Source organism: Homo sapiens, chromosome 1, assembly GCF_000001405.40.
Source record: "Homo sapiens chromosome 1, GRCh38.p14 Primary Assembly".
In the NCBI taxonomy this organism is placed as follows: Eukaryota; Metazoa; Chordata; class Mammalia; order Primates; family Hominidae; genus Homo; species Homo sapiens.
The window spans coordinates 38834121-38974935 of record NC_000001.11 but is presented as its reverse complement, the minus strand read 5'-3'; the positions used below and the strand labels follow the sequence as shown (position 1 = coordinate 38974935).

The 140815-nt window shown below is 44.1% G+C and overlaps 4 protein-coding genes, 3 long non-coding RNA genes and 2 pseudogenes across 16 annotated transcripts, besides 5 other annotated features; 6 read left to right on the top strand and 3 right to left on the bottom strand.

Moving 5' to 3' along the window:
• Positions 15856–16833, top strand: EIF1P2 (eukaryotic translation initiation factor 1 pseudogene 2; annotated as a pseudogene).
• Positions 21025–21604: an enhancer, noted in NCBI's record as "OCT4-NANOG hESC enhancer chr1:39419004-39419583 (GRCh37/hg19 assembly coordinates)". NCBI's record gives its function as "activates a minimal SCP1, AML or CMV promoter by ChIP-STARR-seq in naive H9 embryonic stem cells {active_cell/tissue: H9 hESC(naive)}" and the evidence as "EXISTENCE:reporter gene assay evidence [ECO:0000049][PMID:30033119]".
• On the top strand, positions 33106–89129 carry RHBDL2 (rhomboid like 2). 2 transcript variants are annotated; one of them, NM_017821.5, is made up of 8 exons: positions 33106–33254; positions 55599–55969; positions 59226–59374; positions 63502–63614; positions 78867–78967; positions 81712–81772; positions 86912–86973; positions 88253–89129. In NM_017821.5, the coding sequence occupies exons 2-8, from the start codon at positions 55724–55726 to the stop codon at positions 88430–88432; spliced, it is 912 nt and encodes a 303-aa protein (NP_060291.2). In that variant the 5' UTR covers positions 33106–33254; positions 55599–55723; the 3' UTR covers positions 88433–89129. The 2 variants fall into 2 exon arrangements, with proteins under 2 accessions (NP_060291.2, NP_001291675.1); NM_001304746.2 differs by lacking the exon at positions 33106–33254 and adding an exon at positions 45417–45541.
• Positions 47959–48066, bottom strand: RNU6-605P (RNA, U6 small nuclear 605, pseudogene; annotated as a pseudogene).
• Positions 55407–61396, bottom strand: LOC105378662 (uncharacterized). 2 transcript variants are annotated; one of them, XR_001737994.2, is made up of 2 exons: positions 61308–61396; positions 55407–55762 (listed from the first exon to the last, which is right to left on the bottom strand). It is a non-coding gene; the product is annotated as an uncharacterized LOC105378662 (long non-coding RNA). The 2 variants fall into 2 exon arrangements; XR_947215.2 differs by lacking the exon at positions 61308–61396 and adding an exon at positions 59669–59783.
• A 4180-nt stretch (positions 89130–93309) lies between the features above and the next one.
• GJA9-MYCBP (GJA9-MYCBP readthrough) lies at positions 93310–112446 on the top strand. 5 transcript variants are annotated; one of them, NR_037634.1, is made up of 7 exons: positions 93310–93504; positions 98743–100158; positions 101027–101341; positions 101846–101918; positions 107326–107374; positions 107927–108056; positions 110222–112446. It is a non-coding gene; the product is annotated as a GJA9-MYCBP readthrough (long non-coding RNA). The 5 variants fall into 5 exon arrangements; NR_037633.1 differs by having other exon boundaries at positions 98743–101341; NR_037635.1 differs by lacking the exons at positions 98743–100158; positions 101027–101341.
• On the top strand, positions 93349–100867 carry GJA9 (gap junction protein alpha 9). Its single transcript, NM_030772.5, has 2 exons — positions 93349–93504; positions 98743–100867. Exon 2 carries the CDS (start codon positions 98838–98840, stop codon positions 100383–100385), a length of 1548 nt encoding a protein of 515 aa, NP_110399.2. The 5' UTR covers positions 93349–93504; positions 98743–98837; the 3' UTR covers positions 100386–100867.
• Positions 95125–95309: a silencer, noted in NCBI's record as "fragment chr1:39345299-39345483 (GRCh37/hg19 assembly coordinates)". NCBI's record gives its function as "represses an EF-1alpha promoter that drives an FKBP-Casp9 reporter gene in an ReSE screen in HepG2 liver carcinoma cells and K562 erythroleukemia cells {active_cell/tissue: HepG2 | K562}" and the evidence as "EXISTENCE:reporter gene assay evidence [ECO:0000049][PMID:32094911]".
• On the bottom strand, positions 98710–115043 carry RRAGC-DT (RRAGC divergent transcript). 2 transcript variants are annotated; one of them, NR_186075.1, is made up of 2 exons: positions 114697–115043; positions 98710–98995 (listed from the first exon to the last, which is right to left on the bottom strand). It is a non-coding gene; the product is annotated as an RRAGC divergent transcript (long non-coding RNA). The 2 variants fall into 2 exon arrangements; NR_135048.2 differs by lacking the exon at positions 114697–115043 and adding an exon at positions 101357–101508.
• Positions 101558–112446, top strand: MYCBP (MYC binding protein). 2 transcript variants are annotated; one of them, NM_012333.5, is made up of 5 exons: positions 101588–101645; positions 101846–101918; positions 107326–107374; positions 107927–108056; positions 110222–112443. In NM_012333.5, exons 1-5 carry the CDS (start codon positions 101631–101633, stop codon positions 110264–110266), a joined length of 312 nt encoding a protein of 103 aa, NP_036465.2. In that variant the 5' UTR covers positions 101588–101630; the 3' UTR covers positions 110267–112443. The 2 variants fall into 2 exon arrangements, 1 of the variants encoding a protein (NP_036465.2); NR_037632.1 differs by lacking the exon at positions 107326–107374 and having other exon boundaries at positions 101558–101645; positions 107937–108056; positions 110222–112446.
• Positions 102032–102554: an enhancer, noted in NCBI's record as "H3K4me1 hESC enhancer chr1:39338054-39338576 (GRCh37/hg19 assembly coordinates)". NCBI's record gives its function as "activates a minimal SCP1, AML or CMV promoter by ChIP-STARR-seq in primed H9 embryonic stem cells {active_cell/tissue: H9 hESC(primed)}" and the evidence as "EXISTENCE:reporter gene assay evidence [ECO:0000049][PMID:30033119]".
• Positions 114875–115634: a silencer, noted in NCBI's record as "silent region_689". NCBI's record gives its function as "represses an Ori minimal core promoter by ATAC-STARR-seq in GM12878 lymphoblastoid cells {active_cell/tissue: GM12878}" and the evidence as "EXISTENCE:reporter gene assay evidence [ECO:0000049][PMID:35858748]".
• Positions 114945–115239: an enhancer, noted in NCBI's record as "tiled region #3933; HepG2 Activating DNase unmatched - State 1:Tss, and K562 Activating DNase matched - State 1:Tss". NCBI's record gives its function as "activates a minimal TATA promoter and a strong SV40 promoter by Sharpr-MPRA in HepG2 and K562 cells {active_cell/tissue: HepG2 | K562}" and the evidence as "EXISTENCE:reporter gene assay evidence [ECO:0000049][PMID:27701403]".
• Positions 115164–136738, top strand: RRAGC (Ras related GTP binding C). 2 transcript variants are annotated; one of them, NM_001271851.2, is made up of 7 exons: positions 115164–115526; positions 117956–118057; positions 119029–119228; positions 122448–122562; positions 123179–123321; positions 128849–128997; positions 135232–136738. In NM_001271851.2, exons 1-7 carry the CDS (start codon positions 115290–115292, stop codon positions 135381–135383), a joined length of 1098 nt encoding a protein of 365 aa, NP_001258780.1. In that variant the 5' UTR covers positions 115164–115289; the 3' UTR covers positions 135384–136738. The 2 variants fall into 2 exon arrangements, with proteins under 2 accessions (NP_001258780.1, NP_071440.1); NM_022157.4 differs by having other exon boundaries at positions 117854–118057.
• The last annotated feature ends 4077 nt before the right edge of the window (positions 136739–140815 follow it).

Genomic DNA, 140815 nt, shown 5'->3' with positions numbered 1-140815 from the left:
AACCCAGCTGTTATAAAAGAAAGAACTTCAGGGCTGGGCGTGGTGGCTCACGCTTGTAATCCCAGCACTTTGGGAGGCCGAGGCCAGTGGATTACCTTTGGTCAGGAGTTTGAGACCATCCTGGCCAACATGAGGAAACCCCGTCTCTACTAAAAATACAAAAATTAGCCAGGCATGGTGGCGTGTGCCTGTTGTCCCAGCTACTTGGGAGGCTGAGGCAGGAGAATCGCTTGAACCTGGGAGATGGAGGTTGTGATGAGCCAAGATCATGACACTGCACTCCAGCCAGGGCAACAGAGCGAGACTCTGCCTCAAATAAAAAAAAAAAAAAAAAAAAAGAACTTGAGTTAACCCTTGAGCAACACAGGTTTCAACTGCATGGATCAACTTGAGATTTTTAAAAAATAAACATATTGGAAAATTTTTTAGACATTTGTGACAATTTGAAAAAACTTACAGATGAACAAGTTTAGAAATATCAAAAAAATAAGAAAATGTGGGTATGTCATGAATGCATAAAATGTGTCCAAACTAGCCTACTTTATCATTTACTATCATAAAATATACAAAAATCTATTATAAAAAGGTAAAATGTATCAAAACTTACAGATACAAATTAATCGGGAAAAGTTCCCTTGTCCCCCTTCACAGGGTGTGGGCTGGGGGTGTGGCTCACTTCTTCCATGCCCCGCTGTTCAAACCTCTAGGGGAACGTACAGACGGGGAGGCTGCGGGACTCCAACCCCACAGCAGTGTCTAGGGGTGAATATTTACAGCTGAAGCCCCAGTGGGCTTGTGTTACAGGGTGCTTTTTTAGTTTGTCATCTATAGGCGGCTTGTGTTAACCAGCTCAGTTAGACCCTCTACCTGGTTGCAAGGACAGAGGGCTTTCTGTATCCCAGGGTTTCTTGCCTTGGTGTACCAAAAGAATCAGATCACACATGGGCTTGGAGAATGAGTGCAAGGTTTTACTGAGTGGAACTAGCTCTTAACAGATGTGGGAGCCAGAAGGGAGACTGGTTTTCCCCTGGAGTCGGGCCACTCGGCCCGGGCTCTCCTCCGACTACCCCAGCCAAATGCCACAATGTTACACCAGTTAGTGGCCTGCTGGCATGTGAGTGCCAGTGCATTCCTCTTGAAGTCCAGATGCCTGTGTGTTCCGACACCGATGTGCTCCTCTCAATGTCCAGCCCCTTCTGTGCCTCCTTCTGTGCCTTGGTAGGGGTCTTGGTTTTTTTTTTTTTTTTTTGAGACAAAGTCTCGCTCTGTCACCCAGGCTGGAGTGCAGTGGTGCGATCTCAGCTCACTGCAACCTCCGCCTCCTGGGTTCAAGCAATTCTTCTGCCTCAGCCTCCTGAGTAGCTGGGACTACGGGTGAGCACTACCACACCCAGCTAATTTTTGTAATTTTAGTAGGGCAAAAATTACAGCCAGGCTGGTCTCGAACTCCTGACCTCAAGTGATCCACCCACCTCGGCCTCCCAGAGTGCTGGGATTATAGGTGTGAGCCACCGCGCCCAGCCTGGGTCTCTGGATTTTATAGGCACAGGATGGGGGTGTGGCAGGCCAGGGTGGTCTTGGGAAATGCAACATTTGGGCGCAAAAGTAGGAGTGCCTGCCCTCACCTAGGTCTGTGGGGGTGGAGCCCTAGCCAGGGACCACACCCTCCCTCATTTCTGTATCATTTAAAGGGACCACGCTCTTCCCTTCCCAGCATTAACATATCACAAACACAGACCATACATGGTACCATTCACAGTGGAGAGAAATGTAAAAAATGTAAAGATGCAGTATTATATCATAACTGCATAAAATTAATGGTAGTAATACTGCACTATGGTAATAATTTCATAGCGACCTTCTGTTGCTATTGTGGTGAACTTGTGTTGCAAGTATCCATTTAAAATGCTGTGTGATACTAATCATCTCTGCATGAGCAGTTCATCTCTTCAGTAAATGGCATTATCACAGTAAAAAGTGATCTCTCTTGTGGTGGCTCATGCCTGTAATTCCAGCACTTTGGGAGGCTGAGGTGGGAGGATCGCTTGAGGCCAGGAGTTGGAGACCAGTGTGGGCAACATAGTGAGACCCCGTCTCTCTCTCTATTAAAAAAATAGTTTAAAAAATGTGATGTCTTTTTTGTTTTTATTTATTTTATTGTTTTGAGATGGAGTTTCACTCCTGTTGCCCAGGCTGGAGTGCAATGGCATGATCTCGGCTCACTGCAACCTCCGCCTCCTGGGTTCAAGCAATCTCCTGCCTCAGCCTCCCGAGTAGGTAGGATTACAGGCATGCACCACCACGCCCAGCTAATTTTGTATTTTTAGTAGAGACAGGGTTTCTCCACGTTGGTCAGGCTGGTCTCAAACTCCCAACCTCAGGTGAGTCGCCTGCCTCGGTCTCCCAAAGTGCTGGGCTTACAGGTGCGATCCACCTCACTGGCCTCTTTTTTTTTTTTTTTTAACTGAACCAGAATACATAGTTCTCATGTATTTTTAATGGTGTTAACGTGAAAGTGTAACTTGAATAACACCATGAGACCCATATTAAGTGTGACTTGTAATGCTGGAAGTGCTCCCAGGAAGCAGAGAAAAGTCATGACATTACAAGAAAAAATTGAATTGCTTGATATGTACCACAGATTGAGGTACCGACCTCAATGTACCAACCACACCTGCAAATGTGGTTGGTAACCACCTCAAGATAAATGAATCCAGTGTGAGGATGATTGTTAAAAAAAAAAAAAGGAAAAGGAAATTTGGGAAACTATTGCTGCCACTCTGCCAGCAAGTGCAAAACCTTATACTTTTCTTTCTTTTTCTTTTTCTTTTTCTTTTTTTTAGACGGAGTCTCGCTCTGTCACCCAGGCTGGAGTGCAGTGGTGTGGTCTCGGCTCACTGCAAGCTCCACCTCCCGGGTTCATGCCATTCTTCTGCCTCAGCCTCCCGAGTAGCTGGGACTACAGGCGCCCGCCACCATGCCCAGCTAATTTTTTGTATTTGAGTAGAGACGGGGCTTCACCGTGTTAGCCAGGATGGTCTCGATCTCCTGACCTCATGATCTGCCCGCCTCGGCCTCCTAAAGTGCTGGGATTACAGGCATGAGCCACCGCGCCCGGCCTCCTTTTTCTTTTCTTTTCTTTTCTTTTTTTTTTTTTTTTGAGACAGAGTCTCGCTCTGTTGCCCAGGCTGGAGAGCAGTGGCACCATCTCAGTTCACTGCATCCTCTGCCACCCAGCTTCAAGCGATTCTCCTGCCTCAGCCTTCCCAGTAGCTGGGACTACAGGCACGTGACACCACGCCCAGCTAATTTTTGTATTTTTAGTAGAGACTGCATTTCACTATGCTGGCCAGGCTGGTCTCAAACTCCTGACTTTAGGTGATCTGCCCGCCTCAGCCTCCCAAAGTGCTGAGATTATAGGCGTGAGCCACCACGCCCAGCCCCTTATACTTTTTGTGAGATATCTTTTTTAAAAAATTTATTTTAAAAATTTTATAGAGATGGCCGGGAGTGGTGGCTCATGCCTGTAATCCTAGCACTTTGGGAGGCTGAGGCGGGTGGATCAAGAGGTCAGGAGCTCAAGACCATCCTGGCTAACACAGTGAAACTCCGTCTCTACTAAAAACACAAAAAAATTAGCAGGGCGTGGTGGCATGCGCCTGTAGTCCCAGCTGCTGAGGAGGCTGAGGCAGGAGAATGGCGTGAACCTGGGAGGTGGAGCTTGCAGTGAGCCGAGATTGCGCCACTGCACTCCAGCCTGGGTGACAGAGCAAGACTCTGTCACACACACACACACACACACACAAAAAATTTATAGAGACAAAGTCTCCCTGTGTTGCCTAGGCTGATCTTGAACTCCTGTGCTCAAGCGATCCTTCCACCTCAGCCTCCCAAAATGTTGGGATTACAGGCATGAGCCACTGTGCCTGTCTGATTTTTGTTTAATTTTTTTTATCTTTGAAATACCTTTTCATCTCGAACTGAAAATGCAGCTTTTGGGCCGGACACAGTGGCTCACGCCTGTAATCCCAGCACTTTGGGAGGCTGAGGCGGGCCGATCACCTGAGGTCAGGAGTTCGAGACCAGCCTAACCAACATGGTGAAACCCCGACTGTACTAAATAATAATAAAAGAAAATTAGCTGGGCATGATGGCACATGCCTGTAATCCCAACTACTTGGGAGGCCGAGGCAGGAGAATCGCTTGAACCTGGGAGGCGGAGGTTGCAGTCAGCCAAGATTGCGCCATTACAATACAGCCTGGGCAACAAGAGCGAAACTCAAAAAAACTCAAAAAAAAAAAAAAAAAAAAAAGAAAGAGAAAAAGAAAAGACAAAGAAAAAAGAAAATGCAGCTTTCATATGGGTGCAGGATTTCTATATCAAAGTCCTACTGGCTAGGCACAGTGGCTCATGCCACACACACACACACACACACACAAAGAAAGGAAAAAAAGAAAAAGAAAAAGAAAGAAAAGTGTAATCCTAACACTTTAGGAGGCCAAGGCAGGAGGATTACTTGAGGCCAGGAGTTCAAGACCAGCCTGAGCAACATAGCAAGACCCTTTCTCTAGAATTAAAACAATATAAAAAATTGAAAGAGAAAAAGAAAGGCATACCTATAGACTAATGTGATTCTAGAAAAAGCAAAGTTATTATATGACAATTTAAAGCAAAAGGAAGGTGAAGGATCTACCACTGGAGAATTTAATGCCAACCAAAAATGGTTTGGCAATTTTAGAAAGAGTTTTGGCTTAACAAATGGCTGGGCGCAGTGGCTCATGCCTGTAATCCCAACACTTTGGGAGGCCGAAGTGGGCGGATCACCTGAGGTCAGGAGTTCAAGACCAGCCTGACCAACATGGTGAAACCCCCTCTCTACTGAAAATACAAAAGAATTAGGCAGGCATGGTAACAGGCACCTGTAATCCCAGCTACTCGGGAGGCTGAGGCAGAAGAATTGCTTGAACCCAGGAGGCGGAGGTTTCAGTGAGCCAAAATCACGCCATTTTACTTCAGCCTGGGTAACAGAGCAAGATTCCGTCTCAAAAAAAAAATCAAGATAACATGAGAAGCAACTTCTGCCAATGAAGAACCAGTAGATGTGTTTCCAGATGCCATTACTAAAATCACTGGCCAAGTACACTGGCTCAGGTCTGTAATCTCAGCACTTTGCGAGGCCAAGGTGGGAGTATCACTTGAGCCCAAGAGCTTGAGGGCAGCCTGAGCAATATAATGAGACCCTGTATCTACGAAAAAAAATTAAAAAATTAACAGGGTGTGGTGGCACACACATGTAGTCCCAGCTAGTCAAGAGGCTGAAGCGGGAGGATATCGTGAGCCCAGGAGTTTGAGGCTGCAGTGAGCTATGATTGCACCACTGCACTCCAGCCTGGGTGACAGCAAGACCCTGTCTCTCTCTCAAAGAAAAAAAAAAAATAATTGAGCAGAAAAGACATCTGCCTGAACAGGTTTTGAATACAGATGAAAGTGCCCTATTCTGGGAAAAAAAAATGCTACAAAGTACATTTATTAGTAAGTAAGAGAAGTGAGTAGCAGGATTTAAGGCAGGAAGAGATAGGCTAACTCTACTGTTTTGTGCAAACACTTCTGGGTTTATGATCAGGACCGCCCTTATCTATAAAGCTGCTAATCCCCACGCCTTGAAGGGAAAAAGTAAACACCAGCTGCCGGTCTTTTGGTTACACAACAAGAACCCTTTTTCTAGATTGATTCCATTGATGCTTTGCTGTGAAGTCAGGAAGTAATTTGCCAGTAAGGTACTGCCTTTTAAAATTCTTTTCATATTGGACAATGCTCCTGGCCACCCAGACCCCATGAGTTCAACACCAAAGGGGTCCAGGGGTTCTACTTGCCCTCAAGCATAATGTCGTAATTCAGCTTTTAGATAAGAGGTCATAAGGACCCTGAAGGGTCATTACAAGCAGTACTCTATGGAAAGTATTGTCAATGCCGTGGAAGAGAACACGGCTAGAGAGAACATCATGAAAGTCTGGAAGGATCCCACCATTGAAGATATCATCGTTATTACAGAAAAAAAACATGAAAGCCATCAGGCCTGAAACAATAAATTCCTGCTAGAAAAAAATTGTGTCAAGATGTTCTACATGACTTTACAGGATTTATAACAGAAACAATCAAGGAAATAATGAAAGAAATTGTGCATATGGCAAAAAAGGTGAAACATAAAGGATTCCAAGATATAGATCTTGGAGAAATTCAAAAGCTAATAGACACCATACCAGAGGAATTAACAGGAGATTTGATGGAGATGAGTGCTTCTGAACCAGTGCTAGACAATGAGAAAGAAATAGAAGGCCGGGCACGGTGGCTCACGCCTGTAACCCCAGCACTTTGGGAGGCCGAGGCAGGTGGATCACAAGTTCAGGAGTTGGAGACCAGCCTGGCCAATATGGTGAAACCCCAGCTCTACTAAAAAAAATAGAAAAATTATCTGGGTATGGTGGCAGGCACCTGTAATCCCAGCTACTCAGGAGGCTGAGGCAGGAGAATCGCTTGAACCTGGGAGGTGGAGGTTGCAGTGAGCCGAGCTGGCAGCACTGCACTCCAGCCTGGGCAACAGAGAGAGACTCCATAAAAAAAAAAACAAAAAAAAAAAAAAAAGAGAAGAAGATAGAAGAAGTAATTCCAGGGCCAGGCATGGTGGCTCATGCCTGTAATCTCACCACTTTGGGAGGCCGAGGTGGGCAGATCACCTGAGGTCAGGGGTTCGAGACCAGCCTGACCAACATGGTGAAACCTCATCTCTACTAAAAATACAAAATTAGCCGGGCGTGGTGGTGCATGCCTGTAATCCCAGCTACTCGGGAAGCTGAGGCAGGAGAATTGCTTGAACCCGGGAGGTGGAAGTTGCAATGAGCCAAGATAGCTCCATTGCACTCCAGCCTGGGCAACAAGAGTGAAACTGTCTCCAAAAAGAAAAAATGAAAAAAAGAAATAATACCAGAAAACAAGTTGACATTAGACAGTCTGGAAGAAGGGAGACTGCCTTTGGCTTCTGGGTTGGTTGGTTTGTGTGTGTGTGTGTGTTTTTTTTTTGTTTTTTTTTTTTTACTTTTAGAAACAGGGTCTTACTCTGTCATCATCCAGGCTGGAGTGCAGTGGCACAATCAGAGCTCACTGCAACCTCAAACTCCTAGCCTCCTGAAGGGATTCTCTGGCCCCAGCCTCCTGAATAGCTAGGACTTTTATGACATGGACTCTTCCATAATATGGTCACTGAAATGAAAGCAAATGGTGGAAAAAGGATTGGTACCATATAGAAAAAATGTCAGAGAAATGAAAAGCAAAAAAGTCAGACAGACATATATTAAAATGTATTTCCAGAAAGTTACAATGGGTGTGCTTGCATCTCCTGCCTCCCCTTCCACCTCCTCCATCTCTTCTCCCTCTGTCACCCTTGAACAGCAATACCAACTCCTCCTTTTCCTCTTCAGCCTTTCAACTTGAAAATGATGAAGATAAAAATCTTTATGATGGTCCACTTCCACTTAATATACAGTAAATGTATTTTTTCCTCATTATTTCCTTTTTTTTTTTTTTGAGACAGAGTTTCGCTCTTGTTGCCCAGGCTGGAGTGCAATGGCACGATCTTGGCTCACTGGAACCTCCATCTCCCAGGTCCAAGTGTTTCTCCTGCCTCAGCCTCCCAAGTAGCTGGGATTACAGGCGTGCACCACCACGCCAGGCTAATTTTTTGTCTTTTTAGTAGAGACAGGGTTTCACCATGTTGGTCAGGCTGGTTGTGAACCCCTGACCTCAGATGATCTGCCCACCTTGACCTCCCAAAGTAGTGGGCTTACAGGTGAGAGCCACTGCACCTGTCCATAATTTTCTTTTTCTTTCTTTCTTTTTTTTTTTTTTTTTTTTTGAGATGGTTTCGCTCTTGTTGCCCAGGCTGGAGTGCAATAGCATGATCTCAGCTCACCACAACCTCTGCCTCCCAGGTTCAAGCGATTCTCCTGCCTCAGCCTCCTGAGTGGCTGAGATTACAGGCATGTGCCACCACACCCGGCTAATTTTGTATTTTTAGTAGAGATGGGGTTTCTCCATGTTGGTCAGGCTGGTCTCAAACTCACTACCTCAGGTGATCCGCCCGCCTCGGCCTCCCAAAGTGCTGGGATTACAGGCCTGAGCCACTGAGCCTGGCCCATAATTTTCTTAATAACATTTTCTTTTCTCTAGCTTACTTTATTGTAAGAATACAGTATATAGGCCGGGTGTGGTGGCTCATGCCTGTAATCCCAGCACTTTGGGAGGCCGAGGCGGGCAGATCACAAGATCAGGAGTTTGAGGCCTGTCTGACCAACATGGTGAAATCCCATCTCTACTAAAAATACCAAAATTAGCTGGGCATAGTGGCACACGCCTGTAATCCCAGCTACTCAGGAGGCTGCGGCAGGAGAATCACTTAACCCGGGAGGCAGAGGTTGCAGTGAGCCAGAGATTGCACCATTGTACTCTAGCCTGGGCAACAAGAGCAAAACTCCATCTCAAAAAAAAAAAAAATACAGTATATAATACATATAACATACAAAATATGTATTAATCAGTGTTTAAGATATTGGTAAAGCTTCCATCAACTGTAGGCTAATAGCAGTTAAGGCTTTGGGCAGTCAGAAGTTATATGTGGATTTTCCACTGCATGGGGGATTGGCACTCCTGATGTTCTCGTTTAAGCATCAACTGTACTTGATGAAATAAAACCTTTTAAATAAATTTGTAAACAAACAACATCTCTGAGGTAAAAATGCAATAGAGGCCAGGTGCAGTGGCTCACACCTATAATCCCAGCACTTTGGGAGGCTGAGGTGGGCGGATCACGAGGTCAGGAGATCGAGACCATCCTGGCCAACGTGGTGAAACCCCGTCTCTACTAAAAATACAAAAATTAGCTGGGTGCAGCGGCGCAAGCCTATAATCCCAGCTACTCAGGAGGCTGAGGCATGAGAATCGCTCGAACCCAGGAGGCAGAGGTTGAAGTGAGCCAAGATCGAGCCACTGCACTGCAGCCTGGTGACAGAGCAAGACTCCATCTCAAAAAAATAAATAAATAAATAAAAATAAAAGAAAAAAATATGCAATAGAGACAACAGACTGTTAACATTTATCACAGAAGGAATTCCTACAAACTGACAAGAAGGGGACTAAATTCAAGTTAAAGTAACAATGAAACATCGCTTTTACTTATCAGCCTGTGAAAGTTTAAAAGTTCAGATAACATTTATTACTGGTGAAATTGCACAAAAAGAGATCTTATTATATATTGCTGTAAACTGTTACAGCCTTTTGGGAGTACACTCCAGCATCAGTTATTAAAAATGAAAATATATTGTTTCATCTACAAATCCCACTTCAGGGCAGGTATCCTATAAAAGAAAAGTGCTGGAATATATCTATAAGCATGTTTATTAGCTATCATTCGCAGTAGCTGAACACTGAGATTAAAGAGAATTTCATTATTCAAGTAGTGATTTCATGAATTATGGTATATTTTATGCAGCTATTAACAAGAATGGATTAAAGTCATGAATATTTTTTTTTTTTGAGGCGGAGTCTCGTTCTGTTGCCCAGGCTGGAGTACAGTGGCATGATCTCGGCTCACTGCAAGCTCCAGCTCCCGGGTTCACGCCATTCTCCTGCCTCAGCCTCCTGAGTAGCTGGGACTACAGGAGCCCGCCACCATGCCCGGCTAATTTTTTGTATTTTTAGTAGAGATGGGGTTTCACCGTGTTAGCCAGGATGGTCTTGATCTCCTGACCTCGTGATCCTCCCGCCTCGGCCTCCCAAAGTGCTGGGATTACAGGCTTGAGTCACCGCGCCCGGCGAGTCATGCAGATTTGCATGGTAGAATTTGAAAGAGAAAACTAAGGAATGGGGAGTTTCTGTAATTCATCCAAGACTATACAGTAGTAAGGAATGGGGTGAGGATTAAAAAAGTCCAAGTTTGGGCCGGGCACTGTGGCTCACGCCTGTAATCCCAGCACTTTGGGAGACCGAGGCAGACGGATCACCTGGGGTCAGGAGTTCGAGACCAGCCTGACCGACATGGTGAAACTCCGTCTCTACTAAAAATAAAAAATTAGCCGGGTGTGGTGGCACATGCCTGTAGTCCCAGGTACTCGGGAGGCTGAAGCAGGAGAATCGCTTGAACCTAGGAGGTGGAGGCAGGTTGCAGTGAGCCGAGATTGCGCCATTGCACTCCAGCTTAGGCGACAGAGTGAGACTCTGTCTCAAAAAAAAAAAAAAAGTCCAACTTTGGAGTCCATGAACTTAGCCAATATACTGTGTTACTTTTGAGGGAGCGTGAATAGAGAGTTGGCAGAGGATGACAAATTAAAGGTAGAAAAAGAGAGGTATAACTGAATGCCATGAGTGTCAAAGGATCACAGAGCAAAGGCAGAACAACGAGGTAGTAGCAACTGTTCCCCCTGCCAGCCACCTTTTCCTGACAAACCACAGTTGTACCCACTAAGACAGGACAAGACAGTAGAGACCTCCCTTCCTAGCTCTCCACATGGTATGGGCATGGTGGTGGCTTTTCTTAGGCCACCAGAGGTCACTCCATCTTCCTCTGATACAGGTTACAGAATCTGAGTGTTGACAACAGGTACCACAGTGCCTTGGGTCTTCTTGCCATCACTCCAGAGCTGTTGCTCAGCTTCGTCTCTGCTGGTGTGGATCTGCCAGCCACTGCTGCTGGCTGTCGCTGGTGCAGCCACTGCCAGTCCCAGAGATGAGAGACAGGAAGCCTTTCTTCTCTCTGCCAAATAGCACAATGATACAGTTAAAACACAGACATGGGATCAGGCAGATGCAGGTTCAAATCTCAGCTCTGTTATGCCCAGCATTGTGTAACCCTAATCTATTCACAACCTCTCTAAGCCTCAGTTTCCTCACCTGTAAAATGAACCTGCATCACAGGTTAATTGTCAGAATTAACCAAGATACTGCATTTCAACTGCTTAGCATAACTCTTCTTATGAATAAAGTCAGAATGTTTCCCCCAGTGCTGGTGCTTGTATTCAGTTAGCTTTCCTTTACCTCTTTTTTTTTTTTTGAGATGGAGTCTCACTCATTCTGTCATCCAGGCTGGAGTGCAATGGTGCGATCTTGACTCACTGCAACCTCTGCCTCCCAGGTTTAAGCCATTCTCCTGCCTTAGCCTCCCGAGTAGCTGGGATTACAGGCACGTGCCACCATGCCTGGCTAATTTTTGTATTTTTAGTAGAGACAGGGTTTTGCCATGTTGGCCAAGCTGGTCTTGAACTCCTGACCTCAGGTGATCCACCTGCCTTGGCCTCCCAAAGTGCTGGAATTACAGGTGTGAGCCACCTCACCTGGCCTGTTTCCTTTGCTGTGCAGCTCAAAGTCTTTCTCTCCCCATTATTTACTATAACATTTGCTCTCCATTTTCGTTTTTTTTTTTTGAGACGTTTTTTGAGTCTTTTTTTTTGAGACGTTTTTTGAGTCTCGCTCTGTCACCCAGGATGGAGTGCAGTGAGTGGCGCGATCTTGGCTCACTGCAACCTCCACCTCCCAGGTTCAAGCAATTCTCCTGCCTCAGCCTCCCAAGTACCTGGGATTATAGGAGCGCACCACCACGCTCGGCTAATTTTTGTATTTTTAGTAGACACAGGGTTTCACCATGTTGGCCAGGCTCTTCATGAACTCCTGATCTCAAGGGATCCACCCGCCTCGGCCCCGCAAAGTGCTGGGATCACAGGTGTGCGCCACCATGCCTGGCCTGCTCCTCATTTTTCACTCTAGCAAAGAAAGAGGTTGGGCAAGGAGCCAACTGTTTTGGTTGCATATCCTCTAAAACAATTCTGAAAAATTGTGTACTCCCTTGCATATTTTTAAGTTGACATTTAAATTTTTCAACCTTAAGATTAAATATTACAAAGAATAGAATTTCCAGCATATTGTAAACATCAACATTTTAAAATAAGTAAGTATTACATAACTCTTTTGAATTCATTAAATGGAATCTAAACAGTATAAGGTGGTCTAGAATGAGCGCTCTGACCAACAAGGACACCATATCAGAAAGTGCTTGAGAGGCTGGGTGTGGTGGCTCACGCCTGCAATCCCAGCACTTTGGGAGACCAAGGTGGGTGGGTCGCTTGGGCCCAGGAGTTCAAGACCAGCCTGGGCAACATGGCTCCACCCGAGAACCCAGGAGGCAGAGGTTGCAGTGAGTCGTGATTGCGACACTGCACTCCAGCCTGGGTGACAGAGTGAGACCTCATTTCAAAAAACAAAAGGAAGTGCTTGACCAAACTAAACATACCCTTTTTTTAACGTATTTGACTGTCAATGAAATAGCAGTAGAGACACAGAAAGAAAAGGTAGTAAGCAGAAGCCATGAGATAGTTGCATCTAGACAAAAGAAGAGATCAAGAGGAATTTAGAAGGAAAATAGAGAGAGAAGCTACAAGTAGATGCAAGAGGTAAAAGTAGGGGCAAGGACAGAGATGAACTATGTCAGGACACTGAAGCAGTGGTTTTGGCAGGGAGTAATGGATAAGCACCTATGGGTTGGGGTGGGGAATGATGATGGCAATTGCTATTCAGACACTAGAGCTGTTACTGTATCCTGATTGGCAAGGATCCACCATTGAGTTCCACACAACTTAGTTGTTCAGCCAGAGATGGTAGTCACGTTGCGTCTTCCTCAATGCCTCTGTGGTCACATTGCCTCTTCCTCCTCTGTCTGTATCAAATCTCCCTCTGCCTCCCTCATAAAGATACTGTGATTGTATTTAAGACTCACTCGGATAATTCAGGATAAACACTCCATCTCAAGATCCTTAATTAAATTACATCTTTTGCCACAGAAGTTAATATTCTTATACTAACTGGTGTGCTACAATAAAGTTCTAGCAGTAACCACTTGAAGTTAGCATAGAACCCACAAATTACAGGTCATGGTCCCCAGTAAGACTGCCCTCATTTCGGATGCCAGCCACACATTAGGCATCCCTAGGCCACCCACATTTCTGACCAACTGGCTACAAATCTGGGGGTTCCCATATCCACTCAGGTTTGATAATTCACTAGAATGACTCACAGAACTCAGGAAAGTGATATACTTACAATCACAGTTTTATTATAAAGAATACAAGTCAGGACCAGCCAAATGAGGAGACAGGGTAAGGTCTGGGAGAGTCTCAAGAGCAGAACTTTGAGAATTGCCTTCTCCCTGTGGAATCAGGGCATATCAGCCTGGTGACACATTGATCTGTTTACCAGCCAGGAAATTCCACCAAACCTTATTGTCCAAAGCTTTTTTTTTTTTTTTTTTTTTGAGACAGAGTCTTGCTCTGTCACCAGGCTGGAGTGCAGTGGCGCAATCTTGGCTCACTGCAACCTCCACCTCCTGGGTTCAAGCGATTCCCCTGCCTCAGCCTCCTGAGTAGCTGGGACTACAGGCGCTTGCCACCACGCCCGGCTAATTTTTTTTTTTTTGTATTTTAGTAGAGATGGGGTTTTACCATGTTGGCCAAGATGGTCTCAATCTCCTGACCTTGTGATCCACCCCCTCGGCCTCCCAAAGTGCTGGAGTTACAGGCGTGAGCCACCATGCCTGGCCTGTCCAGCGTTTTTATTGGGACTTCATTATGGAAGCATGATTGATTGAATCATTGGCCATTGGCTGGGTATCAGTCACTGGTTGAACTCAATGTACTATACCCCCTTCCTTCCCCAGAAGTCAGTGGTGTGAAGTGGCATCTCATTGTGGTTTTGATTTGCATTTCTCTAATAACCAATGATGAATAATGTTGAACATCTTTTTATGTGCTTATTGGCCATTGGCATATTTTCTTTGTACAAATATCTGTTCAAATTCTTTGCCTTTTTTTTTTTTTTTTTTTTTGAGACAGAGTCTTGCTTTGTTGCCCAGGCTGGAGTGCAATGGTGCAATCTCGGCTCACTGCAACCTCTGCCTCCTGGGTTCAAGCGATTCTCCCACCTCAGCCTCCCGAATAGCTGGGATTACAGGTGCCAGGCACTAAGCCTGGCTAATTTTTGTATTTTTAGTAGAGATTTTTGTATTTCAGTAGAGGTCTTGCCATGTTGGTCAGGTTCATCTTGAACTCCTGACCTCAGGTGATCCCCCCAGCTTGGGCTCCCAAAGTGCTGGGATTACAGGTATAAGCCACCGCCTGGAACTTAGACTTCCTTTAAACTTAGTCTCTGGATGTGTTTTAAGTTTCCCAATCAGATACAGGCCTAAGGGGCTTGATCTGGAACTGAGTTAAAGTGGGGGATAAAATGAAGTTGCATGGGAGGATTCAGTAAGTCACAGCTCTGGTACCAAAAGCTCTGGCAGTGGCTTCTTGTTGCCCAGATCCTGGCTAAGTTAATGTGTTCCTGGAGCCAACAGTTGGAACAATAGCTTACTAATTTCCCAGTTTTCCGATGTGGCAGAGGCAACAGTTTTCTTGGTGAGAACTTATGCCTATCTTAAACCAACCTTCATTCAATAACCCCGACTAAGTATAGATTATTAAAATGTGTAAAACTTGTTTGCAGTAGGCTTTGTGAGATACACTGGCACTAATCCAAAGTTAATGTCCCTTACAGGGGTCGTCTTGACGGTTATGGGTGTAGGGACACGACATGTATGCTGGGTCCATAGCACTCTAACCCTCTTTCTTTCTTTCTTTCTTTTTTTTTTTTTTTGAGATGGAGTCTCGCTCTGTCACCCAGGCTGGAGTGCGGTGTGGCGCGATCTCGGCTCACTGCAAGCTCCGCCTCCCGGGTTCACGCCATTCTCCTGCCTCAGCCTCCGGAGTAGCTGGGACTTCAGGAGCCCGCCACCACGCCTGGCTAATTTTTTTGTATTTTCAGTAGAGACGGGGTTTCACTGTGTTAGCCAGGATGGTCTCGATCTCCTGACCTCGTGATCCACCCGCCTCGGCCTCCCAAAGTGTTGGGATTACAGGCGTGAGCCACGGCGCCCGGCCACCCTCTTTCGTTCATTTAGGGAATTTCATCAGGCGATGAGTCAGAGATACAGGGCTTACCATCCCCTACAGAAGCTGAAAGTACTAGGTACACTTTTTCCACCTGTCTTGCAGCTAGAGCACTGGCATGTGGACTGGGCTCTGCCAGTCAGCCACATCTGCCTCAAAGCTTGCTGGAAAAGTTGGCTTCAGGAGGATCGCTTCCTGGAAAAGCAGTGACTGTGGGGTAGTGATCAGTCCAGTATCTGATGGTCACGGTATCATTGGCACAAGCGGCATATCTGGAGCTCTTCAATCATGGCAGTGGTGTCTTGTCATCAGACCAGTTCTGCAATGTGGTTTTGGCTCTTTCTCATTATGTAGCTCAGAATGTGGTTCTTCAGCCCACCCATTTATTTTATAAGCTACATAATATCCTTTTTTTGTTGTTTTTTTTGAGATAGGGTCTTGCTCTGATGTTAGGATTATACTGCATACAACTTCAAGCACATTCACATCGAAAATTACCTCTAGTTACTGCATCCAGCTCTGAGTACAGAATCTCTAGGGGATGTCCAATATTTCCAATCAGCTCCAGATCTTAAAACCCATGGCTAAAATGATATATTTACTAGCAACATACTCTTAGTCCATTTTGTGTTGCTATAACAGAACACCACTGACTGGGTAGTTTCAAAGAAAAGAAATGTATTTTTCACAGTTCTGGAGGCAGATAAGTCCAATATCAAGGTGCTGGTGTGTGTTGAAGGCCTTCTTGCTGAGTCATTCATGGTGGAATGTGGAAGGGCAAGAGAGTCTGGGACAATAAGAAAATTGAACTCAAAACCTCAAGTCTTTTCATGACCCCAGTCCGTGAGCTACCGCTGAGGACTCAGCAACTTTCCCTTTGAGCCCCCTTGCTTCCTCATGCTCCATACCCCACCTTTGCCCACTTCCCCCCACTTCTTCCACTGCTACCTCTGTAGGCAGTTTCTGCTGAGGAAAAGGAATTGTATAGTATGTTTGCTATTCTGAACTTCTACTCTTTTGACCTCTTTGCTGGATGCAACTAAGGGCGATAACCTGCTTCCTGCTGACACTGAGGATTATATCCATATAAGAATTTAATAAAGAAATGGCAGGAAGACCATTACTACTGTCCAAGGAATTGCTGATGACTACCATAAAAAGAAACTATGACAGGCACAGTGGCTCATGCCTGTAATCCCAGCACTTTGGGAGGCCTAGGTGGGCAGATCACATGAGGTCAGGAGTTCAAGACCAGCCTGGCCAACATGCTGAAACCCCATCTTTACTAAAAATACAAAAACTGGCTGGTTGTGGTGGTTCATGCCTGTAGTCCTAGCTACTTGGGAGGCTGAGGCAGGAGAATCGCTTGAACCTGGGAGACGGAAGTTGCAGTGAGCTGAGATATCATGTCACTGCACTCCAGCCTGGGTGACAGAGCGAGACTCTGTCTCAAAAAAAAAAAAAAAAAAAAAAGAAACTAGTGAAGGCATTCAAGAAGAAATTTGCCTGGTACTGCAATAGAGCATCCAGAATATGGAGAACTAATTAAGCTACAGACTGACCCGTGCAAGAACCTATGCCAGTTCCTTGCAGAGATCGCACTGGCCAAGGACAATCAGCTGAAGGTTCATGGGTTCTAAGTGTCTGTGGCTCACTGAAGCTTAAGTGAGGATTTTCTTGCAATGAGTAGAATTTCCCTTCTGTCTTTGTCACAGGTTTAAAAACCTCACAATGTGTATGAAGTAACTATTTGGGGTCTGCTCTTAGCTTGGACTAGTGTAACTCCTTCATGTAATAAACTGAAAAGAGCCACACAGACAAAAAAAAAGTCCCTTCATAACTGGCATTAATCCATTCATGAGGGTGGAGCGTTCATGACATAAACATCTTCTATTAGGTCCCATTTTCCAAAACTATTGCACTAGAGATTAAGTTTTCTTTTCTTTCTTTTTTTTTTTTTTTCTGAGACGGAGTCTCACTCTGTCGCCCAGGCTGGAGTGCAGTGGCGCAATCTTGGCTCACTGTAAGCTCCACCTCCCGGGTTCATGCCATTCTCCTGCCTCAGCCTCCCGAATAGCTGGGACTACAGGAGCCCACCACCACACCCGGCTAATTTTTTGTATTTTTAGTAGAGACGGGGTTTCACCGTGTTAGCCAGGATGGTCTCAATCTCCTGACCTTGTGATCTGCCTGCGTCGGCCTCACAAAGTGCTGGGATTACAGGCATGAGCCACCGCACCCAGGCCTGAGATTAAGTTTTCAACACATGTTCTTTGGGGAACATATTTAAACAATAGCACGTATCATATGTACAACCGTAGAGGAAGAAGAGGATAATCTTTTCATGGGCTTAATATGTCCCTCCAAAATTTGTGTGTTGAAATCCTAACCCTTAGTGTCTCAGAATGTGACTACATTTGAACGTATGGCATTTAAGGGGGTAATTAAGGCAAAGTGAGTTCATTAGGGTGGGCCATAGCTCAATATGATTGGTGTCTTTTTTTTTTCTTTTTTTTTTTTTCTGAGACTGAGTCTAGCTTTGTCACCCAGGCTGGAGTGCAGTGGCATGATATTTTGGCTCACTGAAACCTCTGCCTCCTGGGATCAAATGATTCTCCTGCCTCAGCCTCCCGAGTAGCTGGGATTACAGGCACCTGCCACCACACCCAGCTAATTTTTGTATTTTTAGTAGAGACTGGGTTTCACTCTGCTGGTCAGGCTGGTCTCAAACCCCTGACTTCAGGTGATCCGCCTGCCTCGGCCTCCCAAAGTGCTGGGATTACAAGCATGAGCCAATGTGCACAGACTTGACTGGTGTCTTTATAAGAAGAGAACCAGGCCAGGCTCAGTGGCTGAAGCTTGTAATTCCAGCACTTTGGGAGGCTGAGGCAGGCATATCACCTGAGGTCAGGAGTTTGAGACCAGCCTGCTCAACATGGCGAAACCCCATCTCTACTAAAAATACAAAAGTTAGATGGGCCTGGTGGCGGGTGCCTGTAATTCCAGCTATTCAGGAGGCTGAGGCACAAGAATCTCTTGAACCCGTGAGGTGGAGGTTGCAGGGAGCTGAGATTGCGCCATTGCACTCCACCTCTGGGCGACAGAGCAAGACTCCATTTTGGGGAAAAAAAAAAAAAAAGCAAGCTGTACCTAGCCTGGGTGACATGGCGAAATCCAGTCTCTAAAAAAAAAATACAAAAATTGGCTGGGCGTGGTGGCTCACGTCTGTAATCCCGGCACTTTGGGAGGCTGAGGCTGGCGGATCACAAGGTCAGGAGATCGAGACCATCCTTGCTAACACTGTGAAAACTCGTCTCTACTAAAAATACAAAAAAAAAAAAAAAAAAAAAAAAATTAGCCGGGCGTGGTGGCGGGTGCCTGTAGTCCCAGTTACTCAGGAGGCTGAGGAAGGAGAACGGCATGAACTTGGGAGGTGGAGCTTGCAGTGAGCCAAGATCAGTGCCACTGCACTCCAGCCTGGGCGACAGAGCGAGACTCCGTCACACACACACACACAAAAAGCCCCGTGGTGGCACGCACCTGTAGTCCCAGCTACTCGTGAGGCTATGCGGGAAGATACCTGGAGCCCAGGAGGTGGAGGTTGCAGTGAGCTGAGATCATGCTACTGCACTCCAGCGTGGGTGACAGAGAGGAGAGGCAGAATCTGGTACCAGATTACCTGAGTTCAAAGCCAAACTGTGCACCCATTAGCTAGAATTACTTAATCTCTCTATATGTTAGGATTCATAAATTAATATACATGTAAAACACTTGGTACAGCCACTGCCACAAAGTATATACTGTGTGAGTCCTTGCTGTTGTGTTTGTTTTTTTTTTTTTAGACAGAGTCTGGCGCTGTTGCCCAGGCTGGAGTGCAATGGCACGATCTCAGCTCACTGCAATATCTACCTATTGGGTTCAAGCGATTCTCCTGCCTCAGCCTTCCGAGTAGCTGGGATTACATTATGCCCGGCTAATTTTTGTATTTTTGTAGAGACAGGGTTTCACCATGTTGGCCAGGCTGGTCTCGAACTCCTGACCTCAGGTGATCTGCCTGCCTCAGCCTCCCAAAATATTGGGATTATGTGCGTGAGCCACCGCGCCTGGCCTAGTGCTTGCTATTGTTAAGGAGGAACCTAAATGACCTTGAGGTGGAAAAAATATCAAACAGGTCTATGGTTTGGAAAAAAAGCTTCTCTTTTTGAAGGTGAGATAGATTAAATTTCAAGCTCATTCAGGTGAGAGAATATCTAGGGAATTAAAGTGAATAGGTGGGCAAGAATGAGAGTACATCAGGCAGAATAGGAATGTTCTGCAGCTCAATGTTCCTTAGTTCTTTAATTAAAATGTTTAAACAAATGAACAATAATTATCAATTTCTTCTTCAGAGAATATGGAATTCACAGTTAACAAAAATCATTGCAATTTAGCTGGCTGTGGGGACACATGCTTGTAGTCACAGGTAATCAGGAGGATGAGCAGGAGGATCCCTTGAGTCCAGGAATTCGAGTCCAGCCTAGGCAACATAGTGAGACCCTGTCTTAAGCCGGGTGCGGTGGCTCACGCCTGTAATCCCAGCACTTTGGGAGGCAGAGGTGGGTGGATCACGAGGTCAGGAGATCAAGACCATCCTGGCTAACACGGTGAAATCCCGTCTCTACTAAAAAAAAAATACAAAAAAAATTAGCCGGGAGCGGTGGCGCTACTTGAAAGGCTGAGGCAGGAGAATGGCGTCAACGCGGGAGGCGGAGCTTGCAGTGAGCCAGGATTGCGCCACTGCACTCCAGCCTGGGTGACAGAGCGAGACTCCGTCTCAAAAAAAAAAAAAAACAAAAAAACAAAAAACAACCCTGTCTTTACAGTAAATGAAAAATAAAACAAGACCAGGCATGGTGGCTCATGCCTGTAATCCTAGCACTTGGGGAGGCCAAGGCAGGAGGATTGCTTGAGCCCAGGAGTTCTAGACCAGGGTAATACAGGGAGGCCCTGTCTCTACAAAAAAAAAAAAAAAAAAAAAAAAAAAAAAAATTAGCCAGGTGTGTGGTGGAGTGCACATGAGGTTCCAGCTACCCAGGAGGCTGAGGTGGGAGGATCACTTTGAACCTGGGAGGTCAAGGCTGCAGTGAGCCGTGATTGTACCACTGCACTCCAGCCTGGGAGGCAGAGCAAGACTTTACCTCAAAAAATAAATAAAATAAAATAATTGCAATTGAACTTGACATATAAAAACACACAAGCCCAGAGTCTCATGCAAAGAAAAATTATTAGATTATTAGGCTTAATTTATTTGAGGACACTAAGATGCTGACAAGTTTTATTTATTTATTTATTATTATTATTTTTTATACAGACAGGTTCTCGCTATGTTGCCCAGACTGGTCTTGAACTAGGCTCAGGCAGTTCTCCTGCCTCAGCCTCCCAAAGTGCTGGGATTACTGGAACTTCTTTTGTGTTCTATTTTGCATGTAACTTGCATGCAATGACTCTAGTAGAGTTTTTTTGTTTTGTTTTGTTTTTGAGACGGAGTTTCACTCTTGTTGCCCAGGCTGGAGTGCAATGGTGCGATCTCAGCTCACTGCAACCTCCGCCTCTCGGGTTCAAGCGATTCTTCTGCCTCAGCCTCCCGAGTAGCTGGGATTACAGGCATGTGCCACCATGCCTGGCTAATTTTGTATTTTTAGTAGAGACGGGGTTTCTCCATGTTGGTCAGGCTGGTCTCGAACTCTCCACCTAAGGTGATCCCCCCAAAGTGCTGGGATTAGAGGCGTGAGCCACCACTACCGGCCAGTGGAGTTTTTTTTTTTTTTTTTTTTTTGCTTCTTCAAACACAAGCTTGCCCAAATATAGAATAGAAATCATTTAATTTTTGAACAATCTGTTGATAGAAGATAAGGGCAGTGTCTCCTTTCAAGATATAATCAAGGCAGAGTTTCAGGGTAGGTGTGGTGGCTTATACCTGTAATCCTAGCACTTTGGGAAGATTGCTTGAGGCCAGGAGTTCGAGACCAGCCCGGCCAACAGAGCAAGACTCCTCTTATTAAATAAAAATGTTATTAACAACAACAAAAAAAGACAGAGCTTCAACAAATTCTTAGAGGCCACGTGCCATGGCTTATGCCTGTAATCTCAGCACTTTGGGAGATGTAACTGCCCAAGGGGTTCACCTTGCCTGCTGCCTAGACAGAGCCAACTCATTAAGACAGGGGTATTGCCACAGAGAAAGAGTAGTTCACGCAGAGCCGGCTGTGAGGGAGACTGGAGTTTTATTATTATTCAAATCAATCTCCCCTAGCACTCAGGGAGCAGAGTTTTCAAGGATATCTTGGCAGGTAGGGGGAAGCCAGTGAGCTAGGAGTGCTAATTGGTCAGAGATGAAATCACAGGGAGTCGAAGCTCTTTTCTTGTGCTGAGTCAGTTCCTGGGTGGGGGCCACAAGATCAGATGAGCCAGTTTATTGAGCTGGGTGGTGCCAGCTGATCCATCAATTGTGGGGTCTGCAAAATATCTCAAGCACTGACCTTAGGAGCAGTTTAGGGAAGGTCAGAATCTTGTAGCTTCCAGCTGCATGACTCCTAAACTATCATTTCTAATCTTGTGGCTAATATTAATCCTACAAAGGCAATGTAGTGCCCAGGCAAGAAGGAGGTCTGCTTCGGGAAAGGGCTGTTACCACCTTTGTTTAAACTATAAACTAAGTTTATCTCAAAGTTAGTTCAGCCTATGCCCAGGAATGAACAAGGACAGCTTGGAGGTTAGAAGTAAGATGGAATCAGTTAAGTTAGATCTCTTTCACTATCTGAGTCATAATTTTGCAAAGGTGGTTTCTGAGGCTGAGGCATAAGGATCTCTTGAGGCCAGGAGTTTGAGACCAGCCTGGGCAACAAAGCAAGACCCCCGTCGGTACAAAAAAATAAAAATTCTTAGACAATAGTAGATTGCCAAGAACATTTAAGAGACCTTGTTGTATCTCAGTCTTTTTTTCTTTTTTTTTTTTTTTTGAGACAGTCTCGCTCTGTCTCCCAGGCTGGAGTGAAGTGGTGCGATCTCTCACTGCAACCTCCACCTCCCTGGTACAAGCAATTCTCCTGCCTCAGGCTCCTGAGTAGCTGGAATTACAGGTGTGTGCCACCACACTTGGCTAATTTTTGTATTTTCAGTAGGCAGGCGGATCACCTGAGGTCAGGAGTTCAAGACCAGCCTGGCCAACATGGTGAAACTTTGTCTCCACTAAAAATACAAAAATTAGCCAGGTGTGGTGGCAGATGCCTGTAATCCCAGCTACTTGGGAGGCTGAGATGGGAGAATTGCTTGAACCTGGGAGGCGAAGGTTGCAGTGAGCTGAGATTGCACCACTGCACTCCAGCCTGGGCAACAGAGCGAGACCCCATCTCAAATAATAATAATAATAATAGTAATAATGGTAACAGGGAAAGGCTAACTGTAATATGGTCTATATAATTGTAACAAAACTGCCTTTTCCAAATTTAACTGGTAAGATTTTTTTTATTTTTTAAAAAAATTTTTATGTATGTATGTATGTATGTATGTATGTATGTATGTATGTATGTATTTATTTATTTTTGAGACAAGAGTCTCGCTCTGTCACCCAGGCTGGAGAGTGTAGTGGTGCAATCTCGGCTCACTGCAACCTCTGCCTCCCGGGTTCAAGCAATTCTCCTGCCTCACCCTCCTGAGTAGCTGGGATTACAGATGCCTGCCACCATGCCGGCTAATTTTTTGTATTTTTAGTAGAGATGGGATTTCACCATGTTGGCCAGGCTGATCTGGAATTCCTGACCTAAGGTGATCCACCCGCCTTGGCCTCCAAAAGTGCTCGGATTACAGGAGTGAGCTACTGTGCCCAGTCTCTCTTTTTTTTTTTGAGACAGAGTCTCGCACTGTCGCCTGGGCTGGAGTGCAATGGCGCGATTTTGGCTCACTGCAACTTCCGCCTCCTGGGTTCAAGCGATTCTCCTGCCTCAGCCTCCTGAGTAGCTGGGATTACAGGCGCCCGCCACCAGGTCCAGCTAATTTTTTGTATTTTCAGTAGAGATAGGGTTTCACTATGTTGGCCAGGCTGGTCTTGAACTCCTGACCTGGTGATCTGCCCACCTCGGCCTCCCAAAGTGCTAGGATTACAGCTGTGAGCCAACGCACCGGCCTGGTATGATTTTCTTAAACAACGGTACATTTATTTTTAAAGTAAATTTGGCAAGAAATATCCTATTTAGTTTCCAAAGCTATTGTGAGAAGGCACTCCTAATTTTGTGGGATGAACCAGTCACCAGGCATTACAGCAAGTGTGCAAGAAAGAAGTTGGCCGGGCGTGGTAGCCCATGCCTGTAATCCCAGCACTTTGGGAGGCCAAGGTGGGCGGATCATCTGAGGTCAGGAGATTGAGAACATCCTGGCTAACACGGTGAAACCCGTCTCTACTAAAAATACAAAAAAAATTAGCCGGGCGTGGCGGTGGGAGCCTGTAATCCCAGGCTACTTGGGAGGCTGAGGCAGGAGAATGGCGTGAGACTGCGAGGCTGAGCTTGCAGTGAGCCGAGATCGCGCCACTGCACTCCAGCCTGGGCGACAGAGCGAGACTCTGTCTCAAAAAAAAAAAAAGAAAAGAAAAGAAGTCAGACAAGTTTGGGAAGTGCTAGGTGAAGCAACATTGAACAGACTTGTTTGTTGAAGGACTTCTTAGAAGGTTAGAGACTTCATGACGCTGACATGTGCTGTGATTTTATAAGGCAGCGTTATGATATACAGCATTTTCTATAGTTACTCAAACAAGAACCTTGCTTTCAAAGATTAGCTAATGAGACTAGAATTTGTGGAATATACTTGGACTACTTGAACTAAGAGAAATGACCCATGGAGTAAAATCTTCCCAGTGCAGAATAATTCCCTAGTACCCCATCAGTCTTATCACTCAGTGATAATAATCTCTGCTCCCCACTTAGAACAAACAGAATAAAACATTGTATCAAATTGAGGCTGGTGTGAGTGAAGTGGTGTTCACAACTAATTGATCACAACCAGTTATAGATTTACTTGTCCTTTTCCACTCCCACCGCTTCACTTCACTAGCCTTACACAAATTTGAAAAATCAAGTTGTAAATCAAAGGCAGGTATAAACATAAAATTGTGAAAACTTGTAATGGCTTGCAACCATTTGAGGAGGTGTTCAAACTCTCACATTAGTCAGAGAAATGTAAATTAAAATTCGTTGAGGCAAGGCACTGTGGCTCACACCTGTAATCCCAGCACATTGAGAGGCCCAGTGGGGGGGATTCCTTGAAGTCAGGAGTTTGAGACCAGCCTGGGCAACAAAGTGAGACCCCATCTCAAAAACAAAAAAATTATTTATTTATTTATATTTTTGAGACAGAATCTTACTCCGTTGCCCAGGCTGGAGTGCCTTGCTGCTATCTCAGCTCATTGCAGACTCTACCTCCCAGGTTCAAGCAATTCTCCTGCCTCAGCATCCCAAGTAGCTGGGATTACAGGCGTGTGCCACCATGCCTGGCTAAATTTTTTTTTTTTTTTGAGATGGAGTCTTGCTCTGTCGCCCAGGCAGGAGTGCAGTGGTGCGATCTCAGCTCACTGCAACCTCTGCCTCCCGGGTTCAAGCGGTTCTCCTGCCTCAGCCTCCTAAGTAGCTGGGATTATAGGCGCACACCACCACGCCCAGCTAATGTTTGTATTTTAGTACAGACAGGGTTTCACCATGTTGGCCAGGCTGGTCTTGAGCTCCTGATCTCATGATTCACCCACCTCAGCCTCCCAAAGTGCTGGGATTACAGGCGTGAGCCACAGTGCCCGGCCTGTCTAGCTAATTTTTATGTTTTTGGTAAAGATGGCGTTTCACAATGTTGGCTAGGCTGGTCTCGAGCTCCTGGCCTCAAGTGATCTTAAAATTTTTTAAAAAAATTAGCCAGGCATGGTGCCATAAGCGTTTAGTCCCAGCTACTCAGGAGAATCACTTGAACCCAGGAGACTGAGTCTGCAGTGATCCATGATGGTATATCTCCCTTCAGCCTGGGTGATAGAGCAAGATCTCAATTCTAAAACAACAACAACAACAAAAACCCCACAAAACCAAGAAAACTTCAATGTGATTCTACTTTACACCCATCAGACATGCAGATTTTTTTTTTGAGACGGAGTCTCGCTCTGTCACCCAGGCTGGAGTGCAGTGGCGCCATCTCGGCTCACTGAAAGCTCCGCCTCCCGGGTTCACACCATTCTGCTGCCTCAGCCTCCAGAGTAGCTGGGACGACAGCCACTCGCCACCACTCCTGGCTAATTTTTTTTTGTATTTTTAGTAGAGACGGGGTTTCACCGTGTTAGCCAGGATGGTCTCGATCTCCCAACCTTGTGATCCACCTGCCTTGGCCTCCTAAAGTGCTGGGGTTACAGGTGTGAGCCACCACGCCCAGCCAGATTTTTTTTAAATGTTTTATTTACATAAGTTAAGGAGGAACAAGTGTTTGGTTACATGAATAAGTTCTTTAGTGGTGATTTGTGAGATTTTGGTGCACCCATTACCTGAGCAGTAAACACTGCACACAATTTGTCTTTTATCCCTCACCCACTTCCCAGCCTTTCCCCTTGAGTCCCTAAAGTCCACTGTGTCATTCTTATGCTTTTGCATCCTCATAGCTTAGCTCCCACTTATATGTGAGAACATACGACGTTTGGTTTTCCATTCCTGAGTTACTTCACTTAGAATAATAGTCTCCAGTCTCCTCCAGGTCGCTGTGAATGCCATTAATTCATTCCTTTTTATTGCTGAGTAGTATTCCATCGTATCTATATCTATATATACCACAGTTTCCTTATCCACTTGCTGATTGATGGACATTTGGGTAGACCTGCAGATATTAAGAAGATCTGTAGTACCTATCACTGGAGGGGCTGTGGAGAAAAAGGAACCTCTCATATTGCTGATGTAAAGGCAAATTTTTTAAGCTTTTTTGGAAAGCAACCTGGCAGCGTCTTTTATCCTCCTTCCCTCCTTTCCTTCTTTCCTTCTTTTTTTTTTGAAACAGTGTCTTACTTTGTCACCCAGGCTGGAGTGCAGTGGTGCGATCTTGGCTTACTGCAACCTCTGCCTCCTGGGTTCAAGCGATTCTCTTGCCTCAGCCTCCCGAGTAGATGGGATTACAGGTGTGCCACCAAGAGCAGCTTATTTTTGTATTTATTTATTTATTTATTTTTTGAGATGGAGTCTCTCTCTGTCACCCAGGCTGGAGTGCAATGGCATGATCTTGGCTCACTGCAACCTCTGCCTCCCAGGTTCAGGCAATTCTCCTGCCTCAGCCTCCTGAGTAGCTAGGATTACAGGTGCCCACAACCACGACCGGCTAATTTTTGTATTTTTAGTAGAGATGGTTTCACCATGTTGACCAGACTGGTCTCCAACTCCTGACATCAGGTGATCTGCTTGCCTTGGCCTCCCAATGTGTTGGGATTACAGGCGTGAGCCACGGTGCCTGGCCGTCTCTTCTTCTTACAAGGACACCAGTCCTAGTCCCCCACCCTTATGACTTTATTTAACCTTAATTTCTTTTTCCCTCCCCTCCCCTCCCTTCCCCTCCCCTCCCCTCCCCTCCCCTTCCGTTCCCTTCTCTCTTTCTTTCTGACGCAGTCTCACTCTGTCGCCAGGCTGGAGTGCAGTGGCACGATCTTAGCTCACTGCAACCTCCGCCTCCCGGGTTCAAGCAACTCTCCTGCCTCAGCCTCCTGAGTAGCTGGGACTACAGGCGCATGCCACCATGCCCGGCTAATTTTTTTTTTTTGTATTTTAGTAGAGACAGGGTTTCACCATGTTGTCCAGGCTGGTCTCGAACTCCTGAGCTGAGGCAATCTGCCCGCCTCGGCCTCTGAAAGTGCCAGGATTACAGGCATGAGCCACTGCACCCAGCCTAATTACTTCTTTAAAGGCCCTATCTTTGGCCAGGTGTGGTGGCTGAAGAAATAAATAAAATAAAAGACGGGAATTGCAATAGGGAAAGAGTTTAATACACATAGAGCTGACTAAATGGAAGTCTGGAGTTTTATTATTACTCAGATCAATCTCCCTGAAAATTCATAGGCTAGAGTTTTTCAAGGATAATTTGGCAGGCAGGGGGCTAGGGAATGGGTGCTGCTGATTGTTTGGGGATGCAATCATAACTGTGTGGAAACCAGTCTTCTTGTGCCGAATTCGCTTCCAGGTGGAGGCCACAGAGGGTCTGATCCTGCTGGAATCATCTTCTGGTCAGAAATACGAAAGTCTGAAAAGCATCTTAAAAGGCCAATCCTAGGTTCTACAATAGTGACGTTATTTACAAGAGTAATTGGGGAAGTTATAAATCTTGGGACCTCTGGAACAATGGCTAGTAATCCTTTAAGGAAGCCTATATCTTAATGGAATTCAGGCCCCCTCATCCTCCTAACCTGGTGGCCTTTCATTTTAGTTTTGGCAAGAGCTGTTAACATTTAAACTATACATTTCTCCCAAAGTTAGTTTGGCCCATGTCCAGGAATGACCAAGAGCAGTTTGGAGGTTAAAGGCAAGATGAAATTGTTTAGGTCAGTTCTCTTTCACTGTCATAATTTTCTCACTGTTATAATTTTTGCAAAAGCAGTTTCAGAACTCTATGGAGTTCCCAGGTTTACTACTTTTAGTTTCACCAAAAAGAAGAGACAGAGTAGGGTTTTTCTGCCCCAGTTGCAAATTTTTAGGAAAGGGAAACTAATTGGCCTAACCTGGGTCAAATGTCCTGCTTTGGTCCAATCACTGTGACCAATGCTGGTCATTGAATGCATATATGGCAGGTAAAGTCCTGAGGGATGATATGGGGTAGGGAAAGCTTTCCAAGAGAGGGGGTTGTGATGAGCTGGAAATATACCTGATCCTTGTCTTTCTGTAGCACCCAAACCTAAGTCAATCCTACCACTCTCCTGTTCTTTGCCTGAGCAGCCAAGAGCTGCTGGAGGGGTGGGGGAAAGCCAAACAACCATCTACAGAATTTTCAAATGCAAATTTTAAATGAGAAAAGCCATGATGTTGGTTGGATGGACAGGGATGGTGCTGGGTGGGGTAGCATTGCAAAGGACTGGGCTGGGTGCGGTGGCTCACGCCTGTAATCTCAGCACTCTGGGAGGCCGAAGTGGGCAGATCACCTGAGGTCAGGAGTTGGAGATCAGCCTGGCCAACATGACAAAACCCCGTCTCTACTAAAAAATACAAAAATTAGCTGGGCGTGGTGGCATGTGCCTGTAATCCCAGCTACTCGGGAGGCTGAGGCTGGAGAATTGCTTGAACCTGGGAGGTGGAGGTTGCAGTGAGCCGAGATCATGCTACTGCACTCCAGCCTGGGTGACAGAGTGAGATTCCGTCTCAAAAAAAAAAAAAAAAAAGAAGAGAAAAGGAAGAAGACTGGTTCTCTGGCCCCAGAGAGTCATGATCTTGATGAATTCACCACAGTTCAGGGTCAAGGTCCGAATTTTGCAGGCTTAGAAATGTGAATTTGTGGCTGGCCATGGTGGCTCAAATCCCAGCACTTTGGGAGGCCAAGGCAGGTGGATCACCTGAGGTCAGGAGTTCGAGACCAGCCTGGCCAACATAGTGAAACCTCATCTCTACTAAAAATACAAAAATTAGCCAGGCGTGGTGGTGGGTGCCTGTAATCCCAGTTACTCGGGAGGCTGAGGCAGGAGAATCACTTGAACCTGGGAGGTGGAGGTTACGGTGAGCCGAGATTGGGCCACTGAACCCCAGCCTGGGCTACAGAGTGAGACTCCGTCTCACAGAAAAAAAAAAAAAAAAAGAAAAGAAATGTGAACTTGTCAATATCTCAGAACTGATACAATTTGTGGATACTGATTCACATTAATGAAATTTACATGAACCTCGTGTACAAATTCTAAATGAAAATTTATTTATTTTTATTATTTATTTTTGAGATGGAGTTTCGCTCTCGTTGCCCAGGCTGGAGTGCAATGGTGTGATCTCAGCTAACCAAAACCTCTGCCTCCTGGGTTCAAGCAATTCTCCTACCTCAGCCTCCCAAGTAGCTGGGACTACAGGTGTGTGCCACCAAGCCTGGCTAACTTTTTTTGTATTTTTAGTAGAGATGGAATTTCGCCATGTTGCCCAGGCTGGTCTCGAACTCTTGAGCTCAGGCAATCCGCCCGCCTTGGCCTCCCAAATTGCTGGAATTATAGGTGTGAGCCACCGCGCCCAGCTGACCTGATATATTTTCATCTGCAGAATAAGATAACCTTTTCTTGCTTTCTTCTTTCACTCTCCCATCACTCTGTGTGGCCACCTCCCTCAGAGCCTGGAGAAACTTGGTCCCAGACCATTGTTCTTTGGGCTTATTCATTTATCCTGAAAATAATTGACTCCAACAACCAGCCCTCCATCCATCTTTTCCCCAGTGAAGAGAATATTTAAACCTCAACCCTCTGGCCCTCCTTTGAGTTAATATCTTGTATGACTCCCTTGCACAGGTGTGCAGTAATGAATCTGTTATGCTTTTCTCTGTGACCCTTTATAATGGGGAGGGAAGAGCTCACCCATTCTGCCCATACAGCATTCCCTCAAGTCTTGTCTTAGGTCCTCTTCTTTCTCTCTAATTTCTCTCCCTGAGTGACCTCACCCACTCCCATGGCTTGAGTTGTCATTTCTGTGCAACTCCTAAATCTCTTTTTTCCAACTGTTTGCTGACTCCTCCCCCAACCCCCCCATCCATTCTCTGCCTTGTTCTGTGCCTTGGGGCACCTTGGCCTCTGGCTTCTGGTTGAGTTTAGCTAATGAGAGGAATCAGGAATAGGAAGCTGGAGACTAAAGTAATTGGGATATTCCTTCCTCTGTTTCCATTCTGCTCCAGTGGGGGCTGCCTTCTCCACAACTGTGGCTCTGCCAGGGGCCCTTATCCACAGCTCCAGCTCCCGCTGGATTCAGTGAATGTTACATCTTCTCCTTGTCCCTTCAGGCCTAAGGCTTCCCACTGTCATTCATCCCTGGATATTCAACATCTCTTAATGACTTCCTTTACCCTTCCCAGATCTTCAAATCTAGCTGAAGATGCCTTCTCCTTCCTGCTGGTACCCTGACTGATACATAACTCCTGTCTATCCCTGGAGCAACTACTCCTTGAACATCTCCGCAGGTGCCTCTGACTCAACAGGTCCAGAACAGAATTCATTTCCCCCCAAATTGCTTTTCTTCCTGATCCTGAAATTTTTTTTTTTTTTTTGAGACGGAGTCTTGCTCTGATGCCCAGGCTGTAATGTAGTGGTGCCATCTCAGCTCAATGCAACCTCCGCCTTCCAGGTTCAAGCAATTCTAGTGCCTCAGCCCCCCGAGTAGTTGGGACTACAGGCATGTGCCAACATGCCTGGCTAAATTTTTGTATTTTTAGTAAAGACGGGGTTTCACCGTGTTAGCCAGGATGGTCTTGATCTCCTGACATTGTGATCCTCCCGCCTTGGCCTCCCAAAGTGCTGGGATTACAGACGTGAGCCACCTCACCCAACTCTTTTTCTTTTGAGACAGAGTCTCGCTCTGTCATCCACGCTAGTCTGCAGTGATGTGATCTCTGCTCACTGCAACCTCCGCCTCCTGGGTTCAAGTGATTCTCCTGTCTCAGCCTCCTGAGTAGCTGGGATTACAAGCATTCGCCACCATGCCCAGCTAATTTTTGTATTTTTAGTAGAGACAGGGTTTCACCATGTTGGCCAGGCTTGTCTCAAACTCCTGACCTCAAGTGATCCACCCATCTCGGCCTCCCAAAGTATTGGGATTACAGGCGTGAGCCACCGCGCCTGGCCATTCTTCCTGATTTCTCAATCTTGTTTGTGGTCACCACTATCAACCTAGTTAGTTATTCCAGCTGGAAATCTTCGAGTCATCCTAGATTCCTCCCTTACTCTTTAAGTCCCATCAATGGTACTCCCTTAGCATCTCTTGAATCTCTTTCTCTCACTCCCACCCCCACTCCCTAGCCAATGCCTTGATAAGGCCTACATTATCACTTGCCCTGACTCATGCAACCCTGACTGGTTTTCTTGCCTCTAGTCTTGCCTCCTTCAAACCCTTCTTTACACTGCAGGTCTCAGTGAATTTTTTTTTTTTTAAGACAGGGTCTCACTCTGTCATCCAGGCTAGAGTGCTGTGGTGTGATCATAGCTCATTGCAGCCTCAACCTCTTGGGCTCAAGCTGTCCTCTCACTTCGGCCTCTGGAGTATAGCTGGGACTACATGTGCACACTACCATTGCCCGGATAATTAAAAAAAATTTGTTTTGTAGAGACAGGTGCCACTATGTTGCTCAGGCTGGTCTCGAACTCCTGGGCCTAAGCAATCCTCCAGCCTTGACCTCCCAAATTGCTGGGATTACAGGTGTGAGCCACCACACCTGGCTCCAGTGATCTATTTTAAATGCAGTCTGATAGTTTGTGTCCCTTGTTTAAGGCCTATCTGTGAGCTAGCAGGGTGTGGTGTACCACCTGTAATCCCAGCGCTCTGGGAAGTCAAGGCGGGAGGATCTCTTGAGGCCAGGAGTTCGTGATCACCCTGGGCAACAGAGTGAAATTCCATCTCTACAAAAAATTTAAAAACTGGCTGACCATGGTGGTGGGTGCCTGTAGTCCCAGCTACACAGGCAGCTGAAGTGGGAGGATCACTTGAGTCCAGGAGTTCAAGGCTGCTTCAAGCTATGAGTGCACCACTGCACTCTAGCCTGGGTAACTGAGAGAGATCCTATTTTTTCTTTTTTCTTTTTTTTTGAGATGGAGTCTCACTCTGTTGCCCAGGCTAGAGTGCAGTGGCGCAATCTCGGCTCACTGCAACCTCTGCCTCCCAGAGAGACCCTGTATTGCAACAAACAAACGAACAAACAAACAAACAATCTTTCTATGACTCCCCAGAACCTATAGGACACAGTCCAAACTGTTTACCAAGGCACACAAGGCCCTTCATGATCTGACACTCCCTGCTCACAATTCTGAACTTTGAGTAGTTCCTGCTGAATTCCGTCCCTTCCCATGGCCTTTTCTGTCAGCCTGTGCTCCCCTTCTGTGTGCTCCCCGCTTACAATTCTGGAAAACCCCTGTTCACCTTTCAAAACCCATCTTGTATGTCATGTCATCTAGGAGCTTTTCCAGAACACTTCCACACAGGGGGATTCCTCTCTGGTCCCTTCTGCCTGAATTTTTTTTTTTTTTTTTTTTTGAGACCGAGTTTCGCTGTTGTTGCCCAGGCTGGAGTGCAATGGCGTGATCTTGGCTCACTGCAACCTCCGCCTCCCGGGTTCAAGCGATTCTCCTGCCTCAGCCTCCCGAGTGGCTGGGATTACAGGCATGCACCACCATGCCCAGCTAATTTTGTATTTTTAGTAGAGATGAGGTTTCTCCATGTTGATCAGGCTGGTCTCGAACTCCCGACTTCAGGTGATCCACCCACCTCAACCTCCCAAAGTGCTGGGATTACAGGCGTGAGACACCATGCCTGGCCACCTTCTGCCTGAATCTTGAGCAGCGTCTACTTAGAGCTTCATTCTTTGTCTTCCTAGTAGAGTAGGAGGTCAGGGACCCCGTTAATCTACCTCTTCATCCTCAGGGCCTCACACAAGGCCAGTTATTCTCAAAATGCTTTGAATGAATAATCAGAGCTGGCAAAGCTATTTCACCAGGGGCCATGGTGTCACCAATTCTTCTGTGGACTAAATCTCTGCTGAGGATCGTCAAGTCACCCACCCTGGTGCCCAGTACAGGCCTGGCTTCAGACTGGAGCATAACCAAATGCAGAGTGATAGAGACCACCCGGTTGAGGCGTCAGAGAGCTGAGAGTGGAGAGCAGGGGACCCAGGCATGAAGCAGGAGGGCAGGACTTGGAGGAGGAATGGAGCTCAGTGTCCTGGAGAAAGAGCAGAGGCTGCCACCGGCTCCCTGGCTAAGACCCAAGCAGGCGAAGAGGAGGACTCATTCATCCAGGGCCAGCCCAGGAGCAAGACTGCCAAGCAGGCCGGCCCAGCCCAGCTGGGAGGGGATTTCCTCAGCCTCCCTCCTCCTGGGCTGGGCAGCTTTGGAACCTGTCTGGAGGATTTTTGTTTGGGGAGGGACGGAGGAGCGCCTGGCAGAGCGGGATCTTCAGGGCAGCGGGCAACCCCTTGGCCCAGGAAGCCTGGAACGCAAGGACCGGAGGGCGTGGGCTGGGACGCCCCTACCTTGGTCTTTCAGGGTAAGATGTGGGAGCTGGGAGGGAGTGGAGGGAGTCCTATGTCAGGACAAGGGGGCGGCAGCAGGAAGTGCAGGGCCGAGGGGTGCTGTGCAGGAAGGAGGAGGGACATGTGGGGTGCTTCGCTGGTAACCCCCCTTCTGGAGTGACCTCCTGGTGTGGCCGCTTTGGATCCTGCTACTTTCATTTTAAAAGTTGGCAGCATGTTGGGCCAGGAGTCAGGGGCTATCTTCCCGAGGGAAATGGCAGGGAAGGGCTGAGGATGAGGACAGAGTAATTCCATTCCTCTTCCCTGCCCTTCACACTGGCTTTCCCTCCAGCCATCACGTTCTCCCCAGCACCCCCTACCCTCCTAAGTTTTTCTAACTCCAACTAAGCCAGTTCCTAGCCCTTTGCTGACCTGGACACTGGAGACCACAGCCAGGGAGACAGTCTCCACTTCTACCCGCAAGGCGGCTCCTCCAGAGTTATTTGTTTCCTTCTTCCTGGTGTGGGTATCAGAGAGATTTCACTCAATCTTTCATTTATTCATTAGTGTTCATTTGTTTATTCATCACTGTTTGAGCATATACCTGGATTCTCTGGAGGGAGGGCTGCGCAATTTCTGCTCCTCTTGGGAATAAGAAAACTGAAACTTATTGCTCAAACATTTGATGGTCATCTACAAGCTGGTGGGCAGCATGGCAGAGCAGAAAATTATTTTGGAGTCACAAAGACACTTGGCTTTTTATCCCATATCTCCTGTTTACCTCCTGAGCCTCAGTTTCCTCAGCTATAATTTTTTTTTAAAGAGACAGGGTCTTGCTACCTTGCCCAGGCTGCAGTGCAGTGGCTGATCATAGCTTACTACAACTTCAAACTCCTGTGCTCAAGCAGTCTTCTTGCCTCAGCTTCCTGAGTTAACTGAGGCACGGCGGCCAGCTCAAAATGATATTTTTATGAAGATGACAGGGAACAATGCATGTTGAATACCAAGCTGGGTGCCAGGCTCATTGTGGAGCCTTCCTAAACACCTGTGCTTTTCCCTTCCTCTTTGACTGCCTTCTTGCCATGCCTCTCCCTAACCAGCAACTCCCTCACCTTAGGCTTGTAAAGATATGCTAGACAACCCCTGGCCTTGAAAGCACGTAGGCAGCGTGTAAACAGAACTGGCCAGTGACGGGTGGAGTGGTGAAGGGAGAGGGAAGGTTGGGTTCCATGGCTCGCTCCCAGTGATTTGGGAGGCCGAGGCGGGAGGATTCCTTGAGTCCAGGAGTTCGAGACCAGCCTGGGCAATAAAGTGAGGCCTTGTCTTTAAAAAATAAAATAAAAAAGAAGGGAGAGCCACATAGGCATGGGATTAGGGAAGGTGTCAGGTGCTGGTTTGTGGTAAAAATACTGGACCAGGGCTGAGTCCAGACATGCTGTGTTTCTGAATTTGCACACTCAACACTGAGCAAGTGATGGGAACCACCAATTCCTAAACTATGGATGCAGGCTAAGGGCTTTTAAATGCATTCTCTTATTTAATCATAATCCTCTTATGATATTATTATTAACCCTATTTTATAGATGGGGAAATGAAGATACAAACAGGTTAAGGGATTTGCCTAAGGTCACATGGCTAATAAGTAATGGATCCAGAATTCAAGTCTAGGTCAGACTCTAAACTCCATGCTTTTTGCTCTGGTGCTTGCTGTCTTTCAAGTTTCTCTGTATTAGAAAGACCAGGCTGGGGGCGGTGACTCATGCCTGTAGTCCCAACATTTTGGGAGGCTGAGGTAGGAGGATTGCTTGAAGCCAGGAGTTCAAAGCCAGCCTGGGCAACAAGCGAGACCCTGTCTCAAAAAAAAAAGAAGTCCTGGCACGGTGGCTCACGCCAGCCGTAGTAATCCCAGCACTTTAGGAGGCCAAGGTGGGAGAATTGCTTGAGTCCAGGACTTTGAGACTGGCCTGGGCAACACAGTGAGACCTCTTCTCTACAAAAAATAAAACAAAATTAGCCTGGTGTGGTGGTGTGCACCTGTAGTCTCAGCTACTTGGTTTTTTTTTTGAGGTGGAGCCTCACTCTGTGGCCCAGGCTGGAGTGCAGTGGCGGCATCCCCATCTCAGTTGATTCTCTCACCTCAGCCTCCTGAATAGCTGGGACTATAGGTGCACACCATCATGCCCAGCTAACTTTTGTTGTTGTTGTTGTTGTATTTTTGGTAGAGACAAGGTTTCATCATGTTGCCCAGGATGGTCTTGAACTCCTGGACTCGAGTGATCCACCTGCCTTGGCCTCCCAAAGTGTGGGGATTACAGGCATGAGCCACCATGCCTGGCCCATCTCAGCTACTTTGTAGGCTGAGATGGGAGGATCATTTGAGCCTGAGACGCCAAGGCTGCCGTGAGCTGAGATCAGGCCGCTGCACTCCAGCCTGGGTGACAGAGCAAGACTGTCTCTCAAGGAAAAGAAAAAAGAAAGACCAAAAGGGCATCAGCATTCCCCAACTACCTCTCTAGACACTGGCCTTTCACTTCCTGTAGATCTGCTCTGGGCTGCTGCATCCAGACTCCTTCCCTGATTCGTTAACTCATTCACTCATTCCTACATCATTCATTAAATCAAGTGCTCTGTTTATCCCCTGAGACTACAAAGTTTCAAGAGGGCAGGGATCATAAGCATGATCCTGTTCATTCAGTTTTATAATCCTGTTCGTTCAGCACCTCATTCATTCCTGATACAAAAATTTTCAATGAATTCTTTGTGAGTAAATGAATTTGACAAATATTTACTGATGCATTCCATGGACTAGGTAATAGGGAGTCAAAGATGAATAATGCGGAAGCCCTGTCCTCAGAATGCTCACAGCCTTGTAGAGGAGACAGTTATAATACAAAGAAGACATTGATGCTCTAGATGCAAACAGAGGTTGCTGATGGAACTAAGAAGGGCATTTAATTCTACCATGCATCCTCGGTGCCTAACACAATGCTAAGCATGTGGTAGATGCTCAGTAAGGCTTTGCAGAGGAGTTGTAAAGGACAGAGTCTTTTAGTTTTGTTTTTCTTTAATTAAAAAATTTTCTTTTCTTTTCTTTAACTTAATCCCAAATGTGATAGTAAGGAACAGAGTCTTAAAGGGGGTGTTAATACTTCCCTGGGACAACAAATGGGGAGTGTGGGAGGATGTTCTAGCAGAGGGAGGAGCTCATGAAAAGACCTCATGGAGAGTGGGAGCTGGAACTGCTAGGGGCTCAGTGTGGCTGGGGCATAGGGTATATTTGGGGAAATGGAAAGAAATGAAGGTGGATAAATAGGCAGGGTTCAGGTCATGAGGTCTTTCTGTGCCTCGTTAAGGAATCTAGGCTTTAAACCAAAGACATTGGATACCCATTGAAAAGATTTTGGCTGGGCGCGGTGGCTCACGCCTCTAATCCCAGCACTTTGGGAGGCCGAGGCGGGCGGATCACAAGGTCAGGAGTTCGAGACCAGCCTGACCAATATGGTGAAACCCCACCTCTACTAAAAAAAAAAAATTAGCTGGGCATGGTGGCGTGCACCTGTAGTCCCAGCCACTCTGGAGGTTGAGGGAGGAGAATCGCTTGAACCCAGGAGGCAGAGGTTGTAGTGAGTCAAGATTGTGCCGCTGCACTCCAGCCTGGGCAACAGAGTGAGACACTGTCTCAAAAAAAAAAAAATTAGCAATGAGAATGACACTACCTGATTTGCATTTCAGAAGTGAGGCTGATGTGTAGGGGCCTAGGATATGAAGACGCCAAGGTTTTCAGGCCTGATGGGTCCCCACCTATCTATGAAAATTAGTCTTCCTTTTTAAGACTTCAGCATGGTTTGTTCATGAAGGATCTCTTGAGTTGGCCTGTTCCTGATGACTGGTACTTTGCCCTCAGCTGTATACTGGGTCACAGTGAATCTGTTCCTCCTAATAAAAGTTTGGAAATTTATAAATAGTTTCCTTTTGTATAATCTGGAATAAGTTCAAGGATACTACTTGCAATACCTTGTGCTTTCTTATGCCAGAGAGCTAGAGATGGAGGTGTAGAAGGGTTTCCAGGAATTATATCTAGCTCTGAGTGTGCCCAGTGAGGGTGTGTCAAACTAGCCAGTGGTCCTGGAACTGGGGATGCGGGGGCACAGATAACATTAAAAGAGTCCATTTCCAGATTCTCAGCTTCTGCAGGGACTCTTGCCTAAAAGTCATCTGCTTGTCTGGATTCTTTTAAGTTCTCCTTTTCAACTCTGTTTTCATTGTTTCTCTTCTTTGGCTTTATAAGAAAGTTACACCTCTGTCCATCCCAAATTCATTGAACAAGGTCCATTGTTCAAAAGGACAGTTAGAGAATGCTGTGTTCCTGAGAGATAGCAAGTAAAGAGAGATTAGGCAGGAGAAACTAAAGGGTGCTGTGCCTCTACTACAGACTCGTAGTATTTGTTTTATTTAAGAATACTCGGCCAGGGGCCAGGCGCGGTGGCTCACGCCTGTAATCCCAGCACTTTGAGAGGCCGAGGCGGGTGGATCACAAGGTCAGGAGATTGAGACATCCTGGCTAATATGGTGAAACCCTGTCTCTACTAAAAATACAAAAAATTAGCTGGGTGTGGTGGCGGGTGCCTGTAGTCTCAGCTACTTGGGAGGCTGAGGCAGGAGAATGGTGTGAACCCGGGAGGCGGAGCATGCAGTGAGCCGAGACTGTGCCACTGCACTCCAGCCTGGGTGACAGGGTGAGACTCTGTCTCAAAAAAAAAAAAAAGAACACTCGAGAATACTCGGCCAGGCATGGTGGCTCACACCTGTAATCCCAGCACTTTGGGAGGCCGAGTTGGGTGGATGACTTGAGGTCAGGAGTTCAAGACCAGCCTGGCCAACATGGTGAAACCTCGTCTCTACTAAAAATACAAAAATTGCTGGGCACGGTGGCTCACACTTGTAATCCCAGCACTTTGGGAGGCTGAGGTGGGTGGATCACCTGAGGTCAGGAGTTCCAGACCAGCCTGGCCAACATGGTGAAACCCCATCTCTACTAAAAATGCAAAAATTAGCTGGGGGTGGTGGCCAGCATCTGTAATCCCGGCTATTCGGGAGGCTGAGGCAGGAGAATTGCTTGAACCTAGGAGGCGGAGGTTGCAGTGAGCTGAGATCGCGCCATTGCACTCCAACTGGGTGACAAGAGCAAAACTCCATCTTGAAAAAAAAAAAAAAACCCAAAAAGCAAAAAACCAAAAATTAGATGGGTATGGTTGCATGTGCCTGCTGTAATCCCAGCTACTCAGGAGGCTGAGGCAGGAGAATTGCTTGAACCTGGGAGACAGAGGTTGGAGTGAGCCAAGGTCATGCCACTGCATTCCAGCCTGGGCAACAGAGTGAGACTCCATCTCAAAAAAACCCCCAAAAACCAACAAACAAAAAAGAATACTTGTTTATTCAACCTGAGGAAGCTGATTAAGTAAAGCCAGAAAATAAAACATAAAATAAAAATAAAGAAATAAAAATATTTGTTTAGGCTGGGCACAGTGGCTCATTCCTCCAATCCCAGCACTTAGGAAGGTCGAAGTGAGAGGATCACTTGAGCCCAGGAGTTTGAATCCAGCCTGGGTAATGTGACAAGACCTCGTCTCTACAAGATTTGCTGGGCGTGGTGGCATGTGCCTGTGGTCCTAGCTATTTGGGAGGCTGAGGTGGGAGGATATCTTGAGCCCAAGAGGTCGAGGCTTCAGTGAGTTGGGTTTGCATCACTGCACTCCAGCCTGGGCAACAAAGCAAGACCCTGTCTCAAAAAACACCCAAATAGGGCCGGGTGTGGTGGCTCATACCTGTCATCTCAATACTTCAGGGGGCCAAGGTGGGCAGATCGCTTGAGCTCAGGAGTTCGAGACCAGCATGGGCGACATGGCTAAACCCTGTCTCTACAAAAAAATACAAAAGTTAGCCAGGTGTGGTGGTACACACCTGTAGTCCCAGCTACTTGGGAGGCTAAGGTGGAAGGATAGCTTGAACCCGGGAGGCAGAGGTTGCAGTGAGCTGAGATCATGCCACTATACTCCAGCCTGGGTAACAGAGTGAGACCCTGTCTCAAAACAAAACAAAACGAAAAATTTGCTCAATGCTAATTATGTGCCAGACACTCTTCTAAGAATTTTACAGATAATAAACTAATTCAATACTGATACCGAATCTATAAAGTAGATATTTACCACCCTCCTTTTACAGATGATGCTCCCAAGGCACAAAGAGGTTTAATAAGTTGCCCAAGGTCACAGAGGTGTCAAGTGGTGAAATCAGAATTTGAATTCAGACACCTTTGAATTCCTCTAGAATTTGTGTTTTAGCCATTATGCTATATTAAACTTAAGAGCTTTAGCTCTTTATTTATGTGTTATAAAATTAGAATTGAGACATGAGCCAGTTGTCATGGGGATGCAAATTAATGCATTTATGGAACCTTTTAAAAATAAAGGTAGATTTTCTTATGGACAGAAAATCTCTTTGATTTGGCTAATTGGTTTGACAGTGAGGACAGGCTTTGCCAACTGGATTATGTGGTAGACATTTTCCATAAACTGAACAAGTGAAATCTGTAGCTCTAAGGTTTGGATGAAAATGTATTTAAAACATGTCTCTAACAAAGACTATGACAAAAAATTTGATCTTGGAGCCGATTTTAACTTGTAAAAAATAATTGTAGTTATTAACTTAAAAATGTATGAGACAGAACAGAGCTTCTTTAAAAAAATTTTTTTTTTTTTTGCGACTGAGCCTAGCTTTGTCACCCAGGCTGGAGTGCAGTGGCATGATCTCAGCTCACTGCAACTTCTGTCTCCTGGGTTCAAGTGATTCTCCTGCCTCAGTCTCTCAAATAGCTGGGATTACAGGTGCCTGCCACCACACCCAGCTAATTTTTTTGTATTTTTAGTAGAGACGGGGTTTGACTGTGTTGGCCAGGCTGGTCTCAAACTCTTGACCTCGTGATCTGCCCGCCTCGGCCCCCCAAAATGCTGGGATTATAAGTGTGAGCCACCGCGCCCAGCCATTTTTTTTTTTTTTTTGAGACAGTCTTGCTCTGTCACTCAGGCTGGAATGCAGTGGCGCGATCTCTGCATTGCTCACTGCAACCTCCACCTCCCGGGTTCAAGCGATTCTCCTACCTCCACCTCCGAGTAGCTGGGATTACAGGTGCCCATCACCCCTCCTGGCTAATTTTTTTGTATTTTTAGTAGAGACGGGGTTTCACTATGTTGGCCAGGCTGGTCTCGAACTCCTGACCTCACGATCTTCTGGCTTCGTCCTCCCAAAGTGCTGGGATTACAAGTGTGAGCCACCCTGCCGGGCCATTTTATTTTTATTTATTTATTTATTTTTGAGACAGTCTTGCTCTGTCATCCAGGCTGGAGTGCAGTGGCACAATCTCGACTCACTGCAACCTCTGCCTCTTAAGTTCAAGCGATTCTCTTGCCTCAGCCCCCTGAGTAGCTGGGATTACAGGCACCCGCCATAACGCCTGGCTAATTTTTTGCATTTTTCATAGAGATGGGGTTTTGCCATATTGGCAGGCTGGTCTTGAACTCCTGGCCTCAAATGATCCACCCACCTCAGTTTCCCAAAGTGCTGGGATTATATGCGTCAGCCACCACACCTGACATTCTTCAAAATTTTTATGGGGATTTATGAAGACTTGTGGACACAGCACGGTGGATAACTCCTGTAATCCCAGCTCTTTGGGAGGCCAAAGGGGGTGGATCATTTGAGGTCAGGATTTTGAGACCAGCCCAGCCTACAAGTGAAAGCCCATCTCTACTAAAAATACAAAAATTAGCTGGGCATAGTGGTGGGCACTTGTAATCCCAGCTACTTGGGAGGCTAAGGCAGGAGAATTGCTTGAACCTAGAAGGCAGATGTTGCAGTGAGCCAAGATTGTACCACTGCACTCCAGCCTGGGCAACAGAGCGAGACTCTGTCTCAAAAAAAAAAAAAAAAAAAATTGTGAAGACCTGTGAGGTATGACACTGATAAACATCGCCGGCCATGTGTTTGCTGGTGGGGATGAAGTTTCTGGTTAGGTGAGGGGAAGTAGCTTATCCGTAGGTAAGCAGGGGCAGAATTGGAGCAAGGACCAGGATTTTCTGACTCCTGCAATGTCAGAGCTCTTTCCATGATACTTCCCTTTTCCTTCCTTCTCCATTCATGGGATTGTTAATTCAGCAAATACTTGCTGAGAAATATTTTCCACTTTTGTGGAGGTCATATTCTAGCAGAAAGAGACAGACAATAAATAAACTAACTATTTTTAGATAATGATAAGTGCTGGGAGAATATAAGTGGGGAAATGTAGTAGAGCATATAGGGGTGCGGGAAGGCATGGGCAGGGGAGACTTCCTAGGGACGTGCTACAGGTTATGAAGGATCAAGACCAACCTTGTGTGTATGAGTTGTAGGGAAGGGAGAGGGCTAGGTAGAAGGAACAGCAAGTACAAAGACCTTGAGACAGGAGAAGATTTGGTGTATTCCAGGAACAGAAAGACGTCCCTGTGGCTGCAGCACTGAGTCGTTGGGAGAAAGTAGTAGAAAGTGAATTCCACAAAGAAGGTAGGAGCTAGGTCATATAGGATCTTATCATTTGCCATTAGGATCCTATATCTATCCCAAAGACAATGGGAAACCATTGAAGGATTTTTAAGCCGAGAGTTAATACACTCTGATTTACGGTTTTGTTTTGCTTCATTGTTGGAGGGAGGCAGGAGTGGAAACAGAGTGAAGACTAATTTGGGAGGGTAATTTCGGGTCAGACATCAGTAATCTACTCAATGGAAGAATACAAAGATGAACAATGTGAATGGAAAGAAAGGCAGAATGGTGTGAGATGTCATTCTGTCTTCTGGTTCTGATGAGGCATGCTGGTAGCTATTACTGTGTAACAGATCACCCCAAAATTTAGTGACTCAAAACAAGAATAGGTGTGGTGGCTCACGCCTGTAATTCCAGCACTTCAGGAGGCCAAGGTGGGTGGATCGCGTGAGCTCAGGAGTTCAAGACCAGCTTCGGCAACATGGCAAAACCCCATCTCTACAAAAAATGCGAAAATTAGTTGGGCATGGTGGCGCTCACCTGTAGTCCCAGCTACTTGGGAGGCTGAGGCACAAGAGTCCCTTGAACTGGGGAGGTGGAGCTTACAGTGAGCTGAGTTCGTACCACTGCACTCCAGCCTGGGCGACAGAGTCAGACCTTGTCTCAAAACAAACAAATAACAGAAAAACCAAGAGCCATTTTATTTCTTCATAATTATGCAAGTCAGGGATTTGGGCAGGGTTCAGCTGAGCAGTTCTTCTCCATGTAGTCATCAGCTAGGGTCATTCACAGCTGTATTCAACTGGTGGATGAGCTGGGCTGGTAGGTCAAGAAGGTTCCATTCATAGGTCTGGCACCTTGGTGCTTTTCTTTATTTCATTTTCACATGACTTTTTCTTTTTTTTTTTTTAAATCAGGCAACCTCCTGAGCCAGACCAGGCTCAGAGAGACTCCTACTTTTGTGCTCTTCTACATGGCCTCTCTTTCCATGTGGGCACCTTGGGCTTTCTCATAGAATGGTGGCCTCCAGGTAGTGTTAGGTTATATGGTGTTAGGCTTCAAAGAGGAAGCATTCCCAAAGGAGCAAAAGTGGGGACCACATAGCTGTTAAGGCCCGGCCCTGCAAAGTATCCAGCATAGCTTCTGCCACGTAGTATTGGTCAAAACCAGTCACAGGGCTGGCCCAGACTTAAGGAGAGGAGAAACAAACCCAAACCATATCTCTCAGTGAGAGGAATGGCAAATTATATGCTCCGTCTTTAGTCTACCATCCTTGGCTTCTGGGAACTGAATAGCCCTAACCATGCTGATGGTGCTGACCCACTTTTAAATCTAAACCACAGTATACTATGTTGGAACAATTTATAGGTCTTTATTCCCCAGTGAATAGAGAGGGACTGGAGAACAGGAGGTGGTTTCCTTTTCTTTCTTTCTTTTTTTTTTTTCCCATGTGTTTCCAGAGCCTAACACATACAAGGCATTCAGGGAATGCTACCACTGGATGCACACATCACATAAGCATTCACTGGTAGTTGAAACATGATGTATATAAGAATCCCCTGGGAGCTGTTAAAAAGGCATGCAGATTTCTTTTTTCTTTTTTCTTTTCTTTTTTTTTTTTGAGACGGAGTCTCGCTCTGTCACCCAGGCTGGAGTGCAGTGGCGTGATCTCGGCTTACTGCAAGCTCTGCCTTCCTGGGTTCACACCATTCTCCTGCCTCAGCCTTCCGAGTAGCTGTGACTACAGGCGCCCGCCAACACGCCCAGCTAATTTTTTGTATTTTTAGTAGAGACGGGGTTTCACTGTGTTAGCCAGGATGGTCTCGATCTCCTGACCTCGTGATCTGCCCACCTCGGCCTCCCAAAGTACTAGGATTACAGGCGTGAGCCATAGTGCCTGGCCGCCTGCAGATTTCTGAACAAGACCTGAGCCCAGACCCTCTGAATCCAAATCTCTAGGGCAGAAGTTTTCAGTCTTGGCTGTACATGAAAAGATACAAGTGCCAGGCCTTCACCCCAGAGACCCAGTTTCTGTTGATCCGGGGTGAACTCAAACACATTTAAGTCTCTTCAGATGATTCTGATGTGAGGCCAGGGTGAAGAACCAGTGCCCTAGGATTAGAAGCAGCCATCTCTGCTAACCTCCCCAGATGATTCTGATGCAGGTGGTCCATGACAGGGTGACCAACACCCTTGGCTTGCCCTGATTTTAGCACTAAAAGTCTCACATCCCAAGAAACTCCTAGTCCTGTGCAAACCAGACAGTTGGTCATTATCAGTGGACCACTATTGAAAAAAAAATTCTACACGAAGCAGTGAAAGCCTTTTTTGAGAAATGCCCACAAATATCTACTGAAAGCCATGATTTTGTCTCCTTACTTAAGGGCCTGGGCCAACTGTCCTTGAATTAAGGGGGAAGTGGCTCAGGGTCACTGTTTTCCTTCAGCCCTGTGCTCTGGTGTGCTAGGTCTGTTAACTCATGTAAATAGTGTGTCTGTCTTTGGGAATTCTTTCAGACTATATCCCTTAGTGCGCACACCACAGCTTTGAAAGCCCAATCACCATCAACAAAGATGATGTGTTTAGGATAATACAAGATACAGGATGAAATTCCTATGTCTTCTGCACCATTGTGTATTATTATTACTATTACAAATACTATAATAGGGTACACAAATATATGTAATATGTTAAATAGCTGTGGGGCGGCCCAGACTCTGGTCTGAGATTCCCAGGTTTGTGCCCCAGCTTTGCTGTACCTAGGTATGTAATCATGGATGCCTCTTTTTTGCCCTAGTTATTTACCTGTAAAATGGGAATAATAAAGAGGTCTTCACAGAGCAGACGGGAGGATCCAGAAAATAATAAAAGCGAAAGTGGTTCTGTAGAGTGAGAAGGCTGAGTATTATGATGGTCTTTGAATGGGAAGGACTTGAAGACATTATTCCGCCGAGAGGCCCTGCATGTGACTGGGGCTCTGGTCCCCCTACCCTGAACCATAGCCCACCTGTGAAGTTTCAAGGAAGAAACTTTTGACGCAGAGTGGACCATGGAGAGAGCTCAGGAAGCAGAGTTCTCTACCTTAGCTGCCCTTACTGCTGATGTCAAGTGTGCTTTGCTTCAGCAAAAAGCAAAGCTTTTGGAAACGGGGGTTTGTGAAGGCATTTTTTGTTTTCAAATCTTTTGCCTATTTATTCCAAGTGTATCCTCAGAAATGCAGCCAAAAGAAAACAACCACAACCACAAACCTGTAATATTGAAAAGCCAGTTCTTAATTTCTGTAGCTAAAAAAGCATCCTTTCAGGCTGTAACCACAGAGAGATTGCTGCAGGCCTCTGGCATAATGATGGTTTGCAGTGTGATGAAGGAGGCTGCTAAGCTCTGTGGCCCAGAAGTCCAATCCTGGCCTCTCCAATTACCCAGGCGCCTAGCAACACCACCGAAAGTCTCCCTGGCAGCCCCAGCTGGGCAGCAATTGGCTACACCCAGCACAGCCCGCTGCCCAGCCTCCTGAGCTCCCCAGCCACATCAAGGCGGGTCTCAGCCCCGGCAGGGGCCTGCCTGGTACCAATGAATGGGTGGGGCCAGCTGTTTAGAAAAAACAATTCAGATATTTAAAACCTCCCTGTTTGAATGCAGCTAGGCAAGCGGCACAAGCTCACAACTAAAAGTGTCTGCCATGGAAAAGGAGTTGTCATAAGGGTGTTGGCCTTGCCAGGGCCTTCCTGGGTGAGGCGAAGAAGGGAAGGTGAGCCTGATTTAGTCCTCTGGCTTCTCAAAGAGGCAAATCCTTTTCCCGTCCTGGACGCTTGTGTCCACCTAGAGTCCTCGTCGTAGCAGTGGGGATGGTGGGAATTCCCAGCCCCATCTTCTCCCAGGGGTAGTGACCTGCCACTTCCTCTACAGCTTCCGTTCGGGAATTCACAGGGTCTAGTCTGGGACTGTCTAGGCAGCTGGAGGAAAAAGAGGGAGCTAAGAGTACAGGAAAGGATGGGATGAAAATAACCAAAAAGAAGATTCACACTTCTTTTGTTTAAATTTTTATTTTTATTTTTATTTATTTAGGTTTTGGAGACAGGGTTTCGCTCTGTCACCCAGGCTGGAGTGCAAGTGGCACCATTGTAGCTCACTGCAATCTTGAACTCCCCGTTTCAAGTGATCCTCCTGCCTCAGCCTCCCGAGTACCTGGAAGTGCAGGTGTGCACACCACTGCACCTGGCAAACTTTAATTTTTAATTTTTTTTTGTAGAGAAAGGCTTTCGCTGTGTTGCCCAGGCTGGTCTCAAACTCCTGGCCTCAAGCAATCCTCCTGCCTCGGTCTCTCAAAGTGCTAGGATTACAGGCATGAGCCACCATGCCTGGCCCATTATTTTTTATTTAAAATTTTTTTTTTACATGGCCAGGCACAGTGGTTCATGCCTGTAATCCCAGCACGTTGGGATGCCGAGGCGGGTGGATCACCTGAGGTAGGGAGTTCGAGATCAGCCTGACCAACATGGAGAAACCCCATCTCTACTAAAAATACAAAATTAGCCAGGCGTGGTGGCGCATGCCTGTAATCCCAGCTACTCGGGAGGGTGAGGCAGGAGACTCTCTTGAACTTAGGAGGTGGAGGTTGTGGTGAGCCAAGATCGTGCCATTGCACTCCAGTCTGGGCAACAAGAGCGAAACTCTGTCTCAAAACAAAACAAAACAAAACATGGCCGGGCGCCGTGGCTCACCCCTGTAATCCCAGCACTTTGGGAGCCCGAGGCGGGTGGATCAAGAGGTCAGGAGATTGAGACCATCCTGGCTAATACGGTGAAACCCCGTCTCTACTAAGAATACAAAAAAATTAGCTGGGCGTGGTGGCAGGCACCTGTAATCCCAGCTACTTGAGAGACTGAGGCAGGAGAATCGCTTGAACCTGGGAGGTGGAGGTTGCAGTGAGCCAAGATCGCACCACTGCATTCCAGCCTGGGCGACAAAGCGAGACTCCGTCTCAAAAAAAAAAAAAAAAAAGAAAGAAAAAAATTTACATTTTAAAATCTTCAATTTATTTATTTATTTCAGAGACAGGATCTTGCTCTGTTGCCAAGGCTGGAGTAAATTTTCATTTTTAACTCTAATCCCATCACAGTTGAAGGAGTACCTTTCTATAACACTTGGTGCGTAGAAATCACAGGGGCTGTGGAACATGTGGGGGCTTTGGAGTCAGGCGCCCGAGACTCTTCTCCCAGCCCTCCCCTTATTAGCTGTGAGACCTTGAGTAAGTTACTTTGGGAGCCTGGGTTTCTTTATCCTTAAAATGGGAATATTATTACCCTGCTTTACAAAGTGGTAAAAATTAATGAAGACAATGCTCATAAAGTGTTTAGCCTGGATGCTGGCACACAGTAAGTGTTTATTATTCTAGTACCTCTTTATTATTTTATTTGATTCTTACCACAATTCTGTAAGATACTCAGGGCAGAGGTGAGCTCTGTTTTACAGCTGAGGAAACTGAGGCCCAGTGGAAAACTAAATGTGGATGCTGGGAGTAGAATTCAGGTCTTTATAGTGTCAAACACAAGGCAGGCTATTCTTCAAAGGCAGATGGCAAGCCCTTTTTTTGGTAGCCATTATGACATGGCAGCTTCACAGTGATGGTGCCCAGTGATGGTAGAATGATAATGGAAGTGGTGCGGCCTTGCAGAGGAAAAGGTTGGTAGGAGGCTCTTTTCTTTTCTTTTTTTTTGAGATGGAGTCTGGCTCTGTCGCCCAGGCTGGAGTGCAGTGGCGCGATCTCGGCTCACCGCAACCTCCGCCTCCCAGGTTCATGCCGTTCTCCTGCCTCAGCCTCCCGAGTAGCTGGGACTACAGGCGCCCGCCACCACGCCCGGCTAATTTTTTGTATTTTTAGTAGAGACGGGGTTTCACCATGTTAGCCAGGATGGTCTCGATCTCCTGACCTTGTGATCCACCCGCCTTGGCCTTCCAAAGTGCTGGGATTACAGGCGTGAGCCACCGCGCCCTGCCCGGTAGAAGGCTCTTTTCAACATAAAGTCACACAAAGACTTAGTCAATGTGTGGTTGGAATTCCTCCTTCCCCCTTTTCCCTCCTCTCTTTCTCTCCCTGTCTCTTTCCCTCCCTTTCTTCCAGAAGCATTCCTTTTAAAAAACATTTTTAAAAAAATAACTCTGATGTTTTGTATGGAATGCTTCACGAATTTGCGTGTCATCTTTGTGTAGAGACCATGTTAATCTTCTCTGTATTGGTCCGGTTTTTAGTATATGTGCTGCTGAAGCGAGCACCACAAGCATTCTTTTATTGATTGATTGGTTGAGATAGGGTCTCGCTTTATCACTCAGGATGGAGTGTAGTGCCACGATCTTGGCTCACTGCAACCTCCACCTCCCGGGTTCAAGCGATTCTCCTGCCTCAGCATCCCCAGTAGCTGGGATTAAAGGCATCTGCCACCTCACCTGGCTAATTTTTTGGGTACTTTTCGTAGAGATGGGGTTTTACCATGTTGGTCAGGCTGGTCTCGAATGCCCGACCTCAGGTGATCCGCCCGCCTCTGCCTCCCAAAGTGCTGGGATTATAGGCGTGAGCCACCGCGCCCTGCCCGAGTCAGGTTTTTTTATTGCAAAAGATGGGAACTGATTCTGGCTAATTAAATCAGGAAATGAATTTTATTGAAAGCACATTGAGTAAGTTACAGAATCACTTGAAGGCTGTAGAAACAAGGCTTGGGAAAAAAGCAGAAACAGAGACCAGGTACCTAGAATTACACCAAATTCCATCACAGAGCCAGATAGGTGAGGACAGCCTCAGTGCTGCTGCTGCTGAACGCCCAGTGCTGCTGCCTTTGTCACAGCCACAGCTGGCGTTGGATGCTGGATGCCATGCTGACCCCAGTGGCAAGGCGTCTGGACACTGGATACTGCTGCCACTGCTGCAACCACTGTAAAGAATTTTTTCCATCCTCACCTCCAGCCTCAGAAATCCTAAGCAAATGCAGCTGATTGGTCAAGCTGCCCTAGCTGCCTAGGGACATGCAAAAGTGAATATTGGGCATGGTTAATGTCTGTAGTGGGATCCGTTTCCTGCTGCCCACCAGGAGAAGATAAATTCCCCAAGAAAACTGACAAATGACGACTACGTACATGTTGTCAAAGAATCCACTGGAAGTCTTTGACATTTGCAGATTCAACACTTGCAATTTTGGTAATTTATTAGTTACTCCCAAAGGCCCATTATAAATGAATATGAGTTGAATGATTGGCTTTGCCTGTTAGTGAGCCAGGCCTACTGCTCTGCCTGGATATCTCACATGACTGTTATCCTTTATGTAGTTTGCATGCAGTGATTAAAATATTTGTTTCTTGTTTGCAGAGTAGAAAAGATTCATAAAATAAATAATCCAATAGTGCCAGTGATATAAACAAAGAGAAAGTGGGGAGGTATAAGACAGTAACTTTGTTTTTTGGCTACAAATAGAAGTTTTGGATAAATTGGCATGCTGTGTCAAGTTCAGTGGTGTCTAAGATCCCTGATATCATTAGATCCACCATGTGTGTCACTGAGATACAAGGAAAAGTTGTTCAGTGAGTGCATCAGCCAGGCTGCTCATCAAGAGAGAGATTAACCTTTTTTTTTTTTTTGAGACAGAATCTCACTCTGTCGCCCAGGCTGGAATGCAGTGGCAAAATCTCAGCTCACTGCAACCTCCGCCTCCCACTGCAACCTCCACCTCCTGGGTTCAAGAGATTCTCCTGTCTCAGCCTCCCGAGTAGCTGGGATTACAGGCACATGCCACCACTGCCGGCTAATTTTTGTATTTTTGCTAGAGACAGGGTTTCACCATGTTGGTCAGGCTGGTCTCGAACGCCTGACCTCAAGTGATCTGCCTGCCTCGGCCTCTCAAAGTGCTGGGATTACAGGTGTGAGCTACCATGCCTGGCCTGGCTATACTTTACAATGTAATTTTGGGAGACACTATGTGGTATGTAGTGCATTAGGGCATCTGAAAGGTCTGGAAAAATCTCTTGCAAATGTCAGGAGTCTCCTATGTAAATCTCTTTATAGAAATCTCTTTTCGGCTGGGCATGGTGGTTTAAGCCTATAATCCCAGCACTTTATGAGGCCTAGGTGGATGGATCACTTGAGGTCAGGAGTTTGAGACCAGCCTGACCAACATGGTGAAACCCTGTCTCTACTAAAAATACAAAATTAGCTGGGTATGGTGGTGCATGCCTGTAACTTCAGCTACTTGGGAGTTTGAGGCAGGAGAATTGCTTGAACCTGGGATGTAGAGGTTGTGGTGAGCCGAGATCGCACCATTGCACTCCAGCCTGGCAACAAGAGCAAAACTCAATCTCAAAAAAAAAAAAAAAAAGAAAAAAGAAATCTCTTTTCAACAGATTTTTTTTTTAAGGTAGTCAATTGTCCTGAGTAAATGAGCACAGTCCTGCCCTTTCAAGTCTTTGGCCAATACACTGGCTCTGTGATTGTTAACAAGTAATGCTTATTCTAGGCAAAGTCAGGAAGTAGCAAAGTTCCTTCCGTGTTTCCTTGTTTTTTTTTTGAGACGGAGTCTTGCTCTGTCGCCCAGGCTGGAGTGCAGTGGCGCAATCTCGGCTCACTGCAACCTCCGCCTCCTGGGTTCATGCTATTCCCCTGCTTCAGCCTCCCGAGTAGCTGGGACTACAGGCGCCCGCCACCACGCCTGGCTAATTTTTTGTATTTTTAGTGGAGATGGGGTTTCACTGTGTTAGCCAGGATGATCTCGATCTCCTGACCTTGTGATCCGCCTGCCTCCGCCTCCCAAAATGCTGGGATTACAGGCGTGAGCCACTGTGCCCAGCCCTGTGTTTCCTTTTAAGAGTACTTGTGGCCAGGTGGGATCTTTCTATGTTTCCTCTTGAGAATACTTGTGGATTACAGGCTCTCTCACACCTGTAATCTCAATGCTTTGACAGGTCAAGCAGGGAGGATCCCTTGAATTCAAGGGTTTGAGACTAGCCTGGACAACATGGGGAGGCCACCATTTCAAAATAATAATAATAATAAAGTTTAAAAACTTTTTTTTTTTGAAAAAAGAATACCTGCCAACCATGAAGGAAAGGGTTTTGGTTCTTTTCTCTCCCTCCCCAATCCTTAGAACCCATGAAAGGGTTTTGGTTCTTGGTGTGCATAAGGAACATTTCCATTTTTAACCAGAAGGCTAGAGACATTCTAACAATCTACTCAGTTGTTCCCTACCTGTAGGATGAGAACTTCTCGCAGCAGTGCCACCCAGTTTTGATCTGTGTATGCGAGGCCTTTCAAAAAAGAGTGGGCAGCAACTTGCTGCAGATAAGAGGTAGGAGGTTTGCTTAGTGAGTAAGAAAGCAGAGTCAGTGCAGTAAATCTCCACCCAGTGAATGACACCCAATAAGTGAGTGCTCGAGTGCCAAGTAAATGAATGGACAGATGTTGATGCTTGAATATTTCTTTGAGACTAGAATGTGTTGTAATCATTATTTTGTTTTGAGACTCCTGCTCCATTCAATTGGGCTTCCAAAAATTCTGGTAATCTGACGTGTGTTTCTGAACGCTGTATCCCAAGTTTGACCTATAGAGCCCATGGAGTTTATATACAGGCCATGCCCAAGGAAGGACAAAATTAATGACAACATGACCTTCGATTAGATTTGCTTTGTGAGGCTCCAGGGAGGGAAACCTTGGACCCAGGAGCTGGTGAATAGATTCCAGCAGTGTAAGGAAGAACTACCCATGAATTAGAACTGTTAGAAAATACAGCAACCCCGCTGAAGTCCATCTAGGTTGTTTATAATTCTTCATGGCTATGAATAGTTCTGCATGAATATCCTTGTAATATACCATTGTGTATGTGCTCAAATACCTTTGAAGGGTGGATTTCTAGAGGTTGGATGTTTCTGTTGAAAGGTATATGCTTTTAATAGTTTATACACATTGGCCAATTGCTTTCCAAAAGGCTGCATTAATTTATACCTCATACATTGCACCCATTGCCACACACCTCATAAATATGGGATATTCTCAGCCTTTTTTTTTTCTTTTTTTTGAGATGGAGTTTCACTCTTGTCGCCCAGGGTTGAGTGCAATGACACGATATCAGCTCACTGAAACCTCTGCCTCCTGGTTTCAAGTGATTCTCCTGCCTCAGCCTCATGAGTAGCTGGGATTACAGGTCTTGCTACCATGCCCAGCTAATTTTTGTATTTTTAACGGAGATGGGTTTCACCATATTGGCCAGGCTGGTCTTGAGCTCCTGACCTCAGGTGATCCACCGACCTCGGCCTCCCAAAGTGCTGGTATTACAGGCATGAGCCACTGTGCCCGGCCTAAGTCTTTTTCATTGTTACCAATCTAATAGGTAATATTTCCTCAGAAATTCAGGAGTGGGGCAGAAGATAAACGTGAGCGGGAGAGATGAGGAAATGTTAGAGACTGGAAGGAGCACCTGTGAGCATTATAGCACCAGGTATTGGAGATAAGATAAATCAGAGAGAGGCCCCTGTTCTCAGGAAACAGGGTGGAGAGGTATGGAAGTTGGAGGATGATAGTAATTGAGAAGAGAGGTAAAACCAAAATGCAGTGGCTCACACTTGTAATCCCAGCACTTTGGGAGGCTGAGGCGGGAGGATCGCTTGAGCCCAGGAGTTTGAGACCAGCCTGGGTAACACAAGAAGACCCCATCTCAACAAAGAAAAAAAAAATAGCTGGGTATGGTGGTGTGTGTGCTTGCAGTCCCAGCTACTTGGGAGGCTGAGGTGGGAGGCTCACTTGAGCCTGGGAGGTAGAGGCTGCAATGAGCCGTGATCCTGCCACTGTACTCCAGCCTGGGTGACAGGGAGAGATCTTGTCTCAAAAAAATTAAATAAAAAAACCCCAAATGTTTCTAATTGCTAGTAATGTGCTCATTTGGTGCTAGAGCCTGAAGTAGCTAGAACTACATGTCTACTTTACAAGGCAAGGCAGAAAGCAGACATGCAGTGAGTTTTGGCTAAACCGGTTGGGTCAACTATCTTTGCAGCACAGGAAATATATTTAGGCACTAACATATTTAAAATGGTGGTCTTGAAGTTGTAAAATTTCTGGAACTGTTGAAATCCCAAGATAAGGGCAAATGTAATCCTTATTTTTGTAGCTCCTTTTATACAGTTGTATTGTTAACAATGTGACATTTTATTTCCTCATAAAATGATTATGTATGATATTTAGATACAAAAAGGCTGATTTATACAATGTGAACTGTCCCTAATTGAACTTATTTTTAAAATGCTTTAATATTTGTGGTTAAAAGCTGCTGATCTTAAATCCACATTGTAGTTTTGTCAATTATGAGACGTGGCAAAAAGTAGAAAAAAATCATCAGTCTTCAAGGGAAATTAATAAAAGAGTTATATCTATGGACTGAATGTCTGACTCTGGGAGGCGGGTGAGTGGGTGGGTGAAAAATGCAGGGGAGAGAAAAAGCCTTTATTTTCAGAAAATTTGCTGGGGAAAAGAAAAATAAGATGTCTCTTCCTCAATTTATTGAATATAACCTATTCTAATGTGAAAACTTGCCTAATGAGTTTCATTTGAAAATCAGTTGAATTTGATCTGATTCCCAGTAACATGCAGTGTGAAAACAGGCGCCAGGCTCAGCTCCATGCCTTCCATCTATCCATCCATCCATCTAAAACTCATTCATCCATCCACAGCCAATAACAACTAATAATTATAGGGTGTTTACTACGTGCCAGATACAGTTCTTTTCTTTTTCTTCGAGACACAGTCTTGCTCCATCACCCAGTCTGGAGTGCAGTGGTGTGAATTTGGCTCACTGTAACCTCTGCCTCCCAGGTTCAAGCGATTCTCCTGCTTCAGCCTTCCTTCAGCTGGAAGTACAGGCACGTGCCACTATGCCCAGCTAATTTTTGTATTTTTAGTAGAGATGGCGTTTCACCAGGTTGGCCAGTCTGTTCTGAAACTCCTGACCTCAAGTGATGGGATTACAGGCGTGAGCCACCACGCCCGGCCCAGATACTGTTTTAAGTGCTTTACATGCATTATCTCAAGTAAGCTTCCCGGCAATGTTATGAAGCAAGTGCTATCATTATCCTCAGTTTAAAATGGAATCTGAGGGTTTCCCAACAAGTTAAACATAGAATTAATTACCATATGACCCAGCAATTCCACTCATAGGTATATGCTCCCCCTCAAACTGGAAACTGATGTTTAAAGAAAACTTGTGCCAGGTGCGGTGGCTCATGCCTGTAATCCCAGCACTTTGGGAGGCCGAGGCGGGCGGATCACGAGGTCAGGAGATCGAGACCATCCTGGCTAACATGGTGAAACCCTGTCTCTACTAAAAATACAAAAAAAAAAAAAAATTAGCCAGGTGTGGTGGTGGGCACCTGTAGTCCCAGCTACTCAGGAGGTTGAGGCAGGAAAATGGTGTGAACCCGGGAGGCGGAGGTTGCAGTGAGCCGAGATCACACCACTGCTCTCCAGCCTGGGCGACAGAGCGAGACTCTGTCTCAAAAAAAAAAAAAAAAAGAGAAAACTTGTACAGGGATGTTCACAATAGCGAAAAGGTGGAAACAACCCAAATGTCCATAAACAGACGAGTGGATAAACAAAATGTGGCGTGTCTATACAATGCAATAGCATTCAGCCATTAAAAAAAGGAAATTCTAGGCCAGGTGTAATGGCTCATGCCTGTAATCCCAACACTTTGGGAGGCCGAGGCAGGTGGATCACTTGAGGTTGGGAGTTCGAGACTAGCCTGGCCAACATGGTGAAACCCTGTCTCTACTAAAAATACAAAAATTTTCTGGGTGTGGTGCCGGGTGCCCATAATCCCAGCTACTTGGTAGGCTGAGGCAGGAGAATCGCTTGAACCTGGGAGGCAGAGGTTCCAGTGAGCCGAGATCGCACCACTGGACTCCAGCCTGGGTGACAGAGCGAGACTACATCTCAAAAAAAAAAAAAAAAAAAGAAAACATGTGAAGGAAGCCAACCACAAAAGGCCACATACTGGATGGTACATATGTATTGTATGATTTCATTTATGTGAAATATCCAGTATAGGTCAATCTATAGACACAGAAAGCAGATTAGTCGTTGCCAGGGACTGTGGTAAGAGGAGAATAGGAATTAACTGCTTAACAGGTATGGGTATGGGGTTTTTGTTTGTGATGAAAAAGTTTTGGAACTAGTGGTGATGGCTGCACAACATTGCAAATGTACTCAATGTCACTGAATTGTACACTCTAAATGGTTAAAAACAGGGCCGGCTTCGGTGGCTCACGCCTGTAATCCCAGCACTTTGGGAGGCCTAGGCGGGTGAATCACTTGAGGTCAGGAGTTCGAGACCAGCCTGGCCAACATGGTGAAACCCTGTCTCTACTAAAAATACAAAAATTAGCCAGGGAGGGTGAAGCAGAAGAATTGCTTGAACCCAGGAGGCAGAGGTTGCAGTGAGCTGAGATCTCGCCATTGCACTCCAGCCTGGGCAGAAGAGCAAGATGACTCCACCTCATAAAAAAAAAAAGAAAAAATATATATTATATATTAAATGGCGAAAATGGTAAATTTTATGTTATGTGTATTTCACCACAATTTAAGAAATATGTAATTTGAGGCTTGGAGAATTTAATTAAGTGATTTATCTGATGTTAACTTACAGCTGATACATGGTAGAGCTGCATTTTAATCTCAGTCATCTGGCTCTTTTTAAAACAATTACATAGAAAACTTTATTTTGGGCCATTTAGGAGGTTTAGATCATTTTGATCATCTTCAGCTGTCTTCTCTTCACATACAGGAAAGGCCTTGGAAAGCAGTCGTTGCGCCAGACAGCCCAGGGAAGAGCGGCAGCCTGAGGACCTAGGGCCACCTGCTGTTCCCTGGGATTCATGTCCTTCTGGGGAGGAGGGAGGACCCAGGACAATGGCTGCTGTTCATGATCTGGAGATGGAGAGCATGAATCTGAATATGGGGAGAGAGATGAAAGAAGAGCTGGAGGAAGAGGAGAAAATGAGAGAGGATGGGGGAGGTAAAGATCGGGCCAAGAGTAAAAAGGTCCACAGGATTGTCTCAAAATGGATGCTGCCCGAAAAGTCCCGAGGAACATACTTGGAGAGAGCTAACTGCTTCCCGCCTCCCGTGTTCATCATCTCCATCAGCCTGGCCGAGGTGAATGGGGAGCGGGGTGGGCACCGGGGTAAGTGGCATGGGGAAGCTGGGAACAAACTAGGGGTCAGATCTAGATCTAGAGAAGAGACTGGGAACATGGGAGAGAGCTTCGTGGGGATGGGGACAGCACACACCTCACCTCTGCCTCTGCTCTCCCCACAGCTGCCTTTGAGGCTTTCCCTATACTCACGGTCACTGCCAACCCAGGGTGGAGTTTCATTTGTCAGACAAATCTGCCCAGCTGTGGCTGCAATTTCAGTGGCTTCCTTTCATTTTAGTTGTGAGGTCTTTAGGAAGCAAATCATTCTGGGGTTGCACAAGGGCTTTCTCTCATGAACCGATTTAGGCTGGTTGGTAAGGCATTTCTGGGACCCCAGGTTTAGAAGTGTTATAGAATTCTTCTGAATTTCAGTAGGAAAAAAACGGGATCCTTTAACAATGTCTACTTCAGGCAGCACGTGGTGTGTTTTCAGGCTCTGATCTAGTCAGTCCTCTTGTTTTCCAGAAAAGACTGCAAGGCTCAGAGAGGTGGGATGACTATCCCAAGGTCACATCATAGTCACTGGGCCAGGATGAGGCTCCCCTGTACCTCGTGGCACCTAGTTTTTTCCCCCACACTTGATGTCCTATAAAGGAACTGGCCAACCATGGCTGCCTGTGGAGTGTGACTTCAGGGGCATTAGGAAGTTCCTAATGTAACCCTTTTAGTTCCCACTGATGCACTGATGCCTCAGCTTCCTTATCACAAACTGTATTAGTCAAGAGTTCTTCAGAAAAACAGAATCAATAGGTGTGTGTTCCCTGGGGGAAGAGAGATTAATATTTATTTTAAGGAATTAGCTCAAATGATTATGGAGACTTGGCAAGTCCAAAATCTTCAGGGAAGGCTGGCAGGCTGGAGGCCCAGGGAAGACTTGCCATTCAAGTCCAAAGGTAGAGTTCTGCTGGCAGAATTCCCTTTTCCTAACAGAGGACAATCTTTTCTCTAGCAAGGCCTTCAACTGATTAGACAAGGCTCACCCACAGTATGGTGGGAAATCGGCTTTACTCAAAGACTACTGATTTAAATATTAGTATAAACCATACCCTCACAAAAACACCTAGGATAATGTTTAAGCAAATGTCTGGGTAGCATAGCCTAGCTAAGTTGACACATAAAATTAACTGTTGCAGGGACCAAGCCTCTTATGGCTCAGACAAAGGTAAGGCTAAGGTGTAAGCATCCTGGGAGATGCTGTGGTCAAGTCTGTTTAGGGTGAAGGGGCACAGTTCTAATTTTTTTCACAGGATTTCACTGTGAGACTGCTTGCAACTGGGAAGTCGTCCGGATCTGAGACATCTGTATCTGTTTTTTCTGCTTCTCCTTCCTGTTATCCTTCTGGCCTATGGGTTGTCTTGTGTTTCAATCAGCTGTGTGTGTGTCTTGTCCAGGTGAATGGGGAACAATGAGATAAGGTATCGTGGTACAAACCTCAATTGCCTAGGCAATGAGTGCTATGGAGGAGGGCAGTTTGCCATAGGAGGCTCATGGAGCAGATGCTGAGATACCTGCCTCTCACAGAAAGACCAATTTTTAAATTAAAAATTTTAATTTTGGAATAATTTTACCTCTATAGAGATATTGTAAAGATAGAACAGAAAGTTCCTGTAGGCCGGGCGCAGTGGTGCACGCCTGTAATCCCAGCACTTTGGGAGGCTGAGGTGGGCGGATCACAAGGTCAGGAGATTGAGACCATCCTGGCTAACACGGTGAAACCCTGTCTCTACTAAAAATACAAAAAATTAGCCGGGCATGGTGGCGGGCACCTGTAGTCCCAGCTACTTGGGAGGCTGAGGCAGGAGAGTAGCGTGAACCCAGGAGGCAGAACTTGCAGTGAGCTGAGATCACGCCACTGCACTCCAGCCTGGGCTACAGAGCAAGACTCCATCTCAAAAAAAAAAAAAAAAAAGAAAGTTCCTGTATGCCTCTCACCCAGTTTCTCCCATTGTTTATATCCTACATTTCCATAGTACATTGTATTTTTTTCTTTTTTTTCAAACCCAGGATAATCTCTGTATATAGTACATTACATTTCCATAGTATTTTTTTTTTTTTTTGAGATGGAGTCGCTCTGTCGCCCAGGCTGGAGTGCCAGTAGTGTGATCTCAGCTCACTGCAACCTCCGCTGTCCAGGGTCAAGTGATTCTCCTGACTCAGCCTCCCAAGTAGCTGGGATTACAGGTGTGCACCACCACGCCTGGCTAGTTTTTTTTTTTGTTTGTTTGTTTTTTTTGTATTTTTAGTAGAGATGTGGTTTCGCCATGTTGGCCAGTCTGGTCTTGAACTCCTGACCTCAGGTGATCCACCTGCCTCAGCCTCCCGCCAAAGGGCTGGGACTATAGGCATGAGCCACTGCGTCTGGCCCCATAGTACATTTGTCAAAACTAAGAAACTGACATTGGCATATTCCTAACTAAACTCCAGATTTACCTGGATTTTTACCAGTTTCTCCATTAATGTCCTCTTTCTGTTCCTCTGGTACCCACTCCATTTAGCTGCCATGTCTACCCAGGCTCCTCTGATCTATGGCAACTTCTCAGTCTTTGTTTTTCATGACTCTGATAGTCTTGAGGGGGACTGGCTAGGGATCCTGTAGAATGTCCCCCAGCTGGGGTTTGACTGATGCTTTTCTCGTGATTTAACTGGAGTTATGAGTTTGGGAGAAGAATACCACGGAGGTGAAGGGCCCTTCCCATCACATAGCCTCAGAAGGTTGAGGACATCATGTGGCATCACTGGGACATTCACCTCCATCCCTTGGTTAAGGCAGGGTTTGCCAGGTCTCTCCCCTGGCAAGTGACTATTTTTCCCTTTCCCTGCTCTATTATTCGGAAGCCAGCATTGACCTACTTTCATAGCAAGTTGTAAATGAAAGATCAGTTGGTGCGACGATGAGGGCAGTGGGTATTTAAGAGGGAGAGGGTAGTAGAGAACGTAGTGCCAGAGAGCAGGGTGTCCAAGAGCAGGGCAAAAGGGGTTCAGAAAGTCTTCCTTACAATGTGAGCTAGCACTGCTCCCAACCATCAGAGGAAGTGGGGTACGGTGGAAACCATCACAGAGGGGATGGTGAAGAAGTGTATTTCATGTCACCTTCTGGCACTATGGTGTGGCCCACTTGAGAGCTGAATCATCTGAAACAGTTACTGCCCACGGGCTTGGATGGGGCCCCTCTCTGGAGAAGGTGTGGTTAATACTCATGTCTGCTCCCTCCATCAGCTGGCAGTGTTTATTTACTATGCTGTGTGGAAGCCTCAGAAACAGTGGATCACGTTGGACACAGGCATCTTGGAGAGTCCCTTTATCTACAGTCCTGAGAAGAGGGAGGAAGCCTGGAGGTTTATCTCATACATGCTGGTACATGCTGGGTAAGCAATGATAGTTAAGCCCCTGGTATCAGAGGTGATTATATCATTGTAACCTCTAACATTTGTTGAGTGCTTTATTATTGATAAGGCACTTTCATGTCCATAATCTTCACAGCAACCCTAAGGGGTAGGTATTGCTCCCACTGTTTTATGTCTGAGGCATAGGAGATGTAGTCATGGAGGCTGAGGTGGGCAGATCACTTGAGGTCAGGAATTCGAGACCAGCCTGGCTGATATAGTGAAACCCCATCTCTACTAAAAATAAAAAAATTAGACAGGCATGGTGATGCATACCTGTAGTCCCGGGAGGCTGAGGCAGGAGAATTGCTTGAACCTGGGAGGCGGAGGTTGCAGTAAGCCGAGATCGTGCCATTGCACTCCAGGCTGGGGGACAAGAGTGAGACTCCATCTCAAAAAAAAAAAAAAGATGTAGTCACTTGTTCCAAGTCACACAGCTAAGTTGCAGAGCTAGGACCTCAGCCCACTAGTGCTAACTCTAAGGCCAGCATCCTTTCTTACTTTTTTTTTTTTTTGAGATGGAGTCTCGCTCTTGTCACCAGGCTAGAGTGCAGTGGTGTGATCTCGGCTCACTGCAACCTCCGCCTCCTGGGTTGGAGCGATTCTCCTGCCTCAGCCTCCTGAGTAGCTGGGATTACAGGCACCTGCCACCAGGCCGGGCTAATTTTTATACTTTTAGTAGAGACGGGGTTTCACCATGTTGGCTAGGCTAGTCTTGAACTCTGACCTCAGGTGATCCATCCGCCTTGGCCTCCCAAAGTGCTGGGATTACAGGTGTGAGCCACTGTGCCCTTAAGGCCAGTATACTTTATATTGCATTATAACTGCCCAATATTAGTATTTAGGAATATTAATGAGAAGAGATCAAATCATTGCAAAACCAAAAGCATGTTCCCCTAGTTGTCTAATGTTGTTAAATATACTCTTTAGGCTATGAAAATGGTGGTGCTGAATAACCAGTCTCCTCCTCCACCATCATACATCAAACAAAATTTAGTTCATGGCCGGGCACAGTGCCTCACACCTGTAATCCCAGCACTTTGGGAGGCTGAGGTGGATAGATCACCTGAGGTCAGGAGTTCAAGACCAGCCTGACCAATATGGTAAAACCCCGTCTCTACTAAAAATACAAAAACTAGCTGGGCGTGGTGGCATGCGCTTGTAATCTCAGCTACTCAGGAGGCTGAGACAATAAAATTGCTTGAACCCAGGAGGCGGAGGTTGCAGTGTGCCGAGATCGCGCCACTGCATTCTAGAGTAGGTGACAGAGTGAAACTCTGTCTCAAAAATAAAATAAAATAAATTTAGTTCATGAACATATTGATGAGTGTGGGATACTGTTATCCATCTGGAATAATACTGGTAATAGGAGATGCAGTGCCCGCCATTTAGTTTTGCCTACAGTTTCTTTCTTTCTTTTTTTTTTTTGAGATAGAGTCTAGCTCTATCGCCAGGCTGGAGTGCGGTGGTGCGATCTCGGCTCACTGCAACCTCTGGCTCCCTGGTTTAAGCCATTCTCCTGCCTCAGCTTCCCGAGTAGCTGGGATTACAGGCACGTGCCACCACGCCCAGCTAATTTTTGTATTTTTAGTAGAGACGGGGTTTCACCATGTTGGCCAGGATGGTCTCAATCTCCTGACCTTGTGATCCGCCTGCCTTGGCCTCCCAAAGTGCTGGGATTACAGGCGTGAGCCACTGTGCCCGGCCGCCTATAGTTTCTTAAATGCCGATGGCCTTTCATGAACTCACTCAGCATCCATGATCCACCATGCCCACTGCAGACAGCGAGCAGCTTCCTGTTGGCCCCACCTATCCGGTGGACTCTTGTGGTCTCAGGTGGGGCCAACCTTTTCTGTGCAGTCTACCCAACTCTGGACTTGAAAACGACTTGTAGCTGGGGTGTGGTGATGTGTACCTGCAGTCCCAGCTACTTGGGAGGCTGACGAAGGAGGATCGCTTTGAGTCCAGGAGTCTGAGACCAGCCTGGGCAACATAGAGAGTGCTCTACAAAAAAAAAAAAAAGTTAAAAATAAATAAAAAATAAAATAGAAAGGATGACACTTTTGCTTAGTGGCTAAATAGGCATCAGGACACATGGCTCAGAGGCTTGACAAATCAGGGGCAAAATCACCAACTGCTCAGTTTCCATTTAACAAGTATGTTCTGAGCAAACATGGCTCCCGCACACAAGGACTTTAAGATGATAAGAAGGAACATGTCAGTTAAATAGCAATGTAAGGCAGTACAGTATTATAGTATATAGTAGGCTGGGTGCAGTGGCTCATGCCTTGTAATCCCAGCAGTTTGGGAAGCTGAGGTGGTCACCTGAGGTCAGGAGTTTGAGACCAGCCTGGCCAACATGGTGAAACCCCGTCTCTAGTAAAAATACAAAAATTAGCTGGGCGTGGTGGCAGGTGCCTGTAACCGCAGCTACTTGGGAAGCTGAGGCAGGAGAATCGTTTGAACCCAGGAGGTGGAGGTTGCAGTGAGCCGAGATCGCGCCACCGCACTCCAGCCTGGGTGACAGAGTGAGACTCTGTCTCAAGAAAAAAAAAAAAATACACACACACACACACACACGTGTATATGTAAATACACACACACACACACACACACACACACACACACACACATATATATATATATATATATATATATATGGTATATGGTAGTTACTTAGCTTCCTTGTCCTTTAGTTTCCTCAGGTGTAAAATGGAGTAATATGAATAGTACCTACCTCATAAAGTTGTTGTGATTAAATGAGATAATGGCTATAATTTTCACTGTGCCTAACACATAGTAAGGCACTTAAAAAGAATCTGTGGCCAGGAGCAGTGGCTCACACCTGTAATCCCAGCCCTTTGAGGGGCTGAGGTGGATGGATTGCTTGAACCCAGGAGTTTGAGACCAGCCTGGGTGACACGGTGAAAACCCCATCTCTACAAAAAAATAAAATAAAATAAAAAATTAGATCTGCACAGGGTGTGTGCCTGTAGTCCCAGCTGCTGGGGAGGCTGAGGTGGGACGATTAAGGAATCCTCAGGCCCAGGAGATGGAAATGTAGTGAGTCGAAATCGAGACACTGCACTCTAGCTTGGGTGAAGGGAGTGAAACCCTGTCTCAAGAAAAAAAAAAAACGGGCCAGGCGCGGTGGCTCATGCGTGTAATCCCAGCACTTTGGGAGGCCAAGGCGGGTGGATCAATGAGGTCAGGAGTTCGAGACCAGCCTGACCAACATGGTGAAACCCCATCTCTACTAAAAATACAAAAATTAGGCCGGGCATGGTGGCTCACTACTGTAATCCCAGTCTTTGGGAGGCTGAGGCAGGTAGATCACCTGAGGTCAGGAGTTTGAGGCCAGCCTGACCAACATGAAGAAACCCTGTCTCTACTAAAAATACAAAATTAGCTGGGCATGGTGGCGCATGCTTGTAATCACAGCTACTCAGCAGGCTGAGGCAGGAGAATCGCTTGAACTCAGAAGGTGGAGGTTGCAGTGAGCCGAGATCATGCCATTGTACTGCAGCCTGGGCAACAAGAGCAAAACTCCGTCTACCAAAAAAAAAAAAATTAGCTGGGCGTGGTTGCAGGCACCTGTAATCTCAGCTACTAGGGAGGCTGAAGCGGGAGAATCGCTTGAACCCAGGAGGCAGAGATTGCAGTGAGCCAAGATCATGCCATTGCACTCCAGCCTGGGCGACAGAGGGAGACTTCGTCCAAAAAAAAAGAAAAAAAAATTAGCCAGGAGTGGTGGCACATGCCTGTAGTCCCAGCTACTTGGGAGGCTGAGGCATGAGAATTACTTGAACCCTTGAGGCAGAGGTTCTGGTGAGCAGAGATTGCACCACTGCACCCCTGGCTGGGAGACACAGCAAGTCACACACGCGCGCGCGCGCGCACACACACACACACACACACACACACACACACACACACACACAGAAAAAAGAAAAAGAAAAAAAGAGTTGTCTGCGAAGAAAAATTAGAAAATGGAATTCTAGTTAAGCAAATCCTTAACTAGAGAAAACACATGAAAGTCTGTTCATCTCCCAGGGAAATAACTGCTTGGTTTAGTCATAATATTTGACAACTATTGTTTGTCTTTGCAGAGTTCAGCACATCTTGGGGAATCTTTGTATGCAGCTTGTTTTGGGTATTCCCTTGGAAATGGTCCACAAAGGCCTCCGTGTGGGGCTGGTGTACCTGGCAGGAGTGATTGCAGGTCAGTGTTCTGAGGTAACACAGAATCAATACCTCTGGGCTCTTAGGATTAAAAGCAAATGAAATACACACTTATAGTAGGCTTCTTTAAGTCAAGGTTTACTGCACTCCTAATATGTGCTCGGGAACACATTAAGCCTTAGAGATCATTGAATTAGAGATACTATCAGCAAGCAAAGACAAGTCATTGTGCCTGTCCTCAGGTATCTCACACTCAAGACAGGGTTTTGCATAATTGAAATTGCAAGTATGCCTGGCGCTCCTGCCTGTAATCCCAGCACTTTGGGAGGCTGATGTGGGTAGATCACACGAGGCCAGGAGTTCGAGACCAGCCTGGCCAATATGGTGAAACCCTCTCTCCACCAAAAATACAAAAATTAGCTGGGGGTGGTGGCTCACCCCTATAATCCCAGCTACTCAGGGGGCTGAGGCACCAGAATCACTTGAACCTAGGGGGCGGAGATTGCAGTGAGCCAAGATTGTGCCACTGCACTCCACACTCTAGCCTGGGCAACAGAGCGAGACTCTGTCTCAAACAAACAAACAAACAAAAAAAAAAAAAAAAAAAAGAAAAGGAATAAAGAAAACTGCAAGTAGTTTGGTGTACAGGTACGTATTTGAGTAAAGGTCTAAAGCCAGATCATGGAGGCCCTTATATGTCAGACTACTGATTTTGAGAAGTAACATGATCAGATTTGCATTTAAGAAAGACAACTTTAAGAGAATGTAGAGAATAACCAAAGGGGCTCTAAGACTGGGTAGGTAAAAGTAGCATACGTCAGTGATCCCTAAATCTGGGTGTGCCTAAGATGATCCATTATGGCATGGGAAGAAAATATTAGAACTCCCATCCATCCATTTGTTTATTTATTGGAAACATTTTTTTAAAAAATTAAACTTTTAATTTTGCGATAATTGTAGATTTACATGCAGTTGTTAGAAATAATGCCTAGAGGTCTTATGTACCCTTTAAACCAGCGATCCCCAATGGTGACATCTTGCAAAACATTAGTACTGTATCACAACTAGGATATCCACGTTGATATAGTCAGGGTACAAAACATTTTCAAACCATATGGATCCCTTATGATGCCTTTTTATAGCTATACCATCTTCTGTCCCACCCTCCTTTACCTCTGGCAACCACTAACCTGTTCTCCATTTCTATAATTTTGTCATTTGAAGAATATTATATAAATGGAATAATCCGGTATATACCCTTGTGGGATTGATTTTCTTCACTCAGCATAATTCTCCGGGGATTCATCTAGGTTGTTGCATGTGTCAATAGTTTATTCCTTTTTATTGCCCAGTATTCATTCCATAAAATGGATATAGCACTGCTTGTTTAACCATTCACTCATTGAAGGTTATCTGAGTTGTTTCAGTTTTTGGCTATTAGGAATAACACTACTCCAAACACTTGTGTATATGTTTTTATGAATATAAGTATGGGGTTTTGTGAACAGAGTTTTCAGTTTTCTAGGATAAATGTCCAAAGGCACAGTTGTTGGAACATATGATAGTGGCATATTTTATTTTTTAATTTAATTTAATTTAATTCATTAATTTATTTATTTTGAGATGGAGTCTTGCCCTGTCGTCCAGGCTGGAGTGCAATGGTGCGATCTTGGCTCACTGCAACCTCCGTTTCCCAGGTTCAAATGATTCTCCCGCCTCAGCCTCCTGAGTAGCTGGGATTACAGGTGTCTGCCACCACACCCAGCTAATTTTTGTATTTTTAGTAGAGATGGGGTTTCACCATGTTGGCCAGGCTGGTCTCGAACTCCTGACCTTGTGATCCACACACCTTGGCCTCCCAAAATGCTGAGATTACAGGTGAATTTTTAAAGAAAATTCTTTAAATATTAAACATTTAAAGAATGTTTTCTAGAATGCCTCTCCCATTTTACATTCACCGTAGCAATGCATAAATGATTCAGATTCAGCATTTGGTGTTGTCATGATTTTTTATTTTACCTGTGCTCGTGATACGGAAGGGTGGAAGGGAAGTGCTGGGTAGAGGAGGGCATAGTGCCTGGCTAGGGCTCCACCCCCAGGCCTGTGCCCACGGAACTAGGTGAGGACGGACATTTTTGTTTTCCTGCCCAAATGTTGCATTTTCCAATACCACCCTGACTTGCCACGCCCCCATCCTGTGCCTATAAAAACCCCGAGACCCTAGCCTGCAGACACACAAGCAGCAGGATGTCGAGAGGAACACATCGACAGAAGATGACAGGACAGACGCCAGCACGCCAGCAGGCCACTGACCAGCCGGAGGACGCGGAGTTTGGCTGGGGCAGTCAGAGGAGATCCCGGGCTGCCGAGTGGCCTGACTCCAGGGGAAAACCATCCGCCTTCTGGCTACCCCATCTGCTGAGAGCTACTTCCACTCAATAAAACCTTGCACTCATTCTCCAAGCCCACGTGTTATCCATCCAATTCTTCCTGTACATCAGGCAAGAATCCTGGGATTACAGAAAGCTCTCTGACCTGGAGATAAGGCACAAGTATAATTGAGCTGACTAACAGAAGCCACCTACAGACTACTAAACTAAGAGTACCCTGTAACACATGCCCACTGGGGCTTCAGCTGTAAATTCACCCCTAGATCACTGCCGTGGGGTCAGAACCCCACAGCCTGCCCGTCTGAATACTCCCCCAGAGGTTTGAGCAGCAGGGCACTGAAGAAGCGAACAACACCCCCATCGCACGCCCTGCGAGGGGGACAAGGGAACTTTTCCCATTTCACTCCTAAGTGGGTAGTGATATATGATCATGGTTTTTTTTTTTTTTTTTTTTTTTTGGAGACGGAGTTTCACTCTTGTTGCCCAGGTTGGAGTGCAATGGTGCAGTCTCAGCTCACAGCAACCTCCACCTCCTGGGTTCAAGTGATTCTCCTGCCTCAGCCTCCCGAGTAGCTGGGATTACAGGTGGGCACCACCACACCCGGCTAATTTTGTATTTTTAGTAGAGACAGGGTTTCTCCATGTTGGTCAGGCTGGTCTCAAACTCCTAACCTCAGATGATCCACCTGCCTCGGCCTCCCAAAGTGCTGGGATTACAGGCATGAGCCACTGCACCCAGCTGATCATGATCTTAATTTGCATTTCCCTAATGGCTAATGATGTTGAATATCTTTTTTTTTTTTTTTTTTTCAAATTTGGAGGAACATTCTGAGATGCATTGTTGAATATCTTTTTATGTGCTTATCTGTCATCTATCTTCTTTAGTGAAATGTCTCTTTATGTTTTTTGCCCATTTTCTAACTTTTTTTAACTGTTGAATTTTGAGGGTTCTTTATATATTCTAGATGCTAGCCCTTAGCTGAATATGTAGTTTATAAATATTTTCACCCAGTCTGTAGCTTGTCTTTTTATCCTCTTACCAAGGTCTTTCAGAGAACATGAATTTTAAATTTTGATGAAGTCTAACATCAATTTTTCCATTTATGAATGGTACTTTTGGGGTTATGTCTTAAAAACCTTTCACTGAACCTTAGGTCCTGAGGATTTTTTCCAATGTTATCTTCTAAAAATTATAGCTTTATGCTTTACATTTATTTGTTTGTTCACTTTTAGAGACAGGGTCTCACTTGGTTGCCTAGGCTGGAATGCAGTGGCACAATCATAGCTTACTGCAGCCTGCAGCCTCGAACTCCTGTGCTCAAGTGATCCTCCGGCCTTGGGCTCCTAAAATGTTGGGATTACAGGCATGAGCCACTGCACCAGGCCTTATGCTTTACTTTTTTTCTTTAATTTTATGTATTTATTTATTTTGAGACAGAGTTGCGCTTTTGTCGCCCAGGCTGAAGTGCGATGGCGCGATCTCGGCTCACTGCAACCTCCACCTCCCAGGTTCAAGCAATTCTCCAGCCTCAGCCTCCTGAGTAGCTGGGATTACAGGCGCCCACCACCATGCCTGGCTAATTTTTGTATTTTTATTAGAGATGGGGTTTCGCCATGTTGGCCAGGCTGGTCTCGAACTCCTGACCTCAGGTGATCTGCCTGCCTCGGCCTCCCAAAGTGCTGGGATTACAGGCATGAGCCACTGCACCTGGCCTTTACTTTTAAATATGCAACCCATTTTGAGTTTGAGGTTTGTTTTGTTTGTTTGGCCTGAAGATATCCAATTATGCTAGAATAATTCGTTGAAAGGAATTTTTCCTCCTTTGTTGAATTGCTTTTACACCATTATAAAAAATCAGTTGCCTATAGTTTTGTGGGGGCTATTCTGGGTTCTTTTTATTCTATCAATCTCTATGTCTATCCCTCCACCAAAACTACATAGGCTTGATTACTGTAGCTATATAATAAGTTTTGAAATCAGAATGATTCCTCCCATTTTATTCTTCATTTTGAAAATTGTAGCTGTTTTAATTCCTTTGCCTTTCCATATAAGCGTTAGAATAATTCTGTTTATAGCTATAGAAATTCTTGCTGGAATTTTGATAGGAGTTGCCTTAAATCTGTACATCAATTTGGGGAGAACTGATATATTTTCTATATTGAGTGTTTCAATGTATGAACAGTGTCTTTTATTTATATCTCCTAAATGGTGTTGTATTTTAAATTTCAGTGTCCATAATTTCATTGCTAGTATATAGAAACACAATTGATTTGTGCATGTTATTCTTTTTTTTTTTTGAGATGGAGTGTCGCTCTGTCGCCCAGGCTGGAGTGCAGTGGTGCGATCTCCGCTCACTGCAAGCTCCACCTCCCAGGTTCATGCCATTCTCCTGCCTCAGCCTCCCGAGTAGCTGGGACTACAGGTGCCCACCACCACACCCAGCTAATTTTTTGTATTTTTAGTAGGGGCAGGGTTTCACCGTGTTAGCCAGGATGGTCTCGATCTCCTGACCTCATGATCTGCCCGCCTTGGCCTCCCGAAGTGCTGGGATTACAGGGATGAGCCACTGCGCCCGGCCTGTGCATGTTATTCTTATACCTTGCAACCTTGCTGAACTCACTTAGTAGTAGGGTTTTTGTTTTGTTTTAGATTCCTTGGGATTTTTCATGTCATCTGCAAATCATCATGTCATCTATAAATAAGGATATTTTATTTCTTCCTTTCCAATCTATATGCCTTTTGTTTCTTTTTCTTGCCTTATTGTGTTGGCTAGCACTTCAAGCACTATGTTGATTAAGAGTTAAGAGAAAAGATGTTCTTGCCTTGTTTCCAATCTTAGGCAGAAAGCAATGAGTATTTCGCCACAAAATGTAATGTTAGCTGTAAGTTTTTTTTTTTTTTTTTGAGTTGGAGTCTTGCACTGTTGCCCAAGCTGGAGTGCAATGGCACGATCTTGGCTCACTGCAACCTCTGCCTCCCAGGTTCAAGCGATTCTCCTGCCTCAGCCTCCCAAGTAGCTGGGATTACAGGTGCTCACCACCATGCCCAGCTAATTTTTTGTATTTTTAGTAGAGATGGGGTTTCATTATGTTGGCCAGGCTTGTCTCAAACTCCTGACCTCATGATCTGCCTGCCTTGGCCTCCCAAAGTGCTGGGATTAGAGGTGTGAGCAACTATGCCTGGCCTGAGCCACTGCGCCTGGCCTTTTTTTTTTTTTTTTCTTGAGACAGAGTCTCTGTCACCCAGGCTGGAGTGAAGTAGCATGATCTTGGCTCACTGCAACCTCCACCTCCCAGGTTCAAGCAATTCTTGTGTCTCAGCCTCAAAGTAGTTGGGATTACAGGCATGCAGTACCACACCCAGCTAATTTTTTTTTTTTTTCCTGTAGAGACAGGGTTTCAACATGTTGGCCAGGCTGATTTCAAACTCCTGGCCTCAAGTAATTCATTTGCCTCAGCCTCCCAAAGTGCTGGGATTACAGGCATGAGCCACCATGCCCAGCCAACTGTAAGTTTTTTGTAGGTGCTCTTTACCAATCCATTTATTCTAAAAAATGAACAAGAAATCTATCGAGCAGAGTCCTGTGGATGGCAAAAAGAAAAATAAGGCTGGGCACAATGGCTCATGCCTATAATCCCAGCACTATGGGAGGCCAAGGCAGGAGGATTGCCTGAGTTCAGTAGTTTGAGACCAGCCTGGGCAATATAATGAAACTCTGTCTCTACCAAAAGAAAATTAGGCCAGGCATGGTGGCTCATGCTTGTAATGCCAGGCTGGTCTCGAACTCCTGATCTCAGGTGATCCACCTGCCTTGGCCTCCCAAAGTGCTGAGATTACAGGCGTGAGCCACCGTGCCTGGCCTTATTCTCTTAATATCTTTTGGAGAGGAGACGTTATAAATATTAAATCTATAATTTTTATTTTTATTTTTATTTTTTTTGAGACGGAGTCTCGCTCTGTTGCCCAGGCTGGAGTGCAGTGGCGCGATCTCGGCTCACTGCAAGCTCCGCCTCCTGGGTTCACGCCATTCTCCTGCCTCAGCCTCCCGAGTAGCTGGGACTACAGGCGCCCGCTACCACGCCCGGCTAATTTTTTGTATTTTTAGTAGAGACGGGGTTTCACCGTGTTAGCCAGGATGGTCTCGATATCCTGACCTCGTGATCCGCCCGCCTCGGCCTCCCAAAGTGCTGGGATTACAGGCGTGAGCCACCGCGCCCGGCCAATTTTTATTTTTAAAAATGTTTTACTATATATATAGTACACATATTATATATATATATAAATATATATGTATTTTTTTATTTCTGTAGAGACAGTGTTTTGCCATATTACCTAGACTAGTCTCAAACTCCTGAGCTCAAGTGATCGTCTGCACTGGCCTCCCAAAATGCTAGGATTACAGGTGTGTGCCATGATGCCTGGCCTTTTATACATTTTCAAACTTTAGGAATTGTGGCTTTTAGTGTCATATCAAATAATTTTTTTTTTCTTTTTTTTTTGAGACGGAGTCTCATTCTGTCACCCAGACTGGAGTGCAGTGGCGCAATCTCGGCTCACTGCAAATTCCGCCTCCGGGTTCACGCAATTCTCCTGCCTCAGCCTACTGAGTAGCTGAGATTACAGGCGCACACCACCACACCTGGCTAATTTTTTTTTGTATTTTTAGTAGAGACGGGGTTTCACTACGTTGGCCAGACTGGTCTCAAACTCCTGACCTTGTGATCCACCTGCCTCGGCCTCCCAAAGCGCTGGGATTACAGGCGTGAGCCACTGCGCCCAGCCTGTATAAAATAATTTTTACCTAACACAAAATCACCAAGATTTCTCCTAGAATCACCATGTTTTCTCCTAGAAGTTTTATTATTTTAGGCTTTCCATTTAGGTGTATCATCTGGTATTTTTGCAAGGGGAAGGACTGAAGTGTCATTTTTTTGCATATGGATGTCTGTTCTAACATCATTTGTTGAAAAGACAGTCCTTTCTCCATTGAATTGCTTTAGTATCTGTTGAAAATACAAATTGCTTTTGTATCTTTGTTGAAGTTGTTGTTTGTATATATGAGTGTGTTAATTTCTGGAGGTTCTATTCTGTTCCACTTATGTATTTGTATATCTTTACACCAATACCACATATCTTGGTTACTGTAGTTTTCATGACTTTTGGTCATGAAATCAGGAAGGGCTAGCACTCCAACTTTATTCTTTTTCACAAATTTTTTGGCTATTCTAAATCCTTTGTATTTCCATATAACTTGGTTTGTGCGTTTCTAAAAAAAAATCTGCTGGGATTTGGATTGCATTGAATCTATAGATCAACTTGGGGAAAACGGACATTTTAACAATATTGAGTCTTCCAACCCATGTTGAACAAGGTATACCTTTCTGTGTATTTAGGTCTTTCAAAATTCCTCTCAGCATGTTTTTTAGTTTTCAGTGTTTATGTCTTGCAGAGTTTTTGGTCAGATTTATCTCTATGTATTTCATATTTTTGATGTATTAGAAAGGGTAATGTTTTTAAAATTTCTATTTCTCGGCCGGGGGTGGTAGCTCATGCCTGTAATCCCAGCACTTTGGGAGGCTGAGGCAGGTGGATCGCCTGAGGTCAGGAGCTCGAGACCAGCCTGGGCAACATAGTGAAACCCCGTCTCTACTAAAAATACAAAAATTAGCTGGGTGTGGTGGTGGGCGCCTGTAATCCCAGCTACTTGGGAGGCTGAGGTAGAAGAAAGGCTTGAACCCAGGAGGTGGAGGTTGCAGTGAGCCAAGATCGCGCCATTGCACTCCAGCCTGGGCAACAAGAGCAAAACTCTGTCTCAAAAAAAAAAAATTATATTTCTCATTCTTCATTGTTACAGCATGAAAATATATACTTTTTGGTATATTTTGTATATAGATCTTGTGTTTTCCAACCTTGCTAAACTCACTTATTACTTCTAGAAGCTTTTTGTAGATTCCATTAGATTTTCTACATAGATTATTATGTTGTCTGTACTTGCTAATTTCCCTTTTGATGTTTTCTTTGACACATGGGTTATTTAAAATGTGTTATTTAGTTTTTAAATATTTGTGTGTTTTTCCAAAGATGTTCTGTTGTTAATATCTAGTTTAACTGTGGTTAGGGGCTGGGCGTGGTGGCTCACGCCTGTAATCCCAGCACTTTGGGAGGTTGAGGTGGGCAGATCATTGAGCCCAGGAGTTTGAGACCAGCCTGGGCAACATGGTTAAACCCCATCTTTAAAAAAAAATAACAAAGGCTGGGTGTGGTGGCTTATGCCTGTAATCCCAGCACTTGGGGAGGCCGAGGTGGGCGGATCATCAGGTCAGGAGTTCGAGACCAGCCCGACCAACATGGTGAAACCCCGTCTCTATTAAAAATACAAAAAAATTAGCTGGGCATGGTGGTGTGCACCTGTAATCCAAGCTACTCAGGAGGCTAAGGCAGGAGAATCGCTTAAACCTGGGAAGCAGAGGTTACAGTGACCTGAGATTGCGCCACTGTACTCCAGCCTGGGTGACAAAGCGAGACTCCATCTCAAAAAAAAAAAAATAATAAAAAAAATAAAAAAATAAAATGAAATAAAGTAAAACAAAACAAAAACAAAAATTAGCTTGGTGGTGCACACCTGTAGTCCCAGCTATTCGGGAGGCTGAGGTAGAAAAATCACCTGAGCCTAGGAAGTCGAGGCTGCAGTGAGCTGTGATCATGCCACTGCGTTCCAGCCTGGGCGACAGAGTGAGACTCTGTCTCAAAAAAAAAAAAAAAAAAAAAAGAAAAAGAAAAAAGAAGAAAACAAAACTGTGGTTAGAGAACAAACTTTGTATGACTTGAATCCTTTTAAATGTATTAAGATTTGTTTTATGGTCCAGAATATGGCCTATGTTGGTAAGTGTTCTTTGTACATTTGAAAATAATGTGTGAGATCAGTTGTTGTTGGGTAGAATATTGTATACATGTCAATTAGGTCCATTTGGTTGATTGTGTTGTTTGTCTTCTGATTTTCTGTCTACTTTTTCTATAAATTATTGAGAAAGGATTATTGAAATCTCTGATTATAATAATGCATTTGTTTGTTTCTCCTGTGGTTCTATCAGTTTTTGTTTTATTTATTTATTTATTTATTTATTTATTTTATTTTTTTTGAGATGGAGTCTCGCTCTGTCACCCAGGCTGGAGTGCAGTGGTGCAATCTCAGCTCACTGCAACCTGCACCGGGTTCAAGCAATTCTCTTGCCTCAGCCTCTCGAGTAGCTGGGACTACAGGCATGTGCCACCATGCCCGGCTAATTTTTGCATTTTTAGTAGAGACGGGGTTTCACCATGCTGGCCAGGCTGGTCTCAGACTCCTGACCTCAGGTGATCCACTGGCCTCGGCCTCCCAAAGTGCTGGGATTATAAGCGTGAGCCACTGGCCCATTTATTTATTTATTTATTTTTAAATTTTTCTTTCTTTTGTTTTCTTTCTCTTTTTTTCTTTCCTTCTTTCTTTCTTTCTTTCTTTTTTTTTTTTTTGAGACTGAGCCTTGCTCTATCACCTAGGCTGGAGTGCAATGGTGCGATCTTGGGTTACTGCAACCTCTGCCTCCTGGGTTCAAGCAATTCTCCTGTCTCGGCCTCCTGAGTAGCTGGGATTACAGGTGCCTGCCACCAAGCCCAGCTAATTTTTGTATTTTTAGTAGAGACAGGGTTTCGCCACTTTGGCCAGGTTGTCTTGAACTCCTGACCTCAGGAGATCTGCCTGCCTTGTCCTCCCAAAGTGCTGGGATTACAGGTGTGAGCCACTGCAGCCGACCATATGCCTGATAATTTTTGATTGGATGCTACACATTTTATCTAGTTGGATGGTGCATATTTTTGTGTTCCTGTAAATACTTTTTTAATTTTTAAAATTTTATTTATTTATTTATTTATTTATTTATCTATTTAGAGATGGAGTCTTGCTCTGTCACCCAGATTGGAGTGCAGTGATGTGATCTTGGCTCACTGTAGCCTCTGCCTCCTGGGTTCAAGCGGTGCTCCTGCCTGAGCCTCCCAAGTAGCTGGGACTACAGACGTGTGCCACCACGCCTGGTTAATTTTTGTATTTTTAGTAGAGACAGGGTTTTGCTATGTTGGTCAGGCTGGTCTTGAACTCCTGACCTCAAGTGATCCTCCTGCCTTGGCCTCCCAAAGTGCTGGGATTACAGGCATGAGCCACTTTGCCCGGCCAATGCTTTTTATTTTTTATTTTTATTTACTTATTTTTTTTGAGACAGAGTCTCACTCTGTCATCCAGGCTGGAGTGCGGTGGCATGATCTTGGCTCACTGCAACCTCCGTCTCCCAGGTTCAAGTGACTCTTTTTTTTCTTTTTTTAGACAGAGTCTAACTCTTGTCGCCCAGGCTGGAGTGCAGTGGTGGATCTTGGCTCACTGCAACCTCTGCCTCTCAGGCTCAAGCGATTCTCCTGCCTCAGTCTCCCAAGTAACTGGGATTATAGGCATGCACCACCATGCCTGGCTAATTTTTGTGTTTTTAGTGGAGATGGGGTTTCGCCATGTTGGCCAGGCTGGTCTCAAACTTCCGACCTTAATGATCCACCTGCCTTGTCGTCCCAAAGTGCTGGGATTATAGGCATGAGCCACTGCACTCGGCCCAGGGGGTTCTTGTGTCTCAGCCTCCCGAGTAGCTGGGATTATAGGTGCACACCACCATACCCGGCTAATTTTTGTATTTTTAGTAGAGAAGGGGCTTCACCATGTTGGCCAGGCTGCTTTTGAACTCCTGACCTCAAGTGATCTACCTGCCTTGGCCTTCCAAAGTGCTGAGATTACAGGCCTGAACCACTGCTCCAGGCCATAAATACTTTTTAGATTTGTTCTGTAACTCAGTTATGTTACTTGAAAGCAGTTTGATTCTTTTTGGTAAGATGGTAATTATTCCCACCACTGGACCCTTTTGTGTACTCTGAGCATTGCCCCATTAATTATGGCATTTTCCAGTACACATCCCCACACTGCTTGCAGGAAAGGACCTAGAGAAAAGTCGCAGGGCAGAAAAGCAGAGGAGGACGGCCCTGGATTTGGCTTATCAGTCCTTGGGGCCCTCCTGCCCCAGGAAGGGCAGCGAGGACCATGGTGTTGCTGCCATCATTATCACCCTGGCCATGAGATTGCAGGACTGGGGCAGACCCAGAGGAGGACTGGAAGGGCCAGAGTCAGCCAGGAACACAGCAGCTCAGCTCTCGGCTGTTGGCAGGTGGCCTTGATGGCTTTTCAAAGGCAATCACTCCACCCAGGACAAAGCTCACTTTTCTCTGGGGCAAAACACATTGGTTCATTTGTTCAGTTCATTAATTCAACCAGTCTGTTTCTAAGGGAAACCTGGCTGTGGCCAGTCCTGCTCCCACATCCCTAGGTGCCCAGTGTTCCCAAGGGACCTGAATTCCAACCCCAGTTAGGAGTTCAGGGGTCAGCATCCCCATGCCCCACATGCCTGTTAGGGAGGACAGTGAAGGCTGAGCACTCTTGGGCTCACCAAACACCAGCATTGAGAAACTGCCCCCCATCTTCCCTAGGTAAGGTGACCTTGTAGGACAGTTCATGCTATTGGGATGGTCTGGGTAAGGTGGCCACGAGGGCAGGGGACCAAGGTCTGCCCCACCTTTGACCTTAGCGACATGCCCCTGATTGCCTGGCCCCCCTCTGGTTGTCGTCTGAGTCCCTTCTCTGGGGGTACCTGGGCCTTGCTGCACTTCCTTTGTATGCTAACTTCATCCTGATCAAACTTGATTTTCCTACTGTGATTTCTTTCCAATTTCTTCATCAAGTTAAAAATTCTGTATTGAGAGCAGTTTCCTACATTACCTCAAATCCTGTTCAAACAAGGATTATCCCTAGAAGTCAGAAAGGAGGGAAAACAAGCTTAGTCACAGAAGACTACTCTATACTTGAGCTTCTGTTTCAAGGGAAGTGAGTAACTGGTGGTGGAGCCCTGCCCCTCTGCAGTGTGTGGTTTTGTCCTGATATATTTTAAGATTGAGATGTAACTCACCTGTCATAAAATGCCCAGACTTATGATGTGTGGAAACAAAAGAGTTTTCCAGTACAGAAAGTTACTTAGCCTCTCTGGTGCTGTGTAAGCAACAGGTAGTCTTCCCACTTCATTTTTGGTGGTTCTTTCCTTGGCTTGGGTAATTTCCTTGCATGCTCCTTTCTGGAGTTTTCTGTATGCAGCTTTCTGCTCTCTGGTACCCTGTCTTGTAAACTCTAGCAGTCCAGATCTATCTGGACTCTAAACTTCATCTCATCAACTTAAAGTTTGCTGAGATCTGCCTGGGTTCCTGCTTCATGCGCTGTATTCTGTAATCTCCCTCAAGGTAGTACCTGGGCAATCAGATAACTCATCTATTAATAACTGATTCCCTGTCTCTAAGGGTTTACTGGTTTTGTTTTCTGATGTCTAGTATCTTGAAGACCATTCTTTCCTATATGTTGTCCAGTGCTTTTGGCTTTTTCAAGTGAGACAGCAAATCCTATTCTTGTGACCTTATCATGGTCAGAAGTAGACATTTGTATCTATTTTAAAAATAAATTTCTCATATGATTATGATATAATCACCCCAGCCCTAGTCTATAGGTTAGCATTTGAGAATCATTGCTCTAAGTTGCTCTGGACTACTTCTTTGTTTTTTGAGACAGAGTCTCATTCTGTCACCAGGCTGGAGTGCAGTGGTGCGATCTCAGCTCCCTGCAACCTCTGCCTCCCAGGTTCAAGTGATCCTCGTGCCTCAGACTCCCCAGTAGTTGGAATTATAGGCATGTGCCACCACAGCCAGCTAATTTTATTTTTTTTCAATTTTTTTGAGACAGAGTCTCACTCTTGTTGCCCAGGCTGGGGTGCAGTGGCGCCATCTCAGCTCACTGCAACCTCCACCTCCAGGGTTCAAGCTATTCTCCTGCCTCAGCCTCCCAAATAGCTGGGATTACAGGTGTCTGCCACCATGCCCGGCTAATTTTTGTATTTTTAGTGGAGATGGGGTTTCGCCATGTTGCCCAGGCTGGTCTCGAACTCCTGAGCTCAGCTGATCCACCTGCCATGGCCTCCCAAAGTGCTGGGATTACAGGCGTGAGCCACCGTGCCCGGCCTACTGGACTACTTCTCACTGATCTTCAGTCATCCATATACCTGTTTGTATGCCATTGCTTTTCCAGTTCTCTAAGTCCTGAATACCTTCTTCTCTTTTGTTTTTCTTATCCAATCCTTTTGTGTGTGGGGGTGAGGGGAGAGGTCTTCCTCTGTCACCCAGACTGGAGCGCAGTGGCACGATGATAGCTCACTGCAGCCTCAAACTCCTGGGCTCAAGTGATCCTATTGGCTCAGCCTCTTGAGTAGCAAGGACCACAGGCGGGTACCACCATGCTTGGCTAATATTTTTCTTATATTTTTGGAGACGGATATCACTCTGTGGCCCGGGTTGGTCTCAGACTCCTGACTTTCTGGCCTCAAGCAATCTCCTGCCTGGGACTCCCAAAGCACTGAGATTATAGGAGTGAACCACAGTGTCTGGCCAATCTTAAAGATTCTTCAAAGTTTAGGCCGGGCGCAATGGCTCACGCCTGTAATCCCAGCACTTTGGGAGGCCGAGGTGGGCAGATCACGAGGTCAGGAGATCGAGACCATCCTGGCTAACATGGTGAAACCCCGTCTCTACTAAAAACACAAAAAATTAGCCAGGCGTGGTGGCGGGCGCCTGTAGTCCCAGCTGCTCGGGAGGCTGAGGCAGGAGAATAGCATGAACCTGGGAGGCAGAGCTTGCAGTGAGCTGAGATCACGCCACTGCACTCCAGCCTGGGCGACAGAGTGGGACTCCATCTCAAAAAAAAAAAAAAAGATTCTTCAAAGTTTAATGAAAATGCTATCTCCTCCTCCTCAGAGTAGCAAGGACTCCACCCTTCTGCTGAGAAAATCACTCCTTCCTAAGTGCTTCTACAATAAATTTATTTTTGTCATAGTAGTTGTTATATTCTGTACTTTATAATAGTTGTTTGCTCATCTCTTTGTAAAATTACTGAGGACAGACACTTTTTCTTGCACAAAATAGGTACTGTATTGTTTTGTATCATACACTAAGGAAATGAAAGAAGACCTTGAAAGGAATAGACCAAGTAATAGAACTAAGCAGTATAGAGAGAATATTTTAGTCTTTGCATAAGGTGGTTTGCAAAGCCTTGTTTTGGTCCAGTAAATCTAGGATTAGGTTAGCAATTAGGATTCATCTTGCTTGGGGAATCTGATTGGATCGTATGTTGAGAAGGATTCTGAGGGCACATTATGGCTCATTGAGAAAGATAGCTATTAGATAATAAAATGTTGGATTGTCTCAGGTATTTTGACTGAACATAGGATATTTTGCAATAATATTAGGTTGATGCAAAAATAATTGCAGTTTTTGCCCTTAAAAGTAATGGCAAAACCGCAATTACTTTTGCACCAACCTAATAGCTAACAAATATATAATACACATCAAGCAGTATTCTAAGCACAAAACACACATCAACTCATTATTTACCCTGACAATCCATTAAGGTAAGTTCTATTAATAGCCCCATTTTGCAGGTAGGGAAACTGAGACATAGAGAAGTCAACTAACTTCCTCAAGTCACACTGCTGGTAATTCTGGCTCCAGACGATTCTGCCATTGTCACTGCTATGTTGCTGTTCTAATGAACATTCCATGTTTTCAGAAACACTGTGGTAGTTAGCATATACAGCTATGCTTCTATGGTATGAAAGGGGCAAAATAGATTTGTTGCTTGCTAATGTGATAATAGACCAGACTTCCCAAATGTCTACCTTAGATTAGAAAGATTTATCTTTCCTGATCCGTATAGTCATGTCTGATCCTTTGTGTTTTATTTCTTTAGGGTCCCTTGCCAGCTCCATCTTTGACCCACTCAGATATCTTGTGGGAGCTTCAGGAGGAGTCTATGCTCTGATGGGAGGCTATTTTATGAATGTTCTGGTGGTAAGAACCATGGGGATGGAGTCCACGAGTCTCTTAAAAAAACAGAAAACAGTAACTCTTCTTTGTTTCAACGAACCTTCATTTATCAATATTTACTGAGCACTCAATTTTCTGAGAATTGTATGGCAATGCCATTTTGTTTCCTTTCTTTTCTTTCTTTTTTTTTGAGACAGAGTCTTGCACCATTGCCCAGGCTGGAATGCAGTGGTGTGATAATGGCTCACTGCACTTCTGCCTCCTGGGCTCAAGCAATCCTCCCACCTCAGCCTCCTAAATAGCTGGGACTACAGGTGTGGGCCACCATGCCTGACTAATGTTTTTATTGTTTGTAGAGCCAGGGTTTCGCCATGTTGCCCAGGCTGGTCTCGAACTCCTAGGCTCAAGCGATCTGCCCACGTTGGCCTCCCAAAGTGCTGGGATTACAGGCGTGAGCTGCCGCACCTAGCTTCCTTTCATATGTTATCATTTTTTTTCTCATTTCAAAAGTAATGAGTACAACATAAAATTTTAAATAAAAAAGTAGAAAGTTAAGGTCCTCAATATAGTATCTGTTAACAGTTGGGTGGGTGGTGAAAGACGTTGTTAACAGTTTTATATATTTTTTTCAGCCCTTTTTATTTTATTTTATTTTTTAAAGGAAACCAAGTTTATTAAGAAAGTAAAGGAATAAAAGAACGGCTACTTCATAGGCAGAGCAGCCCAGACCTTTTTCTACATGTATTCAAAATCCTACCGATGTTAATCTTATAACAATGACACCACCCTTATATTGTTCTGCATTTTATCATAGAGCATCCTGACCATCTACCCATGTCAGTGCTTAGAAATCCTCCCAGCTTAGAGCTGCTCCCTAGCATCCTCTATATAGATGCACCATGATTTATTTAATGAATCTCTCGCTGAAAAAAATTTGGGGTGATTCCTGCTTTTCATGTTTACAAGTAATGCTATAAGAAATGCCCTTGGCCGGGTGCGGTGGCTCACGCCTGTAATCCCAACACTGTGGGAGGCCAAGGTGAGTGGATCATGAGGTCAAGAGATCGAGACCATCCAGGCCAATATGGTGAAACCCCGTCTCTACTAAAAATACAAAAATTAGCTGGGTGTGGTGGTGTGTGCCTGTAGTCCCAGCTACTCGAGAGACTGAGGCAGAAGAATGGCTTGAACCTGGAAGGCGGAGGTTGCAGTGAGCTGAGATCATGCCACTGCACTCCAGCCTGGCAACAAAGCAAGACTCTGTCTCAAAAAAAAAAAAAAAAAAGAAAAAAAAAGAAAAAAAAGAAAAGAAATGCTTTTTACATTTATCTTTTTGCATTTGTGTAAATTTTTTTTGTAGGATAAATTTCTAGGCCAGGCATGGTGGCTCATGCCTGTAATCCCAGCACTTTGGGAGGCTGAGGTGGGCGGATCACAAGGTCAAGAGATCGGGACCATCCTGGCCAACGTGGTGAAACCCCGTCTCTACTAAAAATACAAAAATTAGCTGGGTGTGGTGGCACGCACCTGTAGTCCCAGCTACTCTGGAGGCTGAGGCAGGAGAATCGCTTGAACCCGGGAGGTGGAGGTTGCAGTGAGCCAAAATTGTGCCACTGCACTCCAGCCTGGCGACAGAGTGAGACTCCAACTCAAACAACAACAACAACAACAACAACAAAATTCTAGGTAGAAAAGTGTAAAGCAATTATAAAACTGTTCCAAATATAGAAATCACTAAGAAAAGTGGTTTTTTCAACTTTGGATTGCAACCCATTAGTGGTTGTAGACTCACTTTAAGGAACTGTGGCCAAAAGTTAAACCCAAGAAAAAAAAAGTCAGTGTTATTGTTTGATTTATGCGTGTACTGGGTTGTTATGTAAATTATTTCTTACTGTAGGTCATGGTCACAAGAGTTTGAAAATAATTGATTTAGAGTAAACATGCCTATTTCAGCATCTTTACTCCTTGGGAAGAGAGTTACTAATTTGAAAGTGAAGGGACAAGTAATTCAATAAATTATATTAGAAATGTCTCGCTCAGCAGTTCGCCACTGACGCATAAGGGACCCAAAGCTAAAATCCAACAATGAGCCAGGTGTACTGGAATGCACCTGTAGTCCCAGCTACTCAGGAGTCTGAGACAGGAGGAAGGCTTGAGTCCAGGAGTTCGAGGCTGCAGTGAGCTATAGATTGCACCACTGCACTCCAACTTGGGTGACAGAGTGAGATCCTCCCTGTCTTCTACCTCCCCTCACAGAACCCCCCCAAGAGCGCCCCCAAAAGACCCTGCAATAATTTTTGACGAATATTTTCAATGTTTTTGAAATTACCTCAAAAATTAAGGTAATACTCAAATCTCAGTTAAGTCTTTGCTAAATACTACTGGGAAAGAGGATGAAGAAACATCAAATGAATATTAACCAAAAATCTTATGAATATTTCATCAATCTTAGTTTAACAGCATTTATTTATCTATTTATTTATTGACATGTTAAGTGCTGATTTTATATTACTTTTATTGAGATTGTTTCTGGCTAGCAAAATTGTGTCATTTATATTATTAAATTAAATGTCTTGTCATTTTATTCTCCAAAGTGCATTGTACTTCCCAAATACATTTAAAAACTCGGCTGTGACACTCATGCTTTGTTTTGCAAATATTTGATACTGGAAGATTATTTCAAATGAAGAGCAGATGAAGAGGGAGTAGAGTTGAGGTTTCATTTGTCCATAGATAGCTTATATAATTATTATTTATCTCTTTTTAAGAATTTTCAAGAAATGATTCCTGCCTTTGGAATTTTCAGACTGCTGATCATCATCCTGATAAGTAAGTGTGTTTTGTGAATACTTCATACTGTCCAAGTGAAAATAAAATATAGAGACAAATCTCTAAACATTTTATTTGGGAATCACAGGATTGCAATTTGGGGCATACACACAGACCTGGGAGGTCTATGGTATGTCTGAAGTACAAAAGAAAAGGCTGGGGGTTTTATTAGAAAGATAAATTTTACATATTATTTTGAAAGAAAGCTCATTGGCACTAGAGCAGCCTTTGGGAGCTGGTTGGTGAGTGATGGTAGTGGGGAGAACTAGTCTTAGACTTGTGTTGTTTAGACCTGATTCTTAGACTCAATTTGTTTCAGCAGCTATTAGGTAAAACTAGTCTTATGGTTAGAACAGGTAGTTTCGGCAGCTGGGCTTGTGGAGAATTCAATTGTTGGAGCAGTGCTATGTGCTCTGAGTGCTTTTGTCCCCTGGCCCCTCAACTCTGATTTAGCTGGGTTTGACAACAATGACCTATTTCACATAATCATCTCACATAATATTTTCACCATGTGATTGGTTTAGGCTTCAGAAGGCCTTTCCACATTTCCCAGACACTAACATGGAGAATAACTGCAAGCCTACAGTTAGAGAAAAATTGTCCACTTCACAGCACTAAGCAGAAAGAAGTAAACGAAGGAGTTTTACAGGCTCTCATGGGTGGTTCTTAGACATGCCTACGTGATGTATTTTGGCTTTTAGTATCTTTATGGAGTGGGGGAAGCCAAGAGAATAGAGCCCTAGGCACCCCCTCTACTTGAACCACAATAGCTTCACTTATATTTTATATACTGGACTTTTTCATATATTGGAAGCTGTATGTGATTTTGTCTGCAGAGGGAAAACTTGGAAACCACTGATATAATCTCTTTTCTTCCTCAATTTCTAAATTTTCAGATTAAAAAAAAAACTGATCCAGTAAGTATTGAGTGATAGCTGATAGTTGAGGATTAATGATAGAGAGTTGGGGGAGCGGGGGGCAGGTGGCAGCGGGCAACCGTTCAAGAAGCCCAGACCAAGAGGGTGACTAATGTGGCTTTTGAAATCTCCAAGCATTCTAGAATCACATGCTAAAGGAGGTTAGGAAGAATGCTGTCTGGAGAGGGGATGGAAGTGCAGCTGAGTCTGAGAGTAAAGGTAGATTCCAGATGACAGCAGGCCATAGAGCATGGAAGAAAACAAGAGCAAAGGTGGGGGTGGTAACTGGTGTTGACAGACCTGCTCCAGTTGAAGTTCTCTCCACCTGGAGGGCTGTGGAAGAATGACAGACCCTGGGGTCAGACCTGAAAGCCAAGGCAGAGGTTATACCTGATAAAGCCTAAGATGTTTTTGGCTGTCCACATAGTAAGAAAACAGGATTTTGCAATTTCTATGAAGGGTTCGATTATCCCCATTACAGGAACAGAGGCAACTATGTCTGTGGGAAGGGACTCTTTAGTTTATTGACCATTTAAATATAAGAACGCTAATATTTCACTCTGAGATAAAATAATTCACTTGTTTATAGTTTATACTATTCTTAACTTTTTTCTTCATAACAAATTCAAAACCTAAGAGAAGGGAGAGTGAGTATCTGGGAGGCAGCAGAGCTGCTGCAGGAGCTGAGCTGCCTCCTCAGTTGTTCAGGGTCACACCCAGAATCAGAGGACACATTGTTTGGGCACAGAATTGTTGTCACCTGAGATACGGGGTCTTCAGTCAGTCTGCTTCATTTCTAAAAGTTCTTTGGCCTGGTTTACCTACTATTGAAAATGGGAAGAGTTACAACACATACCAGATTAATAAAATATAAGTGCATCTGTATTTGAAATGTGTTTCTTTGGAAATGTATATAATTTTGTAATATGTAATATGTAATGTGTATAAAGTTGTAAATATTCTTCTTTTTTTTTTTTTTTTTTTTTGAGACGGAGTCTCGCTCTGTTGCCCAGGCTGGAGTGTAGTGGTGTGATCTTGGCTTACTGCAACCTCCGCCTCCTGGGTTCAAGCAATTCTCCTGTCTCAGCCTCTCCTGTCAACAGGTGCATGCCACCATGCCTGGCTAATTATTGTATTTTTAGTAGAGATGGGGTTTTACCATATTGGTCAGGCTGGTCTCGAACTCCTGACCTCAGGTGATCCACTCACCTCAGCCTCCCAAAGTGATGAGATTACAGCCGTGAGCCACTGAGCCCAGCCAAGTTGTAAATATTCTTCTTAATTGTAAATGGCAATTGCCCTAAAAAACATTCCTTCATCAAGCATTATGTTTGAGACCATCCTGTGAAACATAGGGAGACTCTGTCTCTACAAAAAAATTGGTCAGGTGTTGCGGTGTGGGCCTGTGGTTCCAGCTACTCAGGAGGCTGAGGTGGGAGAATTCGCTTGAGCCTGGGAGGTCAAGGCTGCAGTGAGCCGTGAACATGCCACTGTAGTCTAGCCTGGGCAGCAGAGCGAGGTTGTCTCAAAAAAAAAAAAATCCATATGAAGGCAACTCTTTTAAAGTAAATGTTAAATTTTTAAGGAGGACAATGGTTTGGCTTCTTGGAATAAGGGCTTATTTTCAGGTGGGAAGACACATCTCAGTTTAGAGGCTGCAGCAACCCAGAAGAAAAGTCCCCTAGGAAGCAGAAAGAGGAAAGAACCAGACTCAGATATAGGAAGGGGCAAGATGAGAGAAACTGGTTGGAGAAATTGACATACTAATGGTTACAAAGACTTTCTGAGAGGAGGTCTCCTATTGTGGAAGACTAAGCCAAAGTAACTGTTTCCAGTTATGTGGCAGTGTTTTTTAAAAACACTTTCCTAGACCCATGGGCATGTTATTTATGTGGACCAGGAAATGCAAATGATGATTGAAAATATGGGCCAGGCACGGTAGCTCACGCCTGTAATCGCAGCACTTTAGGAAGCCGAGGCGGGTGGATCACGAGGTCAGGAGATCTCATGGTGAAACCCCGTCTCTACTAAAAATACAAAAATTAACCAGGCATGGTGGCATGGGCCTGTAGTTCCAGCTGCTCAGGAGGCTGAGGCAGGAGAATGGCGTGAACCCAGGAGGTGGAGGTTGCAGTGAGCTGAGATTGCACCACTGCACTCCAGCCTAGGCGACAGAGTGAGACTGCGTCTTGAAAAAAAAAAAAAAAGAAAATATTATATAGCCTCATGAATCTAGCACTTTGTGTAATAGTCATTTACAACTAAATGAATATTGAATATTTCCTCGACCTCAATTTCTGTCCAGTGACTTCAACATCAATCAATACAGTATTGAAAGGGAATCTAGTCAGAGCACATGTCCTGATGCTATTTTCCCAAAGGCAAGGACTAGGTCTTTTCATCTCCTAGGACACAGTGGCTCACTAAGTAGAGCATAGGGAATTAGGGGATGGGTGTGGAATGTGATAGCTGCAAGAGATGTTTCCAAGCACTACACATATAGGGCAGAGTTCTTCTAGGCCAAGAAGTCGGAAGCTCCTTTTGCAGTGCAGATCCGACTTACTTGACGACTGCCTAACTTCTGGCTCTCACAGTTTTATTGGAGAATATGGAATGATTTCCTTTCATGGCCTGACACCTTCAGAACTCCCGATGGTAATTACAGGCAATTAGTGTGGTGGCTGAGAGTGGAGTCTTGGTGTCTTGGTTTCTTTATGTATAAAATGCCACCATCCTTCTTCACTTCGATTGCTACAATAGTATTTTTCCAGCTGGTCTTCCAGTTCCTGTTCTTGCTCCCTTATAGTCTACTTCCTATATGGCAGCTAGAATAATCTTTGTAAAACCATCAGTGTGGTTGCTCAAGCCTGTAATCCCAGCACTTTGGGAGGTCGAGGTGGGTGGATCACCTGAGGTCAGGAGTTCGAGAGTTGGAGACCAGCCTTGTCAACACGGTGAAATGCTGTCTCTACTAAAAATACAAAAATTAACCGGGCATAGTGGCACATGTCTGTAATCCCAGCTAATCAGGAGGCTGAGGCACGAGAATTGCTTGAACCTGGGAGGCGGAGGTTGCAGTGAGCCGAGATTGCACTACTGCATTCCAGCCTGGGCGACAGAGTTGAGACTCTGTCATAAACAAACAAACAAAATCTATCATGTCACTCCTGTGCTCAAGAGCTTTCAAAGACTTCCTATCACTCAGTAAAGGTTGAAGTCCTTACAATGGCCCATATAGACCCTACATAATCTGTCCCCTGCTACCTGTCTGACCTCATCACCCACAACCTTATCCCTAACTCTAGTCCAGAATCACCTGGAGGTCTTGTTAAAACAAAGTTGTTGGAAACAACTTTACCACAGTTGGTAGTTGGAAAACACAGCCATGGAAGTAGGAATCTACTAAGGAGAGTACAACTCACCTTCTGAAAACAAAAACAAAAACAAAAACAGAAAGCTGAGTCCCACCCTTAAGTTTTCTGGTTCAGTAGGTCTGGGGTGGGTTTAAGAGTTTTCATATCTAGTAAGTTTCCAGGTGAAGCTGATGCTGCTGGTCTTGGTAAAAACCACTTTGAAAACTACTGATCCAGCCAGCTCAACTGCTTTGGTATTTTTCAAACACACCAGGCACATTCCTGCTTAGGGACTTTGTACTTGGTCTTCCCTCTCTCTGAAACACTCTTATGTCAAATAGCAGCATGACTTGGACCCTTACCTCTGTCCAGCGTCATATTCTCAAAGAGATCCTCCTTGACACCCCTATTGGAAATCACACTCGACAACTGGCATTCCTATTTCTTCTTCTCTTTGTATTTTCTCCATAGCACTTAGCACTATTTGACATACTGTATGTTTTACTTATTTGTTTGCCTCCCTACCAATCACCCCCCCACATACCCCCCAACAGTTTGTCAGCTCCATGAGTCAGGGCTGTTAGATCTGTCCATTGCTGCCTATCTACCAGCTAGAATAATGCCTGACACATAGAGGACAATGAATGCTTGTTGGATGAATAAATCTGTAAAATGGGATAATGATAGTTCCTACTTCACAGGGTTGTGATGAAGATTAATGAGTTAAAAGATCTCTTAGAAAAGCACCTGTCACAGAGTTAAGTATCAATAAATGATAGCTAGTATTATTATTATTAGAGGGGAACCAAAAACATTTGGTGTACTACTGTGGAGATTCTGAGCCTTTATCAGGGTGTTTTTCCTTCTAGTTGTGTTGGACATGGGATTTGCTCTCTATAGAAGGTTCTTTGTTCCTGAAGATGGGTCTCCGGTGAGTTCAGTTTCTTTCTTTTATAAAATAGAAATTAGTTTACTGTCAAAAAGGGTTATCAAATAGGGGTTACAACGCTGTGATTTAGGGCAGCCAAATTTCCATTTGGAAGTTAAGAAAATTTTTAAGGAAATCAGACTTTTGAATTGTCCTTCCCACTTAACTCTCTCACAGCCCTGATCACTGGCTCTACTTCACTGCACCTGCCATATTGGTAGCTATTCCAAAACAGGAGAGAATGGCCAGGCGTGGTGGCTCATGCCTGTAATCCCAGCACTTTGGGAAGCCAAGATCGGCGGATCACAGGGTCAGGAGTTTGAGACCAGCCTGGCCAATATGATGAAACCCCGTCTCTACTAAAAATACAAAAATTAGCTGGGCGTGGTGGCAGTCACCTGTAATCCCAGCTACTCGGGAAGCTGAGGCAGGAGAATCGCTTGAATCTGGGAGGCGGAGGTTGCAGTGAGCCGAGATCGCACCACTGCACTCCAGCCTGGGTGACAGAGTGACTCTGTCTCAAAAAAACAAAAAACAGGAGAGAATGGATTTTCCTGTCCACATAGAATAAAAAGCAGTTGGTTTAGCCAGGCATGGTGGCATGTGCCTGTAGTCCCAGCTACTTGGGGAGCTGAGATGGGAGGATTGCTTGAGTCCTAGAGGTTGAGTCTACAGTGAGCTGTGATCATGCGACTGCACTCCAGCCTGGGCGACAGAGTTGAGACCCCATTTCAAAAAACAAAACAAAACAAAAAAACAGATTGGAAAACAGCAATGAAAGATTGAGTTCTATAAGTTGACAATAAAGAAAATTGACAAAATTTTCCAGTTTTGCTGTGATTTGTCTTTGAATTTGGTAGTTTCTGTTTGGGTATTTCTTGTGTATGTTATTACTTGTGTTTTAAATCTGAAACCCCATGTATGTGGAATCAGATTATGCTGCTATAGAGATCCCTCATGGCAACTCAACCATTCTCTTAGTTGGCATTATATAGAATTATTTTAAATGCAATGATGATTAAGAATGAGAAACAATTTCTCTGTCTTTTGTACTCTAAGAATGGGTGAAAATGACATTTTTAAGCTTTGTATCTTTCAGAGTATCTCCTTCTCTCTGTGCACATGGAGTTTTGTGTCTCTTTTGCCTTACCCCTAGTTCTCTAGACCTTTAAGACTCTTGTTTAACTGTGACGGTATTTGTGTTTGAATAAGAGAGATGCAACTGAAATACACAATTAGCATTGTCTTCACTTATTTCCATTTTCCCTCCTTTTCTCCCAAGGTGTCTTTTGCAGCTCACATTGCAGGTGGATTTGCTGGAATGTCCATTGGCTACACGGTGTTTAGCTGCTTTGATAAAGCACTGCTGAAAGATCCAAGGTTTTGGATAGCAATTGCTGCATATTTAGCTTGTGTCTTATTTGCTGTGTTTTTCAACATTTTCCTATCTCCAGCAAACTGACCTGCCCCTATTGTAAGTCAATTAATAAAAAGAGCCATCTGGAGGAAATAAAAAAAAAAGGAAGACTCTATGAAGAAACAGAGAAGTCTCAGAAAAGGCTAACAATTTTATATAGAGGACAAAACAGCATTAAACTCATCAGTTGCAAAGATTGCCTATAAAAGGACCTTAGGATTTAAGGAAGGGGCTTCTTAATGTAGAAAGGGAAGAAGAAGAGAGAAAAGAAGGGTAGTAAAAACTAGAGATTGGGGCCAGGCGCAGTGGCTCACGCCTGTAATCCCAGCACTTTGGGAGGCTGAGGCGGGTGAAATCACCTGAGGTCATGAGTTCAAGACCAGCCTGACCAATATGGTGAAACCCTGTCTCTACTAAAGAAAATACAAAAATTAGCCGGGCGTGGTGGCGTGTGCCTGTAGTCCCAGCTACTTGCGAGGCTGAGGCAGGAGAATTGCTTGAACCTGGGAGGCGAAGGTTGCAGTGAGCCGAGATTGCGCCACTGCACTCCAGCCTGGGTGACAGAGCGACACTCGGTCTCAAAAAACAAAACAAAACAAAACAAAATTAGAGATTGGGTCTTTCCCAGGCATATGGTATTCTATAAAACAGACTTACTCTCCTTGGAGGATATATTTTGGAGAATGCTTCATAAAATCTATGAATACTGTACAATGCTGATAATAAAAACTTTTTATACCTGTGTCAGACTCCTGATAATCACTTTAAAATAGATCACTGTTTGAGGAGATAGATCACTACTGTTTGAGGTGTTTTACACACTTTATTGATAATATTATCAACAACCCGGAAAGGTAGTTATTACTCTGCATCTTAGAGTAATCTTAAAGAATCCCTTAAAGGAACCCTTAAAGAATTAAGTACTTGTCTGAGGGGAGCAGAATTTAAACATAGATAATGACTTGGAAACCTGTAGTCTCCCCTATAGGTCCAACAATGCTGTGTTCCCCAAACACTGAAGGGTATCATAGGAGTACAGGAACAAACATCTATGCGGGGTACACCATGAATGGTGGAAATATCTCATAGAAGAAGACTGAGGATTTTCTGGACTGCTAGTTTAAGATTCTGATACCGTGTCTAAGATCCCAAGGAACCGGGCACTGGCTTTCTGGTGCACACTATATACCTAGACTTCAGATTCTCATCTGTGATCAGACTGTCATCCTTCATGTGGGTCATGGCTCTCCTAGGAGTGGGTAGGATTTATTTACAGAAGGTAAAATGTCATACCTGAAAGCTGAGAAGCATGTGTCATTTTCCTGTATAGAATTCAGACTGTGGTTTATTATGTTTTTGGAAATGGTAGTTTTGGGTCATCTGAATATAGGAAATATAATTTTTTCTTTTATCATCAATGTATTTATTAAACACCCATCTAAACATGTCACTGTATCTGGAAGGGGCATATACACTTAGTTAGATATAGTGAGAAAAGTTAATACTTTAGTATTTTGAGAAAAACTGATCAGAAATTTGTTTAAAAAGTTAAATTTAAGTATAAACATGGGAATATGAGTGTTTTTTTTTTTGTTTTGTTTTTTTTTGAGATGGAGTCTCGCTCTGTTTCCCAGGCTGGAGTGCAGTGGGCTGATCTTGGCTCACTGCAACCTCTGCCTCCTGGGTTCAAGCAATTCTCCTACCTCAGCCTCCAGAGTAGCTGGGATTACAGGCATGCGCCACCACATCTGGCTAATTATTATTTTTTTTTTTTTGAGACCGAGTCTTGCTCTGTCGCCCAGGCTGGAGTGCAGTGGCCGGATCTTGGTTCACTGAAACCTCCGCCTCCTGGGTTCAAGTGATTCTCCTATCTCAGCTTCCTGAGTAGCTGGGATTACAGGTGGCCGCCACCAAACCTGACTAATTTATTTATTTATTTATTTATTTATTTATTTATTTATTTATTTATTTATTTTTAGTAGAGACGGGGTTTCACCATGCTGGCCAGGCTGGTCTCGAACTCCCGACCTCAGGCCCTCAGGCGATCTGCCCGCCTTGGCCTCCCAAAGTGCTGGGATTACAGGTGTGAGCCACTGTGCCCGGTCCCTAATTTTTTTTTTTTTTTGAGATGGAGTTTCGCTCTTGTCATCTAGGCTAGAGTGCGATGGTACGATCTCGGCTCACTGCCACCTCCACCCACTGGGTTCAAGTGATTCTCCTGCCTCAGCCTCCTGAGTAGCTGGGATTACAGGCACCTGCCACCACGCCTGGCTAATTTTTGTATTTTTAGTAGAGACGGGGTTTCACCATGTTGGCCAGGCTGGTCTTGAACTCCTGACCTTAGGTGATCCGCCCACCTCGGCCTCCCAAAGTGCTGGGATTACAGGTGTGAACCACTGCACTCGGCTAATTTTTGTATTTTTTAGTAGAGACGGTGTTTCACCATGTTGGCCAGGCTGGTCTCAAACCCCTGACCTCAAGTGATCCACCCACCTCAGCCTCCCAAAGTGCTGGGATTACAGGTGTGAGCCACCATGCCTGGCCTTATGAGTGTGTTCTTGGTTAAACAAAGATTCAAACAAGAAGTTAAAAGATAAAATCTCAGCCAGGTGCAGTGGCTCATGCCTATAATCTCAGCACTTTGGGAGGCCAATGTGGGAGGACTGCTTGAGCCCAGGAGTTTGAGAACAGCCTGGGTAACATTCAAGAACTCTACAAAAACATAAAAAATAACCAGGTGTGGTGGTGCTTGCCTGTAGTTCTAGCTACTCCAGAGGCTGAGGTGGGAGGATCACTGGAACCCAGGAGTTCGAGGTTACAGTGAGCTATGATCATGCCACTGCCCTCCAGCCTGGGTGACAGAGTGAGACCCTGTCTTAAAAAAAAAAAAAATCTCCTTTTGCCTTCTCACTTCAAACCTGCTGTTTTTCCCTAGTGCTGACCATCATCAGTGGTCACAACAGTATGGTCTGTATCCTTGCAGACATTTTTCTATGTAGGATGAGCAGAAAGGAAAATGGATTTAAGTTAATGTCCAACTCATCCACTGTATTGAACTTCACTGAATCTGCTCTACACCCTCAAAGGGACAAATCTGAAGAACAAATTAGAGGTGTCCATGGTATAACTCCTCCTAAGCATCATTTGCTTCTCAGATTGATCTCAACTAGGAAAAGTTTTTGTTAATCGATTTTAGCTAAATATATATGTGTGTGTGTGTGTGTGTGTGTGTGTGTGTGTGTGTGTGTGTATATATATATTTTTTTTTTTCTTGAGACAGGGTCTTGCTGTGTCGCCCAGGCTGGAGTGCAGTGGCGCCATCTCGGCTCACTGCAACCTCTGCCTCCTGGGTTCAAGCAATTCTCCTGCCTCAGCCTCCCGGGTAGCTGGGATTATAGGCATGTGCCACCATGCCTGGCTAATTTTTGGTATTTTTAATAGAGACTGGGTTTCACCACATTGGCCAGGCTGGTCTTGAACTCCTGACTTCAGGTGATCCGCCTGTCTCAGCCTCCTCCCAAAGTGCTAGGATTATAGACATGAGCCCAGCCTCTAATTAGATATTTTTATGAAATGTAGGTTTTAACAGGATAAATGTGATACATGTATTGTTCTATAACTTGCTTTACAACATGACCTAGGGACCTTTCTCTATTAGTTCATAGAAATCTTTATTCTCTGAATTGCTGAATGATATAGATGTACCATAGATAACCATTCCTCTGTCAGACATTTAAATTATTGCTGCTTTTGTATAATTACCAACAGTGCTATGTGAACATCCTAGCATGTGCAGTGTGTCTCTGAATGTCTATGCTGAATGAATATTTCAAGTATCCAAAAGCAGAAATGCTATACTAATATTGATAGGTTTAAACTGCCTTTTAAATAGCTGTATCCATTTATATTCTTACCTACAGGATATGAGAGTAACAGTGTCTCCCTACTTTGCCAAAAGAAGGTATTATAAATCTTTAAAATTTTGCATTTTGATAGTTAAAAAATAATATTTCACTTAAATATGTATTCTCTGACTACCGAGGTTGAGGAAGTTTCGAGTTTATTAATAATTTATGAGTTACACATATGTAATTCAGATAACACATAATATAGAAACATGAATATATTGTGCATGTATGTGTGCCTATACAAATATATATATATATAAATAATATATATATAAAAATATATATGTAAATATATATATATATATATATATATATATATATATATATATATATATATATATTTGTCCCTGGTGAAATGTTTGTATTTAATCTGAGAAGTAGCTATTGTTGGCAAAAAAGCCCAGGGAAGAAGTATTTATCTGTTATGCTCAACCTGCCAGATCACTAGCTCTGAAGGGACCTTTAATGACCTAAAATACAATGTAATTGTTAATAACAGAACATGGGAGACAGAATCAGGATCTATCTATGAAATCGGACATGACCCATTTATTAAGGCAGATGACCAAGAAGTTATTATCTAGTAAGAAAGACTTTTTTGGTTCTAGAAACATGGTTTATTGCACAAAAAACAATGACATTTTATTAGGTTCCCCCAGTGGCAAAAGTTGCATACAAACAGCACACAAATACCTCCTGTCATTTTAAATTTGACATCTCTGAATTATGGAGGAATCATTCACTCAGCTTAATTTGGGGCTCATGACTTTAGTCTTCTAGATTGCAGTGTGTTATCAGGACTATTATAAGCATTCTTTATCTGTGCTGTCCAAAAAAGCAGCCATTAGGTAGATGCAGCTCTTTACATTTTTATTAAAATTATTTAAAATTAAAAATTCAATTGCTCTGACACACAAACCATAATGCAAGTGTTCAATAGCTACATTTGGCTACTGGCTGCCTTATTGGCTAGCACAGATAGAATATTTCCATTGTTGCAGAAAGTTCTATTGGATGGTGCTGTTTTAAAAGCAAGGATAAGCAGAAAGGGACATGGATTTTAGTTGATGGATGACTCACTCACTACATTCAACTGAACTGAATCTGCTCTATACCAGCAAAGGGACAAATTCAGAAAATAAATTGAAGATGGCCATGCTGTAACTTCTAAACATGGTTTGCTTCTCAGATTTACCTAAACTAAGAAAGGTTTGTGTTAATCTCTCTGTTTTAGCTTATTAAGAAAGAGTTGTTTGAAATGTTTTTATCTTTTTCTTTTGAATTCTATGGTACTGTATATATGTATACCAGTTTTTATGTCATTTGCTATGAAAGCTTTAATTTGTAGCTAAATACTACTGCTCCTTCTTTCAGGAAATACTATGTGTTGTCCTTTATGAAAAAAATATTTTCTTTCTTTTTATGATTATAAAAGTAAAATGCTTATAGTAAAAAATTAAAATACATGTAATTACAATATATTAAGTATATAATTTGTAATCCCAACATCCAGAGCTAATCACCGTTAATATTTTCATGAATATCCTTCTAGACTTTTTTGTATACATCTGTAAATGTAACTAAACTTATAATAATGGGGCCATATTATTCTATTTTATAACATCAATTTCACTGAAATGAAATATCAAATGCCATTTTATGTATGTTTATCATTTCTACTGGTTGCATAGTATCACACCGTGGATGTAGTCGATTATTTAACCAGTTTTTCTTGTATTATTATTTTATGTTTTTAGCTTATGACTATTATAAACAACATGAATTACATCTTTGCTTACATTATTATTATTTATGAACCATAAATGAGACTTAACTTGCTTACTTTTTTTTTATTTTTTGAGACAGAGTCTCACTCTATTGCCCAGGCTGGAATGCAGTGGCCAGATCTCGGCTCACTGCAACCTTCACCTCCCAGGTTCAAGCGATTCTCCTGCCTCAGTCTCCTGAGTAGCTGGGATTACAGGCATGTGCCACCATGCCCGGCTAATTTTTGTATTTTTAGTAGAGATGGGGTTCAACCATGTTGCTCAGGCTGGTCTCGAACTCCTGACCTCGTAATCCGCCCGCCTGTGCCTCCCAAAGTGCTGGGATTACAGGCGTGAGCCACCGCGCCTGGCCAACTTGCTTACATTTTAAAGTGCTTTGGGTTGTTGGGTCAGAGTATGCTATTATTATTATTATTATTATTATTATTATTATTATTATTTATTTTTTTTTGAGACAGAGTCTTGCTCTGTCGCCCAGGCTGGAGTGCAATGGTGTGATCTCGGCTCACTGCAACCTCTGCCTCTGGGTTCAAGTGATTCTTCTGCCTCAGCCTCCCGAGTAGCTGGGACTACAGGCGCCCGCCACCACGCCCGACTAATTTTTGTATTTTTAGTAGAGCAAGGGTTTCAACCATGTTGGCCAGGCTGGTCTCAAACTCCTGACCTCAAGTGATCCGCTGGCCTCGGCCTCCTAAAGTATTGGGATTACAGGCGTGAGCCACCGTGCCCGGCCAGAGTATGCTATTATTAACATAATAAAGTCAATGGAAAGTTTCTCTATTTCAGGAATACAACTATATTTTAGAAGGTTGATGCTTTTGCAAATCGTATTAACAGAGCCGGGCGCGGTGGCTCACGCTTGTAATCCCAGCACTTTGGGAGGCCGAGGCGGGAGGATCACGAGGTCAGGAGATCGAGATCACGGTGAAACCCCGTCTCTACTAAAAATAACAAAAAAATTAGCCGGGCGTGGTGGCAGGCGCCTGTAGTCCCAGCTACCCGGAGAGGCTGAGGCAGGAGAATGGCGTGAACCCGGGAGGCGGAGCTTGCAGTGAGCCGAGATCGCGCCACTGCACCCCAGCCTGGGCGACAGGGCGAGACTCCGTCTCAGAAAACAAACGAACAAAAAAAACAGAACAAAGGCTGAAGAAAGGAACTAAAGACTCTAGAACTAGTTATTTAAAAAGCCAAAGCTATCACTATTTTACATTCCTAAATTTAAATGATTAAACTTAAGAGAAAACAGATAATCTCTTAATGTTTCTTTCCGGCAAATTTGAAGTTTGCTTACAGAGGAAAAATAATAGTTTAGTAAAAAATTTAAGGAGCTGACTCTAAAGCCACAATGATTGGGTTTGAATGCCAGCTCCAGCTGTGTGACCTCAGGTAAATTAAGGTGTGCTTCCGTTTCCTCATCTGTAAGATGGGGGAAACAACATACTTACCGCATAGGATTTTAGTGATGAACACATCTTGTATCTTAGTAGTTTGTTTGATTGTGTAACAGTTCCCTTTATATAAAGGGGACAGGACATACATTTATATTTTAAATGAAAAATAATGAAAATATTCACTTTTAAAATCTTTCCTTTGGGGTATATTTCCTCTGAGATAACCTGGGATACCAACCTTAATATGCAATCTGCCGGCAAATAATCCAAGCAGCTAAATTATAACTTGCCCCACTGCTTCCTTCAAGAGAGCAGCTATATGTCTTAAATAGGTCAAATACTGCTACAGTGAAAGTTTCCATAATACTGCCACCATACCAGTGAACAATCTATTGCAAGTAATATCTATAATGAGATTCTGGTACCATAAGGCCGGGCGCAGTGGCTCACGCCTGTAATCCCAGCACTTTGGGAGGCCGAGGCAGGTGGATCACCTGAGGTTGGGAGTTCGAAACTAGCCTGACCAATATGGAGGAACCCCATCTCTACTAAAAATACAAAATTAGCTGGGCATGGTGGCGCATGTCTGTAATACCAGCTACTCTGGAGCCTGGGGCAGGAGAATCACTTGAACCTGGGAGGTGGAGGTTGCGGTGAGCCGAGATTGTGCCATTGCACTCCAGCCTGGGCAACAAGAGGGAAACTTCGTCTCAAAAAAAAAAAAAAAAAAAAGATTCTGGTACCATAAAATAGTTGAGAATTTTTGGAGTTCTTTTTGTTTTCTGAGACAGAGTTTCTGCTCTTGTCGCCAAGGCTGGAGTGCAATGGCGCGATCTTGGCTCACCGCAACCTCTGCCTCCCAGGTTCAAGTGATTCTCCTGCCTCAGCCTCCTGAGTAGCTGGGGTTACAGATGCCTGCCACCACACCCAGCTAATTTTTTGTATTTTTGTAGAGACAGTGTTTCACCATGTTGGCCAGGCTGGTCTCGAACTCCTGACCTCAGGTGATCCGCATCGGCCTCCCAAAGTGCTGGGATTACAGGTGTGAGCCACTGTGCTGGGCTTGAAGTTCATTTTAACGTAAGAATTTACAAAATTTGGGCTGGGCGCGGTGGCTTACTATGGGAGGCCGAGGCGGGTGGATCACTCAAGGTTCAGGAGTTCAAGACCAGCCTGGCCAACATGGTGAAACCCCGTCTCTACTAACAATACAAAAATTAGCCAAGCGTGGTGGCACTTGCCTGTAGTCTCAGCTACTTGGCAGGCTCAGGCACGAGAATCACTTGAACCTGGGAAGTGGAGGTTGCAGTGGGCTGAGATCCTGCCACTGCACTCTAGTCTGGGCAACAGAGTGAGACTCTGTCTCCCCCCACCAAAAAAAAAGAAAAAAAGTATACTTTTTCATAGTAAAGTATAATAAGTACTTTATACATATTCATAAATATTACTGAGATGAATTTCTGAAAATGTTCACCAATTGCCAGGAAGAAACCAGAATTTATTTCAAATTTATTTCAATTTGGATTAAAAAAACTAATCTAAATTCCTATGACAGCCAGATCTGTTTCCTCTGGTTTCACTGAATGCCATATCTTACTGAATTATCAAATGAAGCATATTCGTTTTCCTATGTGTATAAATGAGATTTAAAAATCACTGACTTTTTGACCGGGCACGGTGGCTCATGCCTGTAATCCTGGCACTTTGGGAGGCTGAGGCGGGTGGATCACGAGGTCAGGAGATCGAGATCATCCTGGCCAACATGGTGAAACCCCGTGTCTACTAAAATACAAAAAATTATCCCGGGGGGTGTTGGCAGGCGCCTGTAATCCCAGCTACTCAGGAGGATGAGGCAGGGGAATCGCTTGAACCCAGGAGGCGGAGGTTGCAATGCGCCGAGATTGCGCCACTGCACTCCAGCCTGGCGACAGAGCAAGACTCTGTCCCAAAAGAAAGAAAGAAAGAAAAAAAAATCACTGACTTTTCAAGCCAGTAATGGCATGTTGGGGAAAAAGAAATTGACTTTGTTATAACTTTTATATCAAATAATCTTAATAAATAAGGTTAAGATCAGGTTACTAGTTTTAGAAACCTTTCCAAAAGTTCTGTTGAAAAACAACAATAGGCTGGGCATGGTGGCTCACGCCTGTAATCCCAGCACTTTGGGAGGCCGAGGTGGGCAGATCACCTGAGGTCAGGAGTTCGAGACCAGCCTGGCCAACATGGAGAAACATCATCTCTACTAAAAATACAAAATTATCCGGGCATGGTGGTGCATGCCTGTAATCACAGCTACTCAGGAGGCTGAGGCAGGAGAATCGCTTGAACCCAGGAGGTGGAGGTTGCGGTGAGCTGAGATCATGCCATTGCACTCCAGCCTGGGCTACAGAGTGAGACTCCGTCTCAAAAAAAAAAAAAAAAAGAATATAATTTTAGGCCATGCGCATTGGCTCATGCCTGTAATCCCAGCACTTTGGGAGGCCGAGGTGGCCAGATCATCTGAGGTCAAGGGTTTGATCTCAGCTCACTGCAACCTCTGCCTTCCAGGTTCAAGCGATTCTCTTGCCTCAGCCTCCCGAGTAGCTGGGACTACAAGCGCCTGCCACCACGCCTGGCTAATTTTTGTATTTTTAGTAGAGGCGGGGTTTTACCATGTTGGCCAGGCTGGTCTGGAACTCCTGACCTCAAATGATCCACCCACCTTGGCCTCCCAAAGTGTTGGGATTACAGGTGTGAGCCACCCCGCCCAGCCTATATTCTTAATAGAGAATATATACACTCCTCCTCCAGGTATCATGTTTTTTTCATTGTATTGTGATGTCTAAATATAAGTGATTTTAAATTCCTGACATTTAAGTATATTATTGGTAACAGATTCACACTTTGGCCAGGTGTGGTGACCCACACCTGTAATTCCCACACTTTGGGAGGTGAAGGCAAGAGGATCACTTGAGTCTAGGAGTTTAAGACTAGCTGCAGCAATAGAGTGAGACCCTGTCTCTACAAAAAAATAAAAAAAATTATCTGGGTGTAGTTGCACACACCTGCAGTCCCAGCTACTCAGGAGGCTGAGAGGGGAGATGATCGCTTGAGTCTGGGAGGTTGAGGCTGCAGGGAGTTGTGGTTGCAACACTGTACTCCAGCCTGGGCAACAGAGGGAGACTCTGTCTCAACAAACAAACAAACAAAGAAAAAACCCCACAGCTATCTAGGGAAAAAGTAAAGCAACCAGCATATAGAAGTGACATATTGTTATATTTTCACCATAGGTTTGCTTTAAGAAATAGTGCTCCCTTCAGAATGGAAGAATTTATCTGCCTCTTATTTGATGTGGATCAGAGCTAAGATGGCTGACTAAATAAACATGGGGGACTGGAATCTCCTTGGAGATACTCTGGAGGAAGTTCACATCCACTCCACCATGATTGGAAAGATCTGGCTCACCATCCTGTTCATATTTCGAATGCTTGTTCTGGGTGTAGCAGCTGAAGATGTCTGGAATGATGAGCAGTCTGGCTTCATCTGCAATACAGAACAACCAGGCTGCAGAAATGTATGCTACGACCAGGCCTTTCCTATCTCCCTCATTAGATACTGGGTTCTGCAGGTGATATTTGTGTCTTCACCATCCCTGGTCTACATGGGCCATGCATTGTACCGACTGAGAGTTCTTGAGGAAGAGAGGCAAAGGATGAAAGCTCAGTTAAGAGTAGAACTGGAGGAGGTAGAGTTTGAAATGCCTAGGGATCGGAGGAGATTGGAGCAAGAGCTTTGTCAGCTGGAGAAAAGGAAACTAAATAAAGCTCCACTCAGAGGAACCTTGCTTTGCACTTATGTGATACACATTTTCACTCGCTCTGTGGTTGAAGTTGGATTCATGATTGGACAGTACCTTTTATATGGATTTCACTTAGAGCCGCTATTTAAGTGCCATGGCCACCCGTGTCCAAATATAATCGACTGTTTTGTCTCAAGACCAACAGAAAAGACAATATTCCTATTATTTATGCAATCTATAGCCACTATTTCACTTTTCTTAAACATTCTTGAAATTTTCCACCTAGGTTTTAAAAAGATTAAAAGAGGGCTTTGGGGAAAATACAAGTTGAAGAAGGAACATAATGAATTCCATGCAAACAAGGCAAAACAAAATGTAGCCAAATACCAGAGCACATCTGCAAATTCACTGAAGCGACTCCCTTCTGCCCCTGATTATAATCTGTTAGTGGAAAAGCAAACACACACTGCAGTGTACCCTAGTTTAAATTCATCTTCTGTATTCCAGCCAAATCCTGACAATCATAGTGTAAATGATGAGAAATGCATTTTGGATGAACAGGAAACTGTACTTTCTAATGAGATTTCCACACTTAGTACTAGTTGTAGTCATTTTCAACACATCAGTTCAAACAATAACAAAGACACTCATAAAATATTTGGAAAAGAACTTAATGGTAACCAGTTAATGGAAAAAAGAGAAACTGAAGGCAAAGACAGCAAAAGGAACTACTACTCTAGAGGTCACCGTTCTATTCCAGGTGTTGCTATAGATGGAGAGAACAACATGAGGCAGTCACCCCAAACAGTTTTCTCCTTGCCAGCTAACTGCGATTGGAAACCGCGGTGGCTTAGAGCTACATGGGGTTCCTCTACAGAACATGAAAACCGGGGGTCACCTCCTAAAGGTAACCTCAAGGGCCAGTTCAGAAAGGGCACAGTCAGAACCCTTCCTCCTTCACAAGGAGATTCTCAATCACTTGACATTCCAAACACTGCTGATTCTTTGGGAGGGCTGTCCTTTGAGCCAGGGTTGGTCAGAACCTGTAATAATCCTGTTTGTCCTCCAAATCACGTAGTGTCCCTAACGAACAATCTCATTGGTAGGCGGGTTCCCACAGATCTTCAGATCTAAACAGCGGTTGGCTTTTAGACATTATATATATTATCAGAGAAGTAGCCTAGTGGTCGTGGGGCACAGAAAAAATAGATAGGGGCAGCTCTAAAGACCAGCTGTTAAGACAGACAACTGCAAACTCATTTAAGCAAGAGAAAAACAGCTCTAATTCGAGATTGTGAAGCAACACTTCTAAATTCAAAGACATAGAGTTGTCAAATCAGGATTTTTTTTTTTTTAAATGATATCCTTTCGAATGTAACTGATTTTGGGAAAATCACATGTTCAGAATTGAGGCTAAATGGTTTGATCAGGTTTTCTCTTTGAAGAGACCACAGCCTTAGGAAATGGTTCTTGATCTATACAATTCCACCTTGGACACTGGGTTAATTCTGTTTGCCCCTGGAACACAATCACGTAAGTTTCCTTCTAGACTGGCATCCTGATGTGTCTTGAGTATAATCACATGTTGCTACCTAGTAAATAAAATCTTAAGAAGATCCGTGGCTTTCCTTCACCAGTTCATAGCATCGTGATTCATTGCCCGGATTGGACTCGACTCTACTCACTGGACATCTAACCACTCCACTTAATTAACAATACCCACCCTACAGGGGTGTTGTAAGGATTAAAATTTAAAATACCCGTGTTTTCTACAGTGCCTGGCTCAAAAGCTACTGCAAGCTCGTTACTGCTCATCCTCCAGAGGCCCACATCAAGTCAGCCACGACTCAAGGAGACTCCAAAGATAAAAGCTGAAGCCAAAATATATGATTCTAAACACCCTCCTCGGCTACTGCAAAGCACTGTGAGCACTTTCTCAGGACGAGAGCCAAGAAGCCCAGCACCTATGGGTCACCACAGTTTCCGAGGTCCCAGATGAAAAAGATGCGCTCGCTACCACCGTGCGGCGGTCCTTTCTCTCGCAATAGTCTCAATGCTCCCGGGCCCTGCCTCCGGACGCCAGGACAGAGGTACCAAAATCTCACCTCCTGCAAAGAAACCTAATTGCTACGGGGGCCGGAAGAGGAAGAGGTGCGGCTCCGACAGCCAGAGGGGCGGGCATACGCAGCCTCCCTCGGCTCAGCCTGCTACTGGGGATGCAGAGCGTCCTGGTCGCCATGAAAACAGGCCACACCTCGGCGATCCCGGCCGGTGGTTTGCAAGTGCGCAGGCGCGCGCCCCCTTCCGCGCATGAGCAGTGCTGCTCCCAACCCGCCAGTCGCGGTCTCCGGCGCCAGCTACGCCGCTGCCGCTGTCACTATGGCCCATTACAAAGTGAGGGGGGCGCGGCGTGGCTGGGGGCATGCGGGCGGTAGCAAGCCGCTGGTCGGCTCTGGGTGGGAGTGGGGTCGCGCGCGCAGGTTTGGGCGGGAGGGCCCCGAGGTAGTGAGGCGGAGGCGGGGTTGCCGGACTCCCAGCGCCTTCTTCCTGCTCGGCTCCCGGGCTCTGGCCACTGACCCCCGGTGTCTCTTCAGGCCGCCGACTCGAAGCGTGAGCAGTTCCGGAGGTACTTGGAGAAGTCGGGGGTGCTGGACACGCTGACCAAGGGTGAGCCTGGGCTAGGAGAGGGTACCTCGTGCCCTCGTCGTGCTCCCCGGCGCTGCCCCGTTCCCCAGCGGGCCGTAGCGTGGGGAAGGAGGGGAAACAGATGGGGCCCGTCCGGGGTCCAGCGAGGTGGGCCTCGGGGTTCAGCAGGGACCTGGCTGCTGGACGCCGCCCGGGTGGGGTAGCCTAGCTCCGCTACCCTTCTCCGCACCGGGAGTGAAACTCTTGCAGCTGTTGCAAAGTCTCTTCAACTTCCGTTGCTTTGCCTCCAGCAGCCGCAGTGGACATGTTTGCCAAGGACCTTCAGATCCCAATTCCTCCCACCTTACGGTTTTTATGGAGTCCTCAGAATCTTGTTAAGAAAGTTTCCCTCCAACAAAGAGCAACTGGAAAAATGACCGAATTTCCAAGTGGGCTATGAAGTAGCTGAGTGAGCCTAATCCCCAAAGTAGGAGATTCATAGCGAATTTGGCTGTGGCTTTTCAGCCCCCATTCCTTAGTCTGTCTGTGTCAATTCTTATTTTGTGTATATTTCATAAAGTAGAATTACAGCTTAAAGAGCTCGAGGGCATATCAAGGTGGTTACATTGTTTTCACTTTTTAAAATGAAAGCTTACTGTTAACGCTGTATCTCTTCATTCGTGGCTTCAAGATCTAAGTTAAGTAGATGAGTAAAGTGTTGGAAACAGGAGGATTTCAAGGGGTAGGGTACAGTTTACTTTATTGGCTTAGCACTAATTTGAATGCCTGCTATGTGTCACTCAACTCACTGGGATATTCAAGGGTGTAGAATGGAATTGTTCGCAGGGATGAGGACTTGGGTCATATGAAACTAGGAAGTTTGGGAAGTGGGAAATAAATTGGTAACTGCCCTTTGGACAGAAGCAAAGTTTAGAGGAAAATTCTAGGAGCATAACTCCTGGGTCTTAGAAGAAAGAAGGCTAGTAATTTTGAATTGCTACCTATTTGGGGTTCAGATAATAGTTTACCTCTTTGCAAATAAACTTCAGCAAGTCTTAAGGGACTACTCTGTGAAAGTACTGTGCTATGTTGTCTCTGAAAGTGTCACAGATGCTTTGAATGTCATTCCGTCTAAAAACTCCTTACGTTCATTTCTTTCATTTAATAATTTTACTCAGGTGTCTGTTCTGCACACTGGAGATAAGCAGGGGAGGATAAAAGTCTCGGCTCTCATAAGCTTATATCCTAGTTGAGGGAGAGAAATACATAAATAAATATGTAGTGTCAGCTAGTGGTAAGTGGTACAGATAAAAATACAGCAAAGTTAGGGATAAAGAGTAACAGGTGAGGCCAGGCACGTGGCTCATGCCTGTAATCTCAGCACTTTGGGAGGCTGAGGTGGGTGGACTGCTAGAGGCCAGGAGCTCAAGACCAGCCTGGGCAACATGGCAAAACTCCCATCTCTTAAAAAAAAAAAAAAATTGCTGGGCATGGTGTGTGCCTGTAATCTAGCTACTGTGGAGGCTGAGGTGAGAGAATCACCTGAGCCCAGGAGGTCAAGGCTGCAGTGAGTTGTGATTGTGCCACTGGGCAACAGTGACACTCTGTCTCCAAAAAAAAAAAAAAAAAAAAGTGACAGGTGGGATGTGTGTGTCATTTTATATAGGGTGATGGGGGGAAGGCCTTTCTTAAGAAGTAATTTTTGACCAGAAACCTGAAAGAAACAGAGTTTCAGGAAGTCTAAGGAGGCCAGAGTGGTTGGATGGAGCAAGTGAAAGACTGAATGGTAAAAGGCAGAAAAATGACAGTTGTAGGCGGTAACTGACTACACAGAAGATGTTGCCCAGGCTGGAGTGCAGCGGCATGATCTCGGCTCACTGCAACCTCCACCTCCGGGTTCAAGCGATTGTGTTGCCTCAGCCTTCCAAGTAGCTGGGATTACAGGCATGTGCCACCATGCTTAGCTAATTTTTTGTATTTTTAGTAGAGAGGCGGTTTCACCACATGGGCCAGGCTGGTCTTGAACTCCTTACCTCAGGTGATCCGCTCACCTCAGCCCCGCAGAGTGCTGGGATTACAGGTGTGAGCCACCGCCCTCCACTAGAATTTAACCTCTCAATCTCCTTAGATTTCCAGGCTCCTAAATAACATCAGCCAACACAGTATTGATGTGATTTATTAAAAATTTGATTTTCAGCTCCAAACATAGGTGCTTTACACAATTCTATTTGTTTTTTTTTTTTTTTTTTTTTTTTTTTTTGAGACGGAGTCTCGCTCTGTCGCCCAGGCCGGACTGCGGACTGCAGTGGCGCAATCTCGGCTCACTGCAAGCTCCGCTTCCCGGGTTCACGCCATTCTCCTGCCTCAGCCTCCCGAGTAGCTGGGACTACAGGCGCCCGCCACCGCGCCCGGCTAATTTTTTGTATTTTTAGTAGAGACGGGGTTTCACCTTGTTAGCCAGGATGGTCTCGATCTCCTGACCTCATGATCCACCCGCCTCGGCCTCCCAAAGTGCTGGGATTACAGGCGTGAGCCACCGCGCCCGGCCTCTATTTGTTTTTACTTTTTATTTTTTTTGAGACAGAGTCTCACTCTGTCACCCAGGAATGCCTGGCCTCAAGTGATCCTTCTGCCTTAGCTTCCCCAAGTGTTGACGTTACAGGCGTGACCCACTGTGCCCAGCCTCACAAATTTAATTTACATATATATATTTTTTCGAGACAAGGTCTCTGTCGCCCAGACTGGAGTGCAGTGGTGCAGTCATGTCTCAGTGCAGTCTTAATCTCCCAGGTTCAAGCAATTCTCCCACCTCAGGCACCCAAGTAGCTGAGACTACAGGCACGCACCACCATGTCCGGCTGATTTTTAATTTTTTTTTTTTTTTTTTTTTGAGACGGAGTCTTGCTCTGTCACCCAGGCTGGAGTGCAGTGGTGCGATCTCTGCTCACTGCAAGCTCCGCCTCCCGGGTTCACACCATTCTCCTGCCTCAGCCTCCCAAGTAGCTGGGACTACAGGTGCCTGCCACCATGCCCGGCTAATTTTTTTTGTATTTTTAGTAGAGACGGGGTTTCACCATGTTAGCCAGGATGGTCTCAATCTCTTGACCTCATGATCTGCCTGCCTCGGCCTACCAAAGTGCTGGGATTATAGGCGTGAGCCATCATGCCTGGCCAATTTTTTTTTTTTTTTGTAGAGTTGGGGTGTTGCCCAGGTTGATCTCAAACTCCTGGGCTCAAGCAATCCTCCTGTCTTGGCCTCTCAAAGTGCTGGAATTTCAGGAATGAGCCACTTTGGCCTAAATTTTTACAGCTTATTTCCAAGATGATTTGAAATAGTTTATAACATTAAAACACTATGAAAGGATGGCTAAAGATGATAAATCATTTGGAAGCTGAAGCATTTTAGCTATTTTGAGCGCTATATCAACCTCTAAAAATCCTGGCTGCGAAGGCAAAAAGGGGAGCATGATTGGGTATAGAGTTCTTGTCTGATTACAAGGAAGTGCATTTCATCTATAGAACAGCACAGGAAACTTTGTATTTACAGTATCTTCTGCAACTATCAACCTTTCAAGTACCAGTGACAAATGAGAAGCTGAAAGAAATGGGGTGGGGGAATAAGAGGAGGAGAGAGTAGAGTATTAATATTCATGTCTTATAAAATGAGGATTTGGCCAGGTGTGGTGGCTCACACCTGTAATCCCAGAACTTTGGGAGGCTGAGGTGGGTGGATCACCTGAGGCTGGGAGTTCGAGACTAGCCTGACCAACACAGAGAAACCCCGTCTCTACTAAAAATACAAAATTAGCCGGGCATGGTGGCACATGCCTGTTATCCCAGCTACTAGAGAGGCTGAGGCAGGAGAATCGCTTGAACCTGGGAGGCGGGGGTTGTGGTGAGCCAAGATTATGCCATTGCACTCCAGCCTGGGCAACAAGAGCAAAACTCTATCTCAAAAAAAAAAACAAAAAAAAAAAACCAAATGAATTTCTCAAAAAATAGTGATTTTTTCATACTGTATATTATTTTGGTAAGTTATTAAAACTCTAAAAGAACAAAAGGGAAGTATGTAAGTTGGTTTACAACAGGACTTAACTTGGGGTCTAGATATCTATCACTGTTTTTTTGTTTGTTTGTTTTGTTTTTTTGTTTTTGAGACAGAGTCTTGCTCCATCGCCCAGGCTGGAGTGCAGTGGCACGATCTCGGCTCACTGCAAGCTCCGCCTCCTGGGTTGACGCCATTCTCCTGCCTCAGCCTCCTGAGTAGCTGGGACTACAGCCGCCCGCCACCACGCCTGGCTCATTTTTTGTATTTTTTAGTAGAGACGGGGTTTCACTGTGTTAGCCAGGATGGTCTTGATCTCCTGACTTCGTGATCTGCCCGCCTTGGCCTCCCAAAGTGCTGGGATTACAGGTGTGAGCCACTGCGCCCAGCCACATTTTTTTTGTGTGTGTTTACTTTTTTTGCTTTTATTAGATTTTTCAAAGGGTTCCATGCACAAAAAGGCCAACCACTGATTTAGAGTTTTTTATCTAAGTAGTAAATTCTAGGAGGAATTTGTTCCATAGATGAAGAGCAAGGCAGTGCTCATATGAGTGATTAGATATGAAACCACTCAAGTATATCTTATTTTAATGTTGATTTGAGCATGTTGACTACTGGTAAAGTTTTTGGTTGGTGGTTATTTAGCAAAACAAACTTAATTTTTAAGACCATTTTTGAATTCAGAGCTTCTTCCGGTAATTACCATAGTCCTGTTGATTCTTTCCTAAATTCTCGAATTTCTTTCTTCTCACTGTTCTCTCACTCCCATCACTCTACTGCAGGTTGCTGTCTTTTTAAACTGGATTACCACATCAGCCTTTTAACTGTTCTTCCTGTCTTTATCCTTGTCCCACTCCAGCTGGTCCACATAGCAGTTAAGAGTGGATCCTGTCACTCCCTTCCTTTAAACTGTTTAATTATGTGCCAACCAAATTTGCATGACTCTCCCTAATCTGGCCATGACCACCTTTCCAGCTTCCTTTCCTGCCAAATTACATCTCCAGCCATACTTGAATTTTCAGTTCCTCAATACATTGTTTTCTTGCTCCTGGGCCTTCCCATTTTATCTGAAACACTCAACCCCTAGGTATCAGGTCTTTGCCTTCCTTTAGGAAGCCTTCCCTGATGTCCTAGGTTTGCTTAGGTGTTCTTCCAGTGTGCTACTGCAACCCATTATCCAGTATTCCTGCTTGATACCCTCTGTCTAGTTCCTTGCATATCTTTTATGCTTGACTGTAAATTTGTTGAGAACAGGGACCTTGTCTGTCTTGTTCAGCATTGTATAGTCTTTGCAATGTGCTCAGCGTATAGTTGGCACCTAATATTTACTGGGTAATGGAACATAATTTCAGCCATTCAAATTTAATACGTCAATTGTTGCTTTTTCTGCTTTTTGATTTGCAGTGTTGGTAGCCTTATATGAAGAACCAGAGAAACCTAACAGTGCTTTGGAGTATCCTTTCAAGTCAGAAAAAGGCTTTATTTTGAAACTCTTATTTTTTTAGATAGATAATAACCTTTAAAATACTTCTGAATATTGAGAAAGTTACTTTTTTTTTTTTTTTTTTGAGACGGAGTCTTGTACTGTCACCTGGTGGGGAATGCAGTGGCGCAATCTTGGCTTACTGCAACCTCCGCCTCCTGGCTTCAAGCGATTCTCCTGCCTCACGTCTCCCAAGTAGCTGGGATTACAGGTGCCCACCATCACACCCAGCTAATTTTTTTTATTTTTAGTAGAGACGGGGTTTCACTATGTTCATCACGTTGGTCTCAAACTCCTGACCTCGTGATGTGCCCACCTCAGCCTCCCAAAGTGCTGGGATTACAGGCGTGAGCAACCGCACCTGGCCAAGAAAGTTAGTTTCACTTGAGTTTTTGGATGGTGATCTCTGGGTAGATATTGGTGGTAAAGTGGGTGACTCTGGTCAGGGATATTGATACTACTCTGTGCTATTTCATTAGTTTCATTCATGTCTAAGAAGTAAGTTCTTAACATTGATAATAGTTTTTTAAAGCATCACTTAGGAGCTGCTACTCCAGAAAATCCAGAAATAGAGCTGCTTCGCCTAGAACTGGCCGAAATGAAAGAGAAGTATGAAGCTATTGTAGAAGAAAATAAAAAACTGAAAGCAAAGGTAAATTTTTAAAAAGAATTCATATTCAAATAATTTTACCTGTAATAATTGTATGATGAAAACCTCACTGAAATGGACAGGAGGGGAGGGAGGTGGGTGAATATCAATTTGAATTAATTACAATGTAAGGCCAAAGTTATGCCCTGTCAAGAAAACCACAAGACGGGCCTGGCACGGTGGCTTACGCCTGTAATCCCAGCACTTTGGGAGGCCGAGGTGGGTAGATCACGAGGTCAAGAGTTCGAGACCAGCCTGGTCAACATGGTGAAACCCTGTCTCTACTAAGAATACAAAAATTAGCCGGGCATGGTGGCATGTGCCCATAATCCCAGCTACTCGGGAGGCTGAGGCAGGAGAATCGCTTGAACCCGGCAGATGGAAGTTCCAGTGAGCCAAGATCGTGCCACTGTGCTCCAGCCTGGGTGACAGAACAAGACTTCATCTAGGGGGGTTAAAAAAAAAAAAAGAAAACCGCAAGACATACTGGAAATAGGACAAGCAAAGAAGCAAAGTGTGGTCAAGAAGAGGTTCTGGCTGGGTGCGGTGGCTCACGCCTATAATCCCAGCACTTTGGGAGGCTGAGGTGGGCAGATCACCTGCGGTCAGGTGTTCCAGATCAGCCTGGCCAGCATGGAGAAACCCCGTCTCTACTGAAAATACAAAATTAGCCGGGCTTGGTGGTGCATGCCTGTAATCTCAGCTACTTGGGAGGCTGAGGCAGGAGAATTGCTTGAACCCGGGAGGTGGAAGTTGCAGTGAGCCGAGACTGTGCCACTGCACTCCAGCCTGGGCAACAAGAATGAAACTCTGTCTCAAAAAAAAAAAAAAAAAAAAAGAGGTTCTTAGGAACCTGTATTACTAAAAGGATGAGAATATTGGTTAATGTTCTTTATAAGTAAATGGTCAGTTCTGAGGTTCTTAAGCAGTTGATTTTAAGTAGGCCAATATGGGGCGACTGCTTTGTAAATGGCACTTCTTAGAATTTGTATGGTTCATAGTTTGCAAGGCCATATGTAGCGGCCCTCTGTAAATTTGTTAGGACTTAATTTTATCTAGTGCTAAAGTTTTTTCTTTCTTTTTTTGAGACAGGTTCTCTGTTACCCAGGCTTGTGTGCAGTGGTGCAGTCATGTCTCACTGCAGCCTTGACTTCCCAGGCTCAAGTAATCCCCCCACCTCTGCCTCCTGAGTAGCTGGGACTGCAGGCATTTGCCACCATGCTCGGCTAATTTTTAAACTTTTTGTAGAAATGGGGTCCCATTATGTTGCCCTGGCTGGTCTCAAACTCATGACTCAAACGTTCCTCCTGGCCTGGCCTCCCGAAGTGTTGGGATTATAGGCATGAGCCACCTCACCCAGCCAGTTTTTTCTTTTTTCAAAGTCCTGTGAGAATTTTCATGAACTTCAAATTAGTCAACTCTTAAGTCTTTCAGGTCTTACCACATTCTTAATCACATAATGTATTTTACATTACTCTAAGTATTTCTCATAATATATTTTATCTTCTCAACAACTTTGTGAGATAAGTGAAACAAGTACACAAGCCACTTTATAGGTGAGGAAACGAAAGCACAGTGAAGTCTAATAAGCTTCTCAACTCCAACAGGTAGTTGGCAGAACCCTAATGTTAGCCTAGTGTTCTTGCAAGGAACCACACTTAGCATAAAAGAAAATGCAGTTATTTTAAATTATCCAAGATTCCACAATGTGTAGTGCTAGTTAACTCTTTGGAACCTTTTAACTCAAAGACATTAGTAGTTGTTTATTGGCTGGTTAAGTTAAGACATGTCACTTAACTCTTTATCTACTTTTCAGTGGGTATTTTCAGTAAACTTTTGCTGGAGAGGAAGAAAGTTCCTTATAAGCAAATGAATCTTTGGGAAGATATAGTTTATTGCATATCAAGTATTTGAACAGTGCAGTCATGAACTGGAATGAAATTTTAGTTTCAAAGCAATTTTAAAGGTTTATATAAAAAGGGCTTTCATTAGATTTGATTGTATTAAATCTTAAATCACTGAATGATTTAAAATGGATAGTTATAGAAACTGATATTAATACAATTTACTGACAGTAACTAAGTTGAATATAACAGTTACCTTGTTTTACTATTTTTTACTCAATTTAGAATAAAATTCACCTAAATTCCTCTGTCTTTGCCCCATAGCTTGCTCAGTATGAACCACCTCAGGAGGAGAAGCGTGCTGAATAGGATTCTTCTCAGTTTGAAAGACAATGAAAAATGGTTTTGTATGACTTGAATAGTTTGTATAGTATATAATCTTTTCTGAACAGATGCTATAGAACTCTTTTAATATGTTTAATTCACCTATCACACTCTGTTAAAAACACATAGAATCATCAATAAAAACTCAATATAACTTTCTTTGGGTCTTAAAGCAGGAGAATCCAAAGTAAATCCTGAACAAAACCTAAACACAGCCATCTAACTCATTACCTTAAAAGACATTCTGTTTATTAGTCTGATTAGGAATGATGGCACTGGTTGTATTTTAGCCAAGACAGTTTAGCATGGAGCTATTCCTTGGTGCAGTTCAGGATATGAACACAGGTACAGTCATTCTTTGAAGGTGACACTGTTCTGTATATTCCCTATAGGCAGCTGGAGAGATCTGTGTGACACAAGATGCTTTTGTACGGGTTCCCATGAATCTTCTGCTCTTGTTTGTGTGACATGGAACAAATAACTTCTTTGCCACCACTTTGCCTTAGATAACTGTGTGTGTGTGTGCCAGTTTGAACTCTGACACCACATTTTCCTTCTATGCAATCATGCCTGTCTGATAATCTTGCATTGCTTTCCTCTGAGCTTTAGTGGGTCCTAGTTGCACACTGGCCTTTCTGTGCTGTTTTTCAATTTGCCTAATAATAGCAGTTACCCTGATTGTAATTTATGTAACTTTAAACAGGATCACACTGTACCCCCTGCCTGCCTTATTTGCTTACTGAGCACAGGACAGAGGCAATATACAACTCTGGGTTCACACACAAGCTGAGATGAGAAGAGGAATGAGCCATATATTGGGGAAAATCATAGTTTGTAGGTATAATTATATAGTGCTTTTCTCCCTCAAAGTATTTTTCTAGCCTTGAATTCATTTTATCTTCATTATCCCTGTGAAGTAGGTGGGACAAGTATAAGGGGAAGAGGGGTGCTGAATTTTTAGGCCAAAGACTGATATTAATACAAATCACTCACTAACTGTAGAGCCTTGGGCATTATCAGTGAACTACTCTGAGATTTACTGTCTTCATCTGTTTAATGAGTAGAATGTCCGTGATGCCTACCTCACAGGGTTGTTGTGAGGGTCAAATGAGAATGTATGTGAAAGATTTGTAAATGGTAAAGCACTATATTCTTGTTTGTTAGTCCTTTTTCCTTTCTTTGGGTAGACCTACAGTCAGATGTTTTGTTTTATGGATCACTTATTTTCCTTACTGGTAGACTGTCGTTTTATAGACATATTCCTATTTCATATATTCTCTCCCTGTTGTTAGAGAACCTATCTTTGTTTTTGGTCAAAACACACATAGAAAACAAAATGATCCAATGAAAACTGGTTTAACTAGCAAAAGCCTTGGCACCTGTTGGAGACTATGACCAAGCCAATAAAAAGGGCATTTAAATCAGCCCTGTTAGTAGGAATGTGGCTATGGCTGGTGCCTCTTCTAGTCACAAGTTTGTTTTTGGAGGGGGTCCAGAAGATCATTCCCTTGCATAGATTTCTCTTTTACCAATTTGAGTGCCTCCTACATGGGCAGCAGTGGACTAAGTGCTGGGTGTGATAAAGAGGAATGACTTAATTATGAGACTGTATATAATCAAATACAGTGTGGGTTAGGACCTGTGGCAGACCATTATAATAAAGCATGGCCCCGTGAGGGTTTTGAAAGAGAGAGAGACTTGGCTTCCTTAGTTGGTATGATAGTTTCTTGGTAGATACAGGTTGAAAATTTTTTGTGGCAGCCAATCCTCATGGGCTTTTTACTCATTTGATTAGTATTAATATTTATGTCAGTAAGCCAGGTGACTGTGACTGTCTTTGGTACCATCCTTTTTGAACAGAAAGGCAACATGTGGGTTGGATAATCACACTTTTAGGTGAAACTGACTTGCTTAAACTGTAACAGTCAGTGCTATTTAAGAATTCAGGATAAGCTTAGCCTCTAGAGGTCCTCTTCAACATTTCTGTCAAGGATTTGGATGAATACAACAAGATGCTCCATGGAAGAGAAAATGGATAAATGGATCCCACCAGTTAAGCTCCTATTATGCTTCAGCTGCTTTGTCTATAAAATATCGACTTCACATCTTGCCTATCTCACAAGTTGGTTGTAAGAATCAAATTAAATATAATGGATGTAAAAGTGCCTTGCAAACTGTAAAGGATTACATACAGACCAGATGGTGGTAGTGCCAAATCTGTAAGTGACACAAATTGGAAAGTCTGGTTGGAAGACTATATTGAAACAAGCTTTAAAATGATTAACCACGTGGAATACCCAAACTGCTGGGCCTAAACCAAAAAGTTGAAGTATCAAGTCTTACATTTAGGTTAAAAAATGCAGTTATACACATTTAGGCACTAGGATTGCTGACAAAGTATTAGTTACAGTGATTATCAATGTGACCCACCCTATGGATGCTTAAAAAAAATTACATTCTGGAAAGCAGGAATAGAAATACTGTCTAGGTGTTAAATGGTCATTCTGAAAGTTGTACTGTTTAGTATTGCTTTGTAGGAGTCAGATGTTTGATGGATATTGACAAGCTGGAATGCATATAAAGAGTGACCAATAGAGGATTTGAATATATAAGGCTGGGCTCTCCGATTTGGTACACACTAGCTGCAAGTGGCAGTTAAAAATTTAAGTTCCTGGTGGGGTGCCGTGGCTCACACCTGTAATCTCAGCATTTTGGGAGGCCATGGAGGGTGGATCTTGAGGTCAAGAGATAGAAACCATCCTGGCCAACATGGTGGAACCCCGTCTGTACTAAAAATAAAAAAATTAGCCGGGTGTGGTGGTGGGCACCTGTAGTCCCAGCTACTCAGGAGGCTGAGGCAGGAGAATCGCTTGAACCCGGGAGGTAGAGGTTGCAGTGAGCTGAGATCGCGCCACTGCACTCCAGCCTGGCGACAGAGCGAGACTCCATCTCAAAAAAAAAAAAAAAAAAAAAAAAAAAAATTCCTCAGTTACACTAGCAACAATTCAAGTGCTTATTCCTCATAGGACTAGCGGCTACATGTTTGACAGTGCAGATAAAGAACATGTCTATCATGTATATCAGTTGTATTGAACAGCACGATAGGAATGGTTGAAACTGAGGATGTTCAGCAAGGAACAGAGAAGACTTAGTGGGTAATGAATACTGCAATCTGGTATTTGAAGGGCTGTCATGAAAAAGGTGAAGACTATTCCTATTTTATTCTATTATAGGCTTCAGGGAGTGTGGTTTGGCTTTAAGACTTTTTTTTTTTTTTGAGACGGAGTCTCGCTCTGTCGCCAAGGCTGGAGTGCGGTGGCGCGATCTCGGCTCACTGCAAGCTCCGCCTCCTGGGTTCAAGCCATTCTCCTGCCTCAGCCTCCCGAGTAGCTGGGACTACAGGCGCCCGCCACCACGCCCGGCTAATTTTTTGTATTTTTTTAAGTAGAGATGGGGTTTCACCATGTTAGCCAGGATGGTCTCGATCTCCTGACCTCATGATCCGCCCGCCTCTGCCTCCCAAAGTGCTGGGATTACAAGCGTGAGCCACCGCGCGGCCGGCTTTAACAATTTTTAAACAAAGGTTTACCACAGTGGAGTTGGCTGCCTTTCGAGATGGTGAGCTCTTTTACCTTCGAACTATTTAAGTGCATTCTGCATGTCTATTAGACACTATAGAGTTGGTTCGTTTTAGGTGAGAGGTTGGGCTAGATGACCTCTAAGGGTGTATCCTACCTCTAACTTCTGGGTTCAGACAAAACCAAAGTCCCAGACCTGCCCGCATGTGCGAATTTTTCCTTCATAATCAAGAAGTCAGTCTCCTTGGAGGGCTGGGAGCACCCCCACTCCTGTACTTTAAAAAGTGTATAGGGCTGTGCTTTAAGAGGATCCTCTTCTCAAACTTCCAGTTCTAGAGCCTGATTATCAAAAATAAAAATTCCTCTAGATTTCTCGGACATATTTGGTGACAAGCATTTGCTTTTGTTTGCTTTCATTATTCAATACTTTGGTCTCTAATCTGAACGAGGTCATAGAAGAGGCAGTGTTCTATGGGGGATGGAATTCCTAGAGTAGACTTTGACAAGGCGGGAAGGAGGGCAAATTGAGTCCCGTTGGGTTTGAAGTGGCAGCAGTATCCACTATCGGCGACTTACTGAAGAAAGAAGATAAGATGTTCTAGCTTGGCTGCATCTGCTTTCCCATCAGGGTCCAGCTACCTGCTAGAACAAACTATCACGGTGACCCATGACTCTGCCTTGGTTGAGGTTTGCCCTCAGTGTGGCTGGCTCCCCCATACCTTTGCACATCCCAATCTATCCATCCACCTAGATCTGCTCAGACGCTTTCTCATTCAACTCCCGAGCATTATTTATCCGTGACCTTCCCACATAATATTTCGTAGCGAGGTTACTTACGCAGAGGTCCGATCTCTCTGTTCATCTTCAAGCAACCTGAAGGCAGGCAGGGTCTGCGTCGGATCCAGTTCTGTGCCCCTTGGTAGGCACCCAGGACACTGCAGGCATCAATAAATATCGGTTGGGCAAGTACAGTTGCAGGATGAGGACAATCAATTCTTCCTCAAATGCCGGGAGAGCATCTCCATAGCGGTGCTCTGGGAGCCCGGAAGAAGGCAGGGGAGCGGTGCAGACAGCGTTGTATGCGGGCCGGGGCGGAGGGCTGAGGGCCCGAGCCGGGGCTAGAGGCGCGGCCGGGCCGCCCTCCTCGTGACTCCTCCTCCCCCCTCCGCGGCTCTGAGTCAGGTGATTCCGGCACGTGACGGGGCACCACCTACCCTGCTGCTCTCGAGTAGCAGCTCGGGCGGCCAATAAGCGGCTGGGCTTCGGCTCGGGGCCTATGAGAGCCGGGCTCCGGGGGGCGGGCCGGACTGTGGCGGCTGCCGGGGGCGGTGGCGGTGGTGGCGGCGGCGGCGGAGGCGGACTGGGGAGGCGGCGGCCTGGCTCGGCCTGGCCTGGCCTGTCAGGGCGCGGGCGGCGGCGGCTCCAGCACCATGTCCCTGCAGTACGGGGCGGAGGAGACGCCCCTCGCCGGCAGTTACGGCGCGGCCGATTCGTTTCCAAAGGACTTCGGCTACGGCGTGGAGGAGGAGGAAGAGGAGGCGGCGGCGGCGGGCGGAGGGGTTGGGGCAGGGGCAGGCGGTGGCTGTGGTCCGGGGGGCGCTGACAGCTCCAAGCCGAGGATTCTGCTCATGGGACTCCGGCGCAGCGGCAAGTCCTCCATCCAGAAGGTGAGCAGGGCTGCGCCCAGTCCCCCGCCCCCTCCCCGGTTCTCAGGTGGCCGGTAGCGGGGACGCCCGGGAGGGCGGCGGCCGGGGCCCGCCTGCGCTCCGTCCCTCCGCACTTTCTCTTCCACTCTTGCGAGCGCACAGGCGCGGCCCGCGCGGGGACCCCGACCTCTGTGTCCACGCCCAAGTCAGCTGAAGCCAAGTGGAGCGCTGAAGGCGAAACTGGTTGCCGGGAGGCAGGTGCCCGGTGGCACCGCCCAAGACCTCCGCCCCCTGGGACCCAGCTCCTGTGTCATTTACGAAACTGAGACGTACTCTCCAGTTCTCACTTGGAGAACTTCGTGGACTCCCTCCCCTGGCCCGTTTTGATTTGTTCTCACTTCAGGTGACCTGAGTGTTTCGGGATTCCCAGCAGAGCCCCAGGGAGCAGCGTCAGGAAGAGTTGTGACTAAGACACTGGGCGTTGTAATTCTCGCTACTGATGTGAAGGAGACTTCGCTGTAGCATTACTGGGAATTGGGTAGTGAGATTGCACCCATTTCAGTAGTTGTGGCCTGGTGAATGTAATTACTGGTGCTGTTCCCCCTGTAGGGGTGTGTTTTTAAAAATCTGAGACTTTGAGAATATTTTGCAGACCTAGTCTGTTTGTTTTCACTTTTGGGCCTTCATGAACAAATGGAGGGCTGTACACGTTTGTTTGTTTATGTTTTTGAGACGGAGTCTCTCGCTCTGTCGCCCAGGCTGGAGAATGCAGTGGTGCAATCTCGGCTCACTGCAACCTCCACCTCCCTGGTTCAAGTAATTCTCCCGCCTCAGCCTCCCGAATAGCTGGGATTACAGGCGCGCGCCACCACGCCCGGCTAATTATTGTATTTTTAGTAGAGACGGGGTTTCACCATGTTGGCCAGGGTCATCTCGAACTGCTGACCTCAAGTGATCATCCGCCTTGGCCTCCCAAAGTGCTGGGATTACAGGTGTGAGTCACCACGCTGGCCTACACTGTTTAGTGAGGGTTAAATAGAGGCAAGGTTGACTTCCTCCATCAGCCAAACCCATTATACGCGGAGTGAGCTGGTAATAAAACTAGTATCAGCAGGCACCTGGTCTTTTCACCTCTCCACTCTGTTGCAAAGGCCTATCCAAAATAAATCTGTGATTTTTTTTTCTTTCTGAATCTGTGATATTTTGTAGATGGGATCTTTTTAAAAAGCAGCGTTCTTCCAGGTTTGCTGGAGTACTGTGTTTTATTTACCTTGATTTTCACCTCTACAGCAAAACTTGGGTACGTTGACTGTAGGTTTTTAGTAAACTAATTTCAGTTATTCACATTTGTTACTGAGAAAACCTTGAGAGTAATTGTTCACTTTTCTCTTCTAGACAGTAAGAGGCAAAGTAGTTTTATGTTAGAACTGTGTAGGTTGTGATTATTGTGATCCTTTTTTTTTTGTTTGTTTGTTATGGAGTCTTGCTCATCGCCCAGGCTGGAGGGCAGTGGTGTGATCTTCACTCACTGCAGCCTCCACCTCCTGGGTTCAAGTGATTCTCCTGCCTCAGCTTCCCAAGTAGCTGGGACTACAGGCGTGCACCACCACGCCCGACTAATTTTGGTATTTTTAGTGGGGATGGGGTTTCACCATATTGGTCAGGCTGGTCTCGAACTCCTGACCTCAAGTGATCCGCCCGCCTCGGCCGCCTAAAGTGCTGGGATTGAAGGCGTGAGCCACCGCACCCGGGCCGATTATTGTGACTCTTAACAATTGCCTTTACGTTTCTTTTCTCATGAGAGCTATCTTTTCCCTGTCAGTCCCCGTGGCCTCCCCCTGGACGTTTTCACTTTCTACTTGGTATAGTTACTGCCCTTCTTAGACTGCAAAGTCAGTGAGGGCAGAGTCCAGTCTGTTTCACTTTTTAAATTACTCCTCAGAGCCTGAGGTAGGCATTCAAGTAATTTTTGAATAAACCAGACTTCTTAAGCTTTAGCTGTAAGACTTTTATAATCTTAAAGCAGATTTTGGTAGAATTAATGTTAGCTTTCCCCCAGAAAAACTAATGGAGGTGATAGAGATTGCTACTATTAGTACTGAGTATGGTGCATAGAACATAGGAGAAAAGATTTAGCTCCAAAATAGATTTAATGGAAATTAATTTGGTGTCTTCTTTTGTCAAAAATAAAGGGATAGTGAATACCAATGGATTCACCATTCAGTTTCTACTTTTCAAAAAAAATTTTTTTTTGTGGGATCAAATGTTTAAATGTTAAACCAGGGTGGAATTTTAAATTTAAATTCTGAAGTTTAATAGTCATAAAATTGCCTGTTTTCTTTTAACAGGTGGTGTTTCATAAGATGTCACCCAACGAGACCCTCTTTTTGGAAAGTACCAACAAGATTTATAAGGATGACATTTCCAATAGCTCCTTTGTGAATTTCCAGATATGGGATTTTCCTGGGCAAATGGACTTTTTTGACCCAACCTTTGACTATGAGATGATCTTCAGGGGAACAGGAGCATTGATATACGTCATTGACGCACAGGTAGTCAGTAATGTGTTTACTCCTCTTTCCTGGTGGGAAAAAGATGTAGAAACAAAGGAAAGTTGTTTATCTTCTTTGTCATGTGGTTGCAGCTTATCTCTTTGGCAGTAGATTCCCTAACAGTGTAAGAGATGCAGTTGCAGAGTGCTTTGGGAGCAGACATGCATTGTGCAGGTACAGAATATCAGATGATTAGGAGATATGGTTTACATCCTTGAGTCCTAGTTGATGAGCAGCTAACATTGGCTTTCCACTTTTATTGGTTGCCATATTTTATAATAATTTTATAATAATAGTGATGTTATTCCCTGAAAATATCCCATCCCATAACATAAAGAGGAATATGAGAACTGAGTCAGTAGATATTAGAGTGAATAGTTTACTTAATTGTCAAAATTGAGTTTAGCTCAACAAACATTTATGGAGGGCCTAGCATGTGGCAGTCAGTGAGATGAATGGGGCAAGTCCCTATCCTTTAAGAAGCTTACTTTTTATAAGCTTAAGCATTAGTTAAGAATGCTTTCTGAGTGATAGGCTCTACAGAGGGTGCCTTCACGTACAGGACCTAATTAATTTAAGCTTCACAATATTGTTAGGTAGGTATTGTAATTCTGATCTTACAGATGAGAAAACTGAGATCAGAGTTTAAGCAGCTTGCTTAAAGTGACACACTGAATAAATGGCAGAGCTGGGATTACTTAAAAAAATTATGTTGGGAAAAAATGTTCATATCATTTTTTTCTTTCTTAAATTAATATTAAAAATTACAAGCATTAACTTGGTAATTGAATTTTTTTATCTTGAGACAATTGAAGAGTTATTTAGTAGTATAGTATATTTGAATGTTTGAATATTGATGATAATTAGGATAGTATTTTTCTGTGGTTGGGGAAAGAGGTGGTTTGAGGCTTTAACTCATTACTTGGCTTTTGTAAGATTTATTTTAAAAAATATTTTGTTCTGACTTACAGGATGACTACATGGAGGCTTTAACAAGACTTCACATTACTGTTTCTAAAGCCTACAAAGTTAACCCAGACATGAATTTTGAGGTTTTTATTCACAAAGTTGATGGTCTGTCTGATGATCACAAAATAGAAACACAGAGGGACATTCATCAAAGGGCCAATGATGACCTTGCAGATGCTGGGCTAGAAAAACTCCATCTTAGGTAACAACATGTGTGTTTGATATGAAAGCCCTGAACAAGGTGTAAATGTATTCCCATCTCTGTCATTACAAACACCATAGCTTTCTGCTACCTGTGTGCCCTTTGCCACATCTTTTATGTTTTTGATCTTGTTGTTGAATTCCAGGCTGTCTGGGGAGCCTGATATTGAGAAATTACCCACTTTTTGCGTTTTCCTGGAGATTGAAGTCATGTGAAGTGTTTCCACTGGTGCTTTTCCAAATTCATCTCAAGAGACTGGAGTCAGGCTGTTTCTTCATGGCATAAATCTGCTTTGGGACTCCTTCCTCTTGGTTTCATTACTTTTCCCCGCCTTGCATCAGTGAAGTGAATCTGTCACATTTGTTGTGGAAGTCTTTAGCTTGAGTCTTAGACAGTATCTTTCTCAGTAGGAACAGCCTTATACAGAGAGTGCACTTTCAAATCTGGACTGACTCTTTTTATTTTTCATTTTTATTTTTCCTGCTGGCTCCCTTCCACCTCCCCCCTGGACTGACTGTAATATATCTTAGCTTTTAAAACACTTTATACTTTTATGAAACTCTATAAAGTTTGGCTTAGGTGGGTTTATCTTATAAATGTGCATAAGGCTGCTATTAAATTTAGAGGACTATTGGTTTGTAACTACTGTTAAGAAATTATTATTAAATAATACCTACTTGATAGGATTGATTTGTGTATTTGCATTCTAAAAGTGTATGAGGAATATTTTTGTACATCTTATTTTATTTGGTGATATAGGTAGAAATGAGTATTAAAAAGTACCCAAGAAAATATTCTCTTGACGATAGAAGTAGCTTAAAGAGGGAGAAGGGGAGAGAGACAGCAAGTTATTTCTCTGTCCCCGTTCTATTGTTGTGACTTCTTTATGGGCTCAAGCTAACTGCTATCCCTCCCCCTAAAATTCTCTGGGTCTCAGGCTCCAAGATCTTTCAGTTATTCTTCTAGGAAACCATGTCGAAAAGTCTCATTGACCTCTAGTTTGCCTGGATTAAATTTCTAAATAATTTGAAAATAATTCATGTTAAAAAAATAAAAATTCAGCAATGTTTGTAGGAGAAAATGTAAGTGGCTCTCCACAAAAATTCAGTCTTATTTTTTTGGGAATCCACTGCTAATAGTTTTTTACCTGGATTTTGAGCCGTTCTTGTCCTGTGTTCCCCAGTGCTCCATGGGGATCCTTCTGATTCTCTTTACTCCGTGTCTGTGTTCCTTTCCAGGGCATCCCACCCTAGTGGTACATGCCATCCCTTTCCTCAGTACCATGTAGGGTCCTAGACCTTGTTAACTTCAGTAGAATGTTGCATCAAGCTTTTATTTAGGCCAGGCATAGTGGCTTATGCCTATAATCCCAGCACTTTGGGAGGCCGAGGCAGGCAGATCACTTGAGGCCAGGAGTTTGAGACCAGCCTGGCCAACATGGCGAAACTCCGTCTCTACTAAAAATACAAAAAATTAGCCGGGCATTGTGGTGTGTGCCTGTAGTCCCAGCTACTTGGGAGGCTGAGAGAGGAGAATCGCTTGAACCCAGGAGGTGGAGGTTGCAGTGAGCCAAGATCGTGCCACTGGACTCCAGCCTGGGTGACAGAGCAAGACTCCGTCTCAAAAAAAAAAAAAAAAAAAAGACTTTTATTTAGTACTAGCAGTCCTATGGATGAAGCTCCTTTTCATTTCCAGTTTCTAGAAACTCAGTTTACTAAAATGCCCTGTGACTTGCAGGTTCTCCCTGTCCCCATTTACCTCAAGCCTCAAAGGTGCGGGACATTCTTTCTTTGCTCACCTTTTGGCCTACAGGAAACACTAAAATATTCCTTTCTCCCTAGTATCTATGGGGTCATCTTGGCCTTACCTGTTCCAGTGCTCTTACATCTAGATTAGACCCCTGTCTTGCTAGATTAGGTTCTTAGGTCAGCTCCTTGAAAGTATTTTTTTTTTTTTTTTTGAGATGGAGTTTCACTCTTGTTGCCCAGGCTGGAGTGCAATGATGCCATCTCGGCTCACCGCAACCTCTGCCTCCCTGGTTCAAGCGATTCTCCTGCCTGAGCCTCCCAAGTAGCTGGGATTACAGGCATGCGCCACCACGCCTGGCTAATTTTTTGTATTTTTAGTAGACATGGGGTTTCTCCATGTTGGTCCGGCTGATCTCGAACTCCCGACCTCAAGTGGTCCACCTGCCTTGGCCTCCCAAAGTGCTGGGATTACAGGCGTGAGCCATCGCGCCCAGCTGAAAGTATCTTTAAATTACCTATAAAGTTCTGTGTCTCTGATGTTATATATACGTATAAATGTGTGGTGGATGCGACTATATAATGAAGATTGTACTCCCTGAGTTATAAAGCAGATAGAATTGTTGACAGTGTTTAAATTGTTAAAGGCTTCCCTCTCAAATACGTGTTTTATTGAATCTACATGTGTTACTTCTCCACCGTAAGTCCTTTTAGGCCTCCAGACTCCTGTAGATTCCTCCATTCTCTGTAGAGTCCCGACTCCCATCCTGTTTAATATGCTCTTTACATAAATTGTAAACACCAATTGTATTCATTTGTTTATTCAGCAGATACTTATGAGCACTGTTCAGGGAAGTGGGCTTGCTGCTAGGAGCGAGACTGACAAAGTCTCTTTCCCCTGGAACTTAACATTTTCAGTGACACAGCTCAGAAGCACCTAAATGAATGTATAGTATCGTTTTAAGTACTTACCAGTGGTGTGAAGAAAAACAAATTAGGGGAAAGGGGTTGAAAGCCTTGGGTACACGAGTGCTATTTTAGGTAGGCTGGTCTGGAAAGAACTTTTTGAGGTGACATTTTAGTAGAAACCTGAATTATGTTCTTATTTAATAAATGTCACATAACTCTTCTAGTTTTCTCGGTTTTAGTCTTATTTTTGGTCTCAGTTATGTGCTTAAAAAAAGCTTTTTGGATCAGATTGCAAAGACTTCGGTGAATATTGGAGTTTATGTACCTGAAAATCCTTTTCTCAGTACTACTTCAGTTGCCCCCTGTGTAAATGCAGTAAAGAGATGAAGCCAGGTGGGAAAGTGTATTTGTCATCTTGAGTGATGGGTATGGTAGACAAGATAAAGAGGCTTTATTGAACTCACTGAAATCAAATGTTAAGAAACTTAAAATTTTATGTATTATAATAGTTGTCATAGAACATAAGGTATTTTTCAAATTAATCAAGCTATGTTGTGTTTTTCAGCTTTTATCTGACTAGTATCTATGACCATTCAATATTTGAAGCCTTTAGTAAGGTGGTGCAGAAACTCATTCCACAACTGCCGACCTTGGAAAACCTATTAAATATCTTTATATCAGTAAGTGAGCAATTTATATTTAATTCACTGCAGCTTCTGATTCCATTTTTGGGAATATATTTGTGTTTTCAAATTTTCCAAAAAAGTCTTGAATTAATCTGTATCAAGTACAAAGACTAGTGACCCACTTAACATGTAAAATAAATGATAACATATTATTCAAGTTATTTTCTGAATTCTTAAATAGATGTTGATGTCAACGTGTAATTCTTTTATGGTTTGTAAATTGCCACATAACGCCTTTCTTGATAGCAAAGTAATTCAAATCAGAGATGGTTTATATTAATAAGAGGATTATTGAAAATGTAGCATTGCTTGATTTTTAGAGATTTTTGTTAAATTTTTTGTGATGTCTTAGAAAACAATTCATTTGAGTAAAGAGGAAGAAGAAGATTTGACTTAGGAAATTGTGTCAGTAAATCAGAGTAGAGAAATAATTCCTCTTTCATTCTTTGGATAATAGAAGAGTCTCTCAAGCAAGTGCTATTTGTTTTTTGGTATTGGGTTATATAATTAAAAATGACCTTGGATGTTATTCAGTAATTCTAGATCTTCGATAAGTTGTAAATTGTGATTCTTAAAAAATACTGAACAGTTTCCCATTTGTTTTTCCAAGAATTCAGGTATTGAAAAAGCTTTTCTCTTTGATGTTGTCAGCAAAATCTACATTGCAACAGACAGTTCCCCTGTGGATATGCAATCTTATGAACTTTGCTGTGACATGATCGATGTTGTAATTGATGTGTCTTGTATATATGGGTAAGTTATGTATATATTCCTGCAATATCTCAGACAGGCGGAAAACTATTAACTTGATTTGTTCAGAAGACTAATTTCTGAGGCCCCTGGCAAGTGGTACTACATGAACTGGGATTGTTCTGACCATAGTGCTTTAACTTGGAGCATGATTTCTCTGGAAGTTGGCTGCTGGGTCTTACTCCTTCGGAGAATGGCTAAGAAAAGTTGGAAAGCATGACTAGAACTGGACTTGTTTATCACTGCAAGTTTCTCCCACTGTTGTGGGGATGGGGGAGGGTTGCACTGTGTCTTCTCACTACTGGAACTTAGTTAGATTGAAAAACTAGATTAATTTAAAATGGTCTGAATAACAAAGTAAGTTCTGGTTCCTGATTTAACCTCAGGCTTTGTGGAATTAGGGATTCTTAATCTTTCAGAGAGCAAAGAAAGTAATTAGAATTTTGGATGTTGGAAGAACTTATAAAAATCTGACCCATATATACAAGTTTCCAAAATAAATCTCTAAAATTTGAGCTCCTCCTTTATGTAAATTTGCCAAACTCGCTATAGAAATTTATGAAAGCCAGCCAGCAAGTGATTTTGTAGAATAGGCCAGAGGACTGGTGAAAACTTTGGAGAATTACTGGCTTTTCAAAAGCTGATAATGGCCAGGTGTGGTGGCTTGTGCCCATAATCCCAGATGTTTGGAAGCCTGGGGTGAGAGGATCGCTTGGGGCCAGGAGTTGGAGACCAGTCTGGGCAACATAGACCTCAGCTTTACCAAAAAAAAACAACAAAAAAAGAGTTAATAACATTCTCTGTACCCTCTGACTTCCTAGATTCCCCTGGTATATTAACATCAGCACTCTCAAGTTGCTTTTCAGATGTTTTAGCATTATCTTTGCTTTCTACTACCTGTGTCTTCTCTCTGCTCCATCTAGTCTAAATATCTCTTTCACCTCTGACTCTGCCCTTCATTTTGGTCTTTTGCTTAATTTCTCCAGCTGCCTCTGAGTAGGAGAGTACATTTGTCTTACCTATTCTATATCTGTCTATTCCTTTAACTTTTATGATTATATGCTCTCTTTTGTTATTTATTTATTTATTTATTTATTTATTTATTAAACGGAGTCTTGCTCCGTCGCCCAGGCTGGAGTGTGGTGGCGCGATCTTGGCTCACTGCAAGCTCCACCTCCCAGGTTCACGCCACTTTCCTGCCTCAGCCTCCTGAGTAGCTGGGACTACAGGTGCCCGCCACAACGCCTGGCTAATTTTTTGTATTTTTAGTAGAGACGGGATTCCACCATGTTAACCAGGATGGTCTCGATCGATTTCCTGACCTTGTGATCCACCCGCCTCGGCCTCCCAAAGTGCTGGGATTACAGGTGTGAGCCACCGCACCTGGCCTTTTTTGTTTTGTTTTGTTTTTTGAAAAAGAGTCTCGCTCTGTTGCCCAGACTGGAGTGCAGTGGTGAGATCTCAGCTCACTGCAATCTCCGCCTCCTGGGTTCAAACGATTCTCCTGCGTCAGCCTCCCGAGTAGCTGGGATTATAGGTGCCTGCCACCATACCCGGCTAATTTTTTATATTTTTGGTAGAGATTGGGTTTCACCATGTTGGCCAGGCTGGTCTCGAACTCCTGACCTCGTGATCCACCCGCCGTGGCCTCCCAAAGCGCTGGGATTACAGGCATGAGCCACCATGCCTGGCTTGTTTTAATTCTTTACATAATCAAAATGAGACATTGTCAGTTTATTATATATTTTAGGATAGTTTCATATTTCCCACTTCTAATTTAAACAATGGATGAGTAGAACGTTTGCTTTTTCTTTAAAACAAATCAAAATTTCATAAACCAACTTTTTCATAATACAAAAATCAAATTTAACTGTAAAATTTATTTTCAATGTTAGATACATGTTATTTATTTTATTTATTTATTTTTTTGAGACAGAGTCTCACTCTTGTCGCCCAGGCTGGAGTGCAGTGGTGTGATCTGGGCTCACTGCAACCTCTGCCTCCCGGATTCAAGCAGTTCTCCTGCCTCAGCCTCCCGAGTAGCTGGGATTACAGGGGTGCACCACCACGCCTGGCTGATTTTGTATTTTTAGTAGAGACAGGGTTTTACCATGTTGGCCAGGCTGGTCTCGAACTCCTGGCCTCAGGTAATCCACCTGCCTTGGCCTCTCAAAGTGCTGGGATTACAGGCGTGAGCTACCACTCCCAGCCAATACATTTTAAAATACCTTATACATAATAAAGTACATTATATTAGCTGGATGTGGTAGTGTCCACCTGTAGTCCTAGCTAAATTTGGGGGATTAAGCAGAAGGATGAGGCAGGAGAATTACTTGATCCCAGGAGTTCCAGGCTGCAGTGAGCTATGATTGCATCACTGCACTCCAGCCACGGGTCACTGCAGCCTCAATCTCCTGGACTCAAGTGATCCTCCCACCTCAGCCTCCTGAGTAGCTGGGACTACAGCCGCACACCACACCATACCCAGCTAACCTTTTTTTTTTCTTTTTTTTTTTTGAGACATGGTCTGTCACTAAGGCTGAAGTGTAGTGGTACAATGACAGCTCATTGCAGCCTCTGCCTCCCAGGCTCAAGTGATGCTCCTGACTACAGGCGTGTGCCATCATGCCTGGCTGAGTTTTGATTTTTGTGGAGATGGGGTCTCACTATGTTGCCTAGGCTGGTCTTGAATTCCTGGACTCAAGTGATTCTCCTGTCTTGGTTTCCCAAAGTGCTGGGATTACAAGTGTGAACCATTGCAGCTGGCCTTTTTTGTTTTTTTAATTTTACTTTTTTGTAGAGACAGGGTCTCATAGTGTTACCCAGGCTGGTATCGAACTCCTGGCCTTAAGCAATATTCCCGTCTTAGTCTCCCAAAGTGCTGGGATTACAGGCATGAGCCACCACTCTTGGCCTGCCTTGGCATTATTTTGATTAAGATTAGCATATTTTCCTAATAGTCTTAAAAACTGTTAAAACAGATAAATGTAGAAAGCAGATCTTATGCTTTACAGATTCTGAGCAAGCATTTTAAGGTCATTAACATATTTTTATTCTTAATTTTATTAATCACAGCCAAATCAAGTCACTCTAATCTCCAGACTTTGAATAGAATGTGCCTTTCTTATTTCTTTCTCATGTTAGTGTGTGATTCAAGATCATATGCTGGCTTGACATTAGGAGCTTTATAGTTTTTTACAGTTGCTGGCTGTGGGTACTGGTTTAGGGAATCATCTTTAGGGTTGTCTATGTTGGAACCTGTTGTCAGAGTTAGTTCTTGTTCTCACTTTCCATGTGGCACAGAAAAAGATCTACATGGGGCATCTTAACTATAAGCTGAGAACATGTAGCACTTATAACTTCCTCTTCTCCAATTAGAAGGAAGTAGTTTTCTTCTATACTCTTAAAAGCAAATGACACCAACTTCCCCTCCACTCTGCCGTCCCAAATTAACTTTATATTAGTTAAGGTACTGGAAACTGCATGGAATTGAGTTAAAAACCCTAAGTTTGAGTCCTGACTTTGCCAGGAGATTACTTCATTTTTAATGAACTTCAGTTCCTACCTTTTTTTTTTTTTTTTTTGAGATAGGGTCTCTGTTGCCCAAGCTGGAGTGCAGTAGTGAACACAGCTCACTGCAGCCTCGACCTCCTGGGCTCAAGCTGTCCTCCTTCAGCCTCCTGTGTAGCCAGGAGCACAGGCGTGTGCCACTGCACCTGGCTAACTTTTGGATATTTTTGTAGAGATGGAGTCTCACTTTGTTGCCCAGACTGGTTTTGAACTCCAGGGCTAAAGTGATCCTCCTTGGCCTCCCAAAGTGTTGGGATTACAGGTGTATGCCATGTGCCTGGCCTCTGTATCTTTTCAATGGGCATAGTCCTCTTGTATTTATGTAGTTTACTTTCGCTTGTTGCAGAAAGGACATAATGTGGTTAAATAGGGCTATAGTAATAATTCGTGTCCTCAGGGTTGTTGTGAGGATCAAAGAAATGTATGAGAAGGTAAACTGCAAGGTTCAGAATAGTAAAAATAAGCCCCCACTTCATGAAAAAAAAAATACACGGAAAATATAGAGAAATGAAAATAGGAGTAAAGAGCCACTACTCAAGTCAACCACTAACAACTGTTTTAGTGTTATTTCTGTCACCTTAAAATTGTGTGTGTGTGTGTGTGTGTGTGTGTGTGTTCTTGTGTTGCCTAGGCTGGTCTTGAATTCCAAAGCTCAAGCATTCCTCCCACCTCAGCCTTCCAAAGTGCTGGGATTACAGGCATGGGCCACCATGCCAGACCCCAAATTTTTTTTGACATTATGCTTATGCTACCATATGAGAACACAAATTGTAAGGCTTGGAATAGTTTAAAAAGTAAACCTCACCCCTATTCATTAAAAACTGCATGGAAAATATAGAAAAGTGAAAATAGGAGAAAAAAGATACATTGTTTTACTGCCAAAGAAAATTACCAGTTACTCCTGACATTTTCTTTTCCTTTTTTTCTTTTTTTTCCCTGAGACAGAGTCTTGCTCTGTCACTCAGGCTGGAGTGCAGTGGCACAGTCTCAGTTCACTGCAACCTCTGCCTCTTGGGTTCAAGCGATTCTCCTGCCTTAGCCTCCCGAGTAGCTGGGACTACAGGTGTGAGCCACCATGCCCGGCTACTTTTTATTTTTTATTTTTTAGTAGAGATGGGGCTTCACCATGTCGGCCAGGCTGGTCTCGAACTCCTGACCTCAAGACAGGTGGCCCGCCTCAACCTCCCAAAGTGCTGGGATTACAAGTGTGAGCCATTGCACCCAGCCGACATTTTCTTTTTAGTATATTTCCCTCACCTTTTCTGTTTTTGAAGGCAAATACTTTTAAAAAAGCATTTTTAATAACTCTTAATTCGTAACAATAGCTAGATAACCTTTAGATTTTTATAGGCAAGTACATCAGAAAAGACTCTTGAGTCCGTATCTCTTTTTAAAAGTTGTTGATTTCAACATAGTCCCTGCTAGTCTCTAGCTGAGACTGTTCTTGTTTAGTCTAAGTATTTTCTTGCTTTTGTGAGGAAGCAAAAAATATGTTTTCTGTGAAAATGTGATTGACCTGGCAAATAGAATATGCCTCGAAGGAGCTCATCTAAGTGAGGCGGCAGGTCCCAGAGGTCCCTGTTACCTTAGGGCAGTAAAGAGAGGAGACACCTCAGCTGGGTTTACAGAACACAGTCTAGGGGGTGAGTAGCCCCACCTGGTGAGATGTTGGTAACGTTGTCATTTCCCTGGTTAAGATATACATATGTTTGCACCTTTTTCTCCAAATGTCTGATTATCTATATTAAAGGATGTGTATGGAGTTGTTGTTTTTAATAGGTATCCCTGAAATTCTGTGTTTAGGAACACTATACCTTAACAACACTCTCTCCCAATATGTTTAAGCCAGTATTCTTTCCCAGAGACATTTGGGAAACTGGGTGGATGTCATTGTGCAGATTAAATGTGGCAGATGCCTAGATGGGAAACCTGTAATGAATAGTACTTTCTTTTAAAATAGGTTAAAGGAAGATGGAAGTGGAAGTGCTTATGACAAAGAATCTATGGCAATTATCAAGCTGAATAATACAACTGTCCTTTATTTAAAGGAGGTGACTAAATTTTTGGCACTGGTCTGCATTCTAAGGGAAGAAAGCTTTGAAAGAAAAGGTAATAGCATTTTAAAAAGCTGTTTTTATGTTAATTTCTTTGCCATAACTTCTCAGGTTCTTGAAAACAAGTGAAAATAATAATTGCAGTGTTAGACAAATAGCTATCAGAAAAAAAAAGCTCAAACTGCTTTTGTCCCTTTCCTTCCATGTATAGTCCAGACTTTCTCTTTTCTTTTTTTGATCTTTCATTTTAAATCAAGATTTTAATTCTAGCTTTTCTGCGTTCAAATGCTTTCATTACCTGTTTAACTGAATGCAGTTTGGCTTCCATCTGAACAAGTCTACTGAAACTAGACTTTTATTTATTTATTGTTTATACTTTAAGTTCTGGGATACATGTGCACAACGCACGGGTTTGCTACATAGGTATATATGTGCCATGGTGGTTTGCTGCACTCATCAACCCGTCATCTACATTAGGTATTTCTCCTAATGTTATCCCTCCCCCAGCCACCCACCCCTGACAGGCCCTGGTGTGTGATGTCCCCCTTCCTGTGTCCATGTGTTCTCATTGTTCAGCTCCCTACTTATGAGTGAGAACATGCAGTATTTGGTTTTTTGTTCCAGTGTTAGTTTGCTGAGAATGATGGTTTCCAGCTTCATCCATGTCCCTGCAAAGGACATGAACTCATCCTTTTTTATGGCTGCATAATATTCCATGATGTATATGTGCCACATTTTCTTTATCCAGTCTGTCATTGATGGGCATTTGGGTTGGTTCCGAGTCTTTGCTATTGTGAAGAGTGCTGCAATAAGCATACGTGTGCGTGTGTCTTTATAGTAGAATGGTTTATAATCCCTTGGGTATATACCCAGTAACAGGATTGCTGAGTCAAATGGTATTTCTGGTTCTAGATCTTTGAGGAATCACCACACTGTCTTCCACAATGGTTGAAATAATTTACACTGCTACCAACAGTGTAAAAGTGTTCCTATTTCTCCACATCCTCTCCAGCATCTGTTGTTTCCTGACTTTTTAATAATCGCCATCCTAACTGGCATGAGCTGGTATCTCACTGTGGTTTTGATTTGGATTTCTCTAATGACCAGTGGTGATGAGCTTTTTTTCATATATTCGTTGGCTGCATAAATGTCTTCTTTTGAGAAGTGGCTGTTCATATCCTTTGCCCACTTTTTAATGGGGTTGTATTTTTCTTGTACATTTGTTTAAGTTCCTCGTAGATTCTGGATATTAGCCGTTTGTCAGATGGGTAGATTGTAAAAATATTCTCCCATTCTGTAGGTTGCCTGTTCACTCTGATGATAGAAACTAGACTTTTGGAAGTTACCAGGTTACCTCCTTCCTGCATTCAGTGGCCTTTTCTTACTCTGCAGGCTTTTCAATCTTCTAAGCATGTGATCTTGTCAGTCCCTCCTTTCTGAAAACTTTCTTCTCTCTTTGCTTCTCTGAAGCTGAATTCTTGGGATATTTTGTGTGTTTGTTTTCCCGACCACCTCTCCTGTTTCTTCTGTTTTTTTTTTTTTTTTCCTCAGTCCTGTTTGTCAGAGCCAAGTCTTTCTGCTTGCGTATTTTCTAGGTCAGCTCATCAAATACATGGCTTCAGTTAATCTTCTCTATGTGATTGAAAAATTCACATCTCCAGCTATGACTTGGGATCATGCTCTCGTCCCATGTTTGGAGCTATTAGTAAGACGTTCTCTCTTAAATATTGTGAATGTTACCTTCAACGTCATGTCAATCATTGGTTGATGAGTATTTCCCCTGTTTTGTGACTCTCGTGGCTGTCATACTTCTGTCACTAGTTACGCGAGTTTCTCCTGTCCAAGTGTAGATACCTTGTAGTTAGGTAATTGTGTGGTGTGATTGCTGAAGGGGCCCTTGCAGATTGGTTCACAGAGGAGATTTCGTGATCTCCTTTTTCTATTCTTCTATGTTGTTTATATTGAATTTTCACCAAATCTGATCATTTGTTTCTTGTAACTGTTACTTGGGTTTCCTTTCCATTTTCACTGTCAGTGATTCCACTCCAGGTTCTCATTGCTTCAGGCCAGTGGTGCTGCAGTAGTCTCTTACTTGATAATATTCATGTAGTTGACATATATGTGGAGGGTGTAGTATGTGTCATCTTTTATCCCAAAGGCAGATTAGTTTTCAGAAAATTTATTTTATATTATTTAACTACTCAAGGATCTACAGTAGCTCTGTTATTTACTGCAACAAGTCCTTCCTCTTCTACCTGAGTTTTTTTTTTTTTTTTGAGACAGTCTCGCTCTGTTGCCTAGGCTGGAGTGCAGTGGCGCAATCTCGGCTCACTGCAAGCTCCGCCTCCCGGGTTCACATCATTCTCCTGCCTCACCCTCCCGAGTAGCTGGGACTACACATGCCTGCCACCACGCCCGGCTACTTTTTTGTATTTTTAGTAGAGGCGGGGTTTCACTGCGTTAGCCAGGATGGTCTCAATCTCCTGACCTCGTGATCTGCCTGCCTCGGCCTCCCAAAGTGCTGGGATTGCAGGAGTGAGCCACTGCGCCCGGCCTGAATTTTTAATGGAATAGTTCAGATATACACAAATTTTTGGGTAAATCAAAACATGTATCTTCACCTTTCAGCTTAAGAACTAAAATGACAAATACAGTTAAAATCTTTTTTTTTTTTTAAGAGACAGAATCTTACTCCATTGCCCCAACATGATCATAATTCACTGTAGCCTCAAACTCGTGGGCTCAAGAGATCCTCCCACCTCAGCCTCCTGAGTAGCTGGGATTATAGGCTCATGCTACAGGATACTGGCTAATTTTAAAATATTTTGTAGAGATAGGATCTCTCTCTCTTGCCCAGACTGGTCTTGAACTCGTTGCCTCAAGCAGTCCTCTTCCTTCAGCCTTCCAAAGTGCCGGGATTATAGATGAGAGCCAACTGCCTGGCCAGCTGAAGTCTTCTGTGTGTTTTTCTCAATTGAAATCCCTTCCTTTGAGCTATGTGTATTTTATTTTTCTTATTTTTTCACTTCATGTCTATCCTTAAACAATAGAGTATTGTATAAATGATATAAAAATATAAGTAGTCTTCTGCAACTTGCTTGATTCTTTTCCTTCAGGTGGTTTTTGAGATTTATTCAGATTGATGACACGTAGTTCTAGTTCATTCCTTTTCGCTGCCATATAGTATTCTACAGGTTGACTATACCACATTTTATTTTCTTGTTGCTGGACATTTGGATTATTTTAAAAATTTCAAATCTGTAACAAATGCTCATGAACAAGTTTAAGTTTGCCTTTGCACGTGTGGAGAATTTCTCTAGGGTATGCCTTTAGGAGTGGAATTTATAGAGTACCTATATCTTTTGACTAATAAAGAGATTGCCAAACAGCTCTCCAAAGTGACTTTACTATTTTCATCCCTGGCTGGCACCGGTCTGTGGAAGTTCTTATCACTTCTTGTCCTTAATAATGCTTGGTATTGTTAGACTGTTTAATTATTGTCAATCTGGTAGGTGTGAAAGGGTATCTTATTTGATTCTCATTTTTACTTTTTAAATTACTGGTTAGAGCAAGTGTCTTTTCATGGCAAGTACCTTTTCATGGCTATTCAGGTTTCTTCTTTCACATTTTACCTGTTCCATATATATTTATCTTTTTTTGCACTGATTCTTAGCAGTTCCTTATTTTTCTCTATGTTAGTTTATTTGTTTATTTATTTTTTTGAGATAGAGTCTCGCTCTGTCACCCAGGCTGGAGTGCAGTGGTGCGATCTCGGCTCACTGCAAGCTCCGCCTCCCGGGTTCATGCCATTCTCCTGCCTCAGCCTCCCAAGTAGCTGGGACTACAGGCGCCCGCCTGCACGCCTGGCTAATTTTTTGTATTTTTAGTACAGAAGGGGTTTCACTGTGTTAGCCAGGATGGTCTCGATCTCCTGACCTCGTGATCCACCTGCCTCAGCCTCCTGAAGTGCTGGAATTACAGGCACCCGCCACCACGCCCCCAGCTAATTTTTTGTATTTTTAGTAGAGATGGGGTTTCACTGTGTTAGCCAGGATGGTCTTGATCTCCTGACCTTGTGATCTGCCTGCCTCGGCCTCCCAAAGCGCTGGGATTATAGGCGTGAGCCACCGCGCCCAGCCTATGTTAGTTTATTTTTTTATTTGTGTTTTTATTTTGAGATGGGAATCTTGCTGTGTTGCTCAGGGTGGTCTTGAACTCCTGAGCTCAAGCAGTCTTCACACCTCAGCCTCTCACATAGCTGGGATTACAGGTGTGCATCACTTGTGCCTGGCTCCTAACCATTTTAATCTTAAAAAAATTTTTTTTTTTAGAGTGGGTGTGGTGGCTCACACCTGTAATCTCAGTGCTTTGGAAGGCTGAGGTGGGAGGACGCTTGAGCTCAGGAGTTCAAGACCAGCTTGGGCAAGATAGCAAGACACTGTCTCTACCAAAAAATTAAAAAGTTAGTTGGGTGTGGTGGCTTGCACCTATAGTCCTCTCTACTCAGGAGGCTGAGGCGGGATTGCTTGAGCACAGGAGTTTGAGGTTACAGTGAGCTATGATTGTACCACTGCACTCTAGCCTGGGTGTCAGAGTGAGACCCTGTCTATAAAAAAAAAAAAAAATTTTTGTTTATGGAAATTTTCAGGTGTATACAAAGGTGGAGCAGCACGAGGAGTCCCTATGCATTCAGCTCCTGGGTTCAGCCCTCATTCCCACACACTTCAATCATGTTTCCTGGAGAGCTTCTCAGTTATTATAGATTATTAAGCTTTTTTATTTTATTGTGGAAACTGTCAAATATATAAAAAAGTAGAGAAAACAGTATAATAAAAGCTTTTTAATCCATTGCCCAGATTCAGTAGTTATCAAAATTATAGCCAATTATGTTTCATATTTATACCACTTTCCCTACTGGATTATTTTGAAGCAAAGGCCTGACATGAAATCATTTTGTCTCTGCAGATTTCAGTAGGTATCTCTAAAAGGTAGTGGTTTTTAAAACAATAAACAACAAAATTAACAGTGACTTAATGATATCAAATATCTGGCCAGTGTTCAAATTTCCTTGATTGTCTTTTATTTTACATTTGGCACAGAAATAAATTTTAATGTAGTTGAATTGATCAAAACTTGTCTTTTATAGTTTGTTTCTTTTCTGAGTCTGAAGGTCCACCTTAATTTGGCTGTAACCTACTTATTCAGACCTGATTCTTAGTATTTCCTACCAAGAGTTCTCTGATGTCCCACTCTCCAGTCAGACCATTTTTTTTTCCTGTCTTCCACCTGTGCTGTATTCTCATGGCCAGGTCCCTGCAGTTTTCTTGTGATTTTGTTCCCCTTTTCTGCCTAATTAAATCGTGTCTGTATTCCCCAAGTTCTTTCTTGTCCCTGAAGTTTTCAGTTGATTACTTTGCCCTGCACTTGGCTTTTTCTTTGGATTTCCTTCACAGTTGTAGTCAATTTGACACCAGATTGTTTTGGTTTGTTTCTTGTATTTTGGCTTTATGCCTCAGCTAGCATATCCTGTCTGGAAGTCATGGACCATATCTGCTGTTTCCTTTGACATATTGTACCCTCTATCGTGCTGTGTAATAAGTATTTACTGACTTTCATCAAATCAAATATAAACTATTGAAAGATCACACTATGTTCAAGCAGGCCACACAGTGTATTTGAATATTTTACTTTTCTTGAATGTGAATTGAGTGATTTGAAACTTGGATGCCAGAGGTATTAATTTGGCCAAGGTGATGGTCTAATTGCAATCGCATTTGTTTTCTAGCAGAACGTTATGATGGTGGATATATATGATGACCAGCTGTTCTTTTTTTTTTTTTTTTTTTGAGTTGGAGTCTCGCTCTGTCACCCAGGCTGGAATGCAATGGTGCAATCTTGGCTCACTGCAAGCTTTGCCTCCCAGGTTCACGCCATTCTCTTGCCTCAGCCTCCTGAGTAGCTGGTACTACAGGTGCCCGCCACCATGCCCGGCTAATTTTTTTTGTATTTTTAGTAGAGACGGGGTTTCACCGTGTTAGCCAGGATGGTCTTGATCTCCTGACCTTGTGATCTGCCCGCCTCGGCCTCCCAAAGTGCTGGGGTTACAGGCGTGAGCCACTGCACCTGACCGATGACCAGCTGTTCTTACGATTGAAGAAGTTGCTATCTAGTTTGGAGGCTTAAGAATTTCCAACCAGTGTTTATCCGAGTTATTTTTGGCTGCAAACCCAAATATAAAATTTCACAATTGACAATTCAGGAGGCATTCTTTTCTTTTTCCTTCCTGCAGGTTTAATAGACTACAACTTCCACTGTTTCCGAAAAGCTATTCATGAGGTTTTTGAGGTGGGTGTGACTTCTCACAGGAGCTGTGGTCACCAGACTAGTGCCTCCAGTCTGAAAGCGCTGACACACAATGGCACGCCACGAAACGCCATCTAGTCTGAATCCCAGCGTCGGGGCTCTGTGCCAGCTTACTCTTCACTCCAGGGTCGGATGCCACGTGCTACAGGACATGGGAGCTGCTGCTTGTGGGAATCTGGTGCCTGTTCCACTAGAGACAAGGGGTAGAGTTTCTCATTTGGATGAAAACCCCTTCAACTGGTGGTGTACAACTGAAGCTACTATATCTTTTTTGAAAATGGCAAAAAAAAAAAAAAAAAATTCTGGAGACCACAGAACTCAAGTGTGTGTTTCTCCTCTTTTGGGTCCCCTTTAAGTAGTTGGGATATTTTGGACCTGGAGATAACACCAGTTACCCATCCTTACCAGGGAATGTTGCCATCAATTCCAGTTGAAAATAATAGAAAAGACTGAATTTTTATATGCTTCACTTAGGCTTTCATTTGAGTAGACTCTAAAAATTCTGCCTTGCTTAAGTTCTAACACTGCCTCTCAGATTTCAGTTTTGGACATTGCACAACTAAGACCTTTTAAATGCATTTGCTTGCTAACTCGGAAGACACATAGTCTGCAGCAAGACATTCCTATATTGAAGAAATGAGAGAAAATTTTATGCTGCATCAGGTGGAGAGCAAGGCTCAACGGTGGTTGCATTAGTTCCCTCGGAAGTATTGAAAAAACTTTGAAATGGAAGAAAATTTTTGCACCTATGTTCTGAGTACCAGATGTCTGGGTTCTTTCTTCTGCATTAGATAAATGATCATGCTCAGTGTAACAAAGGGAATTAAAAGTTTTCCCACAGTCCCCTTCTAGGGGAGAAACTCATTGTGTCACTGAAATGTTTAGCTTACTTTAATCTTGATATCAGCCTCTACAGACCTTTTATTCTAAGCTATCGAGCTTCTTGATTGCATTTGGTTGACCACGAGTGACCCTAAGGCATTGGGGGACTGTCCACTGGGAGTTGGAGTGAGCACGTGGTGCTGCAACAGGCATTGTTTTACATACTTTGTCTCTAGTATTCTGACACCAAGTGTCAACTGTGGTACTTTCTTTGCCTAGGATATGAATTCATAATTGTTGCTTTTGTTGATGGTTGATACCCTTTCCATTGATTTAAACCTAACACATTATTTCTATTCCACATGCCCAGTAGACATATATTCCAAAGCCACTGGACCACTTGAGTACATAAGTGCCACTGTTTAATGCAATATGTATATTCAGGTCTGTAAAGCTAACAGTGTGACTTGGAGTGCTTCCTGCAGGTGATTCTGACTTGAGTATTTACATGGACCATGGTGATATCCAAAAGAAAAATGCTTTTTATATTTATAGATTATTTCATTGAACTATATATGAAATGGGTATCAATAAATGTATTTACTCCAAAATCAGCGTTTCTCCTTGCCTGAGGTATGGAGGGTGGTGGCGGAACGTTGGGTTGTCCCACTTTGCCGTTTTCTCATCCATTTCTTTTTCTTTTGCTGCTTCCTGTGGTTAATGTTTCTTATGTGTCAGAGCTTCAGGTTCTATCCCGATGTGGGAATTTCATGGCCTTGTGTCTAGGTATCTCCCCTGGCCCATTTCTGCTCTAGGGTAGTAAATCTAAGCTCAGGTGAAAATGTTTTTGGTTGGGTGTTTCATATACACAAATCTCACACATGGTGGGGAGTATCCTGGTCCTGGCATCATTAATGTGTTAATCCAACCTAAGAAGGAGTGAGGAGATGAGTGAAGTAAAACACACTTAAACAATTGTACCGATTCCAGCTTGTTTTCTGTTTCCTCCAGTTGCTGACATACTCATTGACTCACTCTTAAATGTCAGTTAAATAATTGTTTGTCTATACAAACAGGTTGGGTCTAAACTAATCAGAGAAAAATAGACATTAGTTTATCAGTGGGAGGAAGACAGATTGAAAGATCTTTAAATTTTGTAATTGGACTACTTTAGAAGCTGTTTTAATTCTGAAATGGAAATCACAGAAACAGCTTGAAAAAACTCTTGTGAAACTATCTAATCCTGTCTTCTTTTTCAGATTTTGGAAACAGGTGCAGAGGGATAAGGAGCCTTGTTGAGGCTGTAGCTAGGAAGACTGTATAACTTAAATTCCAGATACTGTTGAGAGTGGAAGGGATGCCATTAGTAAGGATGCCTGAGCAGCAGGTGTGAACTGGCACTGTTGAGGGTACACTAAGGGTGGCCAGCCTCATCATAGATCTAATTAGTGGCAAAACAGGGCTTGTCCTCCAGGCCTGGCAGCCCAGCGTGGCATGCCTTTACTTGCAGCCTCCGGCCTTAGGCTCCCATTGGTTAAATGGAGAGAATATTTCAAGATGCATGTGGTACATAGATGCCCAATAAATGTTATGTTTTCCTGTTACTGAAAATTATAAATTCAGTCAGTGATTAAGGAGAAGTCTTTAATTGTGAAATAGAAAGTAAATGTGAAAGGAGACAACTCAGGATGAAGAAAACGGAGAATAAAATGATCAGGGTTTTGCTTGAAATGTTTTGCATCCCAGTGGATGTTGATCTCTACCAGTCTACTTCAAAGAGAACTAGGACAGATGGTTAAAAAATACCTTAAAGTCTTAAGCAGCAAGGTATTTTAGCTATTTCACATACCACCACCTCTCCCATTCACATTCATATATACACACACATACATATATGCATGTATATAATATCTCAATATAGAATGCTGGAGGTATTTGGGAGTTAATTTACCTTCTACATCTTGAGTTCTGTGTGGAGAAATGATTTAAAAGATAAAATCAAGCATTGTTGGAGAAAGCACTGTGTGTGAATTTTGGACTTTGGTAAGGATCTCTATCCTTTGTTTTGCAAATGCTGAAAGCCCTTCCAGTTATTCAAAAGAGATTATTAGTACCACTGTTTTCCATCTAAGCTAGTAAGTAAGCTAGTTAGTTTAAATGCTCCCCCTGTCCCTCTTGGGGGTCCCAAAGGAACATAGTCTGTAAGGGGAATGTGGACAGCAGCTGGGCATAACTGGAGAGGTTTTTTTTTTTTTTTTTTTTTTGAGACAAAATTTCGCTCTTGTCACCCAGGCGGCTGGAGTGCAATGGCGCAATCTTGGCTCACCGCAACATCCACCTCCCGGATTCAAGCGATTCTCCTGCCTCAGGCTCCTGAGTAGCTGGGATTACAGGCATGCGCCACCACACCCGGCTAATTTTGTATTTTTTCGGTAGAGATGGGGTTTCTCCATTTTGGCCAGGCTGGTCTTGAACTCCCGACCTCAGGTGATCCACCTGCCTCGGCCTCCCAAAGTGCTGGGATTACAGGCATGAGCCACCGTGCCAGGTGAGTGTTATTTGTTAATAGTAACTTCCCGGAACGGTACATTAGGATACTTTGGATACAAATAACATCCAAGAAGGACTTGAAGGGAAAGCCAACCACCACTAATTATTTTAGGTGGTTTACGTGTATTACCTTGTAATCTTCACAACTCCTTGGGAAGTAGGTGTTATATTCCTATGTTACAGAAGGGGAAATAGATACAGAACGGCTCAATTGTAAAGTGGTAGAGTTAGAATGGGAACCCATGCAGTTTGATTCCATAACCTGCAGCCGCAAACTACCACTCGACCTTCCTTTCCTAGTAGGGAGGGCGAGTTTGCTCACTGGTGTGTTTTGAAAGAAAGAAAACAACAACAACAACAAAAGGATTCTATAGTTAAGTTTTGGAAACTTGCAATCTGTAGTCTCTCTTTGGAGATTTTCTACATACAGTCAAATATGAAAGGTTCTGAGAAGACCTGCAATAAGGAAGCCTGTTTACCTTGGTTTATATCCCATGTTCCTAGGTTTATTTGACACATTAAAGAAATGCATATTCATTCAATCAGTGTGTAATAAATTCACAGTTTTGAAATGTTTTCATGAGATTGGAAGTATGATTTTTACACTGTTTTCCAAGTATCTTAATACAACCATCACCAAACTGGTTTCTTGGATGGCTAGTTCAACACCTGTCTTTGTAGGTAGTGAGCAGGAAGCATATTTAACTACTCTGTAACATTTCCTCAGTATCTTTACTCATTTAAGCCAGATGTGCTGCGAAGCACAGGCAGCTTGTCTACCTTTTCAGCCTGTTTGGTGATGGTGTCCAAGTCCTTAGTGTATGGCCTCTAGGTGGCAGTGTTGTATTATCTAAACACAGCTTCTTGCTTTCTGGCTTCTGCATGTGTGCTCTGTCCTGAAAGTTTGTATTGCCCGTATCACCTAAGTGCACACCTAACTTAGAGATCCAAAAAATTCCTGAAGTATTTTCCCTAGGATAACATTCAGGACTGATTTGAGACATCTTATTGGAAGTGGAGCAGTTGATGATTTCCACTTTTTAGTGAGGGGTTGGGTAAAACGAAGGTCATTAACATCATTTGCTTTATGTATTACTAGTTACAAAAGGGCCTTAAGACAGCTGTAGCCACATTCCTATAGCAGGCAGAACTTCTTGCTTCCTCTTCTAATCCATCTGTTGTAAATGTGTGTGGTCTTCAAGACTCCATGGAAAGAAATGCCACATATTTGAATTAAAATATCTGTTTTCACCACTTTTCTTTGTGTCAAATGAGGTTTGTTGAAATTATTTCACACTTATGCTTGAGAGATAAAATATGGCAAAGGAAAAGGCTGCAGAACCTTATCCTTCCATGGGTACTTATTTTTCCTTTTTTTTTTTTTTTTGAGACAAGGTCTTGCTCTGTCATACAGGCTGGAGTGCAGTGGCACGATCATAGCTCCCTGCGACCTCAACCTCCCAGGCTCAAGCGATCCTCCTGCCTCAGCCTCCCGAATAGCTGGGACTACAGGCATGCACCACCATGCCTGGCTAATTTTCTTTTTAATGTAGAGATGAGGGTCTCTCCATGTTGCCCAGGCTGGTCTCAGACTCCTGGGATCAGGCAATCCTCCACTGCCTCAGCTTCCCAAAGTGCTGGGATTACAGGTGTGAGTCATTGCTCCCAGCTTGTTTTTCTTTCTTCTAGAGCCATGTAATTGCTTCACAATCCCCAGCTGTGACTTTGCTCTGCAAAGACAAATTTTAGTGTAAAAAGAACTAGATACACCAGTGCATCTTCAGACCTGTTTAAAATATAATTGAGAAAATTGCAAAGGACTGTTATAATGAGGAACTGAATGGCAGGAAACTAGTTGTTCCTCCCCACACTTGAAAATGCCAGTTACTACCAACGTGTTGCCCGCAAAGTGCTGCAACTTCCACTTTAAGATTCTTACACTTTAAAATGCATCTTTTGAACTGATCAAATATATATATTTGTTATTGTGTGTTTTGTTTTGAGATGGAGTCTCACTCTGTTGCCCAGGCTGGAGTGCAGTGGCGTGATCTCGGCTCACTGCAACCTCCACCTCCTGGATTCAAGTAGTTCTCCTGCCTCAGCCTTCTGAGTAGCTGGGATTACAGGCGTGCACCACC

Bases quoted from the DNA above. Each gene is read 5' to 3' on its own strand.
- RRAGC (NM_022157.4), top strand. From the start codon at position 115,290: ATGTCCCTGCAGTACGGGGCGGAGGAGACGCCCCTCGCCGGCAGTTAC. The intron at 119,229-122,447 runs GTAACAACATGT...TGTGTTTTTCAG, and splicing joins CTAGAAAAACTCCATCTTAG to CTTTTATCTGACTAGTATCT. The intron at 123,322-128,848 runs GTAAGTTATGTA...CTTTTAAAATAG, and splicing joins GATGTGTCTTGTATATATGG to GTTAAAGGAAGATGGAAGTG.
- MYCBP (NM_012333.5), top strand. The intron at 101,919-107,325 runs GTGAGCCTGGGC...TTTGATTTGCAG, and splicing joins GCTGGACACGCTGACCAAGG to TGTTGGTAGCCTTATATGAA. The intron at 107,375-107,926 runs GTATCCTTTCAA...CATTGATAATAG, and splicing joins AAACCTAACAGTGCTTTGGA to TTTTTTAAAGCATCACTTAG.
- RHBDL2 (NM_001304746.2), top strand. From the start codon at position 45,427: ATGCAGCTAGGCAAGCGGCACAAGCTCACAACTAAAAGTGTCTGCCAT. The intron at 59,375-63,501 runs GTAAGCAATGAT...TTGTCTTTGCAG, and splicing joins TACATGCTGGTACATGCTGG to AGTTCAGCACATCTTGGGGA. The intron at 63,615-78,866 runs GTCAGTGTTCTG...TTATTTCTTTAG, and splicing joins CCTGGCAGGAGTGATTGCAG to GGTCCCTTGCCAGCTCCATC.
- GJA9 (NM_030772.5), top strand. From the start codon at position 98,838: ATGGGGGACTGGAATCTCCTTGGAGATACTCTGGAGGAAGTTCACATC.